At 43.9% G+C, this 144,179-nt stretch overlaps 2 protein-coding genes across 2 annotated transcripts; both read right to left on the bottom strand.

Annotated features, from left to right (window-relative positions):
- Nucleotides 1-34,653: 34,653 nt before the first annotated feature.
- LOC138680867 (transmembrane 4 L6 family member 4-like) lies at nt 34,654-92,479 on the bottom strand. Its single transcript, XM_069768088.1, has 5 exons — nt 92,035-92,479; nt 45,206-45,295; nt 42,071-42,207; nt 36,449-36,638; nt 34,654-34,925 (listed from the first exon to the last, which is right to left on the bottom strand). Exons 1-5 carry the CDS (start codon nt 92,206-92,208, stop codon nt 34,908-34,910), a joined length of 609 nt encoding a protein of 202 aa, XP_069624189.1. The 5' UTR covers nt 92,209-92,479; the 3' UTR covers nt 34,654-34,907.
- A 17,948-nt stretch (nt 92,480-110,427) lies between these two features.
- Nucleotides 110,428-124,404, bottom strand: LOC138638383 (transmembrane 4 L6 family member 4-like). The gene is made up of 5 exons (XM_069727624.1): nt 124,149-124,404; nt 118,915-119,004; nt 115,069-115,205; nt 113,733-113,949; nt 110,428-111,167 (listed from the first exon to the last, which is right to left on the bottom strand). The coding sequence occupies exons 1-5, from the start codon at nt 124,320-124,322 to the stop codon at nt 111,150-111,152; spliced, it is 636 nt and encodes a 211-aa protein (XP_069583725.1). The 5' UTR covers nt 124,323-124,404; the 3' UTR covers nt 110,428-111,149.
- Between the last annotated feature and the right edge of the window lie 19,775 nt (nt 124,405-144,179).

Here is a 144,179-nt window from a genome sequence, read left to right as displayed (position 1 = left end):
TGAGGAGGAAAAGAGTTAAAATGAAAGATAAACGCATCCCTTTTGTATCCACCTTTAGTACAGCTAGTGGACAGATAAAGAACATAGTATTGAAACACTGGCACTTGTTGCATCAGGGACTTCCTGAGATTGAGGAGTTCTCCCGGCCCCCGATTTTGTCTTATAAAAGAGGCTGTAATTTAAAGGATAAACTTGTTAAATCCGACATTGGTCCAACGAAAGTGGCTGTACAAAGGACTTTTGGCCCCCCAAGGCTAGGGAATTTTCCCTGCTTGGGGTGTGCCTGTTGTGGTAATTTATTAAAAGGTGATTTTTTTAATCACCCTTATACAGGGAAGAGAATTTACATTAAAGAAAGAAACGTGTACCTCCAGTTTTGTGATATATCTAATTGTATGTCCTTGTGGACTGACATATGTAGGTGAAACTACTATGGAAATTAAGGCACGTATTAGTAAGCACAAAAGTACCATCAGGACTAAAATGTTAGAATTACCAATACCCAAGCATTTTATAGATAGTGGTCATTCGGTCAGCCAGTTGAGGTTCAGGGTCATCGATAGTGTACCCACTTTGAGAAGGGGTGGAGACAGAGTCAAGTTGTTAAAACAGAAGGAGCTCAGATGGATCTCGAGGTTGGGCTCTTGTCATCCTGGTGGGTTGAAAGTTGATTACAATTTACAGCTATGTGTTTCTTAAAGTACTGCATATGATCCATGTGATGTGTTTCTTTTGTGTAGGTTTGTTTTTATTAGGTGTTTGGTTTTTAATAGTTCACTTTGTCTATTGGGATCCTTATATGGTTTAGCTATTGTATGTGTAATTGTTTCCCCTTCCCCTCCCTTTCTTTTTTTGTTCCTTTGGTGTTCTCATTTTTGGTGTCCTGTTCATGTAGTACTACTAAAGAATCCTAATTACTTTGCCAATTGACATAAGATCTTTGTGGACATGATTAGGGTTGAGCGACCTTGACCTTTTTAGAGTCGAGCCGTGTTTCGCGAAACCCGACTATCTTAGAAGTCGAGTCGAGTGGAATCGGCCGATTATCGCAAAAAGTCGGGTATCGCCCGAAACACGAAACCCAATGCAAGTCAATGGGGGAGCATAGTCGGCCGTGAGTGGAGGCCAGGAAAACACCTACACTGCCCATTTTAATGGCAAAAACATCCATTCTTGTTAAAGAAGTTTGTCAATCGTAATTTACCTTATAATAATTGGAAGGCATTTGAAATTGGGGGTCATTTGGCTAAAGTTGTGGGGGGTAGGGCTGGTTCAAGTAATTAGTGGGCCCAGTAAATCTGGACCACATCACGGCAGTGGAGCAGGGAGAGGTAAGTATTTAAACTTTGCAAGTGCTGTGATCCTGAGCAAGCAGGGGGGGCCCACTCGTTGGCATTGGCACTGGCACAGGGCCCCTCAAAGTACAGCGGTGTGTTTGCACGGCGGGGGCGCCTCCCACCGGCAGCAACACTTTTGCGTACTATGAGAGGCCCTGTGCCAGTGACGTCGCCAACTAGTATTCCTCCCCCCACCTGATGAAGGAACCTGCACTTTCATCTGCACCTTCCTCTTTGTCCCCGTGTAAGGTGGTATGGTATGCGGGAAGAGGAACCTGACTTTCAGCAGGGTCACAATCTTGCTGTGTAGCGTGCACGGGGAATTTTGCGTTATGGGTCAATGTACCAGCAGACTCATCTATCACTGGCTGGGCAATGGGCAGGATGAGGAGGAAACACAGATATAGGCCCAAAGAATAAAGTTGGCTAAATGCAGTTCAAAATTGATAACACAGGACTAACCAGGGGGCATTGCAGTGGAGGACAACTGGAATGAGAGGCTGACACAGAGAGTAGGCCCAAATCAGTAAGTAGTCGAAATGCAGTTCAAAATTGGCAACCGTAGTAAACAGGCGGCACAGCTTTGTTCAGTGGAGGAGAACAGCAAGGAGTGGCAGACACCGATAGTAGGCCCCAAACCAACTAGTACGCCAAATGCAGTTGTTCCATTTAACCACAATTTAATGAGAGCCTGAAGATAGAAGCTCAGGAAAGGCAACCTGGAGAACACCTTGGAGTGTAACACACCATCTCTCTACACCCCATACCCAATTTGTAGGCCTAATGCAGCGTAGTTTCCAACAACTACTAAACGAGAGCATGAAGATCGAAGCAATGGAGAGGAAACCTGGGGAACACCTTGGAGTGGAACACACCATCTCTCTACACCCCATACCCAATTTGTAGGCCTAATGCAGTGTAGTTTCCAACAACTACTAAACGAGAGCCAGAAGATCGAAGCTCAGGAAAGGCAACCTGGAGAACACCTTGGAGTGGAACACACCATCTCTCTACACCCCATACCCAATTTGTAGGCCTAATGCAGTGTAGTTTCCAACAACTACTAAACGAGAGCCAGAAGATCGAAGCTCAGGAAAGGCAACATGGAGAACACCTTGGAGTGGAACACACCATCTCTCTACACCCCATACCCAATTTGTAGGCCTAATGCAGTGTAGTTTCCAACAACTACTAAACGAGAGCATGAAGATCGAAGCAATGGAGAGGAAACCTGGGGAACACCTTGGAGTGGAACACACCATCTCTCTACACCCCATACCCAATTTGTAGGCCTAATGCAGCGTAGTTTCCAACAACTACTAAACGAGAGCATGAAGATCGAAGCAATGGAGAGGAAACCTGGGGAACACCTTGGAGTGGAACACACCATCTCTCTACACCCCATACCCAATTTGTAGGCCTAATGCAGTGTAGTTTCCAACAACTACTAAACGAGAGCCAGAAGATCGAAGCTCAGGAAAGGCAACCTGGAGAACACCTTGGAGTGGAACACACGATCTCTCTACACCCCATACCCAATTTGTAGGCCTAATGCAGTGTAGTTTCCAACAACTACTAAACGAGAGCCAGAAGATCGAAGCTCAGGAAAGGCAACCTGGAGAACACCTTGGAGTGGAACACACCATCTCTCTACACCCCATACCCAATTTGTAGGCCTAATGCAGCGTAGTTTCCAACAACTACTAAACGAGAGCATGAAGATCGAAGCAATGGAGAGGAAACCTGGGGAACACCTTGGAGTGGAACACACCATCTCTCTACACCCCATACCCAATTTGTAGGCCTAATGCAGTGTAGTTTTCTACAACTACTAAACGAGAGTCGGAAGACCGAAGCAATGTGGACGAAACCTGGGGAACACCTTGGAGTGGAACACACCATCTCTCTACACCCCATACCCAATTTGTAGGCCTAATGCAGTGTAGTTTTCTACAACTACTAAACGAGAGTCGGAAGACCGAAGCAATGTGGACGAAACCTGGAGAACACCTTGGAGTGGAACACACGATCTCTCTACACCCCATACCCAATTTGTAGGCCTAATGCAGTGTAGTTTCCAACAACTACTAAACGAGAGCCAGAAGATCGAAGCTCAGGAAAGGCAACCTGGAGAACACCTTGGAGTGGAACACACCATCTCTCTACACCCCATACCTAATTTGTAGGCCTAATGCAGCGTAGTTTCCACAACTACTAAACGAGAGCATGAAGATCGAAGCAATGGAGAGGAAACCTGGGGAACACCTTGGAGTGGAACACACCATCTCTCTACACCCCATACCCAATTTGTAGGCCTAATGCAGTGTAGTTTTCTACAACTACTAAACGAGAGTCGGAAGACCGAAGCAATGTGGACGAAACCTGGGGAACACCTTGGAGTGGAACACACCATCTCTCTACACCCCATACCCAATTTGTAGGCCTAATGCAGTGTAGTTTCCAACAACTACTAAACGAGAGCCAGAAGATCGAAGCTCAGGAAAGGCAACCTGGAGAACACCTTGGAGTGGAACACACGATCTCTCTACACCCCATACCCAATTTGTAGGCCTAATGCAGTGTAGTTTCCAACAACTACTAAACGAGAGCCAGAAGATCGAAGCTCAGGAAAGGCAACCTGGAGAACACCTTGGAGTGGAACACACCATCTCTCTACACCCCATACCCAATTTGTAGGCCTAATGCAGCGTAGTTTCCAACAACTACTAAACGAGAGCATGAAGATTGAAGCTCAGGAAAGGCAACCTGGAGAACACCTTGGAGTGGAACACTGTCATGATTCCAATGGCAGGGAATCACAAAAGGACAAGCACCAACGAGCTCTAGGGTGATGGAACCTGAGCTGACCGCGACCCTAAACCTGAACACACAAATAACAATAGCCGGGGAACATGCCTACGTTGATCCTAGACGTCTCGCACCAGCCGAAGATCTAACTTCCCCTATTAGAAGAAACACAGACCTCTCTTGCCTCCAGAGAAACTCCCCACAGAAATAGCAGCCCCCCACATATAATGACGGTGAAATGAGAGGAAGGCACATACACAGTATGAAAACAGATTCAGCAAAATGAGGCCCGCTAAAACTAGATAGCAGAGGATACAAAAGTAAACTGTGCGGTCAGCAAAAAACCCTTCAAAAAAACCATCCTGTAATTACTTGAACTCATGTTCCAACTCATGGAACATGAGGAGCAATTACAGCCCGCTAGAGCAACCAGCAGCAAAGAAACACGTCAATGCAAGCTGGACAAGACAAAAATAAAGCAAACGTGGAACAAGAAAATCAAAAACTTAGCTTGTCCTGAAGATTACTGAGGCCAGAAGCTGAGGTAACAAAACACTCTGATAACCTTGATAGCCGGCCAGGAAATGACAAGAAGGCCCGGTTAAATAGGAAACTCCCAAATCCTAATAGAACAGGTGGAAACCAGAGACAGCAGAACACAAATCACCCAGTACCATCAGTAACCACCAGAGGGAGCCCAAAAACAGAACTCACAACAGTACCCCCCCCTTGAGGAGGGGTCACCGAACCCTCACGAGAACCACCAGGGCGACCAGGATGAGCCCTATGAAAAGCGCGGACCAAATCATCAGCATGAACATCAGAGGCAACCACCCAAGAATTATCCTCCTGACCATTACCATTCCACTTGACCAAATATTGGAGTTTCCGTCTGGAAACACGAGAATCCAAGATCTTCTCCACAACATACTCCAATTCTCCCTCCACCAGCACCGGAGCAGGAGGCTCAAGCGAAGGAACAACAGGTACCTCATACCTCCGCAACAACGACCGATGGAACACATTATGAATAGCAAACGATGCCGGGAGATCCAAACGAAACGACACAGGGTTAAGAATTTCCAAGATCCTATAAGGACCGATGAACCGAGGCTTGAACTTAGGAGAAGAGACCTTCATAGGAACAAAACGAGAAGACAACCACACCAAGTCCCCAACACGAAGTCGAGGACCCACGCGGCGACCGCGATTAGCAAACTGCTGAGCCTTCTCCTGGGACAACTTCAAATTGTCCATCACATGACTCCAAATCTGATGCAACCTATCCACCACCATGTCCACTCCAGGACAATCAGAAGGCTCCACCTGCCAGAGGAAAAACGAGGATGAAACCCCGAATTACAAAAGAAAGGAGAAACCAAGGTAGCAGAACTAGCCCGATTATTAAGGGCAAACTCGGCCAGCGGCAAAAAGGTAACCCAGTCATCCTGATCAGCAGAAACAAAACACCTCAAATAAGTTTCCAAGGTCTGATTAGTTCGCTCCGTCTGGCCATTCGTCTGAGGGTGGAATGCAGACGAAAAGGACAAATCAATGCCCATCTTAGCACAGAACGTCTGCCAAAATCTAGACACAAACTGGGATCCCCTGTCAGAAACGATGTTCTCCGGAATCCCATGCAAACGAACCACGTTCTGAAAAAACAGAGGGACCAACTCAGAGGAGGAAGGCAACTTAGGCAAGGGTACAAGATGAACCATTTTAGAAAAGCGGTCACACACAACCCAGATGACGGACATTTTTTGAGAGACAGGGAGATCCGAAATAAAGTCCATGGAAATGTGCGTCCAAGGCCTCTTCGGGATAGGCAAAGGTGACAACAATCCACTGGCTCGAGAACAGCAAGGCTTAGCCCGAGCACAAACCTCACAAGACTGCACAAAAGAACGCACATCCCTCGACAAGGAAGGCCACCAAAAAGACCTGGCCACCAAGTCTCTAGTACCAAATATTCCAGGATGACCTGCCAACGCAGAAGAATGGACCTCGGAGATGACTCTACTGGTCCAACTATCCGGAACAAACAGTCTCTCAGGCGGACAACGATCAGGTTTACCCGCCTGAAACTCCTGCAAAGCACGTCGCAAGTCTGGGAAGACAGCCGACAAAATCACCCCATCCCTAAGGATACCAGTGGGCTCAGAATTTCCAGGGGAGTCAGGCACAAAACTCCTAGAAAGAGCATCCGCCTTCACATTCTTTGAACCTGGCAGGTATGAAACCACAAAATTGAAACGAGAGAAAAACAGTGACCAACGAGCCTGTCTAGGATTCAGACGCCTGGCAGACTCAAGGTAAATCAGATTTTTGTGATCAGTCAAGACCACCACACGATGTCTAGCACCCTCCAGCCAATGACGCCACTCCTCAAATGCCCACTTCATGGCCAAAAGTTCCCGATTACCCACATAATAATTCCGCTCAGCGGGCGAAAATTTTCTAGAGAAGAACGCACATGGCTTCATCACCGAGCAATCGGAGCTTCTCTGTGACAAAACCGCCCCCGCTCCAATCTCGGAAGCATCAACCTCAACTTGGAAAGGAAGCGAAACATCAGGCTGACGCAATACAGGAGCAGAAGAAAACCGGCGTTTAAGTTCCTGAAAGGCCTCCACAGCCACAGGAGACTAATCAGCAACATCAGCACCCGTCTTAGTCAAATCCGTCAAAGGCTTAACAACACTAGAAAAATTAGTTATAAAACGACGATAGAAATTAGCAAAGCCCAAGAACTTCTGTAGACTCTTAAGAGATGTAGGCTGCGTCCAGTCACAAATAGCCTGAACCTTGACGGGATCCATCTCAATAGTAGAAGGGGAAAAAATATACCCCAAGAAAGAAATCTTCTGGACTCCAAAGAGACACTTTGAGCCCTTTACAAACAAGGAATTAGCCCGCAGGACCTGAAACACCTTCCTGACCTGCTGAACATGAGACTCCCAGTCATCAGAAAAAACCAAAATATCATCCAAATACACAATCATAAATTTATCAAGATATTCACGGAAAATATCGTGCATAAAGGACTGGAAGACTGAAGGAGCATTAGAAAGTCCGAAAGGCATTACCAAATACTCGAAATGGCCCTCAGGCGTATTAAATGCGGTTTTCCACTCATCACCTTGCTTTATTCGTATAAGATTATACGCACCCCGAAGATCAATCTTAGTGAACCATTTAGCCCCCTTAATGCGAGCAAACAAATCAGTCAACAAAGGCAAAGGATACTGATATTTTACGGTAATCTTATTCAAAAGACGATAATCTATACAAGGCCTCAAGGACCCATCTTTTTTGGCCACGAAAAAAAAACCTGCTCCCAAAGGGGACGAAGATGGACGGATATGTCCCTTTTCCAAGGACTCCTTAACATAATCCCGCATAGCAGTATGCTCTGGCACTGACAGATTGAACAAACGACCTTTAGGAAATTTACTACCAGGAATTAAATCTATAGCACAATCGCAATCCCTGTGAGGAGGAAGCGAACTGAGCTTAGGCTCCTCAAAAACATCCTGACAATCAGACAAAAATACAGGAACCTCAGAAGGAGTAGATGAAGCGATAGAAATCAGAGGTGCATCATCATGAACCCCCTGACATCCCCAGCTTAACACAGACATTGTTTTCCAGTCAAGGACTGGATTATGAGTTTGTAACCATGGCAGACCAAGTACTAGAACATCATGTAAATTATACAATACCAGGAAGCGAATCACCTCCTGATGAACGGGAGTCATACGCATGGTCACTTGTGTCCAGTACTGAGGTTTATTCATAGCTAAAGGTGTAGAGTCAATTCCCTTCAAAGGAATAGGGACTTCCAGAGGCTCAAGACTAAACCCATCGCTTGGCAAATGACCAATCCATAAGACTCAGGGCAGCGCCTGAATCTACATAGGCATCGACGGAAATGGATGATAATGAACAAATCAGAGTCACAGACAGAATGAACTTAGACTGTAACGTACTAATGGCAACAGACTTATCAACCTTTTTTGTGCGTTTAGAGCATGCTGATATAACATGAACTGAATCACCACAATAAAAGCACAACCCATTTTTCAGCCTATAGTTTTGCCGTTCACTTCTAGACTGAACTCTATCACATTGCATTGTCTCAAGTGCCTGTTCAGAAGACACCGCCAAATGGTGCACAGGTTTGCGCTCCCGTAAACGCCGATCAATCTGAATAGCCATAGTCATAGACTCATTCAGACCTGTAGGCGCAGGGAACCCCACCATAACATCTTTTGTGGCCTCAGAAAGGCCATCTCTAAACTTTGCAGCCAGGGCGCACTCATTCCACTGAGTAAGCACTGACCATTTCCGAAATTTTTGACAATATATTTCTGCTTCATCTTGCCCCTGAGAGAGAGCTAATAAAGCTTTTTCAGCCTGAATCTCTTGGTTAGGTTCCTCATAGAGCAAACCCAATGCCAGAAAAAACGCATCCACATTAAGCAACGCAGGATCCCCTGGTGCCAATGCAAATGCCCAATTTTGAGGGTCACCCCGCAGGAAAGATATAATAATCTTAACCTGCTGAGCAGGGTCTCCAGAAGAGCGAGATTTCAAAGAAAGGAACAACTTGCAATTATTCCTAACATTCAGAAAACTAGATCTATCTCCAGCAAAGAACTCTGGAATAGGAATTCTAGGTTCAGACATAGGAGCATGTACAACAAAATCTTGTATATTTTGAACCTTAGCAGCAAGATTATTCAGGCTGGAAGCTAAACTCTGGACGTCCATGACAAACAGCTAAGGTCAGAGCCATTCAAGGATTAAGAGGAGGAAAAAAAAAATCAGCCAGGCTGCAATTAAGGCTAGGCAGCAACCTCAGAGGAGAAAAAAAAAAAAAAACTTCCTCAGACTACTTTTCCTCCTACTTCAGCCCAAACTTTGTGGCCGGCTATACTGTCATGATTCCAATGGCAGGGAATCACAAAAGGACAAGCACCAACGAGCTCTAGGGTGATGGAACCTGAGCTGACCGCGACCCTAAACCTGAACACACAAATAACAATAGCCGGGGAACATGCCTACGTTGATCCTAGACGTCTCGCACCAGCCGAAGATCTAACTTCCCCTATTAGAAGAAACACAGACCTCTCTTGCCTCCAGAGAAACTCCCCACAGAAATAGCAGCCTCCCACATATAATGACGGTGAAATAAGAGGAAGGCACATACACAGTATGAAAACAGATTCAGCAAAATGAGGCCCGCTAAAACTAGATAGCAGAGGATACAAAAGTAAACTGTGCGGTCGGCAAAAAACCCTTCAAAAAACCATCCTGTAATTACTTGAACTCATGTTCCAACTCATGGAACATGAGGAGCAATTACAGCCCGCTAGAGCAACCAGCAGCAAAGAAACACGTCAATGCAAGCTGGACAAGACAAAAATAAAGCAAACGTGGAACAAGAAAATCAAAAACTTAGCTTGTCCTGAAGATTACTGAGGCCAGAAGCTGAGGTAACAAAACACTCTGATAACCTTGATAGCCGGCCAGGAAATGACAAGAAGGCCCGGTTAAATAGGAAACTCCCAAATCCTAATAGAACAGGTGGACACCAGAGACAGCAGAACACAAATCACCCAGTACCATCAGTAACCACCAGAGGGAGCCCAAAAACAGAACTCACAACAGAACACACCATCTCTCTACACCCCATACCCAATTTGTAGGCCTAATGCAGCGTAGTTTCCAACAACTACTAAACGAGAGCATGAAGATTGAAGCTCAGGAAAGGCAACCTGGAGAACACCTTGGAGTGGAACACACCATCTCTCTACACCCCATACCCAATTTGTAGGCCTAATGCAGCGTAGTTTCCAACAACTACTAAACGAGAGCATGAAGATTGAAGCTCAGGAAAGGCAACCTGGAGAACACCTTGGAGTGGAACACACCATCTTTCTACACCCCATACCCAATTTGTAGGCCTAATGCAGCGTAGTTTCCAACAACTACTAAACGAGAGCATGAAGATTGAAGCAATGGAGAGGAAACCTGGGGAACACCTTGGGGAGGCAGACACCGTTAGTAGGCCCTACCAAAGTTGTACACCCAATGCAGTTTTAAAATTCCTAGAGGCTGAAAACAAGACTATTGACGCTCAGCTTTTTTCAAAGGAACACAGCTGAATTGAGTGGTGCAGACAGACACAGGTAGTAGGACTCAAACCAAAAATGTGGGGCTCACTGCAGCAGAAAAAAGTTACAGGGGTACACAAGCTGCAGTGCTCTGGGCAGTGGAGGACAATTTCAATAGTGAACCGCAGACAGACTTTGTACGCCTACTATTAAAAAAAGGATGCTCTATGCAATTATAAATAGGTTCTAGGGGTACACGGGCAGCAGTGGTGTGGTCAGTGGAGGCCTAGTGGAAGGAGTGACCGCAGACAGGCATCGAAGGCCTAAAATAATAACACATGGCTGTAGGCAATTTTAAATTGGTTCCAGGGGTACACGGGCAGCAGTGGCCTGGTCAGTGTAGTAGTAGTAGAAAGAACGGACCGCAGACAGGCATCGAAGGCCTAAAATAAAAAAATTGGGCTGGCTGTAGGCAATTTTAAATTGGTTCCAGGGGTACACGGGCAGCAGTGGTGTGGTCAGTGGAGGCATATTGTAAGGAGTGACCGCAGACAGGCATCGAAGGCCTAAAATAATAACACATGGCTGTAGGCAATTTTAAATTGGTTCCAGGGGTACACGGGCAGCAGTGGTGTGGTCAGTGGAGGCCTAGTGGAAGGAGTGACCGCAGACAGGCATCGAAGGCCTAAAATAAAAAAATTGGGCTGGCTGTAGGCAATTTTAAATTGGTTCCAGGGGTACACGGGCAGCAGTGGTGTGGTCAGTGGAGGCATATTGTAAGGAGTGACCGCAGACAGGCATCGAAGGCCTAAAATAATAACACATGGCTGTAGGCAATTTTAAATTGGTTCCAGGGGTACACGGGCAGCAGTGGCCTGGTCAGTGTAGTAGTAGTAGAAAGAACGGACCGCAGACAGGCATCGAAGGCCTAAAATAAAAAAATTGGGCTGGCTGTAGGCAATTTTAAATTGGTTCCAGGGGTACACGGGCAGCAGTGGTGTGGTCAGTGGAGGCATATTGTAAGGAGTGACCGCAGACAGGCATCGAAGGCCTAAAATAATAACACATGGCTGTAGGCAATTTTAAATTGGTTCCAGGGGTACACGGGCAGCAGTGGCCTGGTCAGTGTAGTAGTAGTAGAAAGAACGGACCGCAGACAGGCATCGAAGGCCTAAAATAAAAAAATTGGGCTGGCTGTAGGCAATTTTAAATTGGTTCCAGGGGTACACGGGCAGCAGTGGTGTGGTCAGTGGAGGCATAGTGGAAGGAGTGACCGCAGACAGGCTTCGAAGGCCTAACATAACAAAAATGTCAATACAATGGTATTGTCAGTGGCAGGCATTGAAGGATGTCAGCGCATAGACTAAACATTGGTGGAGCTGTGAGATAATTTTGCAAGTGGTAGAGCACTGTTTGAACTGGGGGGGGGGGAACTGTCTTGTGGCCGGCGGTACAGGCCCAGGGCCCCTCATATTACAACGGTGTGTCTGACGTTGCGTGCGCACCACCACCGCCAGAGACACTTTATTGTACTAGGAGGGACCCAGTGGCAGTGCCGTCGACCAAAAGCGGGCACACCCACCTCTTCAGACAAACAGCACTCTCATGGGTGCTGTCGCCAAGTGTCGATACCACGGCCCCGTGTGGGGAGTTTGGCCATTTAGTGAGGTGTAAACATGTCGTATGCTGGACAATCAGGTGTAGAAAATTACGAGATTGGAAAAGGCATTCAGAATAGTCCACAGGCAAGACCTTTTCATAGGAAAGCTAGGTGTCAGCCGGGCAAGGTGGGGCAAAAGATTTCGAAATCCATTTGTGGTTAATTTTAATGAAGGTTAGATCATCTACATTTTGGGTAGCCAGACGAGTCCTTTTTTCTGTTAGTATTGAACCTGCAGCACTGAATACTCTTTCTGATAGGACACTAGCTGCCGGGCAAGCAAGCTCCTGCAATGCATATTCTGCCAATTCTGGCCAGGTGTCTAATTTTGATGCCCAGTAATCAAATGGGAATGACGGTTGAGGGAGAACATCGATAAGGGATGAAAAATAGTTTGTAACCATACTGGACAAATGTTGTCTCCTGTCACTTTGAATTGATGCTGCAGTACCTGTCCTGTCTGCGGTCATAGCAAAATCACTCCACAACCTGGTCAGAAAACCCCTCTGGCCAACGCCACTTCTGATTTCTGCCCCTCTAACTCCTCTGGTCTGCTGGCCCCTGCAGCTCGTGTGAGAACGATCACGGGCGCTGTGTGCAGGGAATGCCAGAAGCAAACGGTCAACAAGAGTTGATTGTTTGGTTGCTAATATTAGTTCCAAGTTCTCATGTGGCATTATATTTTGCAATTTGCCTTTATAGCGAGGATCAAGGAGGCAGGCCAACCAGTAATCGTCATCGTTCATCATTTTAGTTATGCGTGTGTCCCTTTTGAGGATACGTAAGGCATAATCCGCCATGTGGGCCAAAGTTCCAGTTCTCAAATCTACGGTTGTGCTTGGTTGAGGGGCAGTTTCAGGCAAATCCACGTCACTTGTGTCCCTCCAAAAACCAGAACCCGGCCTTGCCGCGCCACCAATTTCCAGTGGCCCCGGAAAAGCTTCCTCATTAAAAATATAATCATCCCCATCATCCTCCTCGTCCTCCTCCTCCTCTTCGCCCGCTAACTCGTCCTGTACACTGCCCTGGCCAGACAATGGCTGACTGTCATCAAGGCTTTCCTCTTCCTCAGCTGCAGACGCCTGATCCTTTATGTGCGTCAAACTTTGCATCAGCAGACGCATTAGGGGGATGCTCATGCTTATTATGGCGTTGTCTGCACTAACCAGCCGTGTGCATTCCTCAAAACACTGAAGGACTTGACACATGTCTTGAATCTTCGACCACTGCACACCTGACAACTCCATGTCTGCCATCCTACTGCCTGCCCGTGTATGTGTATCCTCCCACAAAAACATAACAGCCCGCCTCTGTTCGCACAGTCTCTGAAGCATGTGCAGTGTTGAGTTCCACCTTGTTGCAACGTCTATGATTAGGCGATGCTGGGGAAGGTTCAAAAAACGCTGATAGGTCTGCATACGGCTGGAGTGTACGGGCGAACGGCGGATATGTGAGCAAAGTCCACGCACTTTGAGGAGCAGGTCGGATAACCCCGGATAACTTTTCAGGAAGCACTGCACCACCAGGTTTAAGGTGTGAGCCAGGCAAGGAATGTGTTTCAGTTGGGAAAGGGAGATGGCAGCCATGAAATTCCTTCCGTTATCACTCACTACCTTGCCTGCCTCAAGATCTACAGTGCCCAGCCACGACTGCGTTTCTTTCTGCAAGAACTCGGACAGAACTTCCGCGGTGTGTCTGTTGTCGCCCAAACACTTCATAGCCAATACAGCCTGCTGACCTTTGCCAGTAGCTGCCCCATAATGGGAGACCTGGTGTGCAACAGTGGCAGCTGCGGATGGAGTGGTTGTGCGACTGCGGTCTGTGGACGAGCTCTCGCTTCTGCAGGAGGACGAAGAGGAGGAGGAGGGGGTGCGAACGGCTACAGCCAACTGTTTCCTAGACCGTGGGCTAGGCAGAACTGTCCCAAACTTGCTGTCCCCTGTGGACCCTGCATCCACAACATTCACCCAGTGTGCCGTGATGGACACGTAACGGCCCTGGCCATGCCTACTGGTCCATGCATCTGTTGTCAGGTGCACCTTTGTGCTCACAGATTGCCTGAGTGCATGGACGATGCGCTCTTTAACATGCTGGTGGAGGGCTGGGATGGCTTTTCTGGAAAAATAGTGTCGACTGGGTAGCTCGTAGCGTGGTACAGCGTAGTCCATCAGGGCTTTGAAAGCTTCGCTTTCAACTAACCGGTAGGGCATCATCTCTAACGAGATTAGTCTAGCTATGTGGGCATTCAAACCCTGTGTACGCGGATGCGAGGCTAAGTACTTCCTTTTTCTAACCATAGTCTCATGTAGGGTGAGCTGGACTGGAGAGCTGGAGATCATGGAACTAGCGGGGGTGCCGGTGGACATGGCAGACTGAGAGACGGTGGGAGATGGTATTGTTGCCGCCAGTGCCCTAGATGCAGTGTTTCCTACTACGAAACTGGTGATTCCCTGACCCTGACTGCTTTGGCCTGGCAAAGAAACCTGCACAGATACTGCAGGTGGTGCGGAAAATGGTGGCCCTACACTGCCGGAAGGGATGTTGCGTTGCTGACTAGCTTCATTGGCCGAGGGTGCTACAACCTTAAGGGACGTTTGGTAGTTAGTCCAGGCTTGCAAATGCATGGTGGTTAAATGTCTATGCATGCAACTTGTATTGAGACTTTTCAGATTCTGTCCTCTGCTTAAGGTAGTTGAACATTTTTGACAGATGACTTTGCGCTGATCAATTGGATGTTGTTTAAAAAAATGCCAGACTGCACTCGTTCTAGCATCGGATACCTTTTCAGGCATTGCAGACTGAGCTTTAACCGGATGGCCACGCTGTCCTCCAACAGGTTTTGGCTTTGCCACGCGTTTTGGGCAAGATACGGGCCCGGCAGATGGAACCTGTTGCGATGTTGATGCCTGCTGCGGCCCCTCCTCCTCCGCTTCAGAACTGCTGCCGCCTGCACCCTGTTCCCTCAATGGCTGCCAATCGGGGTCAAGAACTGGGTCATCTATTACCTCTTCTTGTAGCTCGTGTGCAACTTCGTCTGTGTCACCGTGTCGGTCGGTGGTATAGCGTTCGTGATGGGGCAACATAGTCTCATCAGGGTCTGATTCTTGATCATTACCCTGCGAGGGCAATGTTGTGGTCTGAGTCAAAGGACCAGCATAGTAGTCTGGCTGTGGCTGTGCATCAGTGCACTCCATGTAAGATTCAACTTGTAATGGGCATGGACTGTTAACTGCTTCACTTTCTAAGCCAGGGACGGTATGTGTAAAGAGCTCCATGGAGTAACCCGTTGTGTCACCTGCTGCATTCTTCTCTGTTGTTGTTTTTGCTGAAGAGGACAAGGAAGCGACTTGTCCCTGACCGTGAACATCCACTAACGACGCGCTGCTTTGACATTTACCAGTTTCACGAGAGGAGGCAAAAGAGCTAGAGGCTGAGTCAGCAAGATAAGCCAAAACTTGCTCTTGCTGCTCCGGCTTTAAAAGCGGTTTTCCTACTCCCAGAAAAGGGAGCGTTCGAGGCCTTGTGTAGCCAGACGACGAACCTGGCTCCACAGCTCCAGACTTAGGTGCAATATTTTTTTTCCCACGACCAGCTGATGCTCCACCACTACCACTACCCTCATTACCAGCTGACAATGAACGCCCCCGGCCACGACCTCTTCCACCAGACTTCCTCATTGTTTTAAAAACGTAACCAAACTAACGGTATTTGTTGCTGTCACACAACTTACATGGTGAGCTATAACTTCAGTATGATTTAGCTACCACTTTACAGGTGAGTGAGACCACAACGAAAATCAGGCACAATGTTACACACTCTGTTGTTGGTGGCAACAAATGAGAGAGATGCCACACACGCAGGACTGTCACTGAAGCACAAATGTAAATATTAATCTCCCACTGATTTGATTTTTTTTTTTTTTCAGGGAGACGTTAGGAAAAAAAAATAATAGAATAAAATGATTTTTTCAGGAAGAATTTAGAAACCAAATAAAATAAAATGATTTTTTTCAGGGAGAATTTAGAAAACAAATAAAACAAAAAAAGGCTTTCTATGGCCCACTGAGTGAGAGATGACGCACACAGGAGTCAGGAGTGGCACACAAGCCCAGAGGCCAATATTTATCTCCCACTGATTGATGTAGTGATTTTTTCAGGTAGATTTTGGAACCCAAATCAAGCTAAAAAAATAATAGGCTTTCTATGGCCCACAATTGGAGAGAGAGAGATGGCACACCCAGGAGTCAAGACTGGCACACAAGCAGAAAGGGCAATATTAATCTCCCACTGATTTGATTTTTTTTTTTTTTTTCAGGGAGACTTTAGGAAAAAAAAATAATAGAATAAAATGATTTTTTCAGGAAGAATTTAGAAACCAAATAAAATAAAATGATTTTTTCAGGGAGAATTTAGAAAACAAATAAAACAAAAAAAGGCTTTCTATGGCCCACTGAGTGAGAGATGACGCACACAGGAGTCAGGAGTGGCACACAAGCCCAGAGGCCAATATTTATCTCCCACTGATTGATGTAGTGATTTTTTCAGGTAGATTTTGGAACCCAAATCAAGCTAAAAAAATAATAGGCTTTCTATGGCCCACAATTGGAGAGAGAGAGAGAGATGGCACACCCAGGAGTCAAGACTGGCACACAAGCAGAAAGGGCAATATTAATCTCCCACTGATTTGATTTTTTTTTTTTTTCAGGGAGACTTTAGAAAAAAAAAATAATAAAAAAAAAATGATTTTTTCAGGAAGAATTTAGAAACCAAATAAAATAAAAATGATTTTTTCAGGGAGAATTTATAAAACAAATAAAACAAAAAATAGGCTTTCTATGGCCCACTGAGTGAGAGATGACGCACACAGGAGTCAGGAGTGGCACACAAGCCCAGAGGCCAATATTTATCTCCCACTGATTGATTTATTGATTTTTTCAGGTAGAATTTAGAACCCAAATCAACCAAAAAAATAAATAGGCTTTCTATGGCCCACTATTTGTGAGAGAGATGGCATGCTCAGGACTGGCACACAAGCCCAGAGGCCAATATTAATCGCCCACTTTTTATTTTTTTTCAGAGAAAATTTATAAACCCAATAAAAAAAATAATAAATAGGCTTTCTATGGCCCACTATCTGAGAGAGAGATGGCACGCTTAGGACTGGCACACAAGCCCAAAGGCCAATATTAATCTCCCTTTTTTTTTTCAGGGAGAATTTATAAAACCAAAATAAAAAAATAAATAGGCTTTCTATGGCCCACTATTTGTGAGAGAGATGGCACGCTCAGGACTGGCACACAAGCCCAGAGGCCAATATTAATCTCCCACTTTTTTTTTTTTGTTCCAGGGAAAATTTATAAACCCAATAAAAAAAATAATAAATAGGCTTTCTATGGCCCACTATCTGAGAGAGAGAGATGGCACGCTTAGGACTGGCACACAAGCCCAAAGGCCAATATTAATCTCCCTTTTTTTTTTCAGGGAGAATTTATAAAACCAAAAAAAAAAAAATAAATAGGCTTTCTATGGCCCACTATTTGTGAGAGAGATGGCACGCTCAGGACTGGCACACAAGCCCAGAGGCCAATATTAATCTCCCACTTTTTATTTTTATTCAGAGAAAATTTATAAACCCAATAAAAAAAATAATAAATAGGCTTTCTATGGCCCACTATCTGAGAGAGAGAGATGGCACGCTTAGGACTGGCACACAAGCCCAAAGGCCAATATTAATCTCCCTTTTTTTTTTCAGGGAGAATTTATAAAACAAAAAAAAATAAATAAATAGGCTTTCTATGGCCCACTATCTGAGAGAGAGAGATGGCACGCTTAGGACTGGCACACAAGCCCAAAGGCCAATATTAATCTCCCACTGATTGATTTATTGATTTTTTTCAGGTAGAATTTAGAACCCAAATAAAGCAAAAAAAAAAAAATAGGCTTTCTATGGCCCACTGAGTGAGTGATGATGCACACAGGAGTCAGGAGTGGCACACAAGCCCTGAGGCCAATATTTTTCTCCCACTGATTGATGTAGTGATTTTTTCAGGTAGATTTTAGAACCCAAATCAAGCAAAAAAATAAATAGGCTTTCTATGGCCCACTGACTGAGAGATGGCACACACAGGAGTCAAGAGTGGCACACAAGCCCTGAGGCCAATATTTTTCTCCCACTGATTGATGTAGTGATTTTTTCAGGTAGATTTTATAACCCAAATCAACCAAAAAAATAAATAGGCTTTCTATGGCCCACTGAGTGAGAGATGGCACACACAGGGATGGCACTCTAGCAGAAATGTCAATCTTAATCTCCCACAAAAAAAAAAAAAAAAAACAGGGAGTGTCCAACAATTACTATCTCCCTGCAGTAATCTCAGCCAGGTATGGCAGGCAGCAATAAGGAGTGGACTGATGCACAAATTAAATAAAAAGTGTGGACAAACAAAAAAGATAGCTGTGCAGAAAGGAAGGAACAAGAGGATTTGTGCTTTGAAAAAAGCAGTTGGTTTGCACAGCGGCGTACACACAGCAATGCAGCTATCAGGGAGCCTTCTAGGGCAGCCCAATGAGCTACAGCGCTGAGGGGAAAAAAAAAAAAAAATGTAGCTTCCACTGTCCCTGCACACCGAAGGTGGTGTTGGGCAGTGGAAATCGCTACAGCACAAGCGGTTTGGTGGTTAATGGACCCTGCCTAACGCTATCCCTGCTTCTGACGAAGCGGCAGCAACCTCTCCCTAAGCTCAGATCAGCAGCAGTAACATGGCGGTCGGCGGGAACGCCCCTTTATAGCCCCTGTGACGCCGCAGACAGCAAGCCAATCACTGCAATGCCCTTCTCTAAGATGGTGGGGACCAGGACCTATGTCATCACGCTGCCCACACTCTGCGTTTACCTTCATTGGCTGAGAAATGGCGCTTTTCGCGTCATTGAAACGCGACTTTGGCGCGAAAGTCGCGTACCGCATGGCCGACCCCGCACATGGGGTCGGATCGGGTTTCATGAAACCCGACTTTGCCAAAAGTCGGCGACTTTTGAAAATGAACGACCCGTTTCGCTCAACCCTAGACATGATTTCTCTCATGGTTTGATGATAATCATGTTTAATACATATACACAAGATCATTGGGGGTTGAGTGAATATGTGATTATAGTAACAGTTTGCCAGGGATATGGCGATATAAGTTGTCATGGATAAACACGCCCTCTATTTTCTACTTGAACGGCCGGACATTAGATGATGGCACATCTCTGGTACTGAGCGCCGTCCCCTTGCATGGGAGGCATCTCCATGCGGCAGGTGGGCATGTCTACCGGGTTTCCATGTTGGCGCCGCGTGATTGGTCGGGTGACGTTTGGTGGAACGGCCGGAGGTCATGCGCATTACGCACTGGAGCTGTTTACATGCTGTGGTGTACACACGTGTGTTTGGCGCTATGGATGCGGCAACGGATGTCCGGTTACAGGGTGGAGCACACGTGATTGTGCGCTGTGTAGTACTGTAAGTACATCGGTTTACAGTGACGAGAACCAGGATTAATTCTTGAATATGAGACAATAGTTGTGTGGGTATACCTGATTGGCTTTACAATAGGATTTGCTATTGGCTGATTATGGTGTGAGCCGATACAAGATACGGGTGATAGCATTGGCTGATGACATACATTGGTGTTATTATGGACCTGGTGATTGGTCCTTGTATAACAGGAAGCGTAAGTTTGTTTATATTTTGAAATTGTCCATGTGCTATTTGCTCTTTATATGGGTGGTATTATAGGGCTTATGCTATACCAATGACAATGTGAATAGTTTTTAAATTTTGTATGTTATGGATGATGTGTATTTTGTATTATATGTTATCTGATTACTAAACACTGATATATAAATTGTATGGGCAGTTCCTGATCCGGTGATTGGTGGGCTATTACCCCCTCTCCTATTTAAGGCTGCCATTTTGATTGTTTTGTATGCTTGAAAAAGACCTTAATGGTTGAAATGTCGCATTTGGCACAATAATGAGGAATTTTTTTCACCTGGATTGGATGCTGTCCTTCACTTCAATTTATGGTATGTACTCCTGGAATTAGGACGGGCATTCTTTTGTCAGTTGTGCTGTCAGTCAAACTCTTATTCTTGTACTAATGGAGAGGCGTCTAAACGACACCTATCCATTACTAATCCTAGAGTTACATGGTAAATAAACACACTTTTATTTTTTTATTTAAAAATAACAAACACAGTTATACTCACCTAACGCCTAATTCCAGTCAATCTCTTGTCTCCTGTAATAAACCAAAAATAAAAAACAACAATATCTCTCACTTCTCCGTCGTTCTGTCCCACGCTGTAATCCATGTTGGGGGGATAAACAGTTTTCAACATGGACGGTGCCAAGATGCAACCATCCAGGCTGAGAACCACTGATGACTAGTGTTGAGCATTCCGATACCGCAAGTATCGGGTATCGGCCGATACTTGCGGTATCGGAATTCCAATACCGAGTTCCGATACTTTTGTGGTATCGGGAATCGGTATCGGATCCATAGTGATGTGTAAAATAAAGAATTAAAATAAAAAATATTGATATATTCACCTCTCCGGCGGCCCCTGAACATCACCGCTGGTAACCGGCAGGCTTCTTTGTTTAAAATGTCATTCTCAGGCACTAAACTCCTCATTCTAGGAATTTAGGACCTGCGAATGACGTCGTGGCTTCTGATTGGTCGCGTGGCGGTCACATGAGCGACACGCGACCAATCAGAAGCCGCGACGTCATTCTCAGGTCCTAAACGCGCTCATTTTAAACAAAGAAGCCTGCCGGTTACCCGCGGTGATGTCCAGGGGCCGCCGGAGAGGTGAATATATCAATATTTTTTATTTTAATTCTTTATTTTACACATTAATATGGATCCCAGGGCCTGAAGGAGAGTTTCCTCTCCTTCAGACCCTGGGAACCATCAGGATACCTTCCGATACTTGGTGTCCCATTAACTTGTATTGGTATCGGATATCGGTATCGGCGATATCCGATACTTTTCGGGTATCGGCCGATACTATCCGATACCGATACTTTCAAGTATCGGACGGTATCGCTCAACACTACTGATGACTGAAATTCTGGGAGCGCAGCATCAGTGACCGGCAGTGACATTATCGAGGTTACCTCCGGTCACTGAGGCTGCGTTCTCAGCCGGGCTTAACTGCGGTGAGATATGATGAGATCCCCGCTAGCACCATGAGACTTTTCATGGCCAAAGTGAACATGCGTTCATGTGCTGCATGTATACCAACATAAACCAAGCTCAATTTTTGTGTTTTTTCTGTGTATTTTTTCATTCTGTGTAAGCTGAAGTGTGGCTGCCCCTTTCTGAGCTGGAAATGAAATTTAAAAGCTTCCCTACATTTAAAGGCTTCCCTTCCCTAAGCACTTTTGCTTTTTATTTATTAAGTTACAGCAGGGTTTATAATCATTTTTCTTCTTGTAGGTTTTGCATGATACAGGTATGACTAGTTTCAGCCGTCTAAAACCTGTATGCCCATATAGCTCAAATGTAAAATGCAAGTGACTAGCACACTCCAAAAGTGTTGTGATGCAAAGTGGGGGTTTTATTTACATACAGTATTCACAAACGTTTCGGTCGTTACTGGACCTTCATCAGTGTGCTAATATACTAGTATGCTTAGAGAAGCCCCGAGTAGCAAAGTTAGATTGCATCAATAAGAAGCCTGAAGACATATAGGTCGCGGGGGTAGGCACAAGCCGCAGAGATACAATGGTGTGTCACAAGTGACACTAACTGCTGGATGGAGCAGGAGCCACGCGGAATGTACTGCCAGTATGGGCTGCAAAATAGTGCGCATGAGGTAGAAACAAGCTACTGAGATAGGGTAGTGTGTCACGGACTGACACTATCTGCGGAATGAAGCAGGAGGCACGTGGTATGTACCGCCAGTATGGGCTGCAAAATAGTGCTCAAGGGGTAGGCACAAACTGCTGAATGAAGCAGGGGCCACACGGTATATACCGCCAGTCTGGGCTGCAAGAATAGTGCGCACTATCCGCCTCATCAGCAACAGGAAGCACGCTTCAGGCTTCTTATTGATGCAATCTAACTTTGCTACTCGGGGCTTCTCTAAGCATGCTAGTATATTAGCACACTGATGAAGGTCCAGTAACGACCAAAACGTTTGTGAATACTGTATGTAAATAAAACCCCCACTTTGCATCACAACACGTTTGGAGTGTGCTAGTCACTTGCATTTTACATAAAGGCTTGGGAACCTATGACCGTGCACCTCCTCCTTTTGGCTGTGCTGAACATTTTCTATATAACATATAGCTCAAATGAGATGACAGATTCCCTTTAAAGGAGTTGTCTGGACTCAGACGAAACGTCTGCATTCATGTGACTGCATATTAGAAATGTATAAAGTTTCAGTAACATGCTGAATACACTCCTGTACTTCTTCCAATTGTCTTCTATTGAGTGAAGTCAGCTGAGACTAGTCGGCACATGACCGCCTACCCGTAAGATGAATTGTGATAGTGTGCACATCGCACATTGTTACAATTCGGCAGTCTTCATTCACATAGAGTGACTGCAGACGCTTCTTCTGAGACTGGGAACTCACTGATTTTGGTTGGCTGGTCGATCACCTATTATATGTGTGAGCCTATGTGTTGTGATGAGAAGCGTTAGACAGGGTCCTTTTGATCCTTTTGTTTTTCCAGAAGATAAACTGTTGCCAGAGGTGTCTGGAAAAGACTTACTCCTCACTGTCTATTGAACAGTGTATGCTCGGGTGTGGCGAGTGTACATATGCATAGGAGAAAGGTAGCTGTAGGTCAATCAAACTGACAGCTATATCAAAACCATGTATCGATATGATATGGTGTCTCCTGAGAGTGCTTGCATTGAAATCGTGACATAATCCAATCATAAATTCCTGATACACTTATCAATGCACAGCTGCAGGTACTGTGTATTTATTATTATACTTGTGTTTTGTGGAATTACCCGACCAGCAGATTCCTACAGAGTAAAATCTTTAATGGATAAAATACACTCACATATACCCTCACACAATACAATTTCTTTGTACAGTATGTACTGGTATAATTTCATAGGACACTTAATTACAGGTAATCAAAGAAAGGAGAAGAAACAAGCTTGTGACTATTTATATAAAAACAAATAAATATTGCTCCACTGTTCTAATGTGTGACATGTAGGAGTCCTCCAGAGAGGGACGGAATGAAGAAGTGTCAGTATAGTAAAAGATAGATTGGGGATCCAAGGTCACGATCATTAAAACACAAGCAACTTATTAACAAGCTTCTGGCGAACAAAAACAATGGAGCGGTTGTATTCTGCAGCCCCATGTAAATGTAGGGGACTATTCATGCTACAACAGACTACAATTGTTTGTGGCAGAAATGATTTGCAGAAGTAGCACAGCTACTACTGGACACACAGGGATGACACACTGACGGTAAAAAAGGACACATGGACCAGACCCTGATGACACATTGATGTGATTCACGTACGTGTTTAAATATGGATGTGTGAATGAGGCTTTATGCAAAGTTGTGAGTGTCCCACTTACCTTTTTTTGCTATATTCAATGGTACTTTTTCTCTGGTGAGCAAAACCTCTGCAAATTAGCCTGCTAATCAAGCTTACAGATTCAGCACTGGACACTGAGCGTGAATAGTCTTCAGTGACAACCCTCTGTTTTCTACAACAATGGACTGGGCATATTATCATTTTATTTTTTTCTCTACCTGCAGTTTCAGAAGCTCTACATTTTCTCCCCACAAATTCAAATGATTTCTGCCTCTGCTTTCTTGATACGTTAGTCTAATTTCTATGTAATTTTTCTATTCAAATTTTTTAACATCACTATAAATGTCTGTTTTTCACCTCAGGCATAAGGTGCCACTATGGAGAAGTTCCCACAATGAGTCTTAGAGCCCCTTTCCACTTGTGAGAAAAACGGACGAGTGCAATCCGATAAAAAATCGGATTGCACTCGGACCAATGTTTTTCAATAGGTGACATTCCATTTGCGATTTTTTTCCCAGCCGAAATCGGACTGAGAAAAATCTGTGTCGGCTGAGAAAAAAATCGCAGCATGCTGCGTATTGCTGAGATTCTCGGACGAGACTCGCCAATGCAAGTCAATGGGTGCGAGAGAAAAAACGCACAGCACTCGCACCATGCGAGTGCTGTCCGATTTTTACGCACCCGTGTCCTTAGAAAAGCCGGCAATTCAGCGCAGAGTACAGTAAAATCACACTGACAGGTTCCCACGATCTATGAACAGCCAGCAGAGGGCGCCTCACCGCAAATGAAGCTAAATATAGCTCATTGATCTATATTTAGACTCATTCCCAGGGGTTTTGCAGCGAGGAGTAGCATTGCATTAGCAAAGCTCCTGGCTGCAAAATGTTTTAACCCCTTCAGAAGGATTTACATCGTTGGACTTTACAGATCTGTGGAAGGTAAGTATATTGTTGGTTTATTATTTTTTTTTGTCACAGAACGAGGGTCTTCACTGAGTGGATTGGGCGTTAAATAAAAAATTACAACAACCTTTGTTTTTATTTCATTAAAATAATTTTTAATAATGTGTGTGTGTATTTTTTTAACCCTTTCTTTCAATTGGATTAATAATGGATAGGTGTCATAATTGACGCCTCTCCATTATTAATTAGGCTTAATGTCACCTTACAATTGCAAGGTGGCATTAACCCTTCATTACCCCATATCCCACCGCTACACGGGAATGGGATGTGCCTTTTCTGGGGTGGCTGGGGGCAGATGTTTTTAGCCAGGGGGGGGCCAATAACCATGGACCCTCTCCAGGCTATTAATATCTGCCCTCAGTCACTGGCTTTACTACTCTGGCGGAGAAAATTGTGCGGGAGCCCACGCCAATTTTTTCCGCCATTTAACCCTTAAATATAATAGCTAGAACGCCCAAATTTTGCATATACACACTACTAACTAACTAACATTAGTAGTGTGGAATATGCAAAAAAAATGGTGATATGAGATGGTTTACTGTATGTAAACCAGGTCTCATATCATGTCGGGTTTGTGAAGGAGAAAGCAAAAGCCGGTAATTGAATTACCAGCTTTAAAGCTATCTAGCGCTGCATTAAATATAAATATATATATATAGGTGTCTCCCTGACATATATATATGTATATATACCTATTCTATGTGTATATATCTACTCTAATCTAACCTGTCACTGTGATTTTACTGTACTCTGCGCTGAATTACCGGCTTTTCAAAGGAGACCCGTGCGTAAAAATCGGACAGCAATACGGATGTCATACGGATGTTGCGATAAAAAAATCGCATGACACTCGCATGACACTCGCATGGCACTTGCATGGCACTCGCAGACGTTACATCAGTTTTTTCGGTCTGTAAATCGGACCGTTTTTTTCTCACACAAGTGGAAAGGGGCCCTTAAGTGAGTTGTTGATGCTGTATATTTTTGCAAAGCAAAAATGTGCCCATTTTACTGTTCCCGCAAAGTGGACAAGATTCATACAAAATGCCCACTGTACTGTTTTTTGCACAAACTGACCTGTGGTGCGTTTTTGAAGTCCACATGTCAGTATCTCTTGCAGGAAAGCCAGTAGCTTAGCTACCAGGGCCCAGAGGGTGGAGTTACCCCGCTCCCTGTGCTTAGGGGGGCACACCACGGGGCAGCCACCCAGAGCTACCTTATCCTTAACTCTATCGAAGTGGTTAAGCCGTGCTTGCCCAGCATGCGGCTCGCTGCCGGGTCCCTTTTCACTGTGCTCAGATGTATTTACGTCTCTTATATGTGAAAACGGCTGAACAAAACTGTAGTGCTGGGAGGTAGGGGAGCGTTCATCATCTCCCCGCCATGATGTGCAGTGGAGTGATGAGGTTGCATACTGCTGACCTCATCACTCTGCTGCTGTGATCACTGAGCCACAGAGGCGGCAAGGAAGCATTGTGCTAGCGTATTAAGGGTCAGTGGGGAAAATTGTGAGGCTGCACCTAACACAGATCTAACACAGTCCGCTCTGAAGGTCTGCATTGGATCCAGAAGCAATTCCTGCTCTCAGAAATCACAGGACCGCTGCAACCTTTGATAGCCTGCACTGGTCAGGTGAGTAGAAGAGAGAGTCATCAGATGGCATGCATATTAGCCCCTGTTAAAGGGTAAGTTCATCCTTCTGCACACACAGCATAGCTGATTTTGATCTGCTAAGACCTAGCTTCATCCCGACACTCGGCGATCACTGGGACAGGAGAAGGAAGCACTGTAATTGCTCCTTAAACTGCATACATAGTGATGTTCATCAGGAAGGCAGAGATGGTAATAATTCATCTCTGCTCTCTCAGAAGGTCCCCGCTTCTGTAGCTGCATGATATCCTGACTTAGGCTAGGTTCACATTTGCGTAGGGCAGAGCTGTGGAGGGCTGCGTAGTTCCTCCATTAAGCCCTGCCCACTTCAGCACCTCTTCCATTCAGCTCTGCCTACGTCAGCATGCCTATCTTTAAGATTGGATATGCAGGCCATGCGAATGTATGTGTCCAGGGTCCTGGTCGTAACAGTGGCGTTGCTTTCCTAAAGGGGAGGGTGATGTCATGCTTGGAGGCAAGGAAGGATAACTTTCACCAGGTAAACACAAAAATGCAACATGTTCACACTCCAGGCCACAAGGGGGAGCTTTTGATCCTATTTCTAGGTGACTCCCCTATATATATTGTGGTTTGGAGGGAAAGTTGGACAGATTGTGCCAGACAGCAGACTGGAGAAGTCTGAGGCAGGAAGAACGTATGCGGAGCCGTGCAGCCACGAGAAAGTGCTGCAGCTCCTGGACAGAGATAACACCGAAATAAGAACAGATTGCAGTGAGCGTGTAGGAGAGAGAAGCACAGGCGAGGACACCAGGGGGAGGACAACAGCGAACAGACTGTCTCCCTGGCAAAGCGCAGACACTGGTAGCCGGAAGACCGAGGCTTTTGTGGGAATCTAAGACTTCTTTCACACTTGCGTCGGTACGGGGCCGTCGCAAAGCGTTGGTGCGACGTACCGTCGGACGTTGTGCAAATTCGGCACAACGTGGGCAGCGGATGAAGTTTTTCAATGCATCCGCTGCCTATTGTAATGTCTCGGGGAGGAGGGGGCGGAGTTCCGGCTGCGCATGCGCAGTAGGAAATGGCGGATGCGACGTACGAAAAAATGTTCCCTTGAACGTTTTTTCGTGACGACGGTTCGCCAAAACACGACGCATCCAGTGCATGATGGACGTGACGTATGGCCATACTTCGCGATCCGTCGGCAATACAAGTCTATGGGAAAAAACGCATCCTGCGAGCACATTTGCAGGATGCGTTTTTTCCCAAAATGACGCATTGCGACGGAGGCCACACAATGAAAGTTTGAAAGAGGCCTTAGACACATAGCAGAAACTGGCAGGACAGCTGGATTATATATCACCTGTTCGCCCTAACACCCAGGAGACACAGTGATACATACTGTGGAGCGCGGGTCGTGATAGAGATCCTGTAAAAAGGCTCAAGTCACCTGTCATACGGGTTTATGTCCTATCCTATATGGGGGACAGAGAGAACATCTGTAAGGACCTTATCAGCAGCCATAGGCAGTAAGGGACTACAACACCACCGCTGTTGTGAATTCTGTGGCAGAGTTCACTCCTGTGGTCACAAGTGGTACTTCGGCTGATTCTCTCTGGGAGCTTCCGTTTGTGGAGAAAAGTGGTACTGCAGCTTCTGAGTTTCCTCCCTCAGGTGATCTGGTGAGGTCGTTAGCTGCTTCTCTACTTAACTCCACCTGATGCTTTGATCCATGCTTCCTGTCAATGTTCCAGTGTTGGACTTGTGCTTCTCTGGATCATTCCTGTGGCCTGCTGCTCTGCATAGCTAAGTGCTTCTTTGCTATTTGTTGCTATTTTTTCTGTCCAGCTTGTCTATTTGTTTTGCTGGAAGCTCTGGGACGCAAAGGGTGTACCTCCGTGCCGTTAGTTCGGTACGGAGGGTCTTTTTGCCCCCTTTGCGTGGTTTTCTTTAGGGTTTTGTGTAGACCGCAAAGTTATCTTTCCTATCCTCGTTCTGTCTAGAATATCGGGCCTCACTTTGCTGAATCTATTTCATCCCTACGTTTGTCTTTTCATCTTACTCACAGTCATTATATGTGGGGGGCTGCCTTTTCCTTTGGGGTATTTCTCTGAGGCAAGGTAGGCTTATTTTTCTATCTTCAGGCTAGTTAGTTTCTCAGGCTGTGCCGAGTTGCATAGGGAGCTTTAGGCGCAATCCACAGCTGCCTCTAGTTGTGTTTGGAGAGGATCAGGAATTGCGGTCTACAGAGTTTCCACGTCTCAGAGCTCGTTCTATTATTTTGGGTTATTGTCAGATCACTGTATGTGCTCTGATCGCTATGTACATTGTGTTACTGAATTGCCTAGCATAACAGTACAGGAAGCCAAAAGTACTAATGATTCTCAATAGAGGGAAAAAAGAAGTTCTGAGACCATTTTTTTTCCTTTGCACTGTGATTTGTCTTTTTTTTCCCCTAGACATTTGGGTGGTTTAGGACACAGGTGTTACAATGGACATTAAAGGTCTGTCTTCATGTGTAGATCAGCTCACGGCAAGAGTTCAAGATATACAAAATTTTGTGGTTCAGAATTCTTTGTTAGAACCGAGAATTCCTATTCCAGATTTGTTTTTTGGAGATAGAACTAAATTTCTGAGTTTCAAGAATAATTGTAAACTGTTTCTGGCTTTGAAACCTCGTTCCTCTGGTGACCCAGCGCAACAGGTTAGGATCGTCATTTCTTTTTTGCGTGGCGACCCTCAGGACTGGGCATTTTCTCTTGCGTCAGGAGATCCTGCATTGAGTGATATCGATGCGTTTTTCCTGGCGCTTGGATTGCTGTACGATGAGCCTAATTCAGTAGATCAGGCAGAAAAAAATTTGCTGGCTCTTTGTCAGGCTCAGGATGAGATAGAGCTATATTGCCAGAAATTTAGAAAATGGTCCGTGCTCACTCAATGGAATGAATCTGCGCTTGCAGCCATTTTCAGAAAGGGTCTCTCTGAAGCCATTAAGGATGTCATGGTGGGATTTCCTATGCCCGCTGGTTTGAATGAGTCTATGTCTTTGGCCATTCAGATCGGTCGACGCTTGCATGAGCGTAAATCTGTGTACCATTTGGCGGGATTACCTGAGATTAAACCTGAGCCTATGCAGTGCGATAGGACTATGACCAGAGTTGAACGGCAAGAACACAGACGTCTGAATGGGCTGTGTTTCTACTGTGGTGATTCCACTCATGCTATCTCTGATTGTCCTAAGCGCACTAAGCGGTTCGCTAGGTCTGCTACCATTGGTACTGTACAGTCAAAATTTCTTCTGTCCGTTACCTTGATATGCTCCTTGTCGTCGTATTCTTTCATGGCGTTTGTGGATTCAGGCGCTGCCCTGAATTTGATGGACTTGGATTATGCTAAACGTTGTGGGTTTTTATTGGAGCCCTTGCAGTGTCCTATTCCATTGAGAGGAATTGATGCTACACCTTTGGCCAAGAATAAGCCTCAATACTGGACCCAGTTGACCATGTGCATGGCTCCTGCACATCAGGAGGTTATTCGCTTTCTGGTGTTGCATAATCTGCATGATGTGGTCGTGTTGGGGTTGCCATGGCTACAAGCCCATAATCCAGTATTGGATTGGAATTCCATGTTGGTGTCCAGCTGGGGTTGTCAGGGGGTACATGGTGATGTTCCATTTCTGTCAATTTCGTCATCCACCCCTTCTGAGGTTCCAGAGTTCTTGTCTGATTACCGGGATGTATTTGATGAGCCCAAGTCCGATGCCCTGCCTCCGCATAGGGATTGTGATTGTGCTATCAATTTGATTCCTGGTAGTAAATTCCCAAAAGGTCGACTGTTTAATTTATCCATGCCTGAGCACACCGCTATGCGCAGTTATGTGAAGGAATCCCTGGAGAAGGGGCATATTCGCCCGTCGTCGTCGCCATTGGGAGCAGGGTTCTTTTTTGTGGCCAAGAAGGATGGTTCGCTGAGACCGTGTATAGATTACCGCCTTCTTAATAAGATCACTGTTACATTTCAGTACCCCTTGCCATTGTTATCTGATTTGTTTGCTCGGATTAAGGGGGCTAGTTGGTTCACTAAGATAGATCTTCGTGGTGCGTATAATCTGGTGAGAATCAGGCAAGGCGATGAATGGAAAACTGCATTTAATACGCCCGAGGGTCATTTTGAGTATCTAGTGATGCCGTTCGGACTTGCCAATGCTCCATCAGTGTTTCAATCCTTTATGCATGACATCTTCAGTGAGTACCTGGATAAATTCCTGATTGTGTACTTGGATGACATTTTGATCTTCTCGGATGATTGGGAGTCTCATGTGAAGCAGGTCAGAACGGTTTTTCAGGTCCTGCGTGCTAATTCTTTGTTTGTGAAGGGATCAAAGTGTCTCTTTGGTGTGCAGAAGGTTACATTTTTGCGGTTCATCTTTTCCCCTTCTACTATCGAGATGGATCCGGTTAAGGTCCAAGCCATCCATGATTGGACTCAGCCGACATCTCTGAAAAGTCTGCAAAAGTTCCTGGGCTTTGCTAATTTTTATCGTCGCTTCATCTGCAATTTTTCTAGTGTTGCCAAACCATTGACCGATTTGACCAAGAAGGGTGCTGATTTGGTCAATTGGTCTTCTCCTGCTGTGGAAGCTTTTCAAGAGTTGAAGCGTCGTTTTTCTTCTGCCCCTGTGTTGTGTCAACCAGATGTTTCTCTTCCGTTCCAGGTCGAGGTTGATGCTTCTGAGATTGGAGCAGGGGCTGTTTTGTCACAGAGAGGTTCTGGTTGCTCAGTGATGAAACCATGCGCTTTCTTTTCCAGGAAGTTTTCGCCTGCTGAGCGAAATTATGATGTGGGCAACCGAGAGTTGCTGGCCATGAAGTGGGCATTCGAGGAGTGGCGTCATTGGCTTGAAGGAGCTAAGCATTGCGTGGTGGTATTGACTGATCATAAGAACTTGACTTATCTCGAGTCTGCCAAGCGCTTGAATCCTAGACAAGCTCGTTGGTCGTTGTTTTTTGCCCGTTTTGACTTTGTGATTTTGTACCTTCCGGGCTCTAAAAATGTGAAGGCGGATGCTCTGTCTAGGAGTTTTGCGCCCGACTCTCCGGGTTTGTCTGAGCCGGCGGGTATCCTCAAGGAAGGAGTAATTGTGTCTGCCATCTCCCCTGATTTGCGGCGGGTGCTGCAAAAATTTCAGGCTAATAAACCTGATCGTTGCCCAGCGGAGAAACTGTTTGTCCCTGATAGGTGGACGAATAGAGTTATCTCTGAACTTCATTGTTCGGTGTTGGCTGGTCATCCTGGAATCTTTGGTACCAGAGAGTTAGTGGCTAGATCCTTTTGGTGGCCCTCTCTGTCGCGGGATGTGCGTACTTTTGTGCAGTCCTGTAGGATTTGTGCTCGGGCTAAGCCCTGCTGTTCTCGTGCCAGTGGGTTGCTTTTGCCCTTGCCGGTCCTGAAGAGGCCTTGGACACATATCTCTATGGATTTTATTTCTGACCTTCCCGTTTCTCAAAGGATGTCAGTCATTTGGGTGGTCTGTGATCGCTTTTCTAATATGGTCCATCTGGTACCCTTGTCTAAATTGCCTTCCTCTTCTGATTTGGTGCCTTTATTCTTCCAGCATGTGGTTCGTTTGCATGGCATTCCAGAGAATATTGTTTCTGACAGAGGTTCCCAGTTTGTTTCGAGGTTTTGGCGAGCCTTTTGTGGTAGGATGGGCATTGACTTGTCTTTTTCCTCGGCTTTCCATCCTCAGACTAATGGCCAGACCGAACGAACCAATCAGACCTTGGAAACATATCTGAGATGCTTTGTTTCTGCTGATCAGGATGACTGGGTGTCCTTTTTGCCTTTGGCTGAGTTCGCCCTTAATAATCGGGCCAGCTCGGCTACCTTGGTTTCGCCGTTTTTCTGCAATTCTGGGTTCCATCCTCGTTTCTCTTCAGGACAGGTTGAGTCTTCGGACTGTCCTGGTGTGGATACTGTGGTGGACAGGTTGCAGCAGATTTGGACTCAGGTAGTGGACAATTTGACCTTGTCCCAGGAGAAGGCTCAACGTTTCGCTAATCGCAGACGCCGTGTGGGTCCCCGACTTCGTGTTGGGGATCTGGTTTGGTTATCTTCTCGTCATATTCCTATGAACGTTTCCTCTCCTAAGTTTAAACCTCGTTTTATTGGTCCGTATAGGATTTCTGAGGTTCTTAATCCTGTGTCTTTTCGTCTGACCCTTCCAGATTCTTTTTCCATACATAACGTATTCCATAGGTCATTGTTGCGGAGATACGTGGCACCTATGGTCCCATCTGTTGAGCCTCCTGCCCCGGTTTTGGTGGAGGGGGAATTGGAGTATATTGTGGAGAAGATTTTGGATTCTCGTGTTTCAAGACGGAAACTCCAGTATCTGGTTAAATGGAAGGTTAAGCTCAGGAAGATAATTCCTGGGTTTTTGCCTCTGATGTCCATGCTCCCGATCTTGTTCGTGCCTTTCATGTGGCTCATCCTGGTTGGCCTGGGGGCTCTGGTGAGGGTTCGGTGACCCCTCCTCAAGGGGGGGGTACTGTTGTGAATTCTGTGGCAGAGTTCACTCCTGTGGTCACAAGTGGTACTTCGGCTGATTCTCTCTGGGAGCTTCCGTTTGTGGAGAAAAGTGGTACTGCAGCTTCTGAGTTTCCTCCCTCAGGTGATCTGGTGAGGTCGTTAGCTGCTTCTCTACTTAACTCCACCTGATGCTTTGATCCATGCTTCCTGTCAATGTTCCAGTGTTGGACTTGTGTTTCTCTGGATCATTCCTGTGGCCTGCTGCTCTGCATAGCTAAGTGCTTCTTTGCTATTTGTTGCTATTTTTTCTGTCCAGCTTGTCTATTTGTTTTGCTGGAAGCTCTGGGACGCAAAGGGTGTACCTCCGTGCCGTTAGTTCGGTACGGAGGGTCTTTTTGCCCCCTTTGCGTGGTTTTCTTTAGGGTTTTGTGTAGACCGCAAAGTTATCTTTCCTATCCTCGTTCTGTCTAGAATATCGGGCCTCACTTTGCTGAATCTATTTCATCCCTACGTTTGTCTTTTCATCTTACTCACAGTCATTATATGTGGGGGGCTGCCTTTTCCTTTGGGGTATTTCTCTGAGGCAAGGTAGGCTTATTTTTCTATCTTCAGGCTAGTTAGTTTCTCAGGCTGTGCCGAGTTGCATAGGGAGCTTTAGGCGCAATCCACAGCTGCCTCTAGTTGTGTTTGGAGAGGATCAGGAATTGCGGTCTACAGAGTTTCCACGTCTCAGAGCTCGTTCTATTATTTTGGGTTATTGTCAGATCACTGTATGTGCTCTGATCGCTATGTACATTGTGTTACTGAATTGCCTAGCATAACACACCGCACTAGAAGGAAGGCTTTAATCTCCACCTGGAAAGGGGGACTCCCAACTTGCCTCCAAGCCGGCCGGACTCTGCCTATCCTGTGATCTGGTACCCTGGACTGTGGCTGCCTGAAGTCTTCAGTAAACAAGGTAAAGAGACTGCAAACCTGTGTCCTCATTCCTTACTGCACCATTCACCATCATCTTCCATCTACACACCCGGAGCCCTGGGGATATACTTCACCTGTGGGAAGTTATGCCATCTAGCTGTCATAACATCACCCCAGAGGACTCCTTAAAGCAGCATCGGTCCCCACTGACCGAATACCACAGGTGGCATCACGAACACAAACTGTAATCAATACCCCTTTTACATAGGTGCCAAGGGTCACAGACTGGGTCACCACCGTGACATCCCCCTGTGAATACCGGAACCAATACCGGGTACCTCAAGGCCCTGGCGGGTGACTCATATGCGGATGCCTCCGCATGCCTCTTTGCCTCAAAACGACGCATGCAGAGGCATTCACATACATTTGCATGGCCTGCATACCCAATGTTAAAGATAGGTACGCAGGACGCATGCCGACGTAGGAGGAGCTGAATGGAAGACGTGCTGCAGTGGGCGGGGCTTAATGGAGGAACTACGCAGCCCTCCGCAGCTCTGCCCTATGCAAATGTGAACCTAGCTTTATCTGACATATTAAGGCATTGAGCATTTCATAAGTAATTATAAAAAAGTGTTTGGTTTTGTTATTGAGTAGTATTGCAAAGTGCAGACAACCGTGCTTTCAATAGAGATGTGGCTGCAGAGTCTGCCAATCAGCACCCTTTTGTCATATACTTGGCTAATAATATCCTTAGGCGCATAGTTTGAGTTGAGTAATTTTCCCTAGAACTACAGGTACACCCTGAACTTTCTTATCTTATTGAGATATCTGGATGTGCAAATAGTGCAGCATCAAAAAATGGCAATGACCACTGTACCGTAGACCTCATAGACAGAAGCCACTCGTGTATCTAAAGCTGGTCATATAAAAGGAGTAGAAATGAATCATAGCCATAACTAACTTCATATAACTCTTAGTGATATCTTCTTTGCACATTTATACAACTCTCACATCTCGCACAGTAATGGCACTGAATCCTTGCCAATTCGCAGGGGATGTTCTTTCATATTACAAAATGCTTGTCTTTAATATTATTAGATTATGGTACATTATACAAGGACAGTGATATGAATACAATATATGTCTAGTCAAAGTCTTACTTTTTATTCAAATAAATACAACAGAAGATGGCGGCCTGTCCTTGCGCTAGTTACGGTACTTTCTGCCTTAGTGACTGGAACACATTTGTACGCTTACAGGAGTAAAGATGGAGGCATTCTACTGTCTGATGAGTAAATACAGAAGACATTCAGTCAGAGCGGTGACCACGCTCTTCATCCTTTGATATCCTTGTATTAGAGGTACAGGGTTCATTCAGGTATTCAGAGAGATTTCGATTTAGACCGTTCCTTCTCCCTGAGTATTAAAAAAGAAGATAAAATATATCAGTAAGACAATGTGGTGTATAAATTGTCCATGTTTGGAGAAACTTTGCTGGGAATATTTACGTAAACTACTGATGCCATAAAACTTGGAAGTTCTGGTTACTTAGACTGTCCAATTTACCAGTTTGGTGCCATGTAATCTGCATTCTTATTTACTGAGTACAACAAATGTTCCAGAAGAAACTAACAAGGAATAGGCCAGTTTTACACGTCTGTGAAACACAAACTCTGCTCAGACCAGAATGTCCATCCTGACTCCAGGATCTCCTGATCTGAGCTAACTGCATTATACTGTATATGTGACAGTTATCTCAAGTCAGGAGACCCAGTGGTCAGACTGAGAATTCTGATCCGAGCACTGTTCGTATGTTACCGACATGTGAAAATAGCCTATCCAGTGCCTGCAATTAATCTGGGTCATGGGTGATACCATATACTGAACAACGACTCACCATAAAAAAGAAGGGTTTGAAAATGTTTTGTGCATTTTTTTTAAGGAATGTCATATTTCCTTGTACAAGTTGAAAACAAATATACGGTATGTGAAAAACAAAATGGACCGGTAAAGCTTTATACAGGGGTTCCTGTCAAATTGCTCTTTCTATGTACTTTCTTAGGCCATGTTCACACGTTGAGTATTTGGTCAGTATTTTACATCAATATTTGTAAGCTAAAACCAGGAGTGGGTGAAAAATACAGAAATGGCACATGTGTTTCTATTATACTCTTCCTCTGATTGTTCCACTCCTGAATTTGGCTCAGAAATACTTACCTACACGCAACCTCTGATCCTAACAAGATCTCCTTCACTACTCCCCACTTATTTCCTCTTCCCTCAATCGCATACAAGATTTCTCCCAAGCATCCCCCCTACTCTGGAACTCTTTACCCCAACATATCAGACTTTTGCCTACTGTGGAAACCTTCAAAAGGAACCTGAAGACTTATCTCTTCCAAAAAGCCTACAACCTGCAGTAGCCACCGATCCACCAAACCGCTGCACAACCAGCTCTGCCCTCACCGCATCCATCCCTTGTAGACTGTGAGCCCTCGCGGGCAGAATCCTCTCTCCTTCTGTAAGAGTCGGTGACTTGTTTTATTCAAGATTATTGTGTTTGCTTTTATTATGTATACCCCTGATCAGATGTAAAACACCATGGAATAAATGGTGCTATAATAATAAATAATAATAATAATGCAAAATACTGAACGTGTGATAGTGACCTATAGTGCGGGGTGCTGTGAACAGTCTATTTTCTCCAGACTGCCCACTTTCAGCAGGAAGTCCAGGCAAAATGGTAACACAATACCTGCAGATTAACCTGATAGCTGCAGGTAAACAGTGTTTTCCAAGGTGAGAGGTTTCATTTAGTGTCAGCTGCAAAGAAACCTTCTCCTTCTGAAGTTACTTTGTACTGTACTATTATTTTCAGTAAATCAAATCCAATATAGCTATCTTTAATGTATAGAAGTTATTGTGTAACCTCAACGTACCCCACAGCATGAAGAGCACTTGCAGTCTCCACAAAATGTCCCAATTAGACCATTGATGGCTTGAATAGCACAAAGAACAGCCTGGACTGCGCTCATTATCAGAAGCAAGCAAAACAGTGTCAGGTTCCATGGGACTATGTCCTTTGGGGCTTCACATGTACTCCAGATACTGGGGTGCCCTAGGTAGTTTCTGGAAAACAATATTAAGATATAACATTTAAGTAACAAAGCGAGTTCTCATTACCTCAATACTTCATTCATTTTAAGATTAAAGGGTTAATCCAGAATCCACAGGATAGGGGATAACTTAATGACCAATGGGATTTTGACCATTGGGGTTCCAAGTGACCCCAAAAGTGAGTCTCTGGATTTTGAGTGTGGAGTCCTGTCTTGAATGGAGCAGAGGTGAACATTTTTGACATCCGGAAGGAGAACCCCCTTTATTAGACAAAAGGCTAACAGAGAGTGGATATCACGCTGACAGAATCTGCCGTCCTTATATTAGGTTATTGTCCATTCATGTAATTGGCTGGAAGGTAGTTATACCACTGGAGAGTTGTAAGACGCTTGTTGTTATTTGGTTTATTCCAAAGGGTGTGCAATCAAATATTAAGTTGAGGGGGCCAACAATTTTGTCTGGCTCATGTGTGGGGTTTTGGGTGAAATGCTGTCCAATTTGCCTTTTTTTCTCTGTTTTTTTTTTTTGCATTGTTACAATGCACACAAAGGAAATAAACATTTGCATAACAAAACGTGTATATGCAATAATTTTCTGAGAGTAATACTTCATTTTTTGGAGCAATTTCAAGAGTGCCAACAGTCCTGGCAATGACTGTATCTCTCCAGCTGTACAGTAGGTGAAAGGGCTGTGGCATATCATGTACTATCCTAAAATAATAAATCTTTATTAATAGATACAAAGAACCTACACGTTGGTTCACACCACAAAAAAAGGGACAAGAATCACAAAAACAAAACAATGTGCTCAAAACTCAACACTAAGTTTAAAAATGGGGTGTACTGTGTATCCCTAGTAAGTACTACACTTATAGCCTACCTATCTGTGGAGGTTGGCACCCTACGGGGAAGCGTTATGGCGCCCCCACTCCGCGGCGGCTGTCCCTGGGTTACTGATGTACCCTACAATAGTCACGGGACACCCACTACCCACAGCCTAGAGCCCACTACAGGCTAGACAGAGTAACTCCTATACTAAGGGAACACTAGATCCCCACAGAATAAAAACAAATGTGAAGAACACATGAGGCAAATCGATACGGACGTATTCGTTGGGGAGTACTTATAGGGGCACAGTCTTATATAGGTACCTACTGCCAGTCATGGCAGATCCCATTGACTATGGCTGAACCCGTAGAACAGTGCCACCCACAAATGCGTACATGTGCAATCACATATCTCGGTACTATGTTATAAGCACTTATCTCCCTCTGTACGTCGTTTGCCCCAGACCACAGCGCCTCTACGCGTTTCACCCTCCGCGGGCTCCTCAGGAGGCAAGATTCACTGACATAGTGTGTCCTGATGCGGTGTCAAGGCTGAGTGATCCTCAGTTCCCCCGCTTTTTAAACCCTCCGCCACATTCCCTGCAGACTAGATCACCCCACCCCCTACCTGTGCAAGTGGTAAACATTAACCCCAGAGGTGGCAATACAGACAAGACCATTCTAAGGAGGGAGTGCGAATGGATATTTAGAATGGGGAGCCTTGAACCTAAAGGACTGAATGATCAATTATCGTATGCCTGTTTTTTGTAGCACAGTCAAAATAGGAGTGTTAGTTAGGGGTATATATCTCAAAGCCGTGCATATGTCTAACTTTTGTCTGGAGCATCCCGACGGAATAGGGGAGCAGCATAGATCAGTGTGCAATATCCATGTATAAATATCCATGTATCAATACCCCGCTTAAATAACCCTACTGCCGTAATTGTATCCGCGTAATTGAATCCACATAACCACATCATTATGTCGCCTGCGGGCGGATACACTTGGCCTGGGATACTGAAATAGATGTCCATCAATGCTATCATCAGTAGATACTGAGAGGGTCATCTATCGGCTACAGAACAATGAATGCACCAGGTCATCATAAATGTAAGCTATGAGAAAGAGAGAGGTGGTGAATGATAGCCAGGTTCATGCGCCAATGGTTTACGGCGGTGCAGTCTTATCCGGACGGAAAAGCATCGTTAAGATAATGCATCGTTAAGATAAGGGGGAGAGGAATATTCTTTCCTTTAAAGGTCCGGCCCCGATATCCAATGGGGAGATAATCACAATAAGACTAGAATATACCAACTCCCTGCTACGGTATATACACCAACAGTGCGTAGATGTACACCGGGGGATAAGTATGAGTGCGGGCATCATCATTTGCTCCTACGCTTCGGCTAGGTTTTGAGAGGAGGGGTGGCCTAATGGTAAAGAGCCGGCGAGGCCCCCCCTTTTTTTCGTGTGAGAATGAGATGTCTGGTGGATTGTGGCCATACGCATGCGCTAACAATCTGCGGCGGTGTGGTGTGGTTTAATCTGCGGACGTCAAAGTATCCAATAAACAAGGAAGTGGGGTGTATTCTGCTGAAAATGAGATATAGCCCGAGTGCCTCATCAAAAAGATCTTCACGCACTGATTCACCGTTCTGACATCTAGACAGGAGATGCGCAAGCGCAGTCTTTATTAGGAGATGTGCGCAGCTGCAGGATGTGTAGCTGGAGCATGCGCAGTCTGGGCACGTGAGGGACGACCCGGAAGAAGTGCGGGTTGTCAAGCGCATCCCCGGAAGTGAAAGGGCAGCGGGGACTCGGACGCCTTGCTGGCGCTGGGGGAATCTTCTGCGGGCCAGTGGGAGCATGCGCAATGGTATCACACTCACCGGAAATGCGCAGGTAGGGGGTGGGGTGATCTAGTCTGCAGGGAATGTGGCAGAGGGTTTAAAAAGCGGGGAAACTGAGGATCACTCAGCCATGACACCGCATCAGGACACACTATGTCAGTGAATCTTGCCTCCTGAGGAACCCGCGGAGGGCGAAATGCGTAGAGGCGCTGTGGTCTGGGGCAAACGACGTACAGAGGGAGATAAGTGCTTATAACATAGTACCGAGATATGTGATTGCACATGTACGCATTTGTGGGTGGCACTGTTCTACGGGTTCAGCCATAGTCAATGGGATCTGCCATGACTGCAGTAGGTACCTATATAAGACTGTGCCCCTATAAGTACTCCCCAACGAATACGTCCGTATCGATTTGCCTCATGTGTTCTTCACATTTGTTTTTATTCTGTGGGGATCTAGTGTTCCCTTAGTATAGGAGTTACTCTGTCTAGCCTGTAGTGGGCCCTAGGCTGTGGGTAGTGGGTGTCCCGTGACTATTGTAGGGTACATCAGTAACCCAGGGACAGCCGCCGCGGAGTGGGGGCGCCATAACGCTTCCCCGTAGGGTGCCAACCTCCACAGATAGGTAGGCTATAAGTGTAGTACTTACTAGGGATACACAGTACACCCCATTTTTAAACTTAGTGTTGAGTTTTGAGCACATTGTTTTGTTTTTGTGATTCTTGTCCCTTTTTTTGTGGTGTGAACCAACGTGTAGGTTCTTTGTATCTATTAATAAAGATTTATTATTTTAGGATAGTACATGATATTCCAATTGAGATCCTTTTTGGCATTATATTGCTTTCTTTAAAGGGAACCTGTCACCCCGTTTTTTGAGATTGAGCTATAAATACTGTTAAATAGGGCCTGCGCTGTGTGTTCCTATAGTGTATGTAGTGTACCCCGATTCCCCACCTATGCTGAGAAATAACTTACCAAAGTCGCCGTTTTCGCCTGTCAATCAGGCTGGTCAGGTCGGGAGGGCGTGGTGACATCGCTGGTTCTTCCTCAGCTTTACGTTGGTGGCGTAGTGGCGTAGTGGTGAACAAGCAGCGCGCGATCTGCGCTGTCATCCCTTTCGTCGGTGGGGGCGGCCATCTTCCTGGGGCCGCGCGTGCGCAGATCGAGTGCTCTGCTGCACGGGGCTTCAGGAAAATGGCCACGGGATGCCGCGCGTGCGCATTAGAGATCGCGGCGGCCATTTTCCCAAAGCCGAGATGCAAACTCGGCTTTGGGAAAATGGCCGCCGCGATCTCTAATGCGCACGCGCGGCATCCCGCGGCCATTTTCCTGAAGCCCCGTGCAGCAGAGCACTCGATCTGCGCACGCGCGGCCCCAGGAAGATGGCCGCCCCCACCGACGAAAGGGATGACAGCGCAGATCGCACGCTGCTTGTTCACCACTACACCACTACGCCACCAACGTAAAGCTGAGGAAGAACCAGCGATGTCACCACGCCCTCCTGACCTGACCAGCCTGATTGACAGGCGAAAACGGCGACTTTGGTAAGTTATTTCTCAGCATAGGTGGGGAATCGGGGTACACTACATACACTATAGGAACACAAAGCGCAGGCCCTATTTAACAGTATTTATAGCTCAATCTCAAAAAACGGGGTGACAGGTTCCCTTTAAAGAAAGGGCTGTGGCACCTGATTTAATTATCTGAACTATTTCCCTGCAAGTAGAGCTATGCTTACAGTTCCTGCCATTTTCCCTCTAATCTGTGCAGCCGCATAGCACAAAAGACATATCTGCTCTCGAAAAGTGCGCTCCCATGCAGAGCACCTCAGGTCTCCCCTTTAAAGTGAACCTGTCAGCAGGATTTTGCTATGTAACCTACAGACACTGTCAGGTTGCCGCTGTTAATCTGATTAACATGATACCTGGGGTAACACAAAATATAGATGGAGGGTACATACCATCTGTTAAGAAGAGATTCCAAACATTTTTAAGAATAAAAGAATATATTTTTATTGATATACATATTAAAAGCACTTAACAAAACAGGGGACAGGTCCTCCAAATAAAGGAGGGGAAAACTAGTGCACGCCAAAAGATGAACAGTCTAAGGCTGCCGTCACACTAGCAGTATTTGGTCAGTATTTTACATCAGTATTTGTAAGCCAAAACCAGGAGTGGGTGATAAATACAGAAGTGGTGCGTATGTTTCCTATAATTGTTCCACTCCTGGTTTTGGCTTACAAATAATGAGGTAAAATACTGATCGAATACTGCTAGTGTGACGAATACTGATCGAATACTGCTAGTGTGACGAATACTGATCGAATACTGCTAGTGTGGCGGCAGCCTAAGAGTGAGGAGGTGGGCACCAGAAAAATAGGATGAGAGGTATGGAGGTAGAAGGAGGTGGTACGTATATAACAAGTAAGAAGTAATTGAATATACTCTAGATTGTCAAGCAGTCCTTTGAAAGGCTCTGCAAAGATTGCAAGTGTAGTTACTTGTTTATCATAAGTAAATGCTCATAAATAAGACGTATATGCAAAATTCCCCATTCCCTAGGTGGTGCCTATCGGCTTATGAGAATAATGAAATCATGAAATGGTTGTATGTTACCTCGACACAGATGGTAGTACAGTTGGGATGGTGTGCGGCGTTCCCCTCACACTCGACGGGTGCCGTTTCGCTATTGCTTCTTGCAGGAACGTGTCACTGGCCCCTTTATGGTGCAAATAATGTACTTAGGACCTACTCTATGTACTTACCCCCCTTCAAAAGCATATGTCCAGTTTCCAGAGCCTACATCACACTTTGGACCGTTATGTATTCCGACTATGGAGATGATAAAGCTGTAGCCAGCGCCAACAAATCCAATGGCGGCAAACAGTATAGAAGACAACATCTTCAAAAGCAAAAAATAGAGAGACAACAAAGTGAGTATCACATCCCCATTACACTGAGCTCTGGATGCAGAAACGTTTATTACTAACTTACAATTCATACAAGGATTATGCCTAAATGTGACACTTTTCTACAATTCTCATATCTTCCCCATATATCCTCTATCAGAAAACCAGCTCTATTACACAGCAATGTTAGCTGGGTGTCTCTCTCAGGGGTACATAATGACGTTTACAGGGTTATCTTCTAGAAGGGTGATCCTCTCTAATTCTATATTCTTTCCCACAGCTGATTATCGTAAATCTCCATATTATGGCATGTATATAAGTACAGTATATTAAAGGGGTTTTCCCACAAACAAAGTTCAATTTATTCACTACATATTGGAAAAATAATAATTTCCACAATTGGATGTGTTTAAATTAAATGTTCCTGTGCTGAGATAATCTTATAAATGTGCCCCTACTGTGTACTGGGTAATGGCTGTGTCTGACCGTGCAGGGACATGGACTGATCATACCACAGTTCATGAGCAGAGGGGAAGCAATAGAATATACAGACAGTGGGACAGCACAGGATCACAGTCTATTCTGTGGGGTAAAACATTGTTTAAAATCAGGCAGGGAAATGTTTTACCTCACAGAAAGAATCAGCTGTGATCCCATGCAGTCCTATCTGTATCCTCTTTTGTTTCCTCCCCTGGGCAGGAGCTGTGGTATGATCAGACCATGTCCCTGTATGGGGGGACACAGCCATTACACAGTACACAGCAGGGCACATATATAAGATTATCTCAGCACAGGGGTATTTTTTTAAAATCCCTTCCTATTGTGGGCCTCCTTTTCATTCCAAGAATAGTAAATAAAATGATCTTTTGCACAAGGGAAAGCAGCTTTTAGACTAGTTTCACACTAACGTTTTAATGAGCTGCGGAGGGTGTGAACTTCCTCCGTGAAGCCCCGCCCTCGGCCACACCGCCACCACTAGCTCCGCCTACTTCTGCTTGCGTCCTGCATGCGACCTGCGTACCTATGTTTAACATTAGGTACACAGGTCGTGCGGCTGTATGCGGATGCTTCCGCATGCGTCGTTTTGACGATGCGGAGAAAAAAAGAAGTTGCAACCAGCTGCGTCCTACGCTGGTCGCCGCATCCTCAAAACGACACATGCGGAAGCATCCGCATACAGCCGCGTGACCTGCATACCTACTGTTAAAGATAGGTACGCAGGCCGCATGCAGAAATAGGTGGAGCTAGCGGCGGAGGTGCGGCCGAGGGCGGGGCTTCACAGAGAAAGTCCGCAGCCCTCCGCAGCTCCTCAAAGCACGAATGTGAAACTGGCGACATATACCAGAAAAGAGTCCAACATGCAATGGACGATCAGTCTTAACCCCAGAAGAACATAGCCAATTTTTATTTTAGCGTTTTTATTGCCCGTTCTTCCAAGATCCTTAACTCTTTTATTGTTCCGTTAACGTAGCTGTATGAGGGCTTGTGGGACAACTTGTAGTTTTAAATGACCTCCATTAATTTTACATATAAAGTAAATCTATTTCAAGAATTTTGGAGTACATAGGACTTTGGTATCCCTTTTATTATTTTTTTTTCTGAGAGTCAAAAATGGCAATTTTGAAATTTTTTATTTTTTCGGCGTTTACCTTTTTGGCTAAATAGATTCACAGATTGAGAGATTGCTCTTTTACAGATGCAGAGATGCAGAATATGTTTATTTTAGTTTTTTTTTTTGTTTCTTTATATTTGGATAAGAAAAGGAAGGTAATTCCAACTTTATTGATAGTTTTATAATATTCTTAAAGAGAACCTGTCACCAAGTTTTTGCCATATGAGAGCTGCACAAGGAGACTTTGATTCCTGTGATATGTCACATAGTAGGCTGCTTATTGTAGTTTTGATAAAATCACTGTTTTATCAGCAGGGGATTATCACTAGAGATCTAATGCCAAGTAGTCAGGCATATTCATGAGCGCTGTATAACCTCACCCCATCCACTGATTGGCAGCTTTCTATATACTCTGGGCAGAATGCTGTCAATCACTTCTGTGGGCGGGGTTATACAGAGCTCAGTATTCACAGAACTGCTAGATTTACATCAAAACAATGACTTTATCAAAATAACAAGCAGCCCAGAAAGTGCCAAATCACTGGAATCAGTGTCTCTGCTCCTAAATTATGCTGCTCTCAGATGGGGTAAAAAAACCTGGTATGGATTTTTTATTATATTTCTTGCCTGAATTATGCACTCTAACACTTCGGTATTCCAGCACATAGTATAAATGACATCTTTTATTATGAATCCAAGCCTGTATTTGTGTTACAGAGTAACAAGTGCTCCAGCAGGACGCCGCACCAGGATCATGATCAGAGACTGACAGCACCATGTAAGAGAGAGAGAGAGAGACTTTTTCCCAGACTTGAAAATCCTTCCGGGCATGCTCAGAAGGGAAAAACTGGATCCATCGCTGGATTCCTGCATGTGACGGTCAGCGACCGATTTTCCGATGTGCACAAAAGCGTTACAATGAACGTTTTTGCTGCATGACGGACCGCTATTTTACGACGGCTCCAGTGCACAACGATGAAACGGATGGCCATCCGTCACAATCCGTCGCTAATACAAGTCTATGGGAAAATGCAGGATCCTGCATTCTCAAAAATCAACGGATTGTGACGGATCTGAAAAGACGGAAGTGTGAAAGTAGCCTAAGTGGTTAAACAGCAGCAATCCGAGCTACTGCCAATCACTACTTTTGGAGGCAGGTGTTGGTTGTATAATACCTGTCCAGAGGAGAGTGGGCTCATCTCCTGATCTTTCTCCATATACCCACCGCCACCTGTACCATTACATCATGTAACAAGAAAGGGTTAAAATGGTATATCTACACAGAACACATATTGATAAAAATCACAAAGTTGGATTGTTAGTCTTCCATTAATTTCTATGACAGTTAATGACATTTAAAGAAGATTTTTTTTTCTTACAGCAAATCTCCTACCACATTTCTCATTTCCACAACATCCACAGCAGTCATTGTTCTTTAACCCGAGAAATACAAGAGCCGGGAACACCATCTAAAAAGAGATCATTGGACATTTATAGTAATAGGGAATTAATGGTACTGGTGCAAAATGTAACAAAACAAATACAGTTCAGAATATACAGTACGGCAGCAACATTAAACTTTGAGAACTTTTATTTTATTATGGAAAGTATTGTCAGGATGCAGATTATAAGATGAATGCGCGGGGTAACACCTCAGGGTCAAGGACATCAATCCTCCAAGAACTAGACATTACATTTAAGTATATAAAAGTGTAAGTGCTTTTAAAGAGACCTTCACCCCCCCTAGTAAATGTGGCCACATATAGTTAGTACACCTAACGGTCTCTGCTCTGCTTCTGCTGCCTCCGTTTGTGAGATCGGAGCCCTGTTCTTTTCGTGTCCAGTATGGCATGTCGTTCCATTCTTGTGAGATGGACAATTGGTGATGACGCTGCTGTGAACCATCCCAGGCAAAGGAAGCTAGGGGAGGAATGGTTCCGAATTAATAGAGAATGGGCACTGACCTCAGAGACGGAAGGGGCAGAGCAGAGGACATTGGGGAAAATGATTTATACATGAGAAATGCATGGTCACATTTACTATGGAGGGTGAAGAGTCGCTTCAACTAATGATATAAATATTTGCCTGACATTCTAAGTTACGTTCTTCCTTATTGCTAATTGGGTGGTCTGTATTAGAAAACCAAGTCTCATACCCTATTAGAGAATTTTGCATTAATTCAGAGGAGTTCTTTAGAGCATGTCTTAGGGTATGTGCACACGTTACGGATTTGCCTGCGGATCCACAGCAGATTGGACGCTGCGGATTCGCAGCAGTTTTCCATCCGGTTTACAGTAGCATGTAAACCTATGGAAAACCAAATCCGCTGTGCCCATGCAGCGGAAAGTACCGCGCGGAAATGCTGCGGTTTATTTTCTGCACCATGTCAATTCTTTGCGCGGATTCCTCAGCAGTTTACACCTGCTCCTCAAAAGGAATCTGCAGGTGTAAAATCACAGGTGAAATCCGCACAAAAAATGCTGCAAATCCGTGGGTAAAATGCAGTGCGGAATCACGGCGCATACAAAGGGGGGCAGCGCTTTGGGTGGAGCGGGGTGTCCGCTGCGTCCAAAGAGCAGCCATAACGCCCCGTGGACACATACCCTTGAGCTATGCCTTATGTTACTCCTCTTGTTCAGCTTTTTTGCACACAATCATACTGTGTAGAAAATATACTTAGGTAACGCTAGAAAAATCTCGAAGCTAGCTATTTTGATGTTCCATTGGGATGTTTTTCAACCTCTGCACAAGTTGTTGCTGCCTCATGAAATCCATCCATCTTGAGGTTCCCAGGCCAACAGACGGAGTTGCAGCACCGCAAGTCTAGGTATCTACGTTCCCCTGCATTCTATTCATTTCCCAGTTTTTACAGCCAGGGGTGACAGCTGTATTAGCAGGCTCCTGGTTGTAAAATTATTTAATCCCTTCTGATGGATTTACATCATGGGACATGACTGTACGGCGGACAGGTATGGGATATTGTTGTTTGTTTTTTTTTTACCTTATTTACAGAAGACAAGAGTCGTCATTTGGATTGAGCGCATAATAAAGCTATTACAACACCATGTGTATTTATTTCATTAAAATACTTTTTTCATAATGTGTGTTTTTTTTAACTCTTTATTAACCCCTTTCGGACCTCGGACGGGATAGTACGTCTGGGGTCAGATCCCCTGCTTTGATGCGGGCTCCGGCGGTGAGCCCACATCAAAGCCGCGACAGGTCAGCTGTTTTGTACAGCTGACATGTGCACGCAATAGTGGCAAGTGGAATCGCGATCCACCCGCTGTTATTAACTAGCGTTTGACAGCGGCATATAACTACCGCTTCCGGCCGCGAGGCCGGAAATGCGCTCATCGCCGACCCCCATCACATGATCGGGGGTCAGTGATGCGTCGGCATAGTAACCAGATGTCTCCTTGAGACCTCTATGGTTGCTGATGTCGGCTTGCTGTGAGCGCCACCCTGTGGTCGGTACTCATAGCAAGCCTGTAATTAAGCTACATAGGAGCGATCTGATGATCGCTTCTATGTAGTAGAGCCGATCAGGCTATGCCAGCTTCTAGCCTCACATGGAGGCTATTGAAGCATGGCAAAAGTAAAAACAAAATGTTTAAAAAAATATGAAATAAATAAAAAAAAATAAAAGTTTAAATAAATAAAACAATAAAAATAAAATCAAATATACACATATTTGGTATCACCGAGTTCAGAATCGCCCGATCTATCAATAAAAAAAGGATTAACCTGATCGCTAAACGGCTTAGCAAGAAAAAAATTTGAAACGCCAAAACTATGTTTTTTTGGTTGCCACTACACTGCATAAAAATGCAATAACGAGCGGTCAAAAGAACGTATCTGCACCAAAATGGTACCACTAAAAAACGTCAGCTCAGCACGCAAAAAATAAGCCCGGGTATCGTAAAATGGCGCAATTTTTTTTAGCAAAGTTTGGAATTTTTTTTCACCACTTAGATAAAAGATAACCTAGACATGTTTGATGTCTATGAAGTCGTAATGACCTGGAGAATCATAATGGTAGGTCAGTTTTAGCATTTTGTGAACCTAGCAAAAAAGCCAAACAAAAAACAAGTGTGGGATTGCACTTTTTTTGCAATTTTACCGCACGTGGAATATTTTTCCCATTTTCTAGTACACGTCATGGTAAAACCAATGATGTCATTCAAAACTACAACTTGTCCCACAAAAAATAAGCCCTCATATGGCCATATTGAAAATAAAAAAGTTATGGCTCTGGGAAGGAGGGGAGCGAAAAACGAACATGGAAAAAAGGAAATTCCAAAGGTCATTAAGGGGATAATATTGGATAAATAATGGATAGGTGTTTTATTGACACTTCTCTGTTGTGAGTTCTGTTTTTGGGCTCCCTCTGGTGGTTACTGATGGTACTGGGTGACTTGTGTTCTCTGCGGTCTCTGGTGTCCACCTGTTCCATCAGGTTATGGGAGTTTCCTATTTAACCTGGCTTTTTTGTCATATCCTCGCCGGCTATCAATGTAATCAGCGTGTCTTTTTACCTCTGCTCCCTGCGTCTGTTATCTTCAGGACTAGCTAAGTTTTGATTTTCCTGTTCCACGTTTTGCTTAATTTTTGTCTTAGTCCAGCTTGTAGAGATGTGATTCCTTGCTGCTGGTTGCTCTAGTGGGCTGAAATTACTCCTCATGTTCCATGAGTTGGCACATGAGTACAAGTAATTTCAGGATGGTTTTTTGAAGGGTTTTTCGCTGACCGCGCAGTTCACTTTTGTATCCTCTGCTATCTAGCTTTAGCGGGCCTCATTTTTGCTGATTTTATTTTTCATAACTACGTATGTGCTTTCCTCTCATTTCACCGTTATTACATGTGGGGGGCTGCTATTTCTGTGGGGTGTTTCTCTGGAGGCAAGTGAGGTCTGTGTTTCTTCTTATAGGGGAAGTTAATCCTTCGGCTGGCGCGAGACGTCTAGGAATCATCGTAGGCACGTTCCCCGGCTACTGCTAGTTGTGTGTTTAGGTTCAGGATCGCGGTCAGCTCAAGTTCCATCACCCTAGAGCTTGTTTTGTTTTTGTGCTTGTCCTTTTGTGATCCCCTGCCATTGGGATCATGACACTATAGCCGGCCACAAAAAAATTGGTCATCGTTTTGGCTGAAGTAGGAGGAAAAGTAGTCTGAGGAAGTTTTTTTTTTTTTTTTTTTTTCTCCTCCTCAGTGTTTGCTGCCTAGCCTTAATTGCAGCTTGACTGCTTCTTTCCTCCTCTTAATCCTTGAATGGCTCTGACCTCAGCTGTTTATCATGGACGTCCAGAGTTTGGCTTCCAGCCTGAATAATCTTCCTGCTAAGGTTCAAAATATACAAGATTTTGTTGTACATACGCCTATGTCTGAACCTAGAATTCCTGTCCCAGAGTTTTTTTCTGGAGATAGATCTAGTTTTCTGAATTTTAGGAACAATTGCAAGTTGTTTCTTTCCTTGAAATCTCGCTCCTCTGGAGACCCTGCTCAGCAGGTCAAGATTGTTATATCTTTCCTGCGGGGTGACCCTCAGAATTGGGCATTTGCATTGGCACCAGGGGATCCTGCGTTGCTCAATGTGGATGCGTTTTTTCTGGCATTGGGTTTGCTCTATGAGGAACCTACCCTAGAGATTCAGGCTGAAAAAGCTTTATTGGCTCTCTCTCAGGGGCAAGATGAAGCAGAAATATATTGTCAGAAATTTCGGAAGTGGTCGGTGCTTACTCAGTGGAATGAGTGCGCTCTGGCTGCAAAATTCATAGATGGCCTTTCTGAGGCCATTAAAGATGTTATGGTGGGGTTCCCGGCACCTACAGGTCTGAATGAGTCCATGACTATGGCTATTCAGATTGATCGGCGTTTACGGGAGCGCAAACCTGTGCACCATTTGGCGGTGTCTTCTGAACAGGCACCTGAGATAATGCAATGTGATAGAATTCAGTCCAGAAGTGAACGGCAAAATTATAGGCGGAAAAATGGATTGTGTTTTTATTGTGGTGATTCAGCTCATGTTATATCAGCATGCTCTAAACGCACAAAAAAGGTTGAGAAGTCTGTTGCCATTGGTACTTTACAGTCTAAGTTCATTCTGTCTGTGACGCTGATTTGTTCATTATCATCCATTTCCGTCGATGCCTATGTGGATTCAGGCGCTGCCCTGAGTCTTATGGATTGGTCATTTGCCAATCGCTGTGGGTTTAGTCTGGAGCCTCTGGAAGTTCCTATTCCTTTGAAAGGAATTGACTCTACACCTTTGGCTATGAATAAACCTCAGTACTGGACACAAGTGACCATGCGTATGACTCCCGTTCATCAGGAGGTGATTCGCTTCCTGGTACTGTATAATTTACATGATGTCTTAGTGCTTGGTCTGCCATGGTTACAAACTCATAACCCAGTCCTGGACTGGAAAACAATGTCTGTGTTAAGCTGGGGATGTCAGGGGATTCATGATGATGCATCTCCGATTTCTATCGCTTCATCTACTCCTTCTGAGGTTCCGGTATTTTTGTCTGATTATCGGGAGGTTTTTGAGGAGCCTAAGCTCAGTTCGCTTCCTCCTCACAGGGATTGCGATTGTGCTATAGATTTGATTCCCGGCAGTAAATTCCCTAAAGGTCGTTTGTTCAATCTGTCAGTGCCAGAGCATACTGCTATGCGGAATTATGTTAAGGAGTCCTTGGAAAAGGGACATATCCGTCCATCTTCGTCCCCTTTGGGAGCAGGTTTTTTTTTTGTGGCCAAAAAAGATGGTTCCTTGAGGCCTTGCAAAGATTATCGTCTTTTGAATAAGATTACAGTCAAATATCAGTATCCTTTGCCATTGTTGACTGATTTGTTCGCTCGCATTAAAGGGGCTAAATGGTTCACTAAGATTGATCTTCGGGGTGCGTATAATCTTGTGCGGATAAGGCAGGGTGATGAGTGGAAAACCGCATTTAATACGCCTGAGGGCCATTTCGAGTATTTGATGATGCCTTTTGGACTTTCTAATACTCCTTCTGTCTTCCAGTCTTTTATGCACGATATTTTCCGTGAATATCTGGATAAATTTATTATCGTGTATTTGGATGATGTTTTGGTTTTTTCTGATGACTGGGAGTCTCATGTTCAGCAGGTCAGGAAGGTATTTCAGGTCCTGCGGGCCAATTCTTTGTTTGTAAAGGGTTCTAAATGTCTCTTTGGAGTCCAGAAGATTTCTTTTTTGGGGTATATTTTTTCCCCTTCTACTATTGAGATGGATCCCGTCAAGGTTCAGGCTATTTGTGACTGGACGCAGCCTACATCTCTTAAGAGTCTACAGAAGTTCTTGGGCTTTGCTAATTTTTATCGTCGCTTCATAACTAATTTTTCTAGTGTTGTTAAGCCTTTGACGGATTTGACTAAAAAGGGTGCTGATGTTACTGATTGGTCTCCTGCGGCTGTGGAGGCCTTTCAGGAACTTAAGCGCCGGTTTTCTTCTGCTCCTGTGTTGTGTCAGCCAGATACATCACTTCCTTTTCAGGTTGAGGTCGATGCTTCCGAGATCGGAGCGGGGGCGGTTTTGTCACAGAGAAGCTCCGATGGCTCAGTGATGAAGCCATGTGCGTTCTTTTCTAGAAAATTTTCGCCCGCTGAACGGAATTATGATGTTGGTAATCGGGAGCTTTTGGCCATGAAGTGGGCATTTGAGGAGTGGCGTCATTGGCTTGAGGGTGCTAGACATCGTGTGGTGGTCTTGACTGATCACAAAAATCTGATGTACCTTGAGTCTGCCAAGCGTCTGAATCCTAGACAGGCTCGTTGGTCACTGTTTTTCTCCCGTTTCAATTTTGTGGTTTCATACCTGCCAGGTTCAAAGAATGTGAAGGCGGATGCTCTTTCTAGGAGTTTTGTGCCTGACTCCCCTGGAAATTCTGAGCCCACTGGTATCCTTAGGGATGGGGTGATTTTGTCGGCTGTCTCCCCAGACTTGCGACGTGCTTTGCAGGAGTTTCAGGTGGATAAACCTGATCGTTGTCCGCCGGAAAGACTGTTTGTTCCGGATAATTGGACCAGTAGAGTCATCTCCGAGGTCCATTCTTCTGTGTTGGCAGGTCATCCTGGAATATTTGGTACTAGAGACTTGGTGGCCAGGTCTTTTTGGTGGCCTTCCTTGTTGAGGGATGTGCGTTCTTTCGTGCAGTCTTGTGGAGTTTGCGCTCGGGCTAAGCCTTGCTGTTCTCGGGCCAGTGGATTGTTGTTACCTTTGCCTATCCCGAAGAGGCCTTGGACGCACATTTCCATGGACTTTATTTCGGATCTCCCTGTCTCTCAAAAAATGTCCGTCATATGGGTTGTGTGTGACCGCTTTTCTAAGATGGTTCATCTGGTACCCTTGCCTAAGTTACCTTCCTCCACTGAGTTGGTCCCTCTGTTTTTTCAAAACGTGGTCCGTCTGCATGGCATTCCGGAGAACATCGTTTCTGACAGGGGATCCCAGTTTGTGTCTAGATTTTGGCGGACGTTCTGTGCTAAGATGGGCATTGATTTGTCCTTTTCGTCTGCATTCCATCCTCAGACGAATGGCCAGACGGACCGAACTAATCAGACTTTAGAAACTTATTTAAGGTGTTTTGTTTCTGCTGATCAAGATGACTGGGTTTCCTTTTTGCCGCTTGCCGAGTTTGCCCTTAATAATCGGGCTAGTTCTGCTACCTTGGTGTCTCCTTTCTTTTGTAATTCGGGGTTTCATCCTCGTTTTTCCTCTGGTCAGGTGGAGCCTTCTGATTGTCCTGGAGTGGACATGGTGGTGGATAGGTTGCATCGGATTTGGAGTCATGTGGTGGACAATTTGAAGTTGTCCCAGGAGAGGGCTCAGCAGTTTGCTAATCGCCGTCGCCGCGTGGGTCCTCGACTTCTTGTTGGGGACTTGGTGTGGTTGTCTTCTCGTTTTGTTCCTATGAAGGTCTCTTCTCCTAAGTTCAAGCCTCGGTTCATCGGTCCCTATAGGATCTTGGAAATTCTTAACCCTGTGTCGTTTCGTTTGGATCTCCCGGCATCGTTTGCTATTCATAATGTGTTCCATCGGTCGTTGTTGCGGAAGTATGAGGTACCTGTCGTTCCTTCGCTTGAGCCTCCTGCTCTGGTGCTGGTGGAGGGTGAATTTGAGTATGTTGTGGAGAAGATCTTGGATTCTCGTGTTTCCAGACGGAAACTCCAGTATTTGGTCAAGTGGAAGGGTTATGGTCAGGAGGATAATTCTTGGGTGATTGCCTCTGATGTTCATGCTGCCGATTTGGTCCGTGCTTTTCATAGGGCTCATCCTGGTCGCCCTGGTGGTTCTCGTGAGGGTTCGGTGACCCCTCCTCAAGGGGGGGTACTGTTGTGAGTTCTGTTTTTGGGCTCCCTCAGTTGGTTACTGATGGTACTGGGTGACTTGTGTTCTCTGCGGTCTCTGGTGTCCACCTGTTCCATCAGGTTATGGGAGTTTCCTATTTAACCTGGCTTTTTTGTCATTTCCTCGCCGGCTATCAATGTAATCAGCGTGTCTTTTTACCTCTGCTCCCTGCGTCTGTTATCTTCAGGACTAGCTAAGTTTTGATTTTCCTGTTCCACGTTTTGCTTAATTTTTGTCTTAGTCCAGCTTGCAGAGATGTGATTCCTTGCTGCTGGTTGCTCTAGTGGGCTGAAATTACTCCTCATGTTCCATGAGTTGGCACATGAGTACAAGTAATTTCAGGATGGTTTTTTGAAGGGTTTTTCGCTGACCGCGCAGTTCACTTTTGTATCCTCTGCTATCTAGCTTTAGCGGGCCTCATTTTTGCTGATTCTATTTTTCATAACTACGTATGTGCTTTCCTCTCATTTCACCGTTATTACATGTGGGGGGGCTGCTATTTCTGTGGGGTGTTTCTCTGGAGGCAAGTGAGGTCTGTGTTTCTTCTTATAGGGGAAGTTAATCCTTCGGCTGGCGCGAGATGTCTAGGAATCATCGTAGGCACGTTCCCCGGCTACTGCTAGTTGTGTGTTTAGGTTCAGGATCGCGGTCAGCTCAGGTTCCATCACCCTAGAGTTTGTTTTGTTTTTGTGCTTGTCCTTTTGTGATCCCCTGCCATTGGGATCATGACACTTCTCCATTATTAACCAGGCTTAATGTCACCCTACATTAGCAAGGTGACATTAACCCTTTATTACCCCATATCCCACCGCTACTCGGGAGTGGGAAGAGAGGCTAAGCGCCAGAATAGGCGCATCTTACAGATGTGCCTTTTCTGGGGTGGCTGGGGGCAGATGTTTTTAGCCAGGGAGGGCAATATCCATGGTCCCGCTCTAGGCTATTAATATGGGAGCCCACGCCAGTTTTTTCCGTGATTTAACCCTTTATTTTAACACCGAGAGCTCCCAAATTTTGCACACATACACTTGTAACGTTATTAGCAAAGAATATGTAAAAAAAATAAGGGATATTAAATGGTTTACTGTATGTAAACCATGTCTCATATCCTGTCGGGTTTGATAAGGAGATAGCAAAAGTGGGAATTGAATTACCGGCTTTTATGCTATCTAGCTCTGTATTAAATATAAATATATATATGTCTCAATGACATATATATATATACCAGATGGTGGCCCGATTCTAACGCATCGGGTGTTCTAGAATGCACAGCCACATAGTATATAACACAGTCCACGTAGTATATAGCACAGCCACGTAGTTTATAACACACCCCATGTAGTATATAGCACAGCCACGTAGTATATTGTACAGCCACGTAGTATATAACACAGCCACAAAGTATATAGCATAGCCACGCAGTATATAACACAGCCCAGGTAGTATATAGCACAGTTATGCAGTATATAACACAGCCCATGTAGTATATTAAACAGCCACGTAGTATATAGCACAGCCACGTAGTATATTGCCCAGTCACGTAGTATATAACACAGCCCACGCAGTATGCAACACAGCCCGTGTAGTACAGTATATACCACAGCCCACATAGTATATAGCACAGCCCATGCAGTATATAACACAGCCCACGTAGTATATAGCACAGCCCACATAGTATACAGCACAGGACACGTACTATATAACACAGCCACGTAGTATATAACACAGGCCACATAGTATATTGCACAGGTACGTAGTATATAACACAGGCCATGTATTATGTAGCACAGCCCATGTAATATATAACACAGTCACGTAGTATATAGCACAGCCACGTAGTATATTGCCCAGTCACGTAGTATATAACACAGCCCACGCAGTATGAAACACAGCCAAGTAAAAAAAATTTTTTTAAAAATGTGAAAAAAAAAAAAACAACAAAACTTCGCCTCCAATCAAAATATGACAATAAAAAAATCAAACCTACACATATTTGGTATCGCCGCGTTCAGAATCTCCCGATCTATCAATAAAAAAAATGTTTAACCTGAACGCTAAACGGCGTAGCGAGAAAAAAAAGTAAAAAAGCCAGAATTATGTTTTTTTGGTAGCCGCAAAATTGCATTAAAATGCAATAACGGGCGATCAAAAGAACATATCTGCACCAAAATGGTATAATTAAAAACAAGACAGTATAAGACAGTACCCCTATAGTCAGACCCTGTAAGTATAAGGCAGCACCCCAATAGGTAGACCCTGTAGTATAAGACAGTACCCCTATAGGCAGACCCTGTAAGTATAAGGCAGCACCCCATAGGCAGACCCTGTAGTATAAAGTAGTACCCCATAGGCAGACCCTGTAGTATAAGACAATACCCCTATAGGCAGACCCTGTATGTATAAAACAATACTCCCTAGGCAGACCCTGTAGTATAAGACAGTAACCCTATAGGCAGACCCTGTAGTATAAGACAGTACCCCTATAGGCAGACCCTGTAAGTATAAAACAATACTCCCTAGGCAGACCCTGTAGTATAAGACAGTAACCCTATAGGCAGACCCTGTAGTATAAAGCAGCACCCCATAGGCAGACCTTGTAGTATAAAGCAGCACCCCCATAGGCAGACCCTGTAGTATAAGACAGTACCCCAATAGGCAGACACTGCAAGTATAAGACAGTACCCCTAGAGGTAGACCCTGTAGTATAAGACTGTACCCCAATAGGCGACCCTGTAGTATAAGGCAGCCTCCATAAAAAACACAATAAATAAATACTCACCCCTCTTCCTCCTTGTTACAGCAGTGCTCTGAAATCCCGCTCATCTCCTGACAGCGGGCGCCGGGCAGTGACGTCATCGCACCCACTGTCAGTGTCGGCGTCGGCGATGCCAGATGCTGACAGGGGAATGATGGGAGAGGGAGTGTAACGCTCCATCTCTCATCAACGCGGTGAGCTGTAATGGCTAGATGCCGATAAAGCTGACCTTGCGATGACGGGCGGGGGGCCCACTGCTGGCACCGAGCCCCCCACCTACTCAGGGGCCCCATTCTCCCTGTTCTGCCGCAGAATGTAACTGTAGCGGCGTGCTGCGCGCCAATGCAATTACAGTAGCATAGCTCCGGGTGGGCCCCCTCAGAGCGTGGGGCTCTGGGCGACCACTCCCTCTGCCCTCCCGGTAGCTACGCTACTGAACTGGATCCAATATCTCCTGGAGGATTTATCCACCAGCCATGGGGCAGCAGCTATTTTTCTTCATGCCTACATAGGAGTTGTAGGTAAAGAAGCTGCGGAGACACCATCACGTGTTTCTCGACGCAAGCAGTGAATAGCCAGGCCTTTCCCCGGGAAGGAACAACCACGGGAAGGGCAGCATCCTATGAAGGAAAGCCACCTATGCCAAGCATGGTATCCATCCACAGACAGCTGTTTCGGGGTGTTTGCCCCTCATCAGTGTGGAGTAGGAATCTGGCTATTAGGAGCAGTGCCTAGTAAAAAGGCTATAAAGGCACAGATGATTGGCCTCGGGGAGACCAAAACATCCAACACTGCGGAGACACCATCACGTGTTTCTCAACGCAGTGATTCCAGAACACTGCCCCCATCCCTTATGGGAAATATGCAGATGCAGGTAAAGAAGCTGCGGAGACACCATCACGTGTTTCTCGACGCAAGCAGTGAATAGCCAGGCCTTTCCCCGGGAAGGAACAACCACGGGAAGGGCAGCATCCTATGAAGGAAAGCCACCTATGCCAAGCATGGTATCCATCCACAGACAGCTGTTTCGGGGTGTTTGCCCCTCATCAGTGTGGAGTAGGAATCTGGCTATTAGGAGCAGTGCCTAGTAAAAAGGCTATAAAGGCACAGATGATTGGCCTCGGGGAGACCAAAACATCCAACACTGCGGAGACACCATCACGTGTTTCTCAACGCAGTGATTCCAGAACACTGCCCCCATCCCTTATGGGAAATATGCAGATGCAGGTAAAGAAGCTGCGGAGACACCATCACGTGTTTCTCGACGCAAGCAGTGAATAGCCAGGCCTTTCCCCGGGAAGGAACAACCACGGGAAGGGCAGCATCCTATGAAGGAAAGCCACCTATGCCAAGCATGGTATCCATCCACAGACAGCTGTTTCGGGGTGTTTGCCCCTCATCAGTGTGGAGTAGGAATCTGGCTATTAGGAGCAGTGCCTAGTAAAAAGGCTATAAAGGCACAGATGATTGGCCTCGGGGAGACCAAAACATCCAACACTGCGGAGACACCATCACGTGTTTCTCAACGCAGTGATTCCAGAACACTGCCCCCATCCCTTATGGGAAATATGCAGATGCAGGTAAAGAAGCTGCGGAGACACCATCACGTGTTTCTCGACGCAAGCAGTCCCGGGGAAAGGCCTGGCTATTCACTGCTTGCGTCGAGAAACACGTGATGGTGTCTCCGCAGCTTCTTTACCTGCATCTGCATATTTCCCATAAGGGATGGGGGCAGTGTTCTGGAATCACTGCGTTGAGAAACACGTGATGGTGTCTCCGCAGTGTTGGATGTTTTGGTCTCCCCGAGGCCAATCATCTGTGCCTTTATAGCCTTTTTACTAGGCACTGCTCCTAATAGCCAGATTCCTACTCCACACTGATGAGGGGCAAACACCCCGAAACAGCTGTCTGTGGATGGATACCATGCTTGGCATAGGTGGCTTTCCTTCATAGGATGCTGCCCTTCCCGTGGTTGTTCCTTCCCGGGGAAAGGCCTGGCTATTCACTGCTTGCGTCGAGAAACACGTGATGGTGTCTCCGCAGCTTCTTTACCTGCATCTGCATATTTCCCATAAGGGATGGGGGCAGTGTTCTGGAATCACTGCGTTGAGAAACACGTGATGGTGTCTCCGCAGTATTGGATGTTTTGGTCTCCCCGAGGCCAATCATCTGTGCCTTTATAGCCTTTTTACTAGGCACTGCTCCTAATAGCCAGATTCCTACTCCACACTGATGAGGGGCAAACACCCCGAAACAGCTGTCTGTGGATGGATACCATGCTTGGCATAGGTGGCTTTCCTTCATAGGATGCTGCCCTTCCCGTGGTTGTTCCTTCCCGGGGAAAGGCCTGGCTATTCACTGCTTGCGTCGAGAAACACGTGATGGTGTCTCCGCAGCTTCTTTACCTGCATCTGCATATTTCCCATAAGGGATGGGGGCAGTGTTCTGGAATCACTGCGTTGAGAAACACGTGATGGTGTCTCCGCAGTGTTGGATGTTTTGGTCTCCCCGAGGCCAATCATCTGTGCCTTTATTACATAGGAGTTGTGACTGTCACAACGGCATCAGGTGAGCGCAACCAGCACTCCCCTACTCTCCCTATTGTACTCTGTTTCCTCCTTATAGATTTGCACACTATAAATAACAAAGCGATATACGAAATAGACCAGGGATGGGAGATTAATTTTCCCAAGGTGCCTCATGAAAGACCGTCACAATTGTGGAAGCCAAACTAATAGGCTGAAATTAATTCTGCTCAATATTAACAGAATGTATTAGTGTATAAGCCGAGTTTTTCAACACTTTTTTGTGATGAAAATGCCACACGAGTCAATTGACCCAGAGGACCGACGGGGAGGGGGAGCTGCGGAGCAGCGGGTCACAGGAGGAAGGAGCCAGCGGCTTTAACTGTGCCTGCTGCTAAAGAGTAATTTTCGTTTCTCTTATAGCACGCACAGTGACACACGCAACCGCCGGCTTCCAGCAGACATCCTACTCATCTTCCTGCTCGCCCTCGCTGCACCTCATTGGTTACGGCGCCAGCAGAATTTCTGGCCAAGCGATCACGTGGCCCCGCTCATTAAGGCAATGAATATGCATGCCTCTCCACTCCCATAGGCGTGGAGTAAATATTCATTACCTTAATGAGCGGGGGGTCGCTCAGCACAGGAAGAGCTCCTGGCGCCTGAACGAGATACAGCGAGGGCGTGCAGGCAGGTGAGTAGGATGTTTTTTTTTTTTTTAATAGGAAACATGCATACAAGGATAGGGAATAAGGAGACATTCATACAAGGACAGCGAAGGGGAGCCATGCATTCGAGGACAGGGACTGGGGAGCCATGCATACAAGAACAGGGACCGGGGAGCCATGTATACACTATAAGGGATAAGGAGCCATGCATACAAGCACAGGGACGGGGGAGTCATGCATACAGGGACAGGGACAGGGGAGCCATGCATATCAGGACAGCGATGGGGGAGCCATGCATAGCAGGACAGGGATGCATACCCGGCTTATACTCGAGTCAATAAGCTTACCCAGTTTTTCGTGGCAAAATTACCAAATACCAAATACCCTGTTTTTTACATCTTTTTACTAGCACTTGCGGATTACTGTGAATTTTTTAAACTGAGAGTTTTTGGTTCTACTATGCTCTTTTGTGTCTTCAAGTTATTGGGTGGTGTGTGAACATGTTCCTACAGACTTGCTCACTGTGCAAGTAGCCCATGTGTTCCTGTTGACGTTTGGTTGAGCAGCTTACTATACATTTTTTGCAAAAAACGTATCAACCAAATACCCTGTTTTTTACATCTTTTTACTAGCACTTGCGGATTACTGTGATTTTTTTAAACTGAGTGTTTTTGGTTCTACTATGCTCTTTTGTGTCTTCAAGTTATTTGGTGGTGTGTGAACATGTTCCTACAGACTTGCTCACTGTGCAAGTAGCCCATGTGTTCCTGTTTCCATAATTGTTCTCTTGTGTCTACAAGACTAGGGAGTAACCCACCACTCCTCTTGGGCTATCTGCACAAAAGCTGTTCCACTCAGCATGTCCACATGGACTTTTCCTCTCTGAACCCTGTTCACACAGGTAATATACAGATGATCAGGTTTTTAAATACATCAGATAGGGATTGCATACATCAGTTAGGACTGCTCTGATATGGGTATACCTTGACGTTTGGTGGAGCAGCTTAGTATACATTTTTTGCAAAAAACGTATCAACCAAATACCCTGTTTTTTACATCTTTTTACTAGCACTTGCGGATTACTGTGATTTTATTAAAACTGAGTGTTTTTGGTTCTACTATGCTCTTTTGTGTCTTCAAGTTATTTGGTGGTGTGTGAACATGTTCCTACAGACTTGCTCACTGTGCAAGTAGCCCATGTGTTCCTGTTTCCTGGCTTAATATTGAACATAATTAAGTATGCTGACATCCCCATATATACAGAATGATTCACCACATAGCCCCCTACATACAATATGAGTCTCCACATAGCCCCCTCAATCAGCAACCAAAGCAATCAATCTATGGGGCCCTTATACACTGCTCAAAAAAATAAAGGGAACACTTAAACAACAGAATATAACTCCAAGTAAATCAAATTTCTGTGAAATCAAACGTCCACTTAGGAAGCAACACTGTTTGACAATCAATTTCACAGTCTGTTGTGCAAATGGAATAGACAACAGATGGAAATTATTGGCAATTATCAAGAAATATTCAATAAAGGAGTGGTTCTGCAGGTGGGGACCACAGACCACATCTCAGTACCAATGCTTTCTGGCTGATGTTTTGGTCACTTTTGAATGTTGGGTGTGCTTTCACACTCGTGGTAGCATGAGATGGACTCTACAACCCACACAAGTGGCTCAGGTAGTGCAATTCATCCAGGATGGCACATCAATGCGAGCTGTGGCAAGAAGGTTTGTTGTGTCTATCAGTGTAGTGTCTAGAGGCTAGAGGCACTACCAGGAGACAGGCCAGTACACCAGGAGACATGGAGGGGACCGTAGGAGGGCAACAACCCAGCAGCAGGACCACTACCTCAGCCTTTGTGCAAGGAGGAGCAGGAGGAGCTCTGCCAGAGCCTTGCAAAATGACCTCCAGCAGGCCACAAATGTGCATGTGTCTGCACAAACGGTTAGAAACCGACTCTATGAGGATGGTCTGAGTGCCCGATGTCCACAGATGGGGGTTGTGCTCATAGCCCAAAACCGTGCAGGATGCTTGGCATTTACCACAGAACACCAGGATTGGCAAATTCGCCACTGGTGCCCTGTGCTCTTCACAGATGAAAGCAGGTTCACACTGAGCACATGTGACAGACGTAACAGAGTCTGGAGACACCATGGAGAGTGATCTGCTGCCTGCAACATCCTTCAGCATGACCGATTTGGCAGTGGGTCGGTAATGGTGTGGGGTGGCATTTCTTTGGAGGGCTGCACAGCCCTTCATGTGCTCGCTAGAGGTAGCCTGACTGCCATTAGGTACCGAGATGAGATCCTCAGACCCCTTGTGAGACCATATGCTGGTGCTGTTGGCCCTGGGTTTCTCCTAATGCAGGACAGTGCCAGACCTGATGTGGCTGGAGTGTGTCAGCAGTTCCTGCAAGATGAAGGCATTGAAGCTATGGACTGGCCCGCCCATTCCCCAGACCTGAATCCAACTGAACACATCTGTGACATCATGTCTTACACAATCCACCAGCGTCACGTTGTACCACAGACTGTCCAAGAGTTGGTGGATGCTTTAGTCCAGGTCTGGGAGGTGATCCTTCAAAAGATCATCCGCCGCCTCATCAGGAGCATGCCCAAGCATTGTAGGGAGGTCATACATGCGCTTGGAGGCCACACACACTACTGAGCATCATTTCCTTGTCTTGTGGCATTTCCACTAAAGTTGGGTCAACCTGTAACTTCATTTTCCACTTTTATTTTGAGCATCATTCCAACTCCAGACCTCCGTGGGATATTAGCTGTGATTTACGTTGATAATTTTTAGGTTTTATTGTTCTCAACACATTCCACTATGTAACGAATAAAGATTTACAACTGGAATATTTCATTAAGTGATATCAAGGATGTGGGATTTTAGTGTTCCCTCCATTTTTTTGAGCAGTGAACATGTAAACCATATAAAAAAAACTTAAAAAGTTATCTCTTTATTTAGTTAGTTTAAAACCCCAATACATAGACGCACACACATTTGCTCAGAACAAGAGTGATATAAAAAAAGAGCAGAAAAGAGGTGAGATAGGGATTATTTTTACCCTTCACAATTATCTTCCTGACAGCAGAGGTTGGTACTCTAAATCGAAACGGTATGGCGCCCCATGAAGCCCTACTACCACTTGACCAGCCATCCACAATAGATGATCAAATAGTATGCAATGAACATGTATAAATATATACAATATAGATACTAGTGGGCTGAGGGGTATATATACTGTATATATACAGTCATGGCCAAAAGTATTGACACCCCTGCAATTCTGTCAGATAATACTCATTTTCTTCCTGAAAATGATTGCAAACACTAATTATTTGGTATTATTATCTTCATTTAATTTGTCTTAAATGAAAAAACACAAAAGAGAATGAAGCAAAAAGCAAAACATTGATCATTTCACACAAAACTCCAAAAGTATTGGCACCCTCAGCCTAATACATGGTTGCACAACCTTTAGCCAAAATAACTGCGGCCAACAGCTTCCTGTAACCATCAATGAGTTTCTTACAATGCTCTGCTGGAATTTAGACCATTCTTCTTTGGCAAACTGCTCCAGGTCCCTGATATTTGAAGGGTGCCTTCTCCAAACTGCCATTTTTAGATCTCTCCACAGGTGTTCTATGGGATTCAGGTCTGGACTCATTGCTGTCCACCTTAGAAGTCTCCAGTGCTTTCTCTCAAACCATTTTCTAGTGCTTTTTGAAGTGTGTTTTGGGTCATTGTCCTGCTGGAAGACCCATGACCTCTGAGGGAGACCCAGCTTTTTCACACTGGGCCCTACATTATGCTGCAAAATTTGTTGGTAGTCTTCAGACTTCATAATGCCATGCACACGGTCAAGCAGTCCAGTGGCAAAGGCAGCAAAGCAACCCCAAAACATCAGGGAACCTCCGCCATGTTTGGCTGTAGGGACCGTGTTCTTTTCTTTGAATGCCTGTTTTTTTCTCCTGTAAACTCTATGTTGATGTCTTTGCCCAAAAAGCTCTACATTTGTCTCATCTGACCAGAGAACATTCTTCCAAAACGTTTTAGGCTTTTTCAGGTAAGTTTTGGCAAACTTTAGCCTGGCTTTTTTATGTGTCGGGGTAAGAGGTGGGGTCTTCCTGGGTCTCCTACCATGCAGCCCCTTTTCATTCAGATGCCGATGGATAGTACGGGTTGACACTGTTGTACCCTCGGACTGCAGGGCAGCTTGAACTTGTTTGGATGTTAGTCGAGGTTCTTTATCCAACATCCGCACAATCTTGCGTTGAAATCTCTTGACAATTTTTCTTTTCCGTCCACATCTAGGGAGGTTAGCCACAGTGACATGGGCTTTAAACTTCTTGATGACACTGTGCACGGTAGACACAGGAACATTCAGGTCTTTGGAGATGGACTTGTAGCCTTGAGATTGCTCATGCTTCCTCACAATTTGGTTTCTCAAGTCCTCAGACAGTTCTTTGGTCTTCTTTCTTTTCTCCATGCTCAATGGGGTACACACAAGGACACAGGACAAAGGTTGAGTCAACTTTAATCCATGTCAACTGGCTGCAAGTGTGATTTAGTTATTGACAACACCTGTTAGGTGCCACAGGTAAGTTACAGGTGCTGTTATTTACACAAATTAGAGAAGCATCACTTGATTTTTCAAACAGTGTCAATACTTTTGTCCACCCCCATTTTTATGTTTGGTGTGGAATTATATCTAATTTGGCTTTAGGACAATTCTTTTTGTGTTTTTTCATTTAAGACAAATTAAATGAAGATAATAATAACAAAGAATTTGTGTTTGCACTCATTTTCAGGAAGAAAATGAGTATTATCTGACAGAATTGCAGGGGTGTCAATACTTTTGGCCATGACTGTATACTGTGTGTATATATATATATATATATATATATATATATATATATATATATATACCATATATATACACTGCCTTGCGAAAGTATTTGGCTTCCTGGAACTTTTCAACCTTTTCCCACATATCATGCTTCAAACATAAAGATACCAAATGTAAATTTTTGGTAAAGAATCAACAACAAGTGGACCACAATTGTGAAGTTGAACAAAATGAATTGCTTATATTAAATTTTTGTGGAAATTCAAAAACTGAAAAGTGGGGCTTGCAATATCATTCGGCCCCGTTACTTTCAGTGCAGCAAACTCACTCCAGAAGTTCATTGTGGATCTCTGAATGATCCAATGTTGTCCTAAATGCCTAGTGATGATAATTATAATCCACCTGTGTGTAATCAAGTCTCCGTATAAATGCACCTGCTCTGTGATAGTCTCAGGGTTCTGTTTGAAGCACAGAGAGCATCATGAAGACCTAGGAACACAACAGTCAGGTCCGTGATACTGTTGTGGAGAAATTTAAAGCCGGATTTGGAAACAAAATGATTTCCAAAACTTTAAACATCCCAAGTAGCACTGTGCAAGCGATCATATTGAAATGGAAGGAGTATCATACCACTGCAAATCTACCAAGACCCGGCCATCCCTCTAAACTTTCATCTCAAACAAGGAGAAGACTGATCAGAGATGCAGCCAAGAGGAACATGATCACTCTGGATGAACTGCAGAGATCTACAGCTGAGGTGGGACAGTCTGTCCATAGGACAACAATCAGTTGTACACTGCACAAATCTGGCCTTTATGGAAGAGTGGCAAGAAGAAAGCCATTTCTCAAGGATATCCATAAAAAGTGTCATTTAAAGTTTGCAACAAGCCACCTGGGAGACACACCAAACATGTGGAAGAAGTTGCTCTGGTCAGATGAAACCAAAACAATGCCAAACTATATGTTTGGCGTAAAGGCAACACAGCTCATCTCCCTGAACACATTATCCCCACTGTCAAACATGGTGGTGGCAGCATCGTGGTTTGGGCCTGCTTTTCTTCAGCAGGGACAGGGAAGATGGTTAAAATTGATGGGAAGATGGATGGAGCCAAATACAAGACCATTCTTGAAGAAAACCTGTTGGAGTCTGCAAAAGACCTGATTAGTACAAAAGTCTCGCACTCAACTTAAATCTCATTTCTTTATTGGGTGACTGGCGGTGGACTCCGCGTCTCCATGGATATTATCCATACATAGGTGGCTTCTTCCTACAGCCCCTGCTCTTTTGCTGGCCATCTCTGAGGTCCCTGCTTTATATCGCCGACACTACATTTGTAAGCCCCTGTTCTTGTGCTGACCGCCCTATAGGTCTTTGCCTCTTACTACCAATACTATATTAATTAAAGCTTCTACTCTGTATTTCTTATCTACTGATAAAGACCACCATCTCACAGCAGTCATTGGGCTGTAAGCAACAGGCACTATCTGTAGTCGCACTTAGGACATCATCTACACAAATTCTTAGGCACAGCACTTGACTGATGAAAGCTCGACATGAGCTGAAACGTTTCCAGTGCTACTCTTCACCCAATAAAGAAATGAGATTTAAGTTGAGTGCGAGACTTTTGTACTAATTGATTGATGGTTTGGGAACCTAGTCTCTGCACCACCTATATAGCAGTGCACACGGTGTTTAATTATGCAAAAGACCTGAGACTGGGACTGAGATTTGTCATCCAACCAGACAATGATCCCAAACATAAAGCAAAATCTACAATGGAATGGTTCACAAATAAACATATCCAGGTGTTAGAATGGCCAAGCCAAAGTCCAGACCTCAATCCAATTGAGAATCTGTGGAAAGAGCTGAAAACTGCTGTTCACAAATGATCTTCATCAAACCTCACTGAGCTCGAGCTGTTTGCCAAGGAAGAATGGGCAAGAATTTCAGTCTCTCGATGTACAAAACTGATAGAGACATACCCCAAGCGACTTGCAGCTATAATCGCAGCAAAAGGTGGCGCAGCAAAGTATTAAGTTAAAGGGGCTGAATAATATTGCAGACCCCACTTTTTAGTTTTTGAGTTTCCACAAAAATGTTAAATAACCAATACATTTTCTTCAACTTCACAATTGTGTTCCACTTGTTGTTGATTCTTCACCAAAAATTTACATTTGGTATCTTTATGCTTGAAACATGATATGTGGGAAAAGGTTGAAAAGTTCCTGGGGGGCGAATACTTTTGCAAGGCACCGTATATATATATATATATATATATATATATATATATACATATGTATATATATATATATATATATATATATATATATATATATATATACATATGTACATATATATACAGTGGGGCAAAAAAGTATTTAGTCAGTCAGCAATAGTGCAAGTTCCACCACTTAAAAAGATGAGAGGCGTCTGTAATTTACATCATAGGTAGACCTCAACTATGGGAGACAAACTGAGAAAAAAAAATCCAGAAAATCACATTGTCTGTTTTTTTTAACATTTTATTTGCATATTATGGTGGAAAATAAGTATTTGGTCAGAAACAAAATTTCATCTCAATACTTTGAAATATATCCTTTGTTGGCAATGACAGAGGTCAAACGTTTTCTATAAGTCTTCACAAGGTTGCCACACACTGTTGTTGGTATGTTGGCCCATTCCTCCATGCAGATCTCCTCTAGAGCAGTGATGTTTTTGGCTTTTCGCTTGGCAACACGGACTTTCAATTCCCTCCAAAGGTTTTCTATAGGGTTGAGATCTGGAGACTGGCTAGGCCACTCCAGGACCTTGAAATGCTTCTTATGAAGCCACTCCTTCGTTGCCCTGGCGGTGTACTTTGGATCATTGTCATGTTGAAAGACCCAGCCACGTTTCATCTTCAATGCCCTTGCTGATGGAAGGAGGTTTGCACTCAAAATCTCACGATACATGGCCCCATTCATTCTTTCATGTACCCGGATCAGTCGTCCTGGCCCCTTTGCAGAGAAACAGCCCCAAAGCATGATGTTTTCACCACCATGCTTTACAGTAGGTATGGTGTTTGATGGATGCAACTCAGTATTCTTTTTCCTCCAAACACAACAAGTTGTGTTTCTACCAAACAGTTCCAGTTTGGTTTCATCAGACCATAGGACATTCTCCCAAAACTTCTCTGGATCATCCAAATGCTCTCTAGCAAACTTCAGACGGGCCCCGGACATGTACTGGCTTAAGCAGTGGGACACGTCTGGCACTGCAGGATCTGAGTCCATGGTGGCGTAGTGTGTTACTTATGGTAGGCCTTGTTACATTGGTCCCAGCTCTCTGCAGTTCATTCACTAGGTCCCCCCGCGTGGTTCTGGGATTTTTGCTCACCGTTCTTGTGATCATTCTGACCCCACGGGGTGGGATTTTGCGTGGAGCCCCAGATCGAGGGAGATTATCAGTGGTCTTGTATGTCTTCCATTTTCTAATTATTGCTCCCACTGTTGATTTCTTCATTCCAAGCTGGTTGGCTATTGCAGATTCAGTCTTCCCAGCCTGGTGCAGGACTACAATTTTGTTTCTGGTGTCCTTTGACAGCTCTTTGGTCTTCACCATAGTGGAGTTTGGAGTCAGACTGTTTGAGGGTGTACACAGGTGTCTTTTTATACTGATAACAAGTTTAAACAGGTGCCATTACTACAGGTAATGAGTGGAGGAAAGAGGAGACTCTTAAAGAAGAAGTTACAGGTCTGTGAGAACCAGAAATCTTGATTGTTTGTTTCTGACCAAATACTTATTTTCCACCATAATATGCAAATAAAATGTTAAAAAAACAGACAATGTGATTTTCTGGATTTTTTTTTCTCAGTTTGTCTCCCATAGTTGAGGTCTACCTATGATGTAAATTACAGACGCCTCTCATCTTTTTAAGTGGTGGAACTTGCACTATTGCTGACTGACTAAATACTTTTTTGCCCCACTGTATATATATATATATATATATATATATATATTTATATAACAAAGAAATAACATTCTTTTTTGCTGCAGTGCATTTCACACTTCCAGGCTGATCTACAGTCCAAATGTCACAATGCCAAGTTAATTCCAAATGTGTAAACCTGCTAAATCTGCAGGGGGTTGAATACTACTTGTAGGCACTGTATATATATATATATATATATATATATATATATATATATATATATATATATACAGTTAGGTCCATATATATTTGGACAGAGACAACATTTTTCTAATTTTGGCTATAGACAGTACCACAATGAATTTTAAACAAAGCAATTCAGATGCAGTTGAAGTTGAGACTTTTAGCTTTCATTTAAGGGTATCCACATTAAAATTGGATGAAGGGTTTAGGAGTTTCAGCTCCTTAACATGTGCCACCCTGTTTTTTAAAGGGACCAAAAGTAATTGGACAATTGACTCCAAGGCTATTTCATGGACAGGTATGGGCAATCCCTTCGTTATGTCATTCTCAATTTAGCAGATAAAAGGCCTGGAGTTGATTTGAGGTGTGGTGCTTGCATTTGGAAGGTTTTGCTGTGAAGTAAACATGAGGTCAAAGGAGCTCTCCGTATAGGTGAAACAAGCCTTCCTTAAGCTGCGAAAACAGAAAAAAACCATCCGAGAAATTGCTACAATATTAGGAGTGGCAAAATCTACAATTTGGTACATCCTGAGAAAGAAAGAAAGCACTGGTGAACTCATCAAAGCAAAAAGATCTGGGTGCCCACAGAATACAACAGTGGTGGATGATTGCAGAATAATCTCCATGGTGAAGAGAAACCCCTTCACAACAGCCAACCAAGTGAACAACACTCTCCAGGAGGTTGGCGTATCAATACCCAAATCTACCATAAAGAGAAGTCTGCATGAAAGTAAATACAGAGGGTTCACTGCACGGTGCAAGCCACTCATAAGCATCAAGAATAGAAAGGCTAGACTGGACTTTGCTAAAAAACATCTAAAAAAGCCAGCACAGTTCTGGAATAACATTCTTTGGACAGATGAAACCAAGATCAACCTCTACCAGAATGGTGGAAAGAGAAAAGTATGGCGAAGGCGTGGTACAGCTCATGATCCAAAGCACACCACATCATCTGTGAAACACGGCGGAGGCAGTGTGATGGCTTGGGCATGCATGGCTGCCAGTGGCACTGGGTCACTAGTGTTTATTGATGATGTGACACAGGACAGAAGCAGCCGAATTAATTCTGAGGTATTCAGAGACATACTGTGTGCTCAGATCCAGCCAAATGCAGCCAAACTGATTGGTCGTTGTTTCATACTACAGATGGACAATGACCCAAAACATAAAGCCAAAGCAACCCAGGAGTTTATTAAAGCAAAGAAGTGTAATATTCTGGAATGGGCAAGTCAGTCACCTGATCTCAACCCAATTGAGCATGCATTTCACTTGTTAATGACTAAACTTCAGACAGAAAGGCCCACAAACAAACAGCAACTGAAAACCACTGAAGTGTAGGCTGGGCAGAGCATCAAAAAGGAGGAAACACAGCGTCTGGTGATGTCCATGAGTTCAAGACTTCAGGCAGTCATTGCCAACAAAGGGTTTTCAACCAAGTACTAAAAATGAACATTTTATTTAAAATTATTGAATCTGTCCAATTACTTTTGGTCCCTTTAAAAACAGGGGTGGCACATGTTAAGGAACTGAAACTCCTAAACCCTTCATCCAATTTTAATGTGGATACCCTCAAATGAAAGCTTAAAGTCTGTACTTCAACCGCATCTGAATTGTTTAGTTTAAAATTCATTGTGGTAATGTCTATAACCAAAATTAGAAAAATGTTGTCTCTGTCCAAATATATTTGGACCTAACTGTATATATATATATATATATATATATATATATATATATATATATATATATATATACAGTGCCTACATGTAGTATTCAACCCCCTGCAGATTTAGCAGGTTTACACATATGGAATTAACTTGGCATTGTGACATTTGGACTGTAGATCAGCCTGGAAGTGTGAAATGCACTGCAGCAAAAAATGAATGTTATTTCTTTGTTTATTTTTTTTTTTAAATTGTGAAAAGTCTTTTCAGAGGGTCATTTATTATTCAACCCCTCTACCCACCAGAATTCTGTTTGGTTCCCCTAAAGTATTAAGAAGTAGTTCAGGCACAAAGAACAATGAGCTTCACATGTTTGGATTAATTATCTCTTTTTCCAGCCTTTTCTGACTATTTAAGACCCTCCCCAAACTTGTGAACAGCACTCATACATGGCCAACATGGGAAAGACAAAGGAGCATTCCAAGGCCATCAGAGACAAGATCGTGGAGGGTCACAAGGCTGGCAAGGGGTACAAAACCCTTTCCAAGGAGTTGGGCCTACCTGTCTCCACTGTTGGGAGCATCATCCGGAAGTGGAAGGCTTATGGAACTACTGTTAGCCTTCCACGGCCTGGACAGCCTTTGAAAGTTTCCTCCCGTGCCGAGGCCAGGCTTGTCCGAAGAGTCAAGGCTAACCCAAGGACAACAAGGAAGGAGCTCCGGGAAGATCTCATGGCAGTGGGGACATTGGTTTCAGTCAATACCATAAGTAACGTACTCCACCGCAATGGTCTCCGTTCCAGACGAGCCCGTAAGGTACCTTTACTTTCGAAGCGTCATGTCAAGGCTCGTCTACAGTTTGCTCATGATCACTTAGAGGACTCTGAGACTGACTGGTTCAAGGTTCTCTGGTCTGATCAGACCAAGATCGAGATCTTTGGTGCCAACCACACACGTGACGTTTGGAGACTGGATGGCACTGCATACGACCCCAAGAATACCATCCCTACAGTCAAGCATGGTGGTGGCAGCATCATGCTGTGGGGCTGTTTTTCAGCCAAGGGGCCTGGCCATCTGGTCCGCATCCATGGGAAGATGGATAGCACGGCCAAGATTTTGGCCAAGAACCTCCGCTCCTCCATCAAGGATCTTAAGATGGGTCGTCATTTCATCTTCCAACAAGACAACGACCCAAAGCACACAGCCAAGAAAACCAAGGCCTGGTTCAAGAGGCAAAAAATCAAGGTGTTGCAGTGGCCTAGTCAGTCTCCTGACCTTAACCCAATTGAAAACTTGTGGAAGGAGCTCAAGATTAAAGTCCACATGAGACACCCAAAGAACCTAGATAACTTGGAGAAGATCTGCATGGAGGAGTGGGCCAAGATAACTCCAGAGACCTGTGCCGGCCTGATCAGGTCTTATAAAAGACGATTATTAGCTGTAATTGCAAACAAAGGTTATTCCACAAAATATTAAACCTGGGGGTTGAATAATAATTGACCCACACTTTTATGTTTAAAATTTATAAAAATTTAACTGAGCAACAAAACTTTTTGGTTTGTAAGATTTATACATCTGTTAATATATATATATATATATATATATATATATATATATATATATATATATATATATATATATAATCTATATTCTTCAGCAACTGACCAGAAATAAAAACACTAGCAAAGTCCAAGAAGAGACAAGGATGATGTCCTTGTTAAATAAAGAGTAACTATTCAGATCATAGATGACTTGTCAAGTGTCAGTGCAATTAAATCCACAAAACATCCATACAGGATACCTCATAGTCATGTTTCTATGCAGCCGTGCTGCAATGAGGATAGCAGCTCATAGGCCCAAGCAATATGCCCCCACATAACCCCCCACATACAATATGAGCCTCCACACAGCCCCTTACATATCATATAAGTCCACACACAGCCTCTACATACAGCATGAATCCCCACATATCTATCTATCTACTAGTACGGCGGCATGATCACGCGGCCTCACAGTGAGCGGCGCGGCGATCACGTGCGGGTGTCAGCTGTATATGACAGCTGACACCCCGCAGCAAGGGGCATTTAACTCCTCTGATGCCGCTGTCAGTAGTGACAGCGACATAGAGGGGCATCGCGCAGGGACAGGGGCTCCCTGCGCTCTCCCACCAGAACAACGCGATGCAATCGCATTGTTCCGGTGTTCCGGAAGGAGTCCCCGGATCCAAGATGGCCGCGGGGCACCTTCCGGGTCCTGAAGTGAGGTGGCTAGCCGGCGCCTGCTCAGAGCAGGCGCCGGAAAGCCTCCTGCACTGCCTGCCAGATCGCTGATCTGACACAGTGCTATGCACAGTGTCAGATCAGCCATCTGATCTAATATAGTGATGTCCCACCCTGGGACAATGTTAGAAAGTTAAAAAAATAAATAGAATGTGCAAAAAAAAAAAAATCCCCAAATAAAGAAAAAAAAATATTTCCCAATAAATCCATTTATTTATGTAAATAAAAAAAATAATAAAAGTACACATATTTGGTATCGCCGCATCTGTAACGGCCCGCTCTATAAAACTATCCCACTAGTTAACCCCTTCAGTGAACACTGCAAAAAATAAAAATAAAAAACGAGGCAAAAAACAACGCTTTATTATCATACCGGCGAACAAAAAGTGAAATAATACGCGATCAAAAAGACAGATATAAATAAACATGGTACCGCTGAAAACGTCATCTTGTCCCACAAAAAAAAGCTGCCATACAGCATGATGAGCAGAAAAATAAAAAAGTTATAGCTCTCAGAATAAAGTGATGCAAAAACAACTATTTTTTATATAAAATAGTTTTTATTGTGTAAAAGCACCAAAACATAAAAAAATGATATAAATGAGGTATCGCTGTAATCGTACTGACCTGAAGAATAAAGCTGCTTTATCAATTTTACCACATGTGGAACGGTATAAACGCCCCCCCTAAAAGAAATTCAGGAATTGTTGTTTTTTTTTATTCTGCCTCCCAAAAATCGGAATAAAAAGCGATCAAAAAATGTCATGTGCCCGCAAATGGTACCAATAAAAACGTCAACTCGTCCTGCAAAAAAAAAGATCTCACATGACTCTGTGGGCCAAAATATGGATAAATTATAGCTCTCAAAATGTGGTAATGCAAAAACAATTTTTTACAATAAAAAGTGTCTTTAAGTGTGTGATGGCTGCCAATCATAAAAATCCACCAAAAAACACTATAAAAGTAAATCAAACCCCCCATCATCACCCCCCTAGTTAGAGAAAAATAATAACATTTTAAAAAATGTATTTATTTCCATTTTCCTATTAGGGTTAGGTTTAGGGCTAGGGTTAGGGCTAGGGTTAGGGTTGGGGTTGGGTTTGGGGTTAGGGTTGCTGTTAGGGTTGGGGCTAAAGTTAGGGTTGGGGTTAGGGTTAGGGTTGGGGCTAAAGTTATGGTTGTGGCTAAAGTTAGGGTTGGGGCTAAAATTAGGGTTTGGATTACATTTACGGTTGGGATTAGGGTTGGGATTAGGGTTAGGGGTGTGGTTAGGGTTATGGTTGGGATTAGGGTTAGGGATGTGTTTGGGTTAGGGTTTCAGTTAGAATTGGGGGGTTTCCACTGTTTAGGCACATCAGGGGCTTTCCAAACGCGACATGGCATCCGATCTCAATTCCAGCCAATTCTGCGTTGAAAAACTAAAACAGTGCTCCTTCCCTTCCGAGCTTTTCCGTGCACCCAAACAGGAATTTACCCCTACATATGGAGTATCAGCGTACTCAGGACAAATTGGACAACAGATTTAGGGGTCCAATTTCTCCTGTTACCTTTGGAAAAATACAAAACCGGAGGCTAAAATTTAAGTTTTGTGGAAAAAAAAGATTTTTTTATTTTCATGGCGCTGCGTTATAAGCTATAATGAAACACTTGGGGGTTCAAAGTTCTCACAACACATCTAGATAAATTCCTTGGGGGGTCAAGTTTCCAATATAGGGTCACTTGTGGGGGGGTTTCTACTGTTTAGGTACATCAGGGGCTCTGCAAATGCAACGTGATGCCTGCAGACCAATCCATCTAAGTCTGCATTCCAAATGGCGCTCCTTCCCTTCCGAGCTCTGCCGTGCGCCCAAACAGTGGTTCCCCCCACATATGGGGTATCAGCATACTCAAGACAAATTGGACAAAACTTTTGGGGTCTAATTTGTCCTGTTTTTCTTGGGAAAATAAAAATTTGGGGGCTAAAATATAATTTTTGTGGAAATTTTTTTATTTTATTTTCACGGCTCTGCTTAAAATGTGCCAGATGTATCACAGTGGCTCATGCTGAATTTGGTGCACTTGTCTCTAACTTTATACCACCTGTTAGTTGACTTATTTTGACTACGGCTACATTCACACAAGTGGCAGCATTTGGACCAATGTTATTCAATAGGGCTGTTCAGATGACAGTCTTGTGAAAATCAAAAAATCCACTACTACTTAATGTGTTGTCCATTTTAGAGACAAGGATTTTCGATTTTTTTTTCTTATAGCTTTAGCAAGTTGTTTAGGATTATTACACACTTATTTGTCTAAATACTAACGCCTTAAGAACATATGATATTCAGTTGCGTCATATGCCGGCTCCCTGAACACACATCTTTCTTGGCAGATGATGGCTGAGATATTCAGCCATCATTTGCCTGTAACAGACGCACATGGAGCTCCGCTCCACCCGCGGCTGTTACCCTGTTATATTGTGCATCATTCCATGTGCTGATCGGTTCCTCGGATCCATCTCTTCATGAACTATCTCAATAAAAATAATGGATTAAAAAAGCCTAAAACAGACAGATTTCACATGACATGAGACATTGTATTCCTGTGTTGTCATTTTGCTTCTGCTATTTGAGAACTGTATACAGTATTTCTAGATATCTACTTCTCACAGAATCTATTCTGCATTAGATGAATATCACTTGTTGTATGGTTACTATAGCTGTAGTGAACACGCCACGCTGCCAGTAGCAATGTAGATAGAAGTATTGGAAAAATAAACCCCAACATTTTCGTGATCTTGCCTATATTTCTTGCTAAAATTGTGCACTATGAAAAACATTTATAACTATTCCCCACTCCAGGCTTTTAACTTGTGTCATCTCAACATATAAGCAATGTCAATAACCTCAGCTACCTACAGAAGAAGAGGTCATTACTACTCGGTAGAATGACCTGAGAATTTTCGCTGATGGTACAGAAATTTGGATGCTTATCTTGGATGACCTTTGTGATGAAACATGGGGTTGCTTACAAAATGTGCTTATTTCATTTTAGCTAATTCTTTCCTAACTCATTATGATGGTTGGACCCTGGTACTGATCTTTATGGGGCATCTTGACAGAGGTTTCCCCCGTGATAATGTTACTGTATCTCAAGGATCCGATCCAATATACTATTATGATCATTAAGGAAACGGTTACTGCAACAATACATTCCTGTTTGGAATGTAGTAATTATTACGATGTTTAAACCCAACCAAGCCAAATGTAATCAACTGATCACTGCTGATCGAGCTTCTCCACCCCTGGCTATAACAACCAATCAGGAACCTCAATGCATCTTCTCGTTTCTCCTGCATCTGGCACTGTATGGCAGGTATATAAACATTTTTCTCAATCAAAGGTGAATCCTTCTAAGTAGGGATCACCTCTATGATGACCTATCAAGGCATACAACGCAGGTTCCTGAGCGGAGGCAGTCTTGTTAATTCTTTGAGGTTGTCCCGTGAAAACAAGTTGTCACTTATCCCCAAGTTGATTGGTGGGGGTTCAACTGCTGGGATCCGTACCGATCAGTAGAATGGGGAACTTTTATCCCTGTATGAATGTAGTGGCAGTGCGCATGTGCAACTGTTGCTCTATTCCTTTCCTCTATCAGGCTGCACAGCGCTGCACTCGCCTTTCTCAGCAGCCACGTACAGAACAAATGATGTAGCAGTCAGGAATCTGATCTTTCGCTCCATTTTGTAAATGGGATAAAAGGCCACATCCAGGACAAAAAATCTCTATTCCCAATATTATGTAAGCGAATATACCACCTGACCTCATCAGTTTATGTTAGGTGTAGGTCGTCCAGGCCACGTTTGCAGCTCAGTTAGGATTTGGCAAGTTTGGACAAATTTATTTAAAGTGTATGGGGAACTTTTGCTAATTAGAATAAAGATGAAACACAAGCCCTGACCTAGTCTATTGGGATATAGTCATCTGTTTTTGGAGGCGACAATAAGCCAAGTTTTTCACTTCAGGGAAAGCGACTTTAGGGCCTATACTCACCAGCGAGAAACTTGGATAAGTCTCGCATGTTAATACCCGACACTCAGGAGCGGAGCGTGCGGCCGCATAGGAATACATGCAGCCACACGCTCCGCTCCTGAGTGCCGGCAGCAGCGCTGGGTAGGGTTGAGCGACCTTGACCTTTTTAGAGTCGAGCCGTGTTTCGCGAAACCCGACTATCTTAGAAGTCGAGTCGAGTGGAATCGGCCGATTATCGCGAAAAGTCGGGTATCGCCCGAAACACGAAACCCAATGCAAGTCAATGGGGGAGCATAGTCGGCAGTGAGTGGAGGCCAGGAAAACACCTACACTGCCCATTTTAATGGCAAAAACATCCATTCTTGTTAAAGAAGCTTGTCAATCGTAATTTACCTTATAATAATTGGAAGGCATTTGAAATTGGGGGTCATTTGGCTAAAGTTGTGGGGGGTAGGGCTGGTTCAAGTAATTAGTGGGCCCAGTAAATCTGGACCACGTCACGGCAGTGGAGCAGGGAGAGGTAAGTATTTAAACTTTGCAAGTGCTGTGATCCTGAGCAAGCAGGGGGGGCCCACTCGTTGGCATTGGCACTGGCACAGGGCCCCTTAAAGTACAGCGGTGTGTTTGCACGGCGGGGGCGCCTCCCACCGGCAGCAACACTTTTGCGTACTATGAGAGGCCCTGTGCCAGTGACGTCGCCAACTAGTATTCCTCCCCCCGCCTGATGAAGGAACCTGCACTTTCATCTGCACCTTCCTCTTTGTCCCCGTGTAAGGTGGTATGGCATGCGGGAAGAGGAACCTGACTTTCAGCAGGGTCACAATCTTGCTGTGTAGCGTGCACGGGGAATTTTGCGTTATGGGTCAATGTACCAGCAGACTCATCTATCACTGGCTGGGCAATGGGCAGGATGAGGAGGAAACACAGATATAGGCCCAAAGAATAAAGTGGGCTAAATGCAGTTCAAAATTGGTAACACAGGACTAACCAGGGGGCATTGCAGTGGAGGACAACTGGAATGAGAGGCTGACACAGAGAGTAGGCCCAAATCAGTAAGTAGTCGACATGCAGTTCAAAATTGGCAACCGTAGTAAACAGGCGGCCCAGCTTTGTTCAGTTGAGGAGAACAGCAAGGAGTGGCAGACACCGATAGTAGGCCCCAACCCAACTAGTAGGCCAAATGCAGTCTAACATTAACAACTACTTAACAAGAGCCTGAAAATGGAATTTCAGGACAGGAAACCAGGAGAACAGCAAGGAGTGGCAGACACCGATAGTAGGCCCCAAACCAACTAGTACGCCAAATGCAGTTGTTCCATTTAACTACAATTTAATGAGAGCCTGAAGATAGAAGTTCAGGAAAGGCAACCTGGAGAACACCTTGGAGTGGAACACACCATCTCTCTACACCCCATACCCAATTTGTAGGCCTAATGCAGTGTAGTTTTCAACAACTACTAAACGAGAGTCGGAAGATCGAAGCAATGTGGACGAAACCTGGGGAACACCTTGGAGTGTAACACACGTCTCTCTACACCCCATACCCAATTTGTAGGCCTAATGCAGTGTAGATTTCTACAACTACTAAACGAGAGTCGGAAGACCGAAGCAATGTGGACGAAACCTGGGGAACACCTTGGAGTGGAACACACCATTTCTCTACACCCCATACCCAATTTGTAGGCCTAATGCAGTGTAGTTTTCTACAACTACTAAACGAGAGCATGAAGATCGAAGCAATGGAGAGGAAACCTGGGGAAAACCTTGGAGTGGAACACACCATCTCTCTACACCCCATACCCAATTTGTAGGCCTAATGCAGCGTAGTTTCCAACAACTACTAAACGAGAGCATGAAGATTGAAGCTCAGGAAAGGCAACCTGGAGAACACCTTGGAGTGGAACACACAATCTCTCTACACCCCATACCCAATTTGTAGGCCTAATGCAGCGTAGTTTCCAACAACTACTAAACGAGAGCATGAAGATCGAAGCAATGGAGAGGAAACCTGGGGAACACCTTGGAGTGGAACACACCATCTCTCTACACCCCATACCCAATTTGTAGGCCTAATGCAGCGTAGTTTCCAACAACTACTAAACGAGAGCATGAAGATCGAACCAATGGCGATGAAACCTGGGGAACACCTTGGAGTGGAACACACCATCTCACTACACCCCATACCCAATTTGTAGGCCTAATGCAGCGTAGTTTCCAACAACTACTAAACGAGAGCATGAAGATTGAAGCTCAGGAAAGGCAACCTGGAGAACATCTTGGAGTGGAACACACCATCTCTCTACACCCCATACCCAATTTGTAGGCCTAATGCAGTGTAGTTTTCTACAACTACTAAACGAGAGCATGAAGATCGAAGCAATGGAGAGGAAACCTGGGGAACACCTTGGAGTGGAACACACCATCTCTCTACACCCCATACCCAATTTGTAGGCCTAATGCAGCATAGTTTCCAACAACTACTAAACGAGAGCATGAAGATCGAAGCTCAGGAAAGGCAACCTGGAGAACACCTTGGAGTGGAACACACCATCTCTCTACACCCCATACCCAATTTGTAGGCCTAATGCAGCGTAGTTTCCAACAACTACTAAACGAGAGCATGAAGATCGAAGCAATGGAGAGGAAACCTGGGGAACACCTTGGAGTGGAACACACCATCTCTCTACACCCCATACCCAATTTGTAGGCCTAATGCAGCGTAGTTTCCAACAACTACTAAACGAGAGCATGAAGATTGAAGCTCAGGAAAGGCAACCTGGAGAACATCTTGGAGTGGAACACACCATCTCTCTACACCCCATACCCAATTTGTAGGCCTAATGCAGCGTAGTTTCCAACAACTACTAAACGAGAGCATGAAGATTGAAGCTCAGGAAAGGCAACCTGGAGAACACCTTGGAGTGGAACACACCATCTCTCTACACCCCATACCCAATTTGTAGGCCTAATGCAGCGTAGTTTCCAACAACTACTAAACGAGAGCATGAAGATTGATGCTCAGGAAAGGCAACCTGGAGAACACCTTGGAGTGGAACACACCATCTCTCTACACCCCATACCCAATTTGTAGGCCTAATGCAGCGTAGTTTCCAACAACTACTAAACGAGAGCATGAAGATTGAAGCTCAGGAAAGGCAACCTGGAGAACACCTTGGAGTGGAACACACCATCTCTCTACACCCCATACCCAATTTGTAGGCCTAATGCAGCGTAGTTTCCAACAACTACTAAACGAGAGCATGAAGATCGAAGCAATGGAGAGGAAACCTGGGGAACACCTTGGAGTGGAACACACCATCTCTCTACACCCCATACCCAATTTGTAGGCCTAATGCAGCATAGTTTCCAACAACTACTAAACGAGAGCATGAAGATCGAAGCTCAGGAAAGGCAACCTGGAGAACACCTTGGAGTGGAACACACCATCTCTCTACACCCCATACCCAATTTGTAGGCCTAATGCAGCGTAGTTTCCAACAACTACTAAACGAGAGCATGAAGATCGAAGCAATGGAGAGGAAACCTGGGGAACACCTTGGAGTGGAACACACCATCTCTCTACACCCCATACCCAATTTGTAGGCCTAATGCAGCGTAGTTTCCAACAACTACTAAACGAGAGCATGAAGATTGAAGCTCAGGAAAGGCAACCTGGAGAACATCTTGGAGTGGAACACACCATCTCTCTACACCCCATACCCAATTTGTAGGCCTAATGCAGCGTAGTTTCCAACAACTACTAAACGAGAGCATGAAGATTGAAGCTCAGGAAAGGCAACCTGGAGAACACCTTGGAGTGGAACACACCATCTCTCTACACCCCATACCCAATTTGTAGGCCTAATGCAGCGTAGTTTCCAACAACTACTAAACGAGAGCATGAAGATTGATGCTCAGGAAAGGCAACCTGGAGAACACCTTGGAGTGGAACACACCATCTCTCTACACCCCATACCCAATTTGTAGGCCTAATGCAGCGTAGTTTCCAACAACTACTAAACGAGAGCATGAAGATTGAAGCTCAGGAAAGGCAACCTGGAGAACACCTTGGAGTGGAACACACCATCTCTCTACACCCCATACCCAATTTGTAGGCCTAATGCAGCGTAGTTTCCAACAACTACTAAACGAGAGCATGAAGATCGAAGCAATGGAGAGGAAACCTGGGGAACACCTTGGAGTGGAACACACCATCTCTCTACACCCCATACCCAATTTGTAGGCCTAATGCAGCGTAGTTTCCAACAACTACTAAACAAGAGCATGAAGATCGAACCAATGGCGATGAAACCTGGGGAACACCTTGGAGTGGAACACACCATCTCTCTACACCCCATACCCAATTTGTAGGCCTAATGCAGCGTAGTTTCCAACAACTACTAAACAAGAGCATGAAGATCGAACCAATGGCGATGAAACCTGGGGAACACCTTGGAGTGGAACACACCATCTCTCTACACCCCATACCCAATTTGTAGGCCTAATGCAGCGTAGTTTCCAACAACTACTAAACAAGAGCATGAAGATTGAAGCTCAGGAAAGGCAACCTGGAGAACACCTTGGAGTGGAACACACCATCTCTCTACACCCCATACCCAATTTGTAGGCCTAATGCAGCGTAGTTTCCAACAACTACTAAACGAGAGCATGAAGATTGAAGCTCAGGAAAGGCAACCTGGGGAACACCTTGGAGTGGAACACACCATCTCTCTACACCCCATACCCAATTTGTAGGCCTAATGCAGCGTAGTTTCCAACAACTACTAAACGAGAGCATGAAGATTGAAGCTCAGGAAAGGCAACCTGGAGAACACCTTGGAGTGGAACACACCATCTCTCTACACCCCATACCCAATTTGTAGGCCTAATGCAGCGTAGTTTCCAACAACTACTAAACGAGAGCATGAAGATTGAAGCAATGGAGAGGAAACCTGGGGAACACCTTGGGGAGGCAGACACCGTTAGTAGGCCCTACCAAAGTTGTACACCCAATGCAGTTTTAAAATTCCTAGAGGCTGAAAACAAGACTATTGACGCTCAGCTTTTTTCAAAGGAACACAGCTGAATTGAGTGGCGCAGACAGACACAGGTAGTAGGACTCAAACCAAAAATGTGGCTCACTGCAGCAGAAAAAAGTTACAGGGGTACACAAGCTGCAGTGCTCTGGGCAGTGGAGGACAAGTTCAATAGTGAACCGCAGACAGACTTTGTACGCCTACTATTAAAAAAAGGATGCTCTATGCAATTATAAATAGGTTCTAGGGGTACACGGGCAGCAGTGGTGTGGTCAGTGGAGGCCTAGTGGAAGGAGTGACCGCAGACAGGCATCGAAGGCCTAAAATAATAACACATGGCTGTAGGCAATTTTAAATTGGTTCCAGGGGTACACGGGCAGCAGTGGCCTGGTCAGTGTAGTAGTAGTAGAAAGAACGGACCGCAGACAGGCATCGAAGGCCTAAAATAAAAAAATTGGGCTGGCTGTAGGCAATTTTAAATTGGTTCCAGGGGTACACGGGCAGCAGTGGCCTGGTCAGTGTAGTAGTAGTAGAAAGAACGGACCGCAGACAGGCATCGAAGGCCTAAAATGAAAAAAAAAAAGCTGTAGGTAATTTTAAATTGGTTCCAGGGGTACACGGGCAGCAGTGGTGTGGTCAGTGGAGGCATATTGTAAGGAGTGACCGCAGACAGGCATCGAAGGCCTAAAATAATAACACATGGCTGTAGGCAATTTTAAATTGGTTCCAGGGGTACACGGGCAGCAGTGGTGTGGTCAGTGGAGGCCTAGTGGAAGGAGTGACCGAAGACAGGCATCGAAGGCCTAAAATAAAAAAATTGGGCTGGCTGTAGGCAATTTTAAATTGGTTCCAGGGGTACACGGGCAGCAGTGGTGTGGTCAGTGGAGGCCTAGTGGAAGGAGTGACCGCAGACAGGCATCGAAGGCCTAAAATAATAACACATGGCTGTAGGCAATTTTAAATTGGTTCCAGGGGTACACGGGCAGCAGTGGCCTGGTCAGTGTAGTAGTAGTAGAAAGAACGGACCGCAGACAGGCATCGAAGGCCTAAAATAAAAAAATTGGGCTGGCTGTAGGCAATTTTAAATTGGTTCCAGGGGTACACGGGCAGCAGTGGTGTGGTCAGTGGAGGCCTAGTGGAAGGAGTGACCGCAGACAGGCATCGAAGGCCTAAAATAATAACACATGGCTGTAGGCAATTTTAAATTGGTTCCAGGGGTACACGGGCAGCAGTGGTGTGGTCAGTGGAGGCCTAGTGGAAGGAGTGACCGCAGACAGGCATCAAAGGCCTAAAATAAAAAAATTGGGCTGGCTGTAGGCAATTTTAAATTGGTTCCAGGGGTACACGGGCAGCAGTGGTGTGGTCAGTGGAGGCATATTGTAAGGAGTGACCGCAGACAGGCATCGAAGGTCTAAAATAATAACACATGGCTGTAGGCAATTTTAAATTGGTTCCAGGGGTACACGGGCAGCAGTGGCCTGGTCAGTGTAGTAGTAGTAGAAAGAACGGACCGCAGACAGGCATCGAAGGCCTAAAATAAAAAAATTGGGCTGGCTGTAGGCCATTTTAAATTGGTTCCAGGGGTACACGGGCAGCAGTGGTGTGGTCAGTGGAGGCATATTGTAAGGAGTGACCGCAGACAGGCATCGAAGGCCTAAAATAATAACACATGGCTGTAGGCAATTTTAAATTGGTTCCAGGGGTACACGGGCAGCAGTGGTGTGGTCAGTGGAGGCATAGTGGAAGGAGTGACCGCAGACAGGCTTCGAAGGCCTAACATAACAAAAATGTCAATACAATGGTATTGTCAGTGGCAGGCATTGAAGGATGTCAGCGCATAGACTAAACATTGGTGGAGCTGTGAGATAATTTTGCAAGTGGTAGAGCACTGTTTGAGCTGGAGGGGGGGGGGAACTGTCTTGTGGCCGGCGGTACAGGCCCAGGGCCCCTCATATTACAACGGTGTGTCTGACGTTGGGTGCGCACCACCACCGCCAGAGACACTTTATTGTACTAGGAGGGACCCAGTGGCAGTGCCGTCGACCAAAAGCGGGCACACCCACCTCTTCAGACAAACAGCACTCTCACGGGTGCTGTCGCCAAGTGTCGATACCACGGCCCCGTGTGGGGAGTTTGGCCATTTAGTGAGGTGTAAACATGTCGTATGCTGGACAATCAGGTGCAGAAAATTACGAGATTGGAAAAGGCATTCAGAATAGTCCACAGGCAAGACCTTTTCATAGGAAAGCTAGGTGTCAGCCGGGCAAGGTGGGGCAAAAGATTTCGAAATCCAGTTGTGGTTCATTTTAATGAAGGTTAGATCATCTACATTTTGGGTAGCCAGACGAGTCCTTTTTTCTGTTAGTATTGAACCTGCAGCACTGAATACTCTTTCTGATAGGACACTAGCTGCCGGGCAAGCAAGCTCCTGCAATGCATATTCTGCCAATTCTGGCCAGGTGTCTAATTTTGATGCCCAGTAATCAAATGGGAATGACGGTTGAGGGAGAACATCGATAAGGGATGAAAAATAGTTTGGAACCATACTGGACAAATGTTGTCTCCTGTCACTTTGAATTGATGCTGCAGTACCTGTCCTGTCTGCGGTCATAGCAAAATCACTCCACAACCTGGTCAGAAAACCCCTCTGGCCAACGCCACTTCTGATTTCTGCCCCTCTAACTCCTCTGGTCTGCTGGCCCCTGCAGCTCGTGTGAGAACGATCACGGGCGCTGTGTGCAGGGAATGCCAGAAGCAAACAGTCAACAAGAGTTGATTGTTTGGTTGCTAATATTAGTTCCAAGTTCTCATGTGGCATTATATTTTGCAATTTGCCTTTATAGCGAGGATCAAGGAGGCAGGCCAACCAGTAATCGTCATCGTTCATCAATTTAGTTATGCGTGTGTCCCTTTTGAGGATACGTAAGGCATAATCCGCCATGTGGGCCAAAGTTCCAGTTCTCAAATCTGCGGTTGTGCTTGGTTGAGGGGCAGTTTCAGGCAAATCCACGTCACTTGTGTCCCTCCAAAAACCAGAACCCGGCCTTGCCGCGCCACCAATTTCCAGTGGCCCCGGAAAAGCTTCCTCATTAAAAATATAATCATCCCCATCATCCTCCTCGTCCTCCTCCTCCTCTTCACCCGCTAACTCGTCCTGTACACTGCCCTGGCCAGACAATGGCTGACTGTCATCAAGGCTTTCCTCTTCCTCAGCTGCAGACGCCTGATCCTTTATGTGCGTCAAACTTTGCATCAGCAGACGCATTAGGGGGATGCTCATGCTTATTATGGCGTTGTCTGCACTAACCAGCCGTGTGCATTCCTCAAAACACTGAAGGACTTGACACATGTCTTGAATCTTCGATCACTGCACACCTGACAACTCCATGTCTGCCATCCTACTGCCTGCCCGTGTATGTGTATCCTCCCACAAAAACATAACAGCCCGCCTCTGTTCGCACAGTCTCTGAAGCATGTGCAGTGTTGAGTTCCACCTTGTTGCAACGTCTATGATTAGGCGATGCTGGGGAAGGTTCAAAGAACGCTGATAGGTCTGCATACGGCTGGAGTGTACGGGCGAACGGCGGATATGTGAGCAAAGTCCACGCACTTTGAGGAGCAGGTCGGATAACCCCGGATAACTTTTCAGGAAGCACTGCACCACCAGGTTTAAGGTGTGAGCCAGGCAAGGAATGTGTTTCAGTTGGGAAAGGGAGATGGCAGCCATGAAATTCCTTCCGTTATCACTCACTACCTTGCCTGCCTCAAGATCTACAGTGCCCAGCCACGACTGCGTTTCTTTCTGCAAGAACTCGGACAGAACTTCCGCGGTGTGTCTGTTGTCGCCCAAACACTTCATAGCCAATACAGCCTGCTGACGTTTGCCAGTAGCTGCCCCATAATGGGAGACCTGGTGTGCAACAGTGGCAGCTGCGGATGGAGTGGTTGTGCGACTGCGGTCTGTGGACGAGCTCTCGCATCTGCAGGAGGACGAAGAGGAGGAGGAGGGGGTGCGAACGGCTACAGCCAACTGTTTCCTAGACCGTGGGCTAGGCAGAACTGTCCCAAACTTGATGTCCCCTGTGGACTCTGCATCCACAACATTCACCCAGTGTGCCGTGATGGACACGTAACGTCCCTGGCCATGCCTACTGGTCCATGCATCTGTTGTCAGGTGCACCTTTGTGCTCACAGATTGCCTGAGTGCATGGACGATGCGCTCTTTAACATGCTGGTGGAGGGCTGGGATGGCTTTTCTGGAAAAAAAGTGTCGACTGGGTAGCTCGTAGCGTGGTACAGCGTAGTCCATCAGGGCTTTGAAAGCTTCGCTTTCAACTAACCGGTAGGGCATCATCTCTAACGAGATTAGTCTAGCTATGTGGGCGTTCAAACCCTGTGTACGCGGATGCGAGGCTAAGTACTTCCTTTTTCTAACCATAGTCTCATGTAGGGTGAGCTGGACTGGAGAGCTGGAGATCGTGGAACTAGCGGGGGTGCCGGTGGATATGGCAGTCTGAGAGACGGTGGGAGATGGTATTGTTGCCGCCGGTGCCCTAGATGCAGTGTTTCCTACTACGAAACTGGTGATTCCCTGACCCTGACTGCTTTGGCCTGGCAAAGAAACCTGCACAGATACTGCAGGTGGTGCGGAAAATGGTGGCCCTACACTGCCGGAAGGGATGTTGCGTTGCTGACTAGCTTCATTGGCCGAGGGTGCTACAACCTTAAGGGACGTTTGGTAGTTAGTCCAGGCTTGCAAATGCATGGTGGTTAAATGTCTATGCATGCAACTTGTATTGAGACTTTTCAGATTCTGTCCTCTGCTTAAGGTAGTTGAACATTTTTGACAGATGACTTTGCGCTGATCAATTGGATGTTGTTTAAAAAAATGCCAGACTGCACTCTTTCTAGCATCGGATACCTTTTCAGGCATTGCAGACTGAGCTTTAACCGGATGGCCACGCTGTCCTCCAACAGGTTTTGGCTTTGCCACGCGTTTTGGGCAAGATACGGGCCCGGCAGATGGAACCTGTTGCGATGTTGATGCCTGCTGCGGCCCCTCCTCCTCCGCTTCAGAACTGCTGTCGCCTGCACCCTGTTCCCCCAATGGCTGCCAATCGGGGTCAAGAACTGGGTCATCTATTACCTCTTCTTGTAGCTCGTGTGCAACTTCGTCTGTGTCACCGTGTCGGTCGGTGGTATAGCGTTCGTGATGGGGCAACATAGTCTCATCAGGGTCTGATTCTTGATCATTACCCTGCGAGGGCAATGTTGTGGTCTGAGTCAAAGGACCAGCATAGTAGTCTGGCTGTGGCTGTGCATCAGTGCACTCCATGTCAGATTCAACTTGTAATGGGCATGGACTGTTAACTGCTTCACTTTCTAAGCCAGGGACGGTATGTGTAAAGAGCTCCATGGAGTAACCCGTTGTGTCGCCTGCTGCATTCTTCTCTGTTGTTGTTTTTGCTGAAGAGGACAAGGAAGCGACTTGTCCCTGACCGTGAACATCCACTAACGACGCGCTGCTTTGACATTTACCAGTTTCACGAGAGGAGGCAAAAGAGCTAGAGGCTGAGTCAGCAAAATAAGCCAAAACTTGCTCTTGCTGCTCCGGCTTTAAAAGCGGTTTTCCTACTCCCAGAAAAGGGAGCGTTCGAGGCCTTGTGTAGCCAGACGACGAACCTGGCTCCACAGCTCCAGACTTAGGTGCAATATTTTTTTTCCCACGACCAGCTGATGCTCCACCACTACCATTACCCTCATTACCAGCTGACAATGAACGCCCACGGCCACGACCTCTTCCACCAGACTTCCTCATTGTTTTAAAAATGTAACCAAACTAACGGTATTTGTTGCTGTCACACAACTTACACGGTGAGCTATAACTTCAGTATGATTTAGCTACCCCTTTACAGGTGAGTGAGACCACAATGAAAATCAGGCACAATGTTACACACTCTGTTGTTGGTGGCAACAAATGAGAGAGATGCCACACACGCAGGACTGTCACTGAAGCACAAATGTAAATATTAATCTCCCACTGATTTGATTTTTTTTTTTTTTCAGGGAGACTTTAGGAAAAAAAAAATAATAGAATAAAATGATTTTTTCAGGAAGAATTTAGAAACCAAATAAAATAAAATGATTTTTTCTGGGAGAATTTAGAAAACAAATAAAACAAAAAAAGGCTTTCTATGGCCCACTGAGTGAGAGATGACGCACACAGGAGTCAGGAGTGGCACCCAAGCCCAGAGGCCAATATTGATCTCCCACTGATTGATGTAGTGATTTTTTCAGGTAGATTTTGGAACCCAAATCAAGCTAAAAAAATAATAGGCTTTCTATGGCCCACAATTGGAGAGAGAGAGATGGCACACCCAGGAGTCAAGACTGGCACACAAGCAGAAAGGGCAATATTAATCTCCCACTGATTTGATTTTTTTTTTTTTTTCAGGGAGACTTTAGGAAAAAAAAATAATAGAATAAAATGATTTTTTCAGGAAGAATTTAGAAACCAAATAAAATAAAATGATTTTTTCTGGGAGAATTTAGAAAACAAATAAAACAAAAAAAGGCTTTCTATGGCCCACTGAGTGAGAGATGACGCACACAGGAGTCAGGAGTGGCACACAAGCCCAGAGGCCAATATTTATCTCCCACTGATTGATGTAGTGATTTTTTCAGGTAGATTTTGGAACCCAAATCAAGCTAAAAAAATAATAGGCTTCGGATGGCCCACAATTGGAGAGAGAGAGAGAGATGGCACACCCAGGAGTCAAGACTGGCACACAAGCAGAAAGGGCAATATTAATCTCCCACTGATTTGATTTTTTTTTTTTTTTCCGGGAGACTTTAGGAAAAAAAAATAATAGAATAAAATGATTTTTTCAGGAAGAATTTAGAAACCAAATAAAATAAAATGATTTTTTCAGGGAGAATTTAGAAAACAAATAAAACAAAAAAAGGCTTTCTATGGCCCACTGAGTGAGAGATGACGCACACAGGAGTCAGGAGTGGCACACAAGCCCAGAGGCCAATATTTATCTCCCACTGATTGATGTAGTGATTTTTTCAGGTAGATTTTGGAACCCAAATCAAGCTAAAAAAATAATAGGCTTTCTATGGCCGACAATTGGAGAGAGAGAGAGAGAGATGGCACACCCAGGAGTCAAGACTGGCACACAAGCAGAAAGGGCAATATTAATCTCCCACTGATTTGATTTTTTTTTTTTTTTCAGGGAGACTTTAGGAAAAAAAAATAATAGAATAAAATGATTTTTTCAGGAAGAATTTAGAAACCAAATAAAATAAAATGATTTTTTCTGGGAGAATTTAGAAAACAAATAAAAGAAAAAATAGGCTTTCTATGGCCCACGGAGTGAGAGATGACGCACACAGGAGTCAGGAGTGGCACACAAGCCCAGAGGCCAATATTGTTCTCCCAATGATTGATGTAGTGATTTTTTCAGGTAGATTTTGGAACCCAAATCAAGCTAAAAAAATAATAGGCTTTCTATGGCCCACAATTGGAGAGAGAGAGAGAGAGATGGCACACCCAGGAGTCAAGACTGGCACACAAGCAGAAAGGGCAATATTAATCTCCCACTGATTTGATTTTTTTTTTTTTTCCAGGGAGACTTTAGAAAAAAATAATAATAAAAAAAAATGATTTTTTCAGGAAGAATTTAGAAACCAAATAAAATAAAAATGATTTTTTCAGGGAGAATTTATAAAACAAATAAAACAAAAAATAGGCTTTCTATGGCCCACTGAGTGAGAGATGACGCACACAGGAGTCAGGAGTGGCACACAAGCCCAGAGGCCAATATTTATCTCCCACTGATTGATTTATTGATTTTTTCAGGTAGAATTTAGAACCCAAATCAACCAAAAACATAAATAGGCTTTCTATGGCCCACTATTTGTGAGAGAGATGGCACGCTCAGGACTGGCACACAAGCCCAGAGGCCAATATTAATCTCCCACTTTTTATTTTTTTTCAGGGAAAATTTATAAACCCAATAAAAAAAATAATAAATAGGTTTTCTATGGCCCACTATCTGAGAGAGAGAGATGGCACGCTTAGGACTGGCACACAAGCCCAAAGGCCAATATTAATCTCCCTTTTTTTTTTCAGGGAGAATTTATAAAACCAAAAAAAAATAAAAAATAGGCTTTCTATGGCCCACTATTTGTGAGAGAGATGGCACGCTCAGGACTGGCACACAAGCCCAGAGGCCAATATTAATCTCCCACTTTTTTTTTTTTGTTCCAGGGAAAATTTATAAACCCAATAAAAAAAATAATAAATAGGCTTTCTATGGCCCACTATCTGAGAGAGAGAGATGGCACGCTTAGGACTGGCACACAAGCCCAAAGGCCAATATTAATCTCCCTTTTTTTTTCAGGGAGAATTTATAAAACCAAAAAAAAAAAAAAAAATAGGCTTTCTATGGCCCACTATTTGTGAGAGAGATGGCACGCTCAGGACTGGCACACAAGCCCAGAGGCCAATATTAATCTCCCACTTTTTTTTTTTTGTTCCAGGGAAAATTTATAAACCCAATAAAAAAAAAAATAAATAGGCTTTCTATGGCCCACTATCTGAGAGAGAGAGATGGCACGCTTAGGACTGGCACACAAGCCCAAAGGCCAATATTAATCTCCCACTGATTGATTTATTGATTTTTTCAGGTAGAATTTAGAACCCAAATAAAGCAAAAAAAAAAAAAATAGGCTTTCTATGGCCCACTGAGTAAGTGATGATGCACACAGGAGTCAGGAGTGGCACACAAGCCCTGAGGCCAATATTTTTCTCCCACTGATTGATGTAGTGATTTTTTCAGGTAGATTTTAGAACCCAAATCAAGCAAAAAAATAAATAGGCTTTCTATGGCCCACTGACTGAGAGATGGCACACACAGGAGTCAAGAGTGGCACACAAGCCCTGAGGCCAATATTTTTCTCCCACTGATTGATGTAGTGATTTTTTCAGGTAGATTTTATAACCCAAATCAAGCAAAAAAATAAATAGGCTTTCTATGGCCCACTGAGTGAGAGATGGCACACACAGGGATGGCACTCTAGCAGAAATGTCAATCTTAATCTCCCACAAAAAACAAAAAAACAAAAAACAAACAGGGAGTGTCCAACAATTACTATCTCCCTGCAGTAATCTCAGCCAGGTATGGCAGGCAGCAATAAGGAGTGGACTGATGCACAAATTAAATAAAAAGTGTGGACAAACAAAAATGATAGCTGTGCAGAAAGGAAGGAACAAGAGGATTTGTGCTTTGAAAAAAGCAGTTGGTTTGCACAGCGGCGTACACACAGCAATGCAGCTATCAGGGAGCCTTCTAGGGCAGCCCAATGAGCTACAGCGCTGAGGGGAAAAAAAAAAATGTAGCTTCCACTGTCCCTGCACACCGAAGGTGGTGTTGGGCAGTGGAAATCGCTACAGCACAAGCGGTTTGGTGGTTAATGGACCCTGCCTAACGCTATCCCTGCTTCTGAAGAAGCGGCAGCAACCTCTCCCTAAGCTCAGATCAGCAGCAGTAACATGGCGGTCGGCGGGAACGCCCCTTTATAGCCCCTGTGACGCCGCAGACAGCAAGCCAATCACTGCAATGCCCTTCTCTAAGATGGTGGGGACCAGGACCTATGTCATCACGCTGCCCACACTCTGCGTTTACCTTCATTGGCTGAGAAATGGCGCTTTTCGCGTCATTGAAACGCGACTTTGGCGCGAAAGTCGCGTACCGCATGGCCGACCCCGCACAGGGGTCGGATCGGGTTTCATGAAACCCGACTTTGCCAAAAGTCGACGACTTTTGAAAATGAACGACCCGTTTCTCTCAACCCTAGCGCTGGGTATTGACGTGTGAGACTCATCCAAGTTTCTCGCAGGTGAGTATGAGCCCTTAGTGGAACCATTTTCCTATTCCTGCAGAATTTTTATGAGCTATTTTAGGAGGTTTTGAAGCAGTTTTGAAGCATGTTTTACTAGTTTTTTGCTACCTTTTGAATTGACAATGAGCAGATACGATGAGGAAGTGATGTATTACTGGTTTTTACCATTGCAAGGTTTTAAAAAATTTGTATGAGCAGGAACTCTAATTTTTCAATGAAATGAAAATGGAGTGCGCTCAGAGGATTATAAGCTTTTTTAATGTGGATTTTGGAAGATCTGCTTCAAATTAAAAAACTCTGTGTGAACCTAGATTGAAGGTAAAACCTAATAGCTTCATATTGCACATTCTATTCCCAAAAGATCCCTGGTGACACAGGATCTGAGATTTCAATACATATGTAAATAAAAAAAAACAATCACCAACCTTCTAATAAGAGATAAATATGCATATATTTACATATTTAAGTGTGAAAGTGCTTTACTTAAAAATAATTGAAAACAATTGCTAACTTTAGCATGTTCAATACCGTAATTTGTGCTCTTAATAAAGTTGTCAGGTGAAAAGAAGTTTGATAAGATCAGTGATAATTTGTGTGGATCGGACTGGTAGGACCTGTACGAACCAGTTTGGCAGAAAGGAGCGCTTCTTTTCCATTTACAATGGAGCGGCAGTGCGCAGACTGATACTGCATTCATTGTCTGTGAGATTCCTAAGAAAAGGAAACTGCAGCCCTCAGTAGTGTGCTAGAGAACGATTGGAACAGCTGGCCAGCATGCACACTGCCGCTCCATTCGAAAGGGGATAAAAGTGCCTTGCTCAGCTAATCGGTTGAGTTCCCAGCAGTCGGACCCCACCGATTCAGCTGGCCAGGGAATAAGTGATAGTATCATTAAAGTATCATAGACAATCCCTTTAAGGTAGCATACACAAATAAATATGGGAGTTATTTCTAAATATTAAAAGAGCTATTACTCACCAGAACCCCAGATCCCAATATTCCACCAAAGTACCAGACTTCATCTGAGATGTGCCCATTGCTCTCTGCAACCTTCCCTCCAGGAAAGAACAGCAGGATGTTTGCAAGAATACACAGTATAGCTAATGGAATCAGAGCAATGCCCAGGCACTTTGCACAGCCCCCAGAGCACATGCTGGCAATGTAGAAGTGTTCTGCTGGTTACTGGAGTGTCTTGTGATAGAAGTATTAGAATAATCCTGGCTGGTCTGATGCTCCCCTCGAAGTGATCTCACAGTGACCCAGTCATTTGTATGACCACAGTCAACAGAATTCCACTAAATACATTAGCATATGACAGCCTTACATTTTGCCATGACAACTTATATGCTCTGTTAATATTCTACTTGGAAGAACAGAGTACTTTCATTGATCGGTCTTTCTCGCACTGATACAGATATTAAAATAACTCAAATGTTTCAGCCCAAAATTTTAGCATACACAACCTTCTCTTACCTTTACCTCTTCTAATGATTAACTATTGGTTGGACATAGTGAGGGGTTATCCTCTCACTCTCTGATGAAAGTCAAATAAGAGTGATGTTGATTCTGTTTTTTAGATTGTTGGATAATGGTAGTTTATGTTATCTTGAATATTAATTAATTAAAATATTCAACATGGACATGACAAGTATGTCACACTTCCGTTTTCCCGTTGTAAAACATTCATCTTGATTTCCAGTGGTTTTATGTCCAAATATAGACCATACCTGAGAATATGTGGGATTCAAATTATATTCTTTGAAATGTGCTAATGGGTTTTGAAATAAGTATATAGTGGCAAAAAAATCAGCACCTCCCACACTTAGCCATAGCTACCAGTGTAGCAGGGATATCAGTTGCTCTATGGCCTAATAAGGGGTCCCATTTTTACTTTTGTAAGGAAGTGGACAAGAGAGGAGATGAGTAGTGTTGATGACTAGCTGAGTAACTGCAAGCAAACACCGCCATCTGCATGTCAAAGGCCAAAGTGAAAATAAATGAAGAAATATAGTAGTTGGAACCGAATAGTGGGAACCTATATCATGACAGGAAGAGTGTGAAGACAACATCAGGTAGGTGACCCCTATGTCACAGTTACTAATTATAAAAGGCTTGGCCGGGCCAAGAAGAGGCAGTTAGCACCAGTACCTGCACCAGGACAGGTCGTGTGGCTGCTACGTGGCCTTACAGCCGCCATCAACACAGAAGAGTCCGAGAGCGATCACATGCAGGTCTGAGCCGTGAGGAAGATTCCTACCCCATGTCAGCAGAAGATCCATAAGTAGACCAGTAGAAGATCCGTAAGCAGGGCCAGTAGAAGACTGTGACCAGATGCGAACCAGGCTTGGGAGATGATTCAGCTAGCAGAGGGCCGTTCCTGTGTTCCTGTGGTCGTTACCTCCAACGTAGACGTACGGTACAGGGTATGGGCTGTGGCCATGCTTCAGGGAATGAAGATGGCCAGTGTGACGAGCAGACTGTATACCCAGTGACTTGCATATCTAGGACTTGCGGTCTAGCGGGTAATTCCGGTGACCTCCGATAGGGCCAATGTAATGATCAGAGGTGTTTATAGAGACTACGATGGGGATGGGCCTAGTACTGAGAGTGACGCCCGTGAAGTTGAGACATAAAACCATTAACAGTCATTTAACAGCTAGATAACAGAAACGGTGTATGTAATAGAACGTTGCATAGATATTATATTTAGTCCTATTGCTGTGTCATAATATACTGTATTGACCCGGCAAGATAATGATTACCTGTACATATAAGTATATATATATATATACAGCTCTGGAAAAAATTAAGAGACCACCACATCAAATCCGTTTCATGGGCAGCCCAACCTCCAGACCTGAACCTCATTGAAAACCTCTGGAATGTAATCAAGAGGATGATGGATAGCCACAAGCCTTCAAACAAAGAAGAAATGCTTACATTTTTGCCCCAGAAGCAGCGTGAAAGACTGGTGGAAGGCATGCCAAGACGCATGAAATCTGTGATTAGAAATCCACAAAACATTGATTCCTGAACTCTTCCTGAATTAAAACATTAGTATTGTTGTTTCTAAATGATGTTTGCATTATTTGAGGTCTGAAAGCATTGGTTTCTTTATTTTGACCATTTTTCTTTGTCAGAAAAAAATACAAAATGTATGGCTTGGAAATTCATAGACATGTTGTCAGAAGTTTATAGAATAAAATAACAATTTACATTTTACTCAAAAATATACCTATCAAGAGAAAAATCAGATAAACTGAACATTTTGCAGTAGTCTCTTAATTTTTTCCAGAGCTGTATATATACAGTATCTACTAGATAATTGTCTAAGGGTCACTTCCGTCTTTCTGTCTGTCCCGGATATTCATTGGTCACACCCTCTGTCTGTCATGGAATCCAAGTCGCTGATTGGTCGTGGCAAAACGCCCACGACCATTGCCATGACCAATCAGCGATGGCCACAGTCCGGCGGCAATATGGCCGCTCTTTCCTCCCCGCAGTAACTACGTAACTGGGCAATATACTACGTGGCTGGGCAATATACTACGTGACTGGGCAATATACTACGTGACTGGGCAATATATTACGTGACTGGGCAATATACTACGTGGCTGGGCAATATACTACGTAACTGGGCAATATACTACGTGGCTGGGCAATATACTACGTGACTGGGCAATATACTACGTGGGCTGTGCAATACACTACGTGGACATATTCTAGAATACCCGATGCATTAGAATCGGGCCACCATCTAGTATATATACATATATATATATATATGTATATATATATATACTGTATATATATACATACTTAGAAATAGATTTTACTTGTGGTGTTAGTCAAATAAGTAGTGTTGGTTAAGTACCACTGTCTCTTTATTATCTGCTCTGTTGCATCCAAGTAACCAACTTTTACGTAGACTTAGCTAATAAATGTTTTCAATTATGGAAAGGGAGAAGATGTGGATACTATTGGGTTGCCCAGCAGCATGCCTGATCCCTTTACTTTTGCTGTGCTTTTGGACAATTTACAGCTGACATCAACCCCAAGCCCCATTACCCTGATTGCCAACGCACCAGAGCAATCAGGAAGAGTGAAGGCGAAGTGCCAGAATTGGTGTGTCTAATGTGATGCTCCACTTCTGGGGCAGAGGCAGGCGGGCTGTCTGCTTTACCTTTGCTAGTTACAAAAAATAGGGGGAACTACATTGTTTTTTTCATTTATTTATTAGGCTAATAGATGTACAATACATTCCACACTCCTGTCACTAATGTGCCATTGGGTTATGAAATTATATATCTGATGGATATCTAGCTATCTATCTATCTATCTATCTATCTATCTATCTATCTATCTATCTATCTATCTATCTATCTATCTTCTTATGTAAGTTTTTTTTCCATTTTTTTAAGTAGCTTTTAGCTACAAAAAGCCACCGTTGCTGAACAAAAACTCAGGTGAAAAACGTAAGCAAAAATGCATGCAAAATGCATGCATTGTCCATTGCGTTTTTCCTTTAAAAGATGGAGAAATGGTGCCGAATTTTCTGCATCCAAATACTCAACGTGTGAACATACCATAAAATGCCCCATTTGTGATGCAGAGAAAATACACAGCATCAAAATCTCAACAAAAACTCATCATAGTCACACAGCCATAAAGCTCTGACTGGTGGAGGTAAAAGTCCTGTAAGTAGAATTTATGGTGTATACTATTGATATGCCATAAATGTCAGAGAAGGTAACACTCTCTTTCATTTTTGGTGCGGCCTATGGATTGGTTCACTATGACAATATGGCCCTTACACCAACAATATGTTGTACACCCCTTGTGTATAGCAAGAGACATGTCAAACTATGGGAGCGGGACGGAAAGAAGCTGGGGACCTGCCCCTTGGGCTAGTCACCAGAGATTAATGGACCCCGGCTGTTGCTGCATTTCAGAGTAAAACACAATGCAGCCAAGGTTTAATTCATGTTGCCTGTTCGAGCAGTATGAATCTGCTGTCAAGATTTTAAAAGGTCCATGGGAATGGTGAAAGCTTGCTGATTAGAGGAGGTCTAATCACTGGGACACTCACCAATCCTAAGAATATGCTCTGCAGAGTCCCATCTGAATGGAATGATGGTTGATCATGTGCACCACAGCTCCATTTATTTTCTATGGACTACTGAAGATACAATAGCCGAGTAAAGCGCTTGACTTTTTCCAGTCAACGGGACACTGCAAAGACCAATTCTTGGATTGATGGTGAGGTTGAATCCCCAATGATCAGCAAGAAATCACTTTTTAAAAGGTGATGGATTAAATACAGCGTGTCCGTAAAGTCATGGTGGAATTTTGACCACTTACTGGAAAGCAACAAAAATTATACAAATATGAAATCTGCTCAAATAAAAGAAAAACTCTCCCAGTTTCAAACCTATTCAGTGCAGTTCGATGTGGGCTCCATTTGCTGCCCTACACACATCCAAATGACAGTGAAGTTCTTGCCACACATGGGTAAGTAAGGAAGCCTGGTGTAATAGAGTGAATAACGTCTGTGATTCTCTGTTTTAAGTGATTAATGTTGTTGATACATTCAATGTACAAATGTTGCTTCACATAACCCCAAAAGTAAAAGTCTAAGAGCATCAAATCTGGGTATCGTAGTGGCCATGGCTTGATAGAACCCCTGCCTATCCACCACCGGGGGAATGTTCTATCCAGAAGCTCACGAACAATGGTGGCGTAGTGTGGAGGAGCGCCGTCCTGTTGAAAGATGACAACTTCTGCAAATTGTGGAACTGCATACAATTCCAACATGTCAAGATGCGTGTTTGCAGTCACAGACTGCTCCGAGAGAAAAAATGGGCCCATCACCTTATCATGCATCAGGCCACACCACACGTTCACTTTAGGGGTGTTACGTTTGTACTCAACGTAGGCATGAGGATCATATAAACAAGATACAGCTGACCGCACCACCAGGACGCCAGCGAGCCGACATGCCGGACTCAACAAGCATGGATTGCAGCCGAACGGCAAGACTTCGGGTGCTGTTGCCAAGAAAGGTCAACAATGTAGAAATCCAAGCAGGAAAAAGAGACGACAGCACTCACCAGTCTTGATGGCAGGTAATACTTTATTGATGCATGTTCTTCACGGCTCGGGGGTGCATATTTACAGAGTAGTGTGCAGGTAAAACGACGGCCGTTTCGCGCTGCTCGAGCGACAGACCTGTCTCTTTTTCCTGTAAGCATGAGGATGTTCAGCAACCCATATTCAGAAGTTATGGCGGTGAACGTCCACAGATATGGAAGGTCGCCTCATCACTAAACACAATCTTCTGCAAAAATCTTGCATCATTGTCGATCTCAAGAAGCATATCTGTAGCAAACGCGCATCGTTTGGGTCTATCCGCCAGTTTGATAGCGTGCAACAGCTGCAATTTGTACCCCATAAAACAGAGACGTTCTTTAACACCTTATGAACTGTAGTCTTGCTTAGGTGTAATTGTCGAGCACACGCACGCACAGATTTTTTTAGGGTTCCTTAGGTAGCTATCCCATATAGACTCTACAGACTCATCACTGACTGATGGCCTACCAGAACGGAGTTTCTCCACCAAACTGCCGGTTTCCTTCAACTGCTTATCCCACTGAGTAATGTTATTCCTATGTGGTGTTGCTTCGTTATAAACGTGCCGATTTTCATGTAGCACTTTGGTTACGGATTCGAATTTAGTGAGCCACAGACCACACTGAACTTTCCTCTGTACAATCCACATCTCGACTGGTTTGGAAAACCACACAGCTGGCATAAGCTTGTGGTTGCATGATGTCACAGACCTGGCAGTGTATTACTCAGCAACAGCTTAAATGAGTTTGTGTTGTTTGATTGGTTCTTGTTATCTCTCCTCATGAACAGGTATGATATGATTGGGCCAGAGAAAGGGCGCCAAAATGTAAACTATAAATAGATCCAGTGACTGGTCAAAAGTGCACCATGACTTTACGGACACACTGTAGTTATTCCCATCTCTAGAAGCTATGTATACAGTAGCATTGCTACTGCCCTGGATGTGTTACATAAAGGCCTGTAAAGTCTGGAGTTGGATTCATGTAAAAATCAGTATTACGATTCTTATGAGGAAGTGATTGATATCATTGCTTGTGGCGTTTACCTGATCCCTAATTATCAACCTCTTATTATTGGGAGGTTCATTATAAGAAAACTCTACCATATGGTTGGTAAATATTTACAGTGCTGTGCAAAGCCTGTGTTCTCCAACCTGCGGCTCTCCAGTGGTTATGAAAATTACAACTCCCAGCATACCATGGAAACCTCAGCTATTTCAACAGCGCCAAAGCCTTCGAAAATAACAATGGTGTTTTATGCTTTTCTAGTCATTATGTCATGGTCACATTATGAAATAGGTCCTTTTGCTTCCCAAATAGTGACATCAGTTGTGGCAAAACAATGACACCTACAACATCTAAATAGACGTAGCTTTTTTTTGCCAATATACCCGATACCAACCTAATATTTCTGCTTACAGATCTCACCTATTATAATTTCTCATATATGAATACAAAGACTTAAGAATATGAATATATGAATAAAAAAATACACAGTATATTGGGCATCTACATTAAGAACACTTTGGCACATTTATCAATACAGTAATACCAGTTTTCGTAAGACACATTGAAAGGAATGTTGTACTTATTGCCTATAATTATATTAATAAAGCACTGCACCATTTTTTCCAACATCTAAAAATTGCCTGCATCAATTCAAACAAACAACATACGGTACTCAGTGATCAGTCTAATGGCGTCAGGAGCCGCAGCAAAAATCCAATCACATGGTGTAGCACAGTCAATCAGGGGCTATCACAGGCTGTAGGAAACATAGGGGCTGGCCATGGATTGCCATGATACGCCTGTACTTTATGGGGATAGGAGCTCAGAGCATCCAGAATGTTAATAGAAAAAAGGCCTAATGTGATTGTAGTGTACTACTTCAGTGCTGATGTAAATACAGCAAAGAAAGAAATAGAGGGCATCAAGGGCCACTAAGCCCTGACTGAACGTCCAATATCCCAACACTCACGTGTTCATCGATACAGTGAGGGAAATAAGTATTTGATCCCTTGCTGATTTTGTAAGTTTGCCCACTGACAAAGACATGAACAGTCTATAATTTTAAGGGTAGATTAAGTTTAACATTAAGAGATAGAATATCAAAAATAAAATCCAGAAAATCACATTGTATAAATTATATACATTTATTTGCATTTTGCAGTGAGAAATAAGAGTTATGGCTCCTACAGACAAGTTAGACGCTAATAATCAACTTATTACCTGCATTAAAGACAGCAGTCTTACATAGTCATCTTTATAAAAGACTCCTGTCCACAGACTCAATTAATCAGTCAGACTCTAACCTCTACAACATGGGCAAGACCAAAGAGCTTTATAAGAATGTCAGGGACAAGATCATAGACCTGCACAAAGCTGGAATGGGCTACAAAACCATAAGTAAGACGCTGGGTGAGGAGACAACTGTTGGTGCAATAATAAGAAAATAGAAGAAATGCAAAATGACTGTCAATCGACATCGATCTGGGGCACCATGCAAAATCTCACCTTGTGGGGTATCCTTGATCATGAGGAAGGTAAGAGATCAGCCTAAAACTACATGGGGGGGACTTGTTAATGATCTCAAGGCAGTTGGGACCACAGTCACCAAGAAAACCATTGGTAACACATTACACCGTAAAGGTTAAAAATCCTGCAGCGCTCACAAGGTCCCCCTGCTAAAGAAGACACATGTGCAGGCCCATCTGAAGTTTGCCAACGAACACCTAGATGATTCTGTGAGTGATTGGGAGAAGGTGCTGTGGTCAGATAAGACAAAAATTGAGCCCTTTCGCAATTAACACGACTCCTCGCTCTTGGAGGAAGTGAAATGCTGCCTACGACCCAAAAAACACCGTCTCCACTGTCAAGCATGGAGGTGGAAACTATGTTTTGGGAGTGTTTCTCTGCTAAGGGCACAGGACTACTTCACCGAATCAATGGCAGAATGGGTCGAGCCATGTACCATGGTGTATCGGATGAAGAACTCTTCATTTACCCTGCGGAGAACATAAATCAGGTGAGAGATTTCCATATTTTCACTCGTTATCATGAGACAATGTTATTACATTTTCTCTCTGTATTTTATATGTGTTGTTTGTGACCACTGCCATATCTAGGCATATATATGGAGTTTATTGACAGGTCTGGTTTTGTTACGGACAGTTCATCCAACACTGCGGAAGCTAACAAGGTATGTTTGACTGTGCAACATTTCTGAGAAAAACATACTTTTAATAGCCGCCGAGTCAAATTCACCCGGCATATTAGTCAGACAAGCGGGTCGCAGGCGGCTTTTCCCTGCCCACTGCCCTAAATTCCCTGGCCACTGCCTAAAAAAAGTGGCATCTAAAAGTTTGGGCACATCTGGTCAACATTACTGTTATTGTGAACAGTTAAGCAAGTTGAAGATGAAATGATTTCTAAAAGGCCTAAAGTTAAAGATGATACATTTCCTTTGTATTTTAGGCAAAAAAATGAAAAAAAAAAAAAATATATATATATATATTCATCTTTTATATTTTGAAGATTAAAAAAAGGAAAATGGACAGATTCAAAAGTTTGTGCACCGTATGGTTAGTACTTCCCTTAGTACACCCCTTTTAAAAGTATCACAACTTGTGAACTCTTTTTGTAGCCAGACAAGAGTCTTTCAATTCTTGGCTGGCTAGACCATCAGATTGAGTCAGCGTTCTCCAATCTATCTCCGATCCATCAAGTCATCAATTCAACCAATTTCTATTCTGCCCCAACGTTGCGTAATCTACACTACCCTGAGGGCTAAGGAACTATCTACAACAGAAATAACTTTTCCAGTTGATATTTGGGAAGGCATGCATGTCTTTGTTCTCAGAAGAGGTTGTAGGAGTAAATAGATAATATGATTCAAATATCAGTCTGTGTTGCAGGCTCTACGAGCTGAGGTGGTTAGGACACTTTCCGTGGTAGTAGCACTCCGAGCCAGGGCAAACCTTGATATGAATATCAAGTAGAGGGGGCCAGAAGCACTGGGCAATAACAAAAAGAAGGACCTATTGGCCGATTCATGGATGACATTGAAGATAATGATAATTCTGTGTTGGACAAAACGTGGGAACCAGAGAGGGATGATGTGGAATTGCGGCCATCAGAGGAGGAGGTTGCTGGCATAGGTGATACACTGCACATGCAATGTGCATCAAAACATCCTCTGAGGCTAAATCAAATTTTTCTGTGGTCTGCTCTGGAGTAGGTAATGCAGATCGCATTGCCCAAAAGCTCTAGTCATAGTGGTGGTGAGTCATATGTGCAGGCTACTCATGTATGGGAATTGCGAGAAAGCAACCTAACCAGCATGATGAATAACGATCAAGCTGCCCTCCTTCCTCTCTTCGCGATCATCTCTCTTGAAACCAATGTGTACCCCAAGCAGTGCCTTATCGTTATCATCAGCCCATCATCATACTCACCTAGTGCTTTCCATATACTTCCTCTTCTACCTCCATTGTAGCTTCAATTCTCAATTTGTGTGCCCAAGAAACATATGTGTTATGACCTGGTGGTGAGGACAATAATGGACCTGATGGTAAAGAGCACACGGAATGACCTGATAGTTACTAATAATACAGGACAAGCTCTGAGACGTGGGAACTCTGCTGACCGCAATCCCTAATCCTATCACACACACTAGAAATAGCCGTGGAGCGCTCCTGACGCTCCCTAGGCGCCTCGTCACAGCCTAAGGAACTAGCTAGCCCTAAAGATAGAAAAATAAAGCCTATCTTGCCTCAGAGAAATTCCCCAAAGGAACAGGCAGCCCCCTACATATAATGACTGTGAGTTAAGATGAAAATTACAAACACAGAGATGAAATAGATTTAGCAAAGTGAGGCCCGACTTACTGAACAGACAGAGGATAGGAAAGGTAACTTTGCGGTCAGCACAAAAAACTACAAAAAGACCACGCAGAGGGCGCAAAAAGACCCTCCGCACCGACTCACTGTGCGGAGGCGCTCCCTCTGCGTCCCAGAGCTTCCAGCAAGCAGGACAAAAATCAAAATAGCAAGCTGGACAGAAAAAATAGGAACCAGAGAAAAACAAGCAGGAACTTAGCTTCTGCTGGGAAGACAGGTCACAAGAACGATCCAGGAGCGAACTAGACCAATACTGGAACATTGACAGGTGGCATGGAGCAAAGATCTACGTGGAGTTAAATAGAGCAGCCAGCTAACGAATTAACCTCGTCACCTGTGGAAGGAACCTCAGAAGCCGCAGCCCCACTCACAACCACCAGAGGAAGCCCATGGACAGAACCAGCCGAAGTACCATTCATGACCACAGGAGGGAGCTTAACAACAGAATTCACAACAGTACCCCCCCCTTGAGGAGGGGTCACCGAACCCTCACCGGAGCCCCCAGGCCGACCAGGACGAGCCAAATGAAAGGCACGAACCAGATCGGCAGCATGAACACCAGAGGCAAAGACCCAGGAATTATCTTCCTGACCATAACCCTTCCACTTGACCAGGTACTGGAGTTTCCATCTCGAAATACGAGAATCTAAAATCTTCTCCACCACATACTCCAACTCCCCCTCAACCAACACCGGGGCAGGAGGATCAACGGATGGAACCACAGGCGCCACGTATCTCCGCAACAACGACCTATGGAATACATTATGGATGGCAAAAGAAGCTGGAAGGGTCAAACGAAATGACACAGGATTGAGAACCTCAGAAATCTTATACGGACCAATGAAACGAGGCTTAAACTTAGGAGAGGAAACCTTCATAGGAACATAACGGGACGACAACCAAACCAAATCCCCAACACAAAGTCGGGGACCCACACAGCGCCGGCGGTTAGCGAAACGTTGAGCCTTCTCCTGGGACAATGTCAAATTGCCACCACATGAGTCCAAATCTGCTGCAACCTATCCACCACAGTATCTACACCAGGACAGTCCGAAGACTCAACCTGCCATGAAGAGAAACGAGGATGGAAACCAGAATTGCAGAAAAACGGCGAAACCAAAGTAGCCGAGCTGGCCCGATTATTAAGGGCGAACTCAGCCAAAGGCAAAAAGGACACCCAATAATCCTGATCAGCAGAAACAAAGCATCTCAGATATGTTTCCAAAGTCTGATTAGTACGTTCGGTTTGGCCATTTGTCTGAGGATGGAAAGCCGAGGAAAAAGACAAATCAATGCCCATCCTAGCACAAAAGGATCGCAAAAACCTCGAAACAAACTGGGAACCTCTGTCCGAAACGATGTTCTCCGGAATGCCATGTAAACGAACCACATGCTGGAAAAACAACGGCACCAAATCAGAGGAGGAAGGCAATTTAGACAAGGGTACCAAATGGACCATCTTAGAGAAGCGATCACAAACCACCCAAATGACCGACATCTTTTGAGAGACAGGGAGATCCGAAATAAAATCCATAGAAATATGCGTCCAGGGCCTCTTCGGGACCGGCAAGGGCAAATGCAACCCACTGGCACGAGAACAGCAGGGCTTAGCCCGAGCACAAGTCCCACAGGACTGCACAAAAGAACGCACATCCCGCGACAAAGACGGCCACCAAAAGGATCTAGCCACCAAATCTCTGGTACCAAAGATTCCAGGATGACCAGCCAACACCGAACAATGAACCTCAGAGATAACTCTACTAGTCCATTTATCAGGGACAAACAGTTTCTCCGCTGGGCAACGGTCAGGTCTATCAGCCTGAAATTTTTGCAGCACCCGCCGCAAATCAGGGGAGATGGCAGACAAAATTACCCCCTCTTTGAGAATACCCGCCGGCTCAGGAACACCCGGAGGGTCGGGCACAAAACTCCTTGACAGGGCATCAGCCTTCACATTCTTAGAGCCCGGAAGGTACGAAACCACAAAATCAAAACGGGAGAAAAATAGCGACCAACGAGCCTGTCTAGGATTCAACCGTTTGGCAGACTCGAGATAAGTCAAATTCTTGTGATCCGTCAAGACCACCACGCGATGCTTGGCTCCTTCAAGCCAATGACGCCACTCCTCGAATGCCCACTTCATGGCCAACAACTCTCGATTGCCAACATCATAATTGCGCTCAGCAGGCGCGAAAACTTTCTAGAAAAGAAGGCACATGGTTTCATCACCGAGCCATCAGAACTTCTTTGCGACAAAACAGCTCCTGCTCCAATCTCAGAAGCATCAACCTCGACCTGAAACGGGAGCGAAACATCTGGCTGTAACAACACAGGGGCAGAAGAAAAACGACGCTTCAACTCCTGAAAAGCTTCCACAGCCGCAGAAGACCAATTGACCACATCAGCACCCTTCTTGGTCAAATCAGTCAACGGTTTAGCAACACTAGAAAAATTACTGATGAAGCGACGATAAAAATTAGCAAAGCCCAGGAACCTTTGCAGACTCTTCACAGATGTCGGCTGAGTCCAATCATAAATGGCCTGGACGTTAACAGGGTCCATCTCGATAGTAGAAGGGGAAAAAATGAAACCCAAAAATGAAACCTTCTGAACTCCAAAGAGACACTTAGACCCCTTCACAAACAAAGAATTAGCACGAAGGACCTGGAACACCATTCTGACCTGCTTCACGTGCGACTCCCAATCATCCGAGAAGACCAAAATATCATCCAAATATACAATCAGGAATTTATCCAGGTACTCTCGGAAGATGTCATGCATAAAGGACTGAAATACTGATGGAGCATTGGAAAGCCCGAATGGCATAACCAGGTACTCAAAATGGCCCTCGGGCGTATTAAATGCTGTTTTCCATTCATCGCCCTGTTTAATACGCACAAGATTATACGCACCACGAAGATCTATCTTGGTGAACCAACTAGCCCCCTTAATCCGAGCAAATAAATCAGACAGCAGCGGCAAAGGGTACTGAAATTTGACTGTGATCTTATTAAGAAGGCGGTAATCAATACAAGGTCTCAAAGAACCATCCTTCTTGGCCACAAAAAAGAACCCTGCTCCCAATGGTGACGACGACGGGCGAATATGACCCTTCTCCAAGGATTCCTTTATATAACTCCGCATAGCAGCGTGTTCTGGCACAGATAAATTGAACAGTCGGCCCTTAGGAAACTTACTACCAGAAATCAAATTGATAGCACAATCGCAATCCCTATGAGGAGGTAGGGCACTGGATTTGGGCTCATCAAATACATCCCGGTAATCCGACAAAAACTCTGGGACTTCAGAAGGGGTGGATGACGAAATAGACAAAAATGGAACATCACCATGTACCCCCTGACAACCCCAGCTGGACACAGACATAGATTTCCAATCCAATACTGGATTATGGACCTGTAGCCATGGCAACCCCAAAACGACCACATCATGCAGATTATGCAACACCAAAAAGCGAATATCCTCCTGATGTGCAGGAGCCATGCACATGGTCAATTGGGTCCAGTACTGGGGCTTATTCCTGGCCAAAGGCGTAGCATCAATTCCTCTCAATGGAATAGGATACTGCAAGGGCTCCAAGAAAAAACCACAGCGCCTAGCAAACTCCAAGTCCATCAAATTCAGGGCAGCGCCTGAATCCACAAATGCCATAACAGAATAGGATGACAAAGAGCAAATCAGAGTAACGGACAAAAGAAATTTCGACTGTACCGTACCAATGGTGGCAGACCTAGCGAAACGCTTAGTGCGCTTAGGACAATCGGAGATAGCATGAGTGGAATCACCACATTAAAAACACAGCCCATTCCGACGTCTGTGTTCTTGCCGTTCAGCTCTGGTCAAAGTCCTATCACATTGCATAGGCTCAGGTCTATGCTCAGATAATACCGCCAAATGGTGCACAACTTTACGCTCACGCAAGCGTCGATCGATCTGAATGGCCAAAGACATAGACTCATTCAGACCAGCAGGCATGGGAAATCCCACCATGACATCCTTAAGGGCTTCAGAGAGACCCTTTCTGAAAATTGCTGCCAGCGCACATTCATTCCACTGAGTGAGTACAGACCACTTCCTAAACTTCTGACAATATATCTCTACCTCATCCTGACCCTGACACAGAGCCAGCAAGATTTTCTCTGCCTGATCCACTGAATTTGGTTCATCATAAAGCAATCCAAGCGCCAGAAAAAACGCATCAACATCACGCAATGCCGGATCTCCTGGCGCAAGGGAAAATGCCCAGTCTTGAGGGTCGCCACGTAACAAAGAAATAATGATTTTCCCTTGTTGAACAGGGTCACCTGAGGAGCGAGGTTTCAAAGCAAGAAACAATTTACAATTATTTTTGAAATTCAGAAACTTAGATCTATCCCCAAAAAACAAATCAGGAATTGGAATCCTAGGGTCTAACATCAGATTCTGAACCACAAAATCTTGAATGTTTTGTACCCTTGCAGTGAGATTATCCATACAAGAGGACAGACCTTGAATGTCCATATCTACACCTGATACAGGAAAGAAATATATCTTGGTACCGTGTTAGCCAGTGGATAGAAAAATATTTAGAATTGAGAGTCCTCAGTGGTTGATACCTTTTAATGGCTAACTGAAAAGATGGTAACAAATTGCAAGCTTTCGAGACTACACAGGTCTCTTCATCAGGCAAAGACTAAAACAAATTCTGAAGAATCACATATTTATGCACAACATAGTATAGGAAAAAAAAAAAAAAAAAAAAGGAGGGGAAAAAAAACCATGGATAAGCCAGGTGACATGAAGCAGAATTACCATGGGTGATAAACAGTTACGTCCATAAATATTGGGCCAATTCTTAGATAAGGATTGTTTTATTGTCCTGTGATTAGGGTCTCTGTTGTAATGACCCTTCATGGTCTGAGGGGCAAATTCCTTAGTTGATGTAAAAAGACATAAATCCATGTGACACATTCATTCCTGCATTAAGAGTGTCAAAGGTCGTCATCAGTTTATATTCCCAGACTCTCCTGTCTTTCTGCGATTTGAAGTTTCCTTTCAATACAAGTAATTTCATGTCCATAATGTTATGATTTGGGAGACAGAAATGTATTGCCACCGGTAGATCCATTCTTTTTTCTCTTATTGTGTGGCGATGGGAGTTCATTCTTGTTCTAAGCTTCTGCCCTGTCTCCCCCACATACAGACCCCCTGTTGGACATTTAGTACATATAATTAGGTACACCACATTAGAAGTGATGCAGCTGAAAGTACCTGGGAACTTGTAGTCCTGATGTGAATTGGGGATCTTTATCTTGTCCGTGGTCATTATAAATGGACAGGTTTTACATTTTTTCTGGTTGCAAGGAAAGGTTCCTGCAGCTGTTGGAGAGGACAGGGAGCTCTTGACAATGATGCTTCTTAGATTTGGGGGCTGCCTAAAACACAGTAGTGGGGGGTCTGGAAAAATGGATTGTAAGCGGGCATCTTTTTGCAGTAAAGGTTGCAATTTCCGTGCAACTCCCCTTAGCACCTCCAGATTTGGATTGTAGGTAACTACTAGAGGTACCCGGTTATTTTCTTCTTTAGTTTTGTAATGTAGCAGGTGATTCCTTGATATTCTGGTGGCTCTTGTGATCTGATTTTCAATTGTTCTTGGATGGTAGCCCTGGTTCAAAAAGGTCTTTCTGAGGCGACCAAGGTGCTCATCCCTATCCATGGGATTGGAACAAATACGATTGTATCTGATGGCTTGGCTGTAGACAATAGAGTTTTTTATGTGTTTTGGATGGAAACTGTCACATTTAAGGTATGTTGGGCGGTCAATTGGCTTCTGATACAGGGATGTCTCTATTTTATTGTTCTGCAGCTTAATGATGGTGTCCAAAAAGTTAATTTCAGTGCAGGAGTAGTTGAGTGTCAAGTTGATGATAGGGTGAAATTGATTAAACTGATCATGGAACGTCTTTAGCTGCGGCTCAGACTCCGTCCAGATGATTAAAATGTCATCAATGTAGCGGTAGTACGCCAGAGGCCTGATGGGGCATGAGGACAAAAATTCGCTTTCAAGCTTGGCCATGAAAAGATTTGCATACTGTGGGGCCATTTTACTTCCCATTGCTGTGCCAGTCTTCTGTAGATAGATCTTCTTGTCAAACTCAAAGTAATTGTGGGTGAGGATGAATTTTATAAGTTTCACCACAGAATTTGCATCAGTCCCTGCGTTTTCCAGGAAGAATTTGCAGGCATTTAATCCATCCTGGTGTGGGATATTGGAGTACAAAGATTCCACATCCATGGTGGCCAGGATGGTTCCTTCTGGTAGAGGACCTATTGCTGATAGTTTATTCAATAGGTCAGTTGTGTCCTGAATGAAGCTGGGTGTATCTTTTACCAGGGTTTTAAGAATACCCTCTACCCATCCAGATACCTGCTCAGTAAGGGTGCCCACACACGAAATAATTGGTCTTCCTGGGTTTCCAGATTTGTGGATTTTGGGAAGCATGTAGAATGTCCCTGTTCTTGGACTTTCTGGTATCAGGTCATTGGTTCTTATGGATTCGTCGGGCAGACAAGATACCAACTTGTTTAGTTCCTTGTAATAATCCTGTGTAGGATCCGACTCCAATTTTTTGTAGTAGCGTGTGTCCATAAGTTGTCTGTTTGCTTCCCTCATATAGTCTGATGTGTTCATCATGACTATTGCACCGCCCTTGTCAGCAGGTTTGATGATGATTTCTTTGCTGGTTTTCAGAGACTGTATGGCCTTTCTCTCCTGGGCATTGATGTTGGATTCTTCTTTTTTTTTTTTTTTTTCTTCCTATACTATGTTGTGCATAAATATGTGATTCTTCAGAATTTGTTTTAGTCTTTGCCTGATGAAGAGACCTGTGTAGTCTCGAAAGCTTGCAATTTGTTACCATCTTTTCAGTTAGCCATTAAAAGGTATCAACCACTGAGGACTCTCAATTCTAAATATTTTTCATATCTACACCTGTATCCTGAACCACCCAGAGGTAAAGGGGAAAAGAGAGACAAAACACACTGCAAAGAAAAAAAAATGGTCTCAGAACTTCTCTTATCCCTCTATTGAGATGCATTAATACTTTTGGCCACCTGTACTGTGATGACCTGGTGGTGAGGACAATAATGGACCTGATGGTAAAGAGCACACGGAATGACCTGATAGTTACTAATAATACAGGACAAGCTCTGAGACGTGGGAACTCTGCTGACCGCAATCCCTAATCCTATCACACACACTAAAAATAGCCGTGGAGCGCTCCTGATGCTCCCTAGGCGCCTCGTCACAGCCTAAGGAACTAGCTAGCCCTAAAGATAGAAAAATAAAGCCTACCTTGCCTCAGAGAAATTCCCCAGAGGAACAGGCAGCCCCCCACATATAATGACTGTGAGTTAAGATGAAAATTACAAACACAGAGATGAAATAGATTTAGCAAAGTGAGGCCCGACTTACTGAACAGACAGAGGATAGGAAAGGTAACTTTGCGGTCAGCACAAAAAACTACAAAAAGACCACGCAGAGGGCGCAAAAAGACCCTCCGCACCGACTCACGGTGCGGAGGCACTCCCTCTGCGTCCCAGAGCTTCCAGCAAGCAGGACAAAAATCAAAATAGCAAGCTGGACAGAAAAAATAGCAAACAGAGAAAAACAAGCAGGAACTTAGCTTCTGCTGGGAAGACAGGTCACAAGAACGATCCAGGAGCGAACTAGACCAATACTGGAACATTGAAAGGTGGCATGGAGCAAAGATCTAGGTGGAGTTAAATAGAGCAGCCAGCTAATGAATTAACCTCGTCACCTGTGGAAGGAACTTCAGAAGCCGCAGCCCCACTCACAACCACCAGAGGAAGCCCATGGACAGAACCAGCCGAAGTACCATTCATGACCACAGGAGGGAGCTTAACAACAGAATTCACAACACATATGTTCAAATATCCCATTATATAGAAATTGTACTCCCATATGTCCAAGTTCAGCACAATTGATGTCAGACCATCTGGATTGTATTGCCTTTTGCAAAAGAGTGGTGTACTCTCAGGCTCAATGGAAGATCCCTAGCCGCCATTATTTATTGTACCAAAATGGCAGGTTTTGGCACAAAAAGCAATATTTTTGGAAATTAAATATTATTGTGAATGTGTCTGGGTTGAATTTTCCTAGCAACACCCTAGACAAGATTGTGATAGGTCAAAAATTGTAGAAAATGATCCAAATAAAATTATTTAAACTTCACAAGTAAATTATTTTAAAAATTTGTCAAGAAATTTTTGTCTCCAGAAAATAGTGGATAATTTTTGGAAAAAAAAAAAGGGGGTTGAGTTCCAGCTCCTTAAAATAATTCTTTTATTGATGCCTTTAAAAACATATTGTACACGGTGTACATTCTCCCTCCAGTATGTGCCGATGGACAGCAGAGACACGGCGACGCGTTTCGATCAAACGATCTTTGTCAAAGCCAGTGATGTGAATCAAATGTTTTAGGATTATTCAGTGACATGATCTGTTTATATCTTGTCTCTTTCTGCCCAGAATACTTGCTGTATTTCTCCATAAATTTGTGCTGACTTGCAGTAAAATGGCACATGTCAGTTCAGTGGTTCTCCAATATAAGTAAATCTGCCTGAGTGTTGTAATTTGTCCCTTGTTGGACCCCCATGTATTACCAGGGCAGGTACGACAGTAGAAAATGGCTTTTGCATTTAGAGGAATGCTTACAGCTTTTTATTTTCGAGCCGCTCATTCACTTTGAGGGTTTCTGAAATACAGTTGTGTAGAAGAAAGATAATCCAATTTGCAGCCAGCAATGCCAATGGAAAAACCCATTTTACAAACAACTTTACATCCCTTGCTATGAATGACTGAGTATTTAATACAAGATGTGGCTCATACACTTGTTCTTTAATCATTTTATAAAGTTTTACTTTTTTTATTTTTATTTTATTTATTTTTTTTTACAAAAGAAAGTACAGTCAAAGTTATCTGAACTCTCCATTCGTCTTCCTTTTGGTGAGTCACATTTTTGGGGGGGAGTGATGAAATATAATTACATTAAACCGGTCCATCATTCTGTAAATAAAAACAGAAAACGTTAATATATCAACCTTAAATGCTATATAATTCAATAAAAAAATGAAGCTTTAAGGGCACACGTAGCCCAAGACCATTTATAATGCATGATCAATGGTTCAGCTACAAGTCATTTGTTGAGGCATTGAAAGCAACCAACGAATCTGAAGTCCACATTTCCTAGCAGAGAAGAGTTGGTGGGACAGACCATGAAGTATAGGTTCCATACTTACGGTAACCAATGTGGCTCATGTTAAGCATAGTTGGTGTGAAAGATATTTTTTCCATGAGTGCAGTGAACCTGTTGTGGATGTGTGCGACTTCTGTATTTCAGAGTTAAGCAATGCTTCTAATGTAATATACCATCTGTTGCAGAAGTCTATGGACACCATAAAAGCTCTATGTGCAACCCACGGTCTGTACACTGCTGTACTATGATCATGTACTTGTGGCATGAAAAAATGTGTACTTTATATTCACCTGTACTGCAGCACATTGGCTCAGTGGGTAGCACTGTTGCATTGCAGTGCAGAGGTCCGGCCATTCAATCCCACCAAAGGCAACATCTGCATGGATTTTGTATATTCTACCTGTGTTTCTGTGCTTTTCCCCCCGACTCTCTAAACATGTACTGGGAATTTATATTGTGAGCCTCAATGCTGACAGTGAAAATGAGGTCTGTAAAGAGCTGCAAATAAACCGAAGCCTAAAGGTGCATGCCCACGATCAGGAACTGCTGCGGGTTTGATGCCGCATATTTATGTAGTGTCAAACCCACAGCGGCCCGCTGTGATAGCATAGTGGATAGGTCCACTATGTGTCCAGAGACGTCTGCAGATTACTCGCAGACAGTGAAATGCCGAAGCCATAGGCGGTGAAACGCGCGTCGAGGCTAGCGCGTCTCACGGACACAGCGGCACACAAGGAACACTATGTCCCAAGGTAAGGTATTATGGTCCATTGCCTTTGCTCTGGAACTTTAGACAGAACCAATTGCCAGTCTATAACTATCGCTATTGCTGTGTTACATTGGGTCACTATCAGATATCAGAGATCCTTCACAGTGGGATATCAATTGGACTTTAGCTCTTCTAACCCAGCTGATGGCGTTAACATAATCATACAATGGCAAGTTTCCAATTGGAAATCACTATTATGGTCTATTGTTCTAGATACTGTGTGCCGCTGTGCCCATTGAGACACGTTTAATTTTCTCACCTTTTGGCACCACATATTGTCATCTTTATGGTACCAATAATCTGTAAAGCGCTGCGAAATATGTTAGCGCTATATAAAAATAAAGATTATTATTATTATTATTATAATCTTTTAGCTGTACTTTACCAATTTATACCCTTTTTTTGCATCCCTGTCTCATTTTGATACATGATTAATAAAAGTATACTGTTTCATTATAATAACCCCTCTTTGCTTTCTTTGGGAATCCTTGGTATAGATTTCTTATATTTATAGTGTTCATCACTGTCACTGTATAGTGTAATTATTACACGGACCCAAATTTTGTCTTGCTATTGTTGAGCACTTTTTTGGTATACATGATTGGCCTAAGGGGTTAAATTCCATCTTGGCCACGGAAATCTCCTTGTAGGTTGTATAGTGAAATGCGGCACGTCTTTCAAGACTGCAGCATGTCAATTTCTCTTGCGGACACACTAGTCTCAGCATCAAAAATGTCACCAATACAATGTATTGGACGCGGTTAATCTGCACTGTTCAGTAACATATACGGATTCACTTGCGTTCAGTAGATGGCAGTGTTTCGGACTTGGTAAACATATGCTGAGTCCAAATCGCTGCTAGTTCCGGATCGTGGGCACCCGGCCTTAGGCTACATTCCCACAATCAGTGTTTGTTCAGTTTTTTACCCTGCAGAATACCTTCGATTACTTGCGTCTTTGTGTGCGTTTTTGACACTGCGTTTTCTGCCTCTGGTGTGTTATGCTTTAAATAAAGCTGCTTTGTTTTTGAAACTTCCCAGTGTTGGCATTCTTAGTTGTGGATTACATGCGTTATTGAAGCATTCCCACCATGCTTTTTACTTGCGGATTTTCCACATCTAATGCAAGTCTATGGGAAGACTGCGTATGCATAAGAGAAATTGACATGCTACGGATTGGAAACACGCACCGCAGGTCAGTCTACACAGCGTCAAAAAACACAGTGGGCAGGAGATTTCTATAAATCACATCACTTTGTTAGTATTGTGATTTTGCCACAGCAAAAATACACAGCGTCAAAAATGTGATAAATGCTCATCGCGGGCATGTAGCCTAAAACACTTTACTTGATGCCTGCGTTGACTGTGAAAGTGAGAGCTGCAGCTGTGCATCATACATGTTCTCAGCGCGGTGTTATACTCCTTCCCTTTGGTAAAATAAGCTTCCTATTTTTCATAGTTTGATTCCAATATTTTTTTTGGACACACAAAGCATGGTGCTATATTTTTAGACCATGAAAAGAAAACCTTATTGCAATGACATATCATGTTTATTGCTTCGAGAAACCTTTTATAACCAAGGAAATAATTGTATGGTTTCAACTTACTCCACAGCATCCGCAGCACTTGCAGTCCCCGCAGATTGTCCCAATTAGACCATTGACAGCTTGGATTGCACAGAGAACGCCTTGCGCTAGACCCAATAGCAGGAGGATGCAGAAGAGGGTCAAATTCCAGGTGATGATGATTTCCGTGTTAAGCTCACTCTTACCGGGTTTGTATATTTTACAGTCCTCCCATAAGGTATGATTTTTTAAATAATTCCTAAAAAAATAAATGATATATAATTGTTATTATCAATAAGTGTTTAGATAATAGCGAAGTGCATTATCCACTGGCACCCTGTCAAGGCATGAGAGAGGGAGCACGCTCCCATTGTAATTCAGTTAGATACTAAGGCATTGACAATGACATCTAGGGGCGTGAATGTACAGAATTGTAGTTCTCTCTTCTTGGCTCTTGCAGGAGGTGCAGACGTTTGAGGAGCACTTGCAGCTGGATGTCTGTGTCTGCTTCTATCTCCTCCGCTCTCTGCATAGAACTTTATGAGCACAAACTGCCATCTCCTATGTCTGTAATAGGAAAATTTGTCTTCACCGCAAACAGAGTTTACCAATTATGAGAGTGAAAGACTGATCCAATTGGAGAAAAAAACGAATTTCTATAATAAGATATTTAAAAAAAATTGCCTATGTTCACACATACTAATTCAAAAACTTGTGTGAACAGGGCCTAACAATTAGCAATTTTGGCTGAAGTTTCGCAATATTGTTATTCCTGTATGATGTATCTAAACTGCACACTGAATGATAGAAAAACACATACAGAAAAAAAATGGTAAGCAGAAAATAAAAGCTTAGGCTACTTTCACACTAGCGTTTTTTTTCAATACGTCGCAATGCGTCGTTTAGGGGAAAAAACCCATCCTGCAAAGTTGTCTGCAGGATGGGTTTTTGCCTCATAGACTAACATTAGCGACGCATTGCAACGCATTGACACACGTCGCAACCGTCGTGCGACGGTTGCGCTGTGTTGTGGCGGACCGCCGGGAGCAAAAAACATTACATGTAACGTTTTTTGCTTCCGACGGTCCGCCATTTCCGACCGCGCATGCGCGGCCGGAACTCCTCCCCCACCTCCCCGCACCTCACAATGGGGCAGCGGATGCGCTGGAAAAATGCATCCGCTGCCCCCTTTGTGCGGCGCATTCACTGCTAGCGTCGGTAACCTCAGCCCGACGCACTGCGACGGGCCGAGCCCGACGCTAGTGTGAAAGTAGCCTTAGGTGTTGAGAATGCATTGTGGGTTAGTAAACCGAAAAACAAAACTTCCTAAATGAAACGATAGCCTTAGATTGATTTTTATACAATCATTTACACCTACCCATCACTGAAAGGATAGTCCCAAGTATTGTTTTCCATATAACATATCGGCCCCTTATTTATAGCAACTGCAGAAATAATGAAGTTATATGCAGCTCCAGCAAATCCGATGGCAGCAAATATGATAGAAGAAAACATCTGGAATAAAAAGCCACAATTACTTGCCAGATCAGTTTAACATTGTATGCTTGCCCCTGACTAGCCTTGGTGTACAAAGCTTTATGTGGTCTTGTATCAAAATAAAATAATGAGATGTAGATAGAGAATTAGTGCAGGATATGTAACAGATCTACAAGCATCAATTTTTTTCTGCTTCCACGTTGGGTCGTTTCCTTAAAAAAACTTGCCATCTACTTACATCCAGTGATTGGCTGCAGTGCTCATGTGTCGTACATTGGGTGCGACAAGCCTACAACCTGCAGTAACCACCGATTGACCAAACCGCTGCACGGCCAGCTCTACCCTCACCTATTGTATCCTCACCCATCCCTTGTAGATTGTGAGCCCTCGCGGGCAGGGTCCTCTCTCCTCCTGTACCAGTTGTGACTTGTATTTTTCAAGATTATTGTACTTGTTTCATTATGTATACCCCTCCTCACATGTAAAGCGCCATGGAATAAATGGCGCTATAATAATAAATAATAATAATAATAATAACGTAGAGTCAGCACTGGAGTGGCAGGAGCTTCAGCAGGTAAGTGTTACCTTTATTTTAAGCATTGGCAACAAGCGAGTTTTTAATAAAACTGGATGTACAGTAAGATGAAAAAAAAGATTTAGTTCATATGTTTTTCTTCCTTGGTTTCTCATTAGACATTCTAACTAATAGCACTGCTACGCATAGCATCTAAAATGCCATAAGATGCTTCAATCTCTAGGTATTTCTACAGATGTTTTAAATGCAACAAAAGAATGCTGTTGGAGCTAGGCCCTATACAGATGACCATTTCTCACAAGCATTATTTATCCATGCTTTTCATGGATAGAGAAGGTACCCACTATGGAGATGATCACATGTCCATCTATTTTTGAGAACTTTGTATCCACAAAAATGCACAGAGACGTCCGTTTTTGATCTGTCACAGATGAAACTCGCCAATGCAAGTCTATGGGTCCATACAACTTGGGGTGCTTTCACACAGCATTTTGGCACCCATTCGTTGGTCCCACTGGGGCTTACATTAGAAGCCCCTGCAAAACGGTATTCGGGCGTATGTGCCGACGGGTCCATAGACTTTAATGGTGATGACAGGGTGAAGGTGTGCTCTGTTGTGCATCATTTTTGGGCATATAAGCCTACTCCAGTAGACACTCAGACGTAGTAGACTGCAACTTGGTGTCCATCTCCAGTAGGCATACACGCACACGTTCACGCTGTCGGCAGCATTATAATCTATTGATCATTCAGTGCATAGGCCTCAATCCCATTTTGCAGGGTGTTCAGACGTAAGCCATGATGGGACCAACGTATAGGTGCCAAAACGCAGTGCCAAAGCACCCTTACAGACAGCACATGGATGACACATGAGATAATAGCTGAGGGCAAAGTGGATAAGCTGACCACACACTGATGTAAATTCCTCTGTTTTTTTTCACATACGTGAATAAAAAGAACATCTGAATGAGGCCCTAAGATGCAACCTGGCTTGATTCATGCATCATGGCAGGGTATGCCCTGGGTCTTTGTACAACAAAATCATAGTGGATGTGTCCGCCCAACTCTCGACTTGACATAGCAGATAATGTTTACCGTGGTAAGATTGCATAGTACCCCAAACCCAGGTGTCTTTATCATGTCCCCTGGTTTTCCCAGTTGCGAACAAATGAAATAGCTGTTGAACATTTGTGCCGCCACTCCAGCCAAACTCCATAGAAGTGTCCAGATACATCATTATTTTCATTTTTTTATGTGACTACTTGTGTAAATGAAGCTGCAGTATCAGTCACTATCCATAGGATTCATTTTTGATAGGTGAGGGTTCTATCGCTGAAACCACCAGCGACCCTGAAAACAGGGCTCTGCAGGGCCTCATCTCGAATGGAGGGGCAGTACTCCTGCTTTATCAGCATCTTGGCATCCAGAGCCCAGTTCTTGTAATTGGAGGGTCCCAGCTGTAGGCGACTGGAGATTACTAAGTTGTCCCTTATCCTTTAACCTCTTTAACACCCATTTATTGCAGCTGCCATAATACACTTATATCCTGCTACGGATATGTGTGCCTCCAATATGGTAGCTGTCAGGGAACAGAAAATAAAAAAAACTACATTCTCAAAAAGAAAATCAACACATTATTCTCTTCTGCTTACCTAAATGTTAACACTTTAAAAAATAACAATATGATACCGTATTTCTGGTGTATAAGACGACATTTTAACCCCTGAAAATCTTCTTAAAAGTCGGGGGGGGGGGGGGGGTCGTCTTATACGCCGGGTGTAGTTTTTGAGGGCGGGTGCGGACCAATGTGTATATGGTGGGTGGGGGGAGTGGTCCCGATGATGAAAAAAGGGGGCGTTTCACAGGGAAAGAGTAAGTGGAGTATCCCCCTATTACCTCATTGTGGCAGCGATGCTCTCTGTGCTGGGGGCGGCGTCGGCAGCTCCTCTATGTGCAGCGTGGGGTCTCTGTGCTGGGGGCGGAGGCGACAGCTCCTTTTTGTGCAGCATGGGGGCTCTGTGCTGGGGGGTGGAGGCAGATCTTTGTGCAGCGTCGGGGCTCCACCGGCATTTCCTCAAAGCCCAGAGGCCCCGGCAGCTTCATTGCTGCAATGCGGTGGCCTCCGGGAAAATGGCCACTGGGGGCGGTGCATGCTCAGATTCAGATCTCCCCCAGCGGCCATTTTCCCGGAGACCACCGCATCTCAGCAATGGAGCTGCCAGGGCCTCCGGGCTTTGAGGAAATGCCGGCGGAGAACCGATGCTGCATAAAGATACGCCGCCACCGCCCCCAGCACAGAGCCCCCACGCTGCGCAAAGAGGAGCTGCCGCCTTCCCCAGCACGGAGACCCCACACTGTACAAAGAGGAGCCGCCGCCACCCCCAGCACAGGGTGCATTGCTGCCACAATGAGGTAATAGGGGGATACTCCACTTACACCTTCCCTGTGAGACGCCCCCCCTCTCTTCGTCATCGGGACCACTCCACCCCGCCATATGCACATTGGTCACCTACCCTATAAGCTGACACACGGCGTATAAGAAGACCCCCAACTTTATATTTTATATTTTAACTAGAAAAGTTGGGGGTCATCTTATACGCTCAGTCATCTTATATGCTGAAAAATATGGTAGATTCATTTTTAAGGAGGCATATCATATCTCCAGGGTTACCCTACTCAAGAGTAGGATAGAACAGAGGGGGAGGTAAAGAACTGGTGGTTATATATTATTTGTAAGGCATCAGATACACAATTTTTTACATGTAATAGTGAATTAAATAATGAAAAACTATAGCTCATGCTCAGTAAAGTTATTGCAAAAAAACGGCACTCCATAAAATCAACTTCATTTGAAACGTTAAATTAGGTACGGTGCATGTCATACGCGTTTCGAGCGTTACCGCCGTTAATTGGAGACGTGTACATGCGTACCTATTTTAATTCTTTCAAATAAAAAAGTTGATTTTACGGAGTGATGGATTTTATAAATAGTTGACATGATCTGACTCGGAGAAAGCAAGGAATCCGGAGCAGCCATTATACAAGTGACATGGACTTATCTTCATGGGCATAATATGCAGTGAGAAGTTAATTTTTCTTATGCATCTTGTCCATTGTCTCTCCCATTATCCCATGCTTTGCCATGCCATTTTTTCAAACTCTAATATATATACCTTCCATTTGAATACTTACAGCAAATCTCTTTCCACAACTTTCATTACCACAGCATCCGCAGCAGTCATTGTTCTTCATACCCAGAAACACTAGAGCTGGAAAAATCATCTACATAAATGAAAAAAGAAAACCATGCTCTTTACTATTGTCCATTTTATCCTATGTGTATATCAGATTAAGTGGTTTAGAGAATTTGCATTCTCATAGATGAACTGACCGTATTTATACATTTTAATTCTTCACCCGTCACACAAAGAAACCTAAACCTTCTTTTATTATGTTTTCATTGCCCTTAGAATTCCAGAATGAGGTATCCTGCTACCGTTCTGTACGATAAAAATGAATGGTAGCCTGGCCAAACGATTAATAGTCAATTGGATCCATCGCGGAAACGAAACCTATGATATCGGGGGTGCTGAGATTCTCATTTATTTAATACACCCTAAAAAGAATAACTCGATATTGACATGGTTTATCAGTCATTTCCAAAAGACAAAAAAATGAGGATGAAGAGATATTCAAAAACAAGAAAAGGCTATCACAGGCACTTTTAGCGCAACCTTCTTAGGATTTGTTGGGGTTGCACTGTTTGGGTTGCACTGATATATCCTCACCAAATGTAAAGAAGGTAATGCCACAATTTATCTTTTTACCCATTAAAACCTCGGGAACACCAGCATGTACTTTAGGAAATTTCTCTGCTTTCATGCCTCAATGTGACACAAATATGGTGTGAATCTAGAATTATGTAGGTTGTCGCACGGAGACATGCTCTGTTCTTACGGACTGCTTGAGCATAAAGATGTCAAATAAGGCTCACAGAATAATTCTTATATTGGATGTCTTATTGATGACCCACCTTTCACATACCCCAATTCTAACAATTGTAAACACATACGGCTTTTTTGCTAATTTTGCCATAAATTTAGTTTTCAACCTATACATGTGAAAATAAAGATTAACTTTTTAGGAACCCCAAAAGTGTTCTTCATCTTGATGTGTGACGTCCTGATTTTTCCATTTCAAAACAATTTTTATAGCAATATATAGTATATCAAGCACATATTTTTTAACGTTTTACTACTTGCATGTAATAAGTTTGTCTCATTCTTTTTTATTGTTTATTTTATGAAACTGTTTTGTTGATTTGATTTATAATATATTACATTTTGAATGTGTAAAATACTCCAGAACTTCCTGAGTAGGGTCCTGGAGCGTTTGTAAGTTCTATGGCTGTGTAAAAAAATTACAGTAAATCCAAGGACTGCAGTGGCAGGGATTTACCATACTGAGGGTGAACTACCGATGTTGATGTTGTGATTTATTTCCTAACTTACAGGATTACAGTTTTCTATGAAGAATTGAAAGAATTATTTATTGAAGCTAGAAAAAAAAAACTGAGAAAAATGTTGGGACAGTACTAATCACTAGAATGAAGATCCCACCGTGGTGTAAATTAGTTTAAATGGAGTTTTAGTAGAGCCTGCAAACTGTTGCTCAACTCAAAGGGAATGATTCATCAATACAGGCGTTGTTTGCGATAGTCTTCATTATGAGGAGTGCTGGAGTCAGACCCTCCTGACTTCCGAAGAAGTGTTTGCCCCGTCAAGCCTTTTTCACCCACCACTTTATCATCAAAAATGTTGTGGGAAGGCCAAAAGTCGCATAATTTTAGAGGGGCTGTGCTAAAATTGTGCGACTTTTTAAAAGCTCTTTGCACCAGAATACTGGCATAACATATTTGATGAGTTAGGCGCAAAGTGTTCGGGTCTGACGACATCTAACAAATGAAATGCAACAGTTTCATTTTATGTGAAGTATTGCAGCTCCACTCAAGATCTACGATGCTGCCTGAAACAGCCGAATAGGTCCGTATGAAAGCAAGGTGCGTCACCAATGACAAAGGTAATAAGAGAGGGTGCTACATCATGTACAGTATCAGATAATGTATAAAAGGAGAGAGCAAAGACAATACATAAGTGATGAGCACACCTAATAATAAATACATAACATATCTCTTTATTGCATATCATAGAAAACGCTCATATAAAAACATTTAAAACCAGATGATACCAAAAATGAACAACTCCTGGGTCTACAATAGACAAGGCAAACAGTATAGGTCTAGTGTACACAAATACTCCAAAATATATATAGGGAATCAATATCTTCAACAGACTCCCTCTAACCAAATGACACATACGGCACATTATCATACCATAGTACCTGGACAAATAGAGACCCAATTGATTGGGGGGAAAAACCTAATACCATTGGCAAGGTGGTCACCACAATAAAGGACAGGGTCCATGCAACCTGAACTATATATGTCATATGGATCGAATAACAGAATGCAAATGGAAAAGGTGCATGGTATTTTGTGGGAAGCGATCAGTAAAAAAATAAAGCCTATTAGGACCCCAATAACATGGGTCAGATATAAGGCAATGTCCAGGACATCTTTAGTGAGGGTCCGTAGAAATGAAACATGGCCACAATGGAGAGTTTCTAAAATTAAGAGAGGTGTAATGAGATACTCCACGAGTATCGCTGTGAAAACAGCTTCATCAGGGGAAATAGCCTGAAAGAGCAGGTGTTTCCGTAAATGTAGTAATTTTTACAGACTTTGAAGAGAGCCAAAGTACACTATGACCACCCCATTCAATCTCCTCCTCACTGCAGTCGTCTAGTGAGGAGTTACAGGGGGTTTGAAACCAAATGTTGGAGTAAGTTCAGCTTATTAAGTCAATGGAAATATAATATGTTCAGTGGCTTTTGCAGCAAGAACCTAGTTACATGATGATACAAATGCATCTGTAGGTGTTGCTCTAGGTTCACCGCAACATTGCTACATAGTTGTTTTTGTATGTGCCCACCCAAACATCCCACTGCGCAAAAGCTAAATTACTACTACTTGAGCTAATCTATACCAATTACTATGGTAAAAAGATATTTAAGGGCTTGTTCACACACTTAAGGGCTTGTTCATGCGGTGTAGCCTTTACATCCTTAGCATATCAGTTCTTTCTCGCCATGGATTTCATCCTTTGCAATGTAAATCAGAGATACAATGCACATGTATTACATTCTGCTGCGGATCGGTGACAAAAACCCTCAATTGATTTTTTTCCGTGGAGACATAGCCTTTAACCCTATAAGAATGCAGCCAATTTTCATTTTTGTATTTTCTCTTGTTTTCCTTCACTCCCTTTATTTTCTGGCGATATTGACGTCTGAAGGCTTTTTTTATGTGGAACAAGTTAGGGTACAATTCATTTTACAATATATGTAAAAATGGCGAAATAGTGAAAAAAATGCAATTCCAACATTGTTTTTAAAACTTCAGTTCTTTCGCCGTTAATTGTACAATAAAAATCAGTACAATAATGGAGATAACAAAACTAGATTTTCTTTTCATTATTTTCGTGACTTAAAAATTCTGCAGTTTGTAAGACAAATAAAAAATGTGGTATTAGTTGCCACTTTCTGTCAATGTAGCTGTGTGAGGGCTTTGTTTTTGGGTGGTGAGCTGTAGTTTTCATTTATACCATTTTGGCATACATACTATATACTATATTTCACATTTCTTTATTTTTCACTGGCAAAAAGGGGTAATTCAAACTTTTAAGCTTCTTTTTTTTTTTTTACTTTTCACATTTATTCCTAAAAGGGGACTTGAAACTGCAATCATTTGACCGCTTGTACTTCAAACAGCTATACTCCACTATATAGTAAAAATCATGGTCTCCTATGAAACTTAGCCTGTGAATGAATTTCACAGAAGAATGAATATTGGAGCAACAGGGGTCTTCAGCCCACCCTTAAGCTGCGGTGGCAAAATATTAGCTTCCTGCAATCACATCATGGGAGGGACGACGAGTGCCTGAACAAACACCCAGGCAGGTGCTTAAGTGCAGCTGTCAGTGACAGACAATGCCATGTAAGTGGTTAACAGCAGCGATTGGTGGTAGCTCTGGTTGCTGCTATTAGGTCGGGATCACACATGCTAGAAATACGGCCGAGTCTCGCATGTTAATACCCGGCATTGCAGCCGTCACTCAGGAGCGGAGCATGCGGCCACATAGCAATACATGCAATAAAAGACCATTGTAGTATATAGAACAAGTGATCCATCACATTTATTTCAACTGAGAGAAAAGTTTTTAAAAATCAAAAAAAAAAAAGAAAAAAAGGAAACCAATCATATTAATGACCCTCCCTTAACTTGCTTAAGAGGAAAAAAATAAAAACTGAACTGGAAAAGTCTTAACTTTGAAAATATACATTTATTTAACTTGTATGGTAAATGCTATAAAGCAAAAAAAAATAAAGCACCAGAATTGCCCTTTTTCAGTCACTATGAATGAATGCTATAAAACAGAAAATGCAATGGCAAAATTGTGTTTTTTCACCATTTTGCAGCAATTGGAATGAGTGTACATGTTCAGATAAGGTGTTATCCGTGCAAGCTTGGGTACTAACCAAGTGTCTTCGGCGTGCTCGAAAAATACCGTATGTTCGTGTCCCTGCATCTGCATGTCTCCCGGCTGATAGACAGTCGCAACACATGCAGGGATTGATTGTTTGTTAGACATGCAACCGCGAGGACTTGAACACAATATTTGAGCACGCCAAAGACGTGATGGTGGAAAAATTATGATTCTTGGAAGACAGGACGAGAGAAATGAAAGCGCAAGAATGAAAAATGGCCAAGGCATGAAGGGGTTAAGGCTTAATATATACATACCGTTATGCTATATACTAATGTCTATAAAATCAATTACTAAAAAAAGGTACAAATTTAAGGACAGTTTCCAAACATCTGAAAAATTCATTGGGGACTTGTCCATATTAATAAAATGTATCTATGTTTTAATAGAACGAGCCAAGGCTGATTATGAGGATTGTAACTATTAGGAGTAATTCATTTTAGGAGAAGTTCGTACTATGAGCCATCCAGATCTTTAATATTCTAATCTTTATTATTCATTTTCAATTGTTCATTTTAGCCACAATAATATTGGCTGAAGGTAATTTATACCCAAATTTCCATCAAAAAAGAAAAAACAAAAGCGAGAAAAGCAATAAGTGTTAATGGTTACTAATGTTTTGAGGATGGTAAGTAATCTGTATATGAAAATATTAGTATTTTTTCCAATATTCTCAGGAGAATTAATATTAAACAGAAGATAATGAACAACAAAGGCCCAGAAAAATGTTAGGATTTACATACACTAAGCTTGCACACTCACCAGAACACCAGAACCCAAGAGTCCTCCGAGGTAAAAAACTTCTTTTGTGATATGATCATTGCTCTCTGCAACTTTACCAGCTGGGAAAAAAAGCAAAATATTTGCCAAAACAGAGAGAATAGCCAGAGGGATGAGGGTAATGCCCAAGCACTTTGCGCAGCCTCCTGAACACATCTTTGGTTACTCCTTCACCGTTGGTCGTGAGAATTCAGTATAGTGTAATCCCTCGAAGGTACGTCTACTTTGTGTGGTTTTATGGTGACCTCACCATTTATATGATGCACATCCTTAGACTAAAAATCTATGAGATAATGTTCAGGGTAATAATTTGTCATGACAACTAATAACCCTGTTAATATTCTACTCGGGCACACAGGACACTGGTATAGGAGTTCCTTATTCACAAGATGAATATGTGATAATATCTCTAGAGCTCCAAGGAAAGTTAATTTTGCTTTCACAAAGGTATTATTTTGGAATATTTTTAGGCAAAATTACCTTAACATTTTCTAAACTGAATAGCTGTGTTGTTATGTGCTCTCAAATGTTGAATAACATTGGTCCGAGTGCTATCTGATAGAAAATCCTATAGAACTCATCTGATGTATACGCTGGTGTGAGCAAACCCCAAACCAGACAGTTCTGGATTTAAATGTCATACTCTTTTCAATCAACTTCTGATTAGTAGGAATTTTGCACCAAATAAAAGAGGTTTGGAAGAACCTTTTTTTTTTATGTATTTCAGCGTTCTTTTTTATAATTTTAAGAAACAACAGATCGCTAAGATAATGTATTAGATTAATGAAAAATGCAACACGAACTTAACCCATTACCTGTCAAATTAAAGTTTTTACAAGTACGCATTTTTCAGAAACGGGCATCCCAATATTCATTTAAAAATGACAATGACATGATTTCCTATTTTTAAAATATTCATTTTACAAACACAACATACAAAATTTGACTTAATTATAAAATCTTAGTTGCTAGAAGCTAAAGATTAGGCGTCCCAAAAAAAGACATTGGTAGATAATGGGTTAAAAAAAACGTGCTTGAATTTCATCCAACAGATTGGCATAAAAACATTGGTCATTGTCGTTATGCGTTTAGTCAATTGTCAACCAAATTACTTAGATTACGGTCACAAAACTCGAAAATCATGGCAACAGCGTTGTGGGTTTACCACTGTTGTGTTCTAAAAAATGTGTCACAGCTGCAAAGTAATTTCAACGAGTCAATACAAAGGTACAAAAAAAAGCTTAGATTTAACGGCTTTGATTAACATGTTAAATCTTCAATTCAGTGGTTACACCAGTGAGTTAATACTATAAAATCATAATATATGCATTATTTTCTATTGTTTACTGTGATTCAATGTGATTGTTATATATAAAACAAAACAATATAATTAAAATATCTATATTTTAATTAGCATAGCTGCCTCTTAAGTACTTTATGTATTGCTTTTCAGATATTTTTCTGCATTTACAACATTGAAAAACTTAAATAAATAGTGTTATATATAGTTGTCCAAAGTTTTTATGGTTAAGGGAAGTGAAGTATTTAGGTTTAAATACATATACGGTGCTTTAGTTTGCTTATTTCAGAAGTCTGAATGACGCCATGGCTGGTATGGGTTTGGTAAATAGCTTCATTGTGGGTTTGGCGCTCTCTGAGGGAGATGGCAGATTACAAGGATCTAGAGGTTTCTGCTGATAAGCTAAGCAGCACATGACACTGCAGAAGATAGGTTCATCTCCCATTCACTCTTTGTACCTTCAGTGCCTAGAGGAAAATATGTCCCTCAGTGGATATGAAAAGTCTACACACCTGTTCAAATGCCAGGTTTTTGTCATGTAAAAAAATGGTACCAAGAAGAAGAATTTCAGAAATGTTTCCACCTTTTAATGTTAACCATAATCTGTACAAATCCATTGAAAAATAAATTGAAATCATTTTAAGAGGGGAAATAAACGTTCCAAAACTAAAATGTTATGGTTGTATTAGTGTTCACATCCTGTTAAACTTGAGCATGTGGTTTTGTTTAGAATTAGCCAATCGCATCCAAACTCATTTTACATAGTAGTCAGTGCACAGCTGCCATCAATTCCAGTGATTCTGATTAACGCCATATAAAGTTTACCTGTTCTAGTAGGATGTTCCTGATATTTTCTTAGTTGAATTTTACTGCAAAAGCCATAACTTGTAAACAATGTACAATACGGCAAAGAGATCTCATTGTTGAAAGTTATCAGTCAGGAGAAGGGTACAAAAAAGGCATTAGATACATCATGGAACACTGTGAAGATTGTCATCATGACGTGGCTTAAATTTGGCACAACAGGGACATTAAATAACACTGGACACCCCCAAAAAATTGATAACACAAGAAGAAAACTGGTATAGAAGATCTAGACTAACATTAAAGGGAGCTGCATGAATTTCTGTCAAGTGCCGGTTGCGCACTGCACTGTATTCTTCACATGTCTGGCCTGTGGGGCAGGGTGGAAAGACGAAAACCTTTTCTTAAAAAGAAAAACATCCAAACCTGGCTATGTTTTGCCAAAACCTACATCATGTGTGCCAAAAACATGTGGGAAAATGTATAATGGTTTAATGAGACTAAAGTTTAAGTTTTTAGCCATAATGCCAAAAGGTATGTTTGACATAAAAGCCAACACGGCATTTCACTAACAGATCATCATACCTACAGTGAAGCAAGTTGGAGGCATTATACTTTGGAGCTATTTTTGACAGCTGGAACTGGGGCTTTAGTTAAGGTAGAGGTAATTATGAACAGTTCCAAATATCAGTCAATTTTGCTACAAAACCTTTAGACCTGTGCTAAAAATCTGAAGATGAATTTCACTATTCAGCAAGACAACGATGCTAAGCATATGTCCAAATCAACAAAAGAATGACCCAGCCAAAAGAAGATCTGAATCTAAATGAAAATCCGTGGGTTGTCCTGAAAAGTGTAACTACACCTTCAGATAACATTTCAGAATAAGATGTCAAGTGAATGTCAAGGGAAAATAATATTTCTGGCCGTACTATCACTTTTATCCTATATTGCATGCATTGTTTTTTCCCTCCAGATTGTCCACCATCTCCTCTCCATAGACTTGTGGTGTAATTTTATTCCTCACTGATGACAGATTTGGAGATTTGAGCAACTTTTGCAATGAATGATCAGTGCAGGAGATAAGAAGTGACTGATAAGTGGTGAAGGAAGTATATTTCTCGAATATGACATATTACAAAATTCCTTAACTTTGTATGTACTATTGATTAATGGGAAAAAGATGGCTACTGTTTAATTTTTTGTCATAGGTAATTTATGAATTAGTTCTTTGAGTGGGAGCGAGACGTTTATGTATGAGTCATCAAAAATTGATCAATGCACATTTCACCAAAGTAAAAGATTAACCTCATCAATTTTTCATAACACAGGTGAGAATATAAATAGTCAGCTAATGAATTTGTATTATGTAAGGAGTTGAGATTTTACCCATGGTGATGGGCAATAGGGTCACCGTCTGGAAACTCATAAAAATGCAGTATATGAAAAGTTCCCTGTTTTTTTCTACAGTGGTAAGGGTGTAAGGAGGTTAGCTGGTGCTCAGTTACGACACATGAAGAAAATCAATAGACTTCGAGACAATAAAAAAATATCTATCTATACAGTATGTCAACCTGAAACCCAATCCAACTAATGGTTCCAATGGTTCTCCAGCCATAGTTATTTAAGTATTTGTTAAGGCACAGAAAAAGGTTCACTAGTAGAAAAAAAGGCTTTTCCAACAAGATAAATGAAATGGCTTAATTGCTTTACTTGACTTTCTTAAAGTAGCACAAGGTCATTGATAATATTATATATGATTCATATCAAAATCTTGATAAGAGGAACATGTGACATAGGAGGCTGATGCTACCTGGCACCTGTTAATATAGAACACATTATGTAGGCTTATTATGTATGAAATATCTATCTATATAATCATCTAAGGGGTACTTCCGTCTGTCTGTCTTTCTGTCTGTTTGTCTGTAACGGAAATCCCACGTCGCTGATTGGTCCGACCAATCAGCGACAGGCTTAGTCCGGCTGCGAATTGACCCCTCCCTACTCTGCTCAAGTCAGTGCCCCCTCCCTACTCCCCTCCAGTCAGTGCCAGTGTGTCGCCCCATCCCAGACCAACTTTTTACTATTGATGCTGCCTATGCAGCATCAATAGTAAAAATATATAATGTTAAAAATAATAAAAAAAATTGTGCTATTCTCACCTTCCGATGTCCACCGATGCGCGCGATGCTACCCCCAGCTTCCGTTCCCAGTGATGCATTGCGAAATTACCCAGATGACTTAGCAGTCTCGCGAGAACGCTAAGTCATTTGGGTAATTTCGCAATGCATCACTGGGAACGGAAGCTGGCGGCAGCATCGCGCGCATCGGGACAGCTTCGTTGGACACCGGAGGGTGAGTATATATAACTATTTTTTATTTTAATTTTTTTTTAACAGGGATATGGTGCCCACACTGCTATATACTACGTGGGCTGTGTTATATACTATGTGGGCTGTGTTATATAAAACGTGGGCTGTGCTATATATTACGTGCGCTGTGTTATATACTGCCTGGCTGCTATATACTATGTGGGCAGTGTTATATACTGCGTGGGCTGTTATATACTACGTGGCTGCTATATACTACGTTGCTGTGCTATATACTTTGTGGCTGTCTGTGTTACATGAGCTGTGCTATATTCTATGTGGCTGCTATATACTACGTGGCTGTCCTATATACTACGTGGCTGGCTGTGCTATATACTACGTGGCTGTCTGTGTTATATACTATGTGGCTGTGTTATATACTACATGGCTGTGTTATATACTACTTGGCTGTGCTATATGCTACTTGGCTGTGCTATATACTACGTGGCTGTGCTATATACTACGTGGCTGTCTGTGTTATATACTACGTGGCTGTCTGTGTTATATACTACGTGGCTGTGCTATATACTACGTGGCTGTGCTATATACTACGTGGCTGGCTGTGCTATATACTACGTGGCTGTCTGTGTTATATACTACATGGCTGTGTTATATACTACTTGGCTGTGCTATATGCTACGTTGCTGTGCTAAGCGCGACGTACATACATACATATTCTAGAATACCCGGTGCGCTAAATTGGGCCACCATAAGTAACAAAGAACATTTCTGGACTATTGAACATTACTTGCAATTTGAAGAGATCCAAGAATGAGTTTCTGATGTAAAAAAAACACAAGGTCAATAATAATGAAGATGTCATGACACAGCTGTCGGATGACCCGGGACCAGGGGCTTGCCAAGCTCCCTGGGTTACTTCAGATGGTGAAGATGCTGGGGCCTCCGCCCTTGCTTTATCTCCTGAGTTAGCCCTCCATCTGTTCTCTTCCCCCACCCAGGGAAGGGGGACACTACTGTGCACCTCAGTACACCAACCCGACAAACAAGGCAACACAAACAAGGGTTAATAGAAAACTCCAGCCATACAAAATATTCACTCACATGTAACAGAGGAATGTACTGGGGCGTGGAGTTAGGGGAATAAACCAAAATAGAGAAAGATAAGGAATTACCACACATACAAACCAAGCAACAGTCACTGATAACTCCTCCAGCTCTTCTTCTTATATGAACTCCTCTCCCACTGTTAGCTATGCAGCAAATGCCTGCTCTGACAATGATTTGTAACAAAGCCCAGATTATAAAGGGGAAAGGAGTGTCTAATCAAGCTCAGCTGTGAACACAGGGATTTCCAACATGGCCAATTAATCCCTGTTTTGCCTGAAGAAATAAACACATTTAAAATAAAGAGGTGCTTCTTCTCAAAGCCGGAGTAAGACCAATCAGACGCTGCGGTCTTCTGGCTCCACACTGTCGTGGTTAGCCCGTGACAGAAGATCCACTTAAATTTACATGCGTAACCTAACCTGGGGCGTAGGAGAATCATTAAGGGTGCTCTGGTCACACAAAACCAATTTTATAATGCTTGGCAGCAAAGGAAGAGGCAATATTCACTTAGCTTTATATATGAAGAAATGACATGTGATAGTCAGCCAGCCTGCTTGTCTTTGATCATAGTGCACACTGAGCTAATTGGCAGCTGTATATAGTGGCTGGCGAAAGCCTTCACCCCCCTTGGCTTTTTCCAATTTTGTTATGTTTCAACACTTGTTTAAATATTAAATATGCCTGCCTATCAGCCGTACCCGCCAGTACTTGCTTACCAAGATACCTGTTGTGTCCACCAGTACCAGTCCATGTGTCAGTTGTGCCAGCTACTGTTCCAGCCTAGCCTGTCTGGACTTGCCCAGTCCACCGTCCCTGACTCCAGTCCCTTGGGGGTCAGTTGCCATCCACCCGAGGTCTGTCCTGGTGTAGCACCTGGTTCCACCTCCTTTGTCTCTCATCGGATCATAGCGTCGTTAGCCACCGTGTATCCTAGGTTGAACTTGGTGATGCACCTAGTTAAGCCCCTCCAGGATTTCATTAGGCCATGACACAGTGGTCCCACCACCCAGCCTGTTACAGTTTGCTCAGGCTATGAAATCTGCTGGCTCTCAGGTGTTCTCCATCTCTGAACTATACCAGGAGGTCTCCCACTAGAAGGACCAACAGGATAAGATCTGATACTACCTACGGACTGTGAATAGCCATCTAGAAATGTTGGCAGTTCTAACTGCATCTACATCTACCCAGGCTACAGCTACTAAGTCGTTGACTCACCAGACCACCAGTTATGTACCTGGTTCCGGACCTCACCTGTCGGCTCCTCTACACTTTGGCAGAGATCCTGCCCTGTCTTGGGGGTTCATCAACCAGCCCACACTGCAATTTGAACTCCTGGCTCATCAGTTCATTTCAGACAGAGCCAAAGTGGCTTTCATCATGTCCCATCTCTCTGGTGAAGCCCTAGAAAGGCTCAATCATCTGTGGGAGAAAGGGGATCCTTTGGTATCGACCCTCCAGTCCTTCTTAGAAGCCTTTTGTAAAGTCTTTGACAAGCATTGGTCGCGTTTCTTCTGCAGCATCTTCTCTACTCAAGTTACGCCAGGGTAACCTCACTGTGGGCCAGCGTGTGGTTCGTTTTCATACCCTCTCATCCAAACTCGCTTGGAATAAGAAGAAACTGATGGCAACTTTCTGGGAGGGCTTCTCTGGGCAAATCAAGGATGAGCTGGCTGGTCGGAAAATACCCACCTCATAGGATGACCTGGTATCCCTGACAACCCAGACAGGCATCAGGTTCCAGGAGAGGACCAAAGAGGTGACCCATGAAAGAAAATCTGTACGCTTAGCTCCCACCTTTCAAAGGCCGATCACCCAGCAAGTCCCTGCTGCAACACCATTGCTTGAGCCTATGCAGATGGAGCAAGTGAAGCTGAATTAGCGTCGCCAGGAGGTTCGTCTTCCAGAAAGAAAATGCTTCTATTGTGGCAACTCTGAACACTTTATCCAATTCTGCCACGAAACACCAAGGAACACCAGTGCCTAGGGTCTGTAGGAGAGGCTACCTTGGGCAAGATTCACTCCTCTCCATTGATGACTCTGACAGTATCGGTCTCCTGTGGCAACAGCTCTTTTGTCAAGTTGGCCCACCTGGACTCCAGTTTCATTGGCAATTTTGTTCAACAGGCCGTGGTCGAGCTGCATAAAATCCCGATCCAAAGTCTTCAGGATCGTCGGCGGATGGAAAGCCTTTTCCCGAGACCATCCAGATTAGAGATGCTACATTCAGAGAAGATTCCTCTCTATGTGCTGTCAGGTTTGTCTCACCCTCTGCTTTTAGGTTTGCCTTGGCTGCGGAGACACAAGCCCTTCTTGGATTGGAGTTGTGGGGAGGTCCTCTGGGACTGGGATGTCATGAAACCTGCCTGGTTCCCATCTGTCCTGCTCAACCTCCGGTCTCTCCATCTAACCTACCTGAAAACAATAATACTAAATAATTGTAAAGACCATCAAAGTAAAGGCCCTATACCTTAAGGATAACAGGCCTGATGTAGTATGGATACTCCATAGATAATATTTCAAACACCAAAAAACACGGTTTAAAAGGTCCATTTTAAAATTTTTACATAGCTTTATTAAAAAAACACATTCTAACAAAGGTATATAAACATGTACATTTATACATATGAAGGCAAGGTCATGTGAAAGGCTCAAATGAAAAAAAAGGGGGACTAGTTCATCCTAAGAACAAGTATGGTGGACATGGGAAATGAACCATGAAAAAGTACTATAATGGTAACAAATGCCATTAATAAAGTGGCAGTGTTTTAGCATTTCATTTGGTCCTAACACTGCATAGTATCACTGGATTAGGTACTATTGAACTAATTAGAGCTTACTCAAATATTTCAAAGGTCTGTAATAAGGGAAAATCCAGACCAGTGCATGTGTTCTGGGTAAAATGTGAGTTTAATCAAAGTTCTTACCCATGATCTAACACCAGGATGAGTCAGTCTGCAGCTCCAATGCTCGTTTCACGTGGGCTTCCTCGGGGGTTGTACCTGACTGTGTGCTATGGCCTACATAATATCTAACATCTAATCTACCTGGCCTGCCTGCACCTTATTGGACGTATGCCGATGTCTTTGACAAAAAGGAGGTTAAGACACTACCACCTCATAGGCTGTATGACTGTCTTATTGATCTCCTTTCAGGTGCATCTCCTCCTCGAGGCCGAAACGAACCTGTCACAGGTTGAAACCATGAGCCATGTCAGAATTTATTGAAGAAAATCTTGCTAGGGGATTTATTCAGAAATCTTCCTCCCCTGCCAGAGCAGGATTCTTCTTTGTAAAGAAGATGGGCGGTTCACTTTGACTCTGTATCGACTATAGGGGGCTAAATGAAATTACGATAAAAAATAAATACCATCCGCTTCTCATCTCTGAGCTGTTCAATCGCCTTAAAAGTTCCAGAGTCTTCACAAAACTTGACCTTCTGGGGGCGTACAACCTGATGTGAATTCACTCAGGAGATGAATGGAAAACGGCCTTTAATACTCGTGATGGCCACTACGAGTATCGTGTTATGCCGTTTGGACTCTGCAACGCACCGCCTGTCTTACAAGAACTGATGAATGACATCTTCCGGATCTTCTGAATACGTGTGTAGTAGTGTATTTGGACGACATCCTGGTGTTCTCCCCCGTCCTGCCTTGACACCGTAGAGATGTTTGCCAAGTTCTGCAGAGGCTAAGGAAGAGCCACATGTACACTAAATATGAAAAGTGCATTTTTGAGCGGCCTTCTCTTCCATTTCTTAGATATATAATCTCCGAGCCCGGTCTGGAAATGGATCCTGAAAAAGTTTCAGCCATTCTGAACTGGCCCCGTCCAGATGGTCTGAAAGCTATCCAGAGGTTTTGCCAACTACTACTGCCAATTAATTCCCTATTTCTCATCCCGGACTGCTTTTATCACAGCCCTAACCTGTAATAGGCTAATCCTAAGATATGGATTCTCAAGGATTAAAGAGGCTTTTGTATCTTTAAAGCAGGCCTGCTCCTTCGCTCCTGTGCTGCATTGTCTAGAAAATGATAAACAGTTCTTCCTGGAGGTGAATGCCTCTTCCTCAGGGGCCAGAACCGCTCTTACCCAGAGGTCCTTTTCCAGTCACATGGTAACTTGTGGTTTCTTTTAGAAGATCTTCTCTTCTCCAGAACGAAATTATTCAATTGTCGATTGGGAACTGACACTGAAGGAGAGGCGAATCTTGCTGCAGGTGGAGTATAGATAGGGTCGTTATGTACATGGACCACAAGAACCAAGCTTATCTACAGTCTGCACAACTACTTTATCCCTGACAGGCTAGGTGGTCTTTGTTCTTCGCACGCTTCAACTTTTCTCTCCATTTCTGGCCGGCAGAGAAGAATGTCAAGTCACATTCAAGAGAGCCCCAACACAATATTGAGCAATCCAAAATAATTAAAGTCACTCAGTTGGATTCTGGACATGAAGAGGGTAAGAGGAAAAAACTTTTTGCTTGTGGATTGGAATGGTTTTGGTCCTAAGGAGAGGTCCTGGGAGCCCAGGAAGAACATCCATGTCCCTCTCTTCCTGGAGAGATTTCTTGCTGGCTTGAAAAAAAGGGGGCATCAAGGGGAGGTACTGTAGCGCTGGAATTTCCACCTTCTGCCCCCTCCCCAGGCAGAGATGCAGGTTAACCCACCAACACAGATCGCATCCTGCTCTGTATTCTCCTTCTAGTTTGGCAGCTGCACTTCACGCATATCCCCGGACACTGTGCTTGTGGTGTGCACTTGCTTCTCCTTAAAGGGGCCATGCGCATTTCCCTAAAATGTCCCCAGCCAATAGCTGAAGGGCTCCTATTTCAGGCACCTCCTCCAGCATGGAGGTGACAGAGCAACGTTGTTTAACACGCTCGCTAGTTCTCAAGACCCAGGACTTGTATCTTGCATCAGCCGTGTCCACCTGCCGGTCTATCAGCTATGTCTGCCTGCCTGTCCATCAGCCATGCCCGCCGGTGCTTGCCTATCAAGATACCTGTTGTTGTTGCCAGTACCAGTCCATGTGTCAGTTGTGCCAGCTACTGTTCCAGCCGGGCCTGTCTGGACTTGCCCAGTCTGATATCCCTGCCTCCAGTTCTTTAGGGGTCAGCTGCCATCCACCCGAGGTCACCAAGTAAATGAGTCGACAGACCAGATCTAAGTAAACGAGTAGATCTGAGTAAAGGAGTCGAGAGATCAGATCCGAGTAAAGGAGTCGAGAGATCAGATCTGAGTAAAGGAGTTGAGAGACCAGATCCAAGTAAAAGAGTCGGGAGACCAGTTCTGAGCAAAGGAGTTGGGAGACCAGATCCGAGTAAAGGAGTTGAGAGACCAGATGCGAGTAAAGGAGTCGAGAGACCAGATCCAAATAAAGGAGTCCAGAGACCAGATCTGAGTAAAGGAGTCAAGAGGCCAGATTTGAGTATAGGAGTTGAGAAACCAGAACCAAGTAAAGAAACCGAGAGGCCAGATCCAAGTAAAGACCCCAGAGAGAGCATCGACAACAGGCAAAGGACAGCAATTAGACAGATTGAAAACACCTAGTGGGCAGCATTTTACAGTGTTTGGCGAAATAAATACTATGCAACTTTGTAAGTCATCAGATAAGCTTAAATTTATTAAAATGACAATGATCATTTGAAGGGGTTGTCCGCGGAAAACATGCTATTATCTATCCAAGCGATAGGTTATAAATTATTGATTGGTGGAGGACTGACTCACAGCATGAGGAATTTCTATACCCTGAGGTGCACTTTACTGTATGTCTGATTGCCACTCCATTAATTTTCTATAAGGCTGCTGGAAGAAGCTGAGCACAGTGCTTGGCTGCCCATAAGGAATGAATGAAGCTGTGGTTGGGCATGTGCAAAGATGCGCCATTCTAAATGGGATGAAAGCGCCCCGTAATGCAGATGAGTGTGGGTTCCTGCAGTCGGACCTTGGAAGATCAATAAATAACCTAGAAGAGTACTTTTAACCCCTTAACGTCCAATGACGGACACAGTCCGTCATGGCCGGGTGTCAGTTCACACGCAATGATAGTTCAGTGCCGACAGCTGTCCATGACAGCTGAGAGGCACAGGAAGTGGTGCAGGGACCCATGCTGTTGGTCCCCACACCCATATTGCTGTGATCGGTCAGTCAATCTGACTGACCAATCACAGCATGATTGTGCAGGAGATGCTGAAATATCAGCACTTTCTGCTTGATCAGTGCAGCAGCTCAGCTCTGCCAGTGGCTGAGAGTCTGCACTAACAGCCAAGAGCAGAGTCAGCGCCTGGCTGTTAACCCTCTATATACTGCGATCGAGCACGATCGCAGCGTTCAGGAGGGAGGCAGAAAGACGGGAGCTCCCTCTGCCTTCATATGGGCGTCCCCGCGACGTAATCCCGGGGTCCGATTGTTGCCATAGTGACGCGGGGGTCGTCATGAAATCTACAGCATGGTGTCAGAAGGTTTCAGTATAGGTATAATGCAGTGCAAGGGAAGAAAAAGTTCAGTTCCAGCTCCAATAGCTTGTATAAAATAAGAAACTTTATTGATCCATATTAAAAGCAATGTTGAGGCTGTAAGACTCTCCAAAACACAGATAGGGAAGGAGCAATGCATTTCGATCTTTAACAGATCTTTATCAGAGCTATATACACATACAAGTGTCCATGTTAAATAGCCACCACTAACCAATAGGTAGAAGCCAGGCAATCACCTGACATATAGCACTCATGATGATAATAAAGGCATTGTCTGAATAAAAAACTAATAGAAACAAAAAATTATACAATGAAGAAAAAACATAATATTAAAAACAATCAGAAAATATGTCACTCAAGATAGATCTGGTTCTAATAATGATACATTAGTTCATTGCGTTTGTTCAAACCGGCTGGAAACCGGGTATTCAAATGATAGATCCAGTGAGCCTCACGCATGAGAAGACATCTCTCAAGGTTCCCACCCCGTGGAGGTCTGTTAACCCGTTCTATACCATACGCATGGAAATATTTAGTACTTCCAGCGTGCTGGGTTATAAAATGTTTGGACGCTGATGATGTCGCACGATTAGAAGTACCGGCACTATTGATATCATACAAATGTTCATATATGCGTCTCTTTAACTTACGAGACGTGCAGCCAACATAAGAGAGATGACATGAAGTGCAATCAATTTTGTATACTACAGAAACAGTATTACAATTTATATATTGTTTAATATGAAATGTCTTTTGATTGTCAGAGTCGCTAAATGTTTTAGTAACAAGCGCATGTTCACAGGTACCGCACCTACTGCTACCACACCTATAAAAACCATTGCAGTCTAACCATGTTTTGTTGCCACTATTTTTTTCACCAAACAAACTTGGTGAAATTCTATTGCCGATGGTGACCGCTCTCCTAGGTATTACATTGATTCCCTGTTTCAAAATTTCGGCCAAACTACTATCCTCATACAAAATAGGGAGGAATTTGTTGATCCCAGAAAGCAGCTCATGTGTTCTCCAGTGAGGTGGAGGATTCTGGCACCGCACCGGACCTATATAGTGGTGTGTAGAGTTGAGCGACCTTGACCTTTTTAGAGTCGAGCCGGGTTTTGCGAAACCCGACTATGTCCAAAGTCGGGTCGAGTGAAATCGGCCGATTATGACGTAAAGTCGGGATCGACCGAAACACGAAACCCAATGCAAGTCAATGGGGCAGCATAGTCGGCAGTGAGTGGGGGCCAGGAAAACACCTAGAGTGCCCATTTTAATGTCAAAACCATCCATTCTTCTTAATGAAGCTTGTCAAGCGTAATTTACCTTAAAATAATTGGAAGGCATTTGAAATTGGGGGTCATTTGGCTAAAGTTGTGGGGGGTAGGGCTGGTTCAAGTAATTAGTGGGCCCAGTAAATCTGGACCACGTCACGGCAGTGGAGCAGGGAGAGGTAAGTATTTCAACTTTGCAAGTGCTGTGATCCTGAGCAAGCAGGGGGGGCCCACTCGTTGGCATTGGCACTGGCACAGGGCCCCTCAAAGTACAGCGGTGTGTTTGCACGGCGGGGGCGCCTCCCACCGGCAGCAACACTTTTGCGTACTATGAGAGGCCCTGTGCCAGTGACGTCGCCAACTAGTATTCCTCCCCCCACCTGATGAAGGAACCTGCACTTTCATCTGCACCTTCCTCTTTGTCCCCGTGTAAGGTGGTATGGTATGCGGGAAGAGCAACCTGACTTTCAGCAGGGTCACAATGTTGTTGTGTAGCGTGCACGGGGAATGTTGCGTTATGGGTCAATGTACCAGCAGACTCATCTATCACTGGCTGGGCAATGGGCACGATGAAGTGGAAACACAGATATAGGCCCAAAGAATAAAGTGGGCTAAATGCAGTTCAAAATTGGTAACACAGGAATAACCAGGGGGCATTGCAGTGGAGGACAACTGGAATGAGAGGCTGACACAGAGAGTAGGGCCAAATCAGTAAGTAGTCGAAATGCAGTTCAAAATTGGCAACCGTAGTAAACAGGCGGCACAGCTTTGTTCAGTGGAGGAGAACAGCAAGGAGTGGCAGACACCGATAGTAGGCCCCAACCCAACTAGTAGGCCAAATGCAGTCTAACATTAACAACTACTTAACGAGAGGCTGAAAATGGAATTTCAGGACAGGAAACCAGGAGAACAGCAAGGAGTGGCAGACACCGATAGTAGGCCCCAAACCAACTAGTACGCCAAATGCAGTTGTTCCATTTAACCACAATTTAATGAGAGCCTGAAGATAGAAGCTCAGGAAAGGCAACCTGGGGAACACCTTGGAGTGTAACACACCATCTCTCTCCACCCGATACCCATTTTGTAGGCCTAATGCAGTGTAGTTTTCTACAACTACTAAACGAGAGTCGGAAGATCGAAGCAATGGCGAGGAAACCTGGAGAACACCTTGGAGTGTAACACACCATCTCTCTCCACCCCATTCCCCATTTTTTAGGCCTAATGCAGCCTACTTTCCGACACCTACTAAACGAGAGCATGAAGATCGAAGCTCAGGAAAGGCAACCTGGGGAACACCTTGGAGTGTAACAACAACCTCTCTCTACACCACGGAAGGGCTGATTCTTAGGAAGGAAGGCTGTTGTAAATAAGCATTGCGCGTCCGAGGGTGATTATATTCTTATTCGGTATCTATTCACCCTCGGACGCGCCATGCTTCTTGATTTGTAATTAATGTTTATTTGCAATGTGCTTTTGACTTACTCAATTATTTTTTTAATTATTGATTTTATTAAATTAATAGTTTAACATCTTATTGGAAATAATTTAAAGGAGACGCGACAGGACAACACTCGGTGGATGCCATATCTGTGTTAACAACTCCAAAAAACTTTCAGTTAACTTCTTGCAGGAGAAAGAAATTGTAGCTGTTGGACCTTTGTAGTACAGTTCCAGATATTTGTTGTGTGTTTGTTTTGATTGTTAAAATGTCTGCATTTGAGATCTCAACACGATCTTATTTTTTATAATCAAATTAATTTTTTAAATATTTTATTAGGTTGGTTCAAGGGGTACACGGGCCGCAGTAGACAGGTCAGTGGAGGCCTAGTGGAAGGAGGGACCGCAGATGCGCCACTGTTTCACCCATACACAATTAGTAGGCCTAATGCAGCGTAGTTTCCAACAGCTACTAAACGAGAGCCGGAAGATCGAAGCTCAGGAAAGGCAACCTGGGGAACACCTTGGAGTGTAACAACAACCTCTCTCTACACCACGGAAGGGCTGATTCTTAGGAAGGAAGGCTGTTGTAAATAAGCATTGCGCGTCCGAGGGTGATTATATTCTTATTCGGTATCTACTCACCCTCGGACGCGCCATGCTTCTTGATTTGTAATTAATGTTTATTTGCAATGTGCTTTTGACTTACTCAATTATTTTTTTAATTATTGATTTTATTAAATTAATAGTTTAACATCTTATTGGAAATAATTTAAAGGAGACGCGACAGGACAACACTCGGTGGATGCCATATCTGTGTTAACAACTCCAAAAAACTTTCAGTTAACTTCTTGCAGGAGAAAGAAATTGTAGCTGTTGGACCTTTGTAGTACAGTTCCAGATATTTGTTGTGTGTTTGTTTTGATTGTTAAAATGTCTGCATTTGAGATCTCAACACGATCTTATTTTTTATAATCAAATTAATTTTTTAAATATTTTATTAGGTTGGTTCAAGGGGTACACGGGCCGCAGTAGACAGGTCAGTGGAGGCCTAGTGGAAGGAGGGACCGCAGATGCGCCACTGTTTCACCCATACACAATTAGTAGGCCTAATGCAGCGTAGTTTCCAACAGCTACTAAACGAGAGCCGGAAGATCGAAGCTCAGGAAAGGCAACCTGGGGAACACCTTGGAGTGTAACAACAACCTCTCTCTACACCACGGAAGGGCTGATTCTTAGGAAGGAAGGCTGTTGTAAATAAGCATTGCGCGTCCGAGGGTGATTATATTCTTATTCGGTATCTACTCACCCTCGGACGCGCCATGCTTCTTGATTTGTAATTAATGTTTATTTGCAATGTGCTTTTGACTTACTCAATTATTTTTTTAATTATTGATTTTATTAAATTAATAGTTTAACATCTTATTGGAAATAATTTAAAGGAGACGCGACAGGACAACACTCGGTGGATGCCATATCTGTGTTAACAACTCCAAAAAACTTTCAGTTAACTTCTTGCAGGAGAAAGAAATTGTAGCTGTTGGACCTTTGTAGTACAGTTCCAGATATTTGTTGTGTGTTTGTTTTGATTGTTAAAATGTCTGCATTTGAGATCTCAACACGATCTTATTTTTTATAATCAAATTAATTTTTTAAATATTTTATTAGGTTGGTTCAAGGGGTACACGGGCCGCAGTAGACAGGTCAGTGGAGGCCTAGTGGAAGGAGGGACCGCAGATGCGCCACTGTTTCACCCATACACAATTAGTAGGCCTAATGCAGCGTAGTTTCCAACAGCTACTAAACGAGAGCCGGAAGATCGAAGCTCAGGAAAGGCAACCTGGGGAACACCTTGGAGTGTAACAACAACCTCTCTCTACACCACGGAAGGGCTGATTCTTAGGAAGGAAGGCTGTTGTAAATAAGCATTGCGCGTCCGAGGGTGATTATATTCTTATTCGGTATCTACTCACCCTCGGACGCGCCATGCTTCTTGATTTGTAATTAATGTTTATTTGCAATGTGCTTTTGACTTACTCAATTATTTTTTTAATTATTGATTTTATTAAATTAATAGTTTAACATCTTATTGGAAATAATTTAAAGGAGACGCGACAGGACAACACTCGGTGGATGCCATATCTGTGTTAACAACTCCAAAAAACTTTCAGTTAACTTCTTGCAGGAGAAAGAAATTGTAGCTGTTGGACCTTTGTAGTACAGTTCCAGATATTTGTTGTGTGTTTGTTTTGATTGTTAAAATGTCTGCATTTGAGATCTCAACACGATCTTATTTTTTATAATCAAATTAATTTTTTAAATATTTTATTAGGTTGGTTCAAGGGGTACACGGGCCGCAGTAGACAGGTCAGTGGAGGCCTAGTGGAAGGAGGGACCGCAGATGCGCCACTGTTTCACCCATACACAATTAGTAGGCCTAATGCAGCGTAGTTTCCAACAGCTACTAAACGAGAGCCGGAAGATCGAAGCTCAGGAAAGGCAACCTGGGGAACACCTTGGAGTGTAACAACAACCTCTCTCTACACCACGGAAGGGCTGATTCTTAGGAAGGAAGGCTGTTGTAAATAAGCATTGCGCGTCCGAGGGTGATTATATTCTTATTCGGTATCTACTCACCCTCGGACGCGCCATGCTTCTTGATTTGTAATTAATGTTTATTTGCAATGTGCTTTTGACTTACTCAATTATTTTTTTAATTATTGATTTTATTAAATTAATAGTTTAACATCTTATTGGAAATAATTTAAAGGAGACGCGACAGGACAACACTCGGTGGATGCCATATCTGTGTTAACAACTCCAAAAAACTTTCAGTTAACTTCTTGCAGGAGAAAGAAATTGTAGCTGTTGGACCTTTGTAGTACAGTTCCAGATATTTGTTGTGTGTTTGTTTTGATTGTTAAAATGTCTGCATTTGAGATCTCAACACGATCTTATTTTTTATAATCAAATTAATTTTTTAAATATTTTATTAGGTTGGTTCAAGGGGTACACGGGCCGCAGTAGACAGGTCAGTGGAGGCCTAGTGGAAGGAGGGACCGCAGACAGGCATCGAAGGCCTAAAATAATCACACATGGCTGTAGGCAATTTTAAATTGGTTCCAGGGGTACACGGGCAGCAGTGGTGTGGTCAGTGGAGGCCTAGTGGAAGGAGTGACCACAGACAGGCATCGAAGGCCTAAAATATTAACACATGGCTGTAGGCAATTTTAAATTGGTTCCAGGGGTACTTGGGCAGCAGTGCCCTGGTCAGTGTAGTAGTAGTTGAAAGAATGGACCGCAGACAGGCATCGAAGGCCTAAAATAAAAAAATTGGGCTGGCTGTAGGCAATTTTAAATTGGTTCCAGGGTTACACGGGCAGCAGTGGTGTGGTCAGTGGAGGCCTAGTGGAAGGAGTGAACGCAGACAGGCATCGAAGGCCTAAAATAATCACACATGGCTGTAGGCAATTTTAAATTGGTTCCAGGGGTACACGGGCAGCAGTGGTGTGGTCAGTGGAGGCCTAGTGGAAGGAGTGACCACAGACAGGCATCGAAGGCCTAAAATATTAACACATGGCTGTAGGCAATTTTAAATTGGTTCCAGGGGTACTTGGGCAGCAGTGCCCTGGTCAGTGTAGTAGTAGTTGAAAGAATGGACCGCAGACAGGCATCGAAGGCCTAAAATAAAAAAATTGGGCTGGCTGTAGGCAATTTTAAATTGGTTCCAGGGGTACACGGGCAGCAGTGGTGTGGTCAGTGGAGGCCTAGTGGAAGGAGTGACCGCAGACAGGCATCGAAGGCCTAAAATAATAACACATGGCTGTAGGCAATTTTAAATTGGTTCCAGGGTTACACGGGCAGCAGTGGTGTGGTCAGTGGAGGCCTAGTGGAAGGAGTGACCGCAGACAGGCATCGAAGGCCTAAAATAATCACACATGGCTGTAGGCAATTTTAAATTGGTTCCAGGGGTACACGGGCAGCAGTGGTGTGGTCAGTGGAGGCCTAGTGGAAGGAGTGACCACAGACAGGCATCGAAGGCCTAAAATATTAACACATGGCTGTAGGCAATTTTAAATTGGTTCCAGGGGTACTTGGGCAGCAGTGCCCTGGTCAGTGTAGTAGTAGTTGAAAGAATGGACCGCAGACAGGCATCGAAGGCCTAAAATAAAAAAATTGGGCTGGCTGTAGGCAATTTTAAATTGGTTCCAGGGGTACACGGGCAGCAGTGGTGTGGTCAGTGGAGGCCTAGTGGAAGGAGTGACCGCAGACAGGCATCGAAGGCCTAAAATAATAACACATGGCTGTAGGCAATTTTAAATTGGTTCCAGGGTTACACGGGCAGCAGTGGTGTGGTCAGTGGAGGCCTAGTGGAAGGAGTGACCGCAGACAGGCATCGAAGGCCTAAAATAATCACACATGGCTGTAGGCAATTTTAAATTGGTTCCAGGGGTACACGGGCAGCAGTGGTGTGGTCAGTGGAGGCCTAGTGGAAGGAGTGACCACAGACAGGCATCGAAGGCCTAAAATATTAACACATGGCTGTAGGCAATTTTAAATTGGTTCCAGGGGTACACGGGCAGCAGTGGTCTGGTCAGTGGAAGTCTAGTGGAAGGAGTGACCGCAGACAGGCTTCCAAGGCCTAACATAACAAAATTGGGCTGGCTGTAGGCACTTTAAATTGGTTCCAGGGGTACATGGGCAGCAGTGGTCTGGTCAGTGGAAGTCTAGTGGAAGGAGTGACCGCAGACAGGCTTCCAAGGCCTAACATAACAAAATTGGGCTGGCTGTAGGCACTTTAAATTGGTTCCAGGGGTACATGGGCAGCAGTGTATGGTCAGTGGAAGTCTAGTGGAAGGAGTGACGGCAGACAGTCTTCGAAGGCCTAACATAACAAAATTGGGCTGGCTGTAGGCACTTTAAATTGGTTCCAGGGGTACATGGGCAGCAGTGTATGGTCAGTGGAAGTCTAGTGGAAGGAGTGACCGCAGACAGGCTTCGAAGGCCTAACATAACAAAAATGTCAAAACAATGGTATTGTCAGTGCCAGGCATTGAAGGATGTCAGCGCCTAGACTACACATTGGTGAAGCTGTGAGAGATAATTTTGCTAGTAGTAGAGCACTGTTTGAGCTGGGGGGGGGGGAACTGGCTTGTGGCCGGCGGTACAGGCACAGGGCCCCTCATATTACAACGGTGAGTCTGACGTTGGGTGCGCACCACCACCGCCAGAGACACTTTATTGTACTATGAGGGACCCAGTGGCAGTGCCGTCGACCAAAAGCGGC

This window comes from Ranitomeya imitator, chromosome 5, assembly GCF_032444005.1.
Source record: "Ranitomeya imitator isolate aRanImi1 chromosome 5, aRanImi1.pri, whole genome shotgun sequence".
Classification (NCBI taxonomy): domain Eukaryota; kingdom Metazoa; phylum Chordata; class Amphibia; order Anura; family Dendrobatidae; genus Ranitomeya; species Ranitomeya imitator.
This window is presented reverse-complemented; position numbering and strand designations above follow the sequence as displayed.

Excerpts from the sequence above, each read along its gene's own strand:
- LOC138680867 (XM_069768088.1), bottom strand. The coding sequence starts at position 92,208 with ATGTGCTCTGGGGGCTGTGCAAAGTGCCTGGGCATTGCTCTGATTCCA. Across the intron at positions 45,296-92,034 it reads TATTGGGATCTGGGGTTCTG|ATGGTGTTCCCGGCTCTTGT; the intron begins GTGAGTAATAGC and ends ATCTCTTTTTAG. Across the intron at positions 36,639-42,070 it reads ACATATGCTTTTGAAGGGGG|AAACTACCTAGGGCACCCCA; the intron begins GTAAGTACATAG and ends ATTGTTTTCCAG.
- LOC138638383 (XM_069727624.1), bottom strand. The coding sequence starts at position 124,322 with ATGTGTTCAGGAGGCTGCGCAAAGTGCTTGGGCATTACCCTCATCCCT. Across the intron at positions 115,206-118,914 it reads GTTGTGGAAAGAGATTTGCT|ATGTTTTCTTCTATCATATT; the intron begins GTAAGTATTCAA and ends TTTTTATTCCAG. Across the intron at positions 113,950-115,068 it reads GACTATCCTTTCAGTGATGG|GAATTATTTAAAAAATCATA; the intron begins GTAGGTGTAAAT and ends TTATTTTTTTAG.